Source organism: Callionymus lyra, chromosome 7 (assembly GCF_982586985.1).
Source record: "Callionymus lyra chromosome 7, fCalLyr1.hap1.1, whole genome shotgun sequence".
In the NCBI taxonomy this organism is placed as follows: Eukaryota; Metazoa; Chordata; class Actinopteri; order Syngnathiformes; family Callionymidae; genus Callionymus; species Callionymus lyra.
In genome coordinates, this window is record NC_141824.1 from 30,564,134 (window position 1) to 30,700,359 (window position 136,226).

The 136,226-nt window shown below is 38.3% G+C and overlaps 6 protein-coding genes across 15 annotated transcripts; 4 read left to right on the plus strand and 2 right to left on the minus strand.

The window, feature by feature from the left end:
- Positions 1-12,099: 12,099 nt before the first annotated feature.
- Positions 12,100-22,429, plus strand: LOC148076098 (putative G protein-coupled receptor 149). Its single transcript, XM_087794976.1, has 5 exons — positions 12,100-13,006; positions 16,442-16,622; positions 16,706-17,199; positions 19,395-19,538; positions 20,030-22,429. Exons 1-5 carry the CDS (start codon positions 12,113-12,115, stop codon positions 20,519-20,521), a joined length of 2,205 nt encoding a protein of 734 aa, XP_087651102.1. The 5' UTR covers positions 12,100-12,112; the 3' UTR covers positions 20,522-22,429.
- A 3,741-nt stretch (positions 22,430-26,170) lies between these two features.
- On the plus strand, positions 26,171-43,308 carry dhx36 (DEAH (Asp-Glu-Ala-His) box polypeptide 36). Of its 2 annotated transcripts, XM_087794977.1 has the most exons (26): positions 26,171-26,597; positions 27,136-27,299; positions 27,437-27,544; positions 27,605-27,845; positions 28,045-28,083; positions 28,163-28,333; positions 28,402-28,481; positions 29,938-30,012; positions 30,344-30,510; positions 30,851-30,932; positions 31,025-31,165; positions 32,323-32,428; positions 34,122-34,209; positions 34,697-34,752; positions 34,828-34,892; positions 35,184-35,327; positions 35,592-35,709; positions 37,265-37,363; positions 37,571-37,744; positions 37,847-37,933; positions 37,999-38,082; positions 38,152-38,251; positions 38,326-38,413; positions 40,523-40,643; positions 41,669-41,821; positions 42,878-43,308. In XM_087794977.1, the coding sequence occupies exons 1-26, from the start codon at positions 26,358-26,360 to the stop codon at positions 43,127-43,129; spliced, it is 3,243 nt and encodes a 1,080-aa protein (XP_087651103.1). In that variant the 5' UTR covers positions 26,171-26,357; the 3' UTR covers positions 43,130-43,308. The 2 variants fall into 2 exon arrangements, with proteins under 2 accessions (XP_087651103.1, XP_087651104.1); XM_087794978.1 differs by lacking the exons at positions 40,523-40,643; positions 41,669-41,821; positions 42,878-43,308 and adding an exon at positions 38,484-40,438.
- A 940-nt stretch (positions 43,309-44,248) lies between these two features.
- LOC148076100 (rho guanine nucleotide exchange factor 26-like) lies at positions 44,249-66,525 on the minus strand. 2 transcript variants are annotated; one of them, XM_087795817.1, is made up of 15 exons: positions 66,385-66,525; positions 64,488-65,871; positions 63,723-63,774; positions 63,515-63,654; positions 58,829-58,885; positions 58,587-58,747; positions 56,107-56,259; positions 55,881-56,010; positions 55,523-55,597; positions 55,371-55,460; positions 54,426-54,580; positions 50,958-51,167; positions 46,890-46,954; positions 46,651-46,755; positions 44,249-45,396 (listed from the first exon to the last, which is right to left on the minus strand). In XM_087795817.1, the coding sequence occupies exons 2-15, from the start codon at positions 65,820-65,822 to the stop codon at positions 45,254-45,256; spliced, it is 2,871 nt and encodes a 956-aa protein (XP_087651943.1). In that variant the 5' UTR covers positions 65,823-65,871; positions 66,385-66,525; the 3' UTR covers positions 44,249-45,253. The 2 variants fall into 2 exon arrangements, with proteins under 2 accessions (XP_087651943.1, XP_087651942.1); XM_087795816.1 differs by having other exon boundaries at positions 63,515-63,657.
- Positions 66,526-70,013: 3,488 nt separating this feature from the next.
- On the plus strand, positions 70,014-84,636 carry akap1b (A-kinase anchoring protein 1b). Its single transcript, XM_087795854.1, has 11 exons — positions 70,014-70,154; positions 74,317-75,848; positions 78,041-78,162; positions 78,729-78,855; positions 78,918-79,045; positions 79,252-79,429; positions 80,354-80,504; positions 81,176-81,243; positions 81,783-81,856; positions 81,927-81,992; positions 82,832-84,636. Exons 2-11 carry the CDS (start codon positions 74,342-74,344, stop codon positions 82,892-82,894), a joined length of 2,484 nt encoding a protein of 827 aa, XP_087651980.1. The 5' UTR covers positions 70,014-70,154; positions 74,317-74,341; the 3' UTR covers positions 82,895-84,636.
- A 3,113-nt stretch (positions 84,637-87,749) lies between these two features.
- Positions 87,750-94,982, plus strand: LOC148076102 (vascular endothelial zinc finger 1-like). Of its 3 annotated transcripts, none has more exons than XM_087796122.1 (6): positions 87,750-87,848; positions 88,971-89,713; positions 90,850-90,919; positions 91,284-91,449; positions 92,858-92,923; positions 93,061-94,982. In XM_087796122.1, the coding sequence occupies exons 1-6, from the start codon at positions 87,816-87,818 to the stop codon at positions 93,396-93,398; spliced, it is 1,416 nt and encodes a 471-aa protein (XP_087652248.1). In that variant the 5' UTR covers positions 87,750-87,815; the 3' UTR covers positions 93,399-94,982. The 3 variants fall into 3 exon arrangements, with proteins under 3 accessions (XP_087652248.1, XP_087652250.1, XP_087652249.1); XM_087796123.1 differs by having other exon boundaries at positions 87,799-87,848; positions 88,974-89,713; XM_087796124.1 differs by lacking the exon at positions 92,858-92,923.
- Positions 94,983-96,931: 1,949 nt separating this feature from the next.
- On the minus strand, positions 96,932-135,946 carry fat3a (FAT atypical cadherin 3a). Of its 6 annotated transcripts, none has more exons than XM_087794989.1 (29): positions 132,652-135,946; positions 127,843-128,166; positions 124,098-124,159; positions 123,507-123,821; positions 122,975-123,185; positions 119,922-120,061; positions 119,561-119,836; positions 119,210-119,420; positions 116,397-119,125; positions 114,943-116,314; positions 113,414-113,610; positions 113,014-113,167; positions 112,719-112,952; positions 111,526-111,918; positions 110,250-110,464; positions 109,859-109,996; positions 109,280-109,423; positions 108,349-108,546; positions 107,431-108,232; positions 106,431-106,562; positions 106,066-106,220; positions 105,295-105,522; positions 104,813-105,059; positions 104,152-104,305; positions 102,386-103,095; positions 102,206-102,310; positions 100,310-100,369; positions 99,925-99,957; positions 96,932-98,775 (listed from the first exon to the last, which is right to left on the minus strand). In XM_087794989.1, exons 1-29 carry the CDS (start codon positions 135,944-135,946, stop codon positions 98,198-98,200), a joined length of 13,812 nt encoding a protein of 4,603 aa, XP_087651115.1. In that variant the 3' UTR covers positions 96,932-98,197. The 6 variants fall into 6 exon arrangements, 5 of the variants coding, with proteins under 5 accessions (XP_087651115.1, XP_087651114.1, XP_087651116.1 ...); XM_087794988.1 differs by having other exon boundaries at positions 99,916-99,957; XR_015711820.1 differs by lacking the exon at positions 96,932-98,775 and adding an exon at positions 100,091-100,226 and having other exon boundaries at positions 99,930-99,957.
- Between the last annotated feature and the right edge of the window lie 280 nt (positions 135,947-136,226).

The following is a 136,226-nucleotide window of genomic DNA, read 5'->3' on the forward strand; positions in this document are numbered from 1 at the left end:
TTTTCATATTTTCTGTTATGAATGGTTTCACCTTAAAATGACTCTTGGAGTAGAATGCCTCAACTATCATTTAACTGTGCTCTAAACTTGACCACCAAAGTGATGTATGGCAGGGCAGTTGCATTTATTTTTCAATACTTCAATTATGGAAGTACTTTTTTAACTTTTAAATAAGGAAAACTAACAAGATTTTTGCTTGTTTAATGAAGCCGCAAGGTTTGCAGGCATGTTTGTTTTCACAACAACATAATGTTCTAATAGTGGAGGGAGTCAAAAATAATATGTTGAGTCTCCATATTTCTTTTTTATATGAAAACACTGGGCTCTCCTTGCTCTCCAAGACAGAGTTAGGTAGTGAAAACAACTGTCAAAATAACAGCTAGAAAGTACTACTACATGAGTCATGACTCTTCAAATTTAAACCGATCATTACAGGAAAATAATAACGTCAAAATGTCATATATTGTCGCTATAGTACCTACACAATTACTAATATTTATATGTGTTTGAGTATGGCATATGATATAAAACGTTTTAGCGTTCGCAAAAACAGAGAGTACAGTATGTAATGATTTACATGCAGATGAGATAAAATATTAACAAAATCTATACTTACTCTAAACATATTTAAGAAAAACGTTGTTATCACCTCTATTAGTTTTCTATTAAATAGCAATATATAAATATGAAATGTAAACCAGAACAGATAAAAACATAACAAAATTAATATATTTCTCTTCACTTCACGTTGTTCCCCAAGGAAGGTGGAATTATAGCCAACTCATGAGTAATGGGCAGTCTGGGCTTTTGGGTCCCTAAACGTCGATGAATCAGCGAACAGGAACTTTGTCATAATTTCGACAACTATTTTTTCATATGCTCGTCTCTTGACACTTAGCCCTTCCTTGACTCCTCATTTGGATCTTTGAAGGGAGATAATGTGCAGTCAGCTACAGGCAGGCCTGCCATCATGAATCATAATGATATAATTGTTGTTACAAGAAAAATGTTATTAAATCTATGAGTCCATGATTTGAAAGGGAACAACCATTTAAACTATAAAAGAGCTGCAAGAGACCATAGCATTTGTAAAGTGATGTTCAACCTGTAGTTGACACACTGTGCTTCAAATATCTTGTGTTACGTGGTTTTCATACAGACAAATAAACATCTCACTATGGAACTTTGGGAACCACTTTAATAGGATTTTCTTTTCCTGTCATTTTTTGGCTGAGCTGACTTAAATGCATATTACTGTCCCTTACAGGTCTTAGATTTTATAAACTGGTGTTCCTAACCTTTTCGGACCAAGGATCGGTTACATTACAACAAGCTAGAGTTTGTGTTTTACTTTTGTTTTTTTCAAATTGCCAGAAAAACGCTTTTTGAAGTGTGAAAAGTCATCGCCTAGTGCTTCTTTAGAAAATCCAGTATAAGAAGATTACTTGTACTTATATATATAATTTTCCTTCTTCATCTTTTTCACGACACTGTCGTTTTTCTCATTCTTTTTTTCCAGTCAATTTTTTCCAATGCAAAGATAAGTTGGAACTGATTTCCTAGCCATTCGCCAAAAAGATAATTAAAATGTCCCCAAACCCAGAGTTTAGGAGTAATCTTTCCATCTGCTGGTGGGACAGCCCAGAGGTCATACACCAGCTGGACGAGGCTGGGAAACCATGAAAGGTATAGATATAAGTCAACATTTATTATAAAACATAAAAATATCAATTCACTGCAATTGAAGTTTTGGATGCATCGACATGCAAGGTTGAAAAATGTCTAGTGTGCAAGCAAAAACCAAGCAGCCAGTGAGTACATTTTAACTTTTAATTTAAAAAAAAGGTATGAACTGATTTATAAGGACAAGAAGTCTGTACAGTTGGATGAACTGCATCTCTTTCTATATTGGATCATGCAGAAAGTCAAATAGTTGGATTCAATAACTGATTTACTATAACAGGGATTTCAAATGTTGCAATATAGTATGGAAGAAATAGCTGTGAAAACAATGGAGGTAAAAATATTATTTTACTGAAAACCTTAAAAGTGTAAATAAATAAATGTCAAACACTATTTTATGTCCACTTTTAAAATCCACATTTGACTCACAAATGCTGGACAGTCAAAGAGCCGCATGTGGTCGCCCCACTGCACAGTCTTCTGGTCTGCTATGAGCTGTTAGGAATGTTAATATAGTAACATGAGCACTACACAGAACGACAAGTAGAACACTATAACGCCAACGTTTTTCTAAAATATTTTACTGTTGAGTAATAGAATGTTTTCTTTAGTAAACCTTCAGCCAGATACCCCTCACGCCAAACATCTTTGCCAAATTTCACGAGATGTTTGGATCGAGGCAGATCATTCCTGTGTGTCATCAGATACATTTTAAAGTCATCATGTTTGACTGAAAAGCTTTTGGCATCAAGCACGCTCTGGAATATCAAAACCAATCATCTTTTAATGACATTCCTGGTCTTTTGGGGGAGTAACCACTTCATCATTCACCTTCATATCCACTCAACACAACATAACAGCTGCTGTTATCTTAATGTTTTGTGTCTGTCAACCGTGTTCAAAATTGAGCAGCAACTCCAAAAGCAGAAGGAAAGGTTGAAATCTGAGCAGCTCTTCTGATCACTCTGCCATATTATTTACCTTCACCTACCTTTGATTTTACTGGAATAATAAATCTCCATGAATAAAAAAAAAGACCAGGTGAGAAGGTGAGACATTTAAAGCAGAGCTACACCAGGAATAGTTTGATGACATATTCAATGACAAGAGAATTACAACTGCTGGTATAATAAAGAATCATCTGTGTTCCTACTTGTTCTAGTGCATTTCCCACACTTACCTGTAGAAATGTACATGCATCCAATCACTGACCCCTTCAAGCCACGTTTAGCCTCGGACACATTTTACCTAAGGACATTTAATCAGGAAAGGTTTAAACAAGGTTTTTAAAAATCTTAATAAAAAACGAGTACATGAAAGTCTCTCATCATCTCCTAATTCAACTATTCAGAGCCACATTGTCCTTTTAAAATAAACTGAACTGAACAGACCTGAATATTTAGTTTTTCAAATGCTCAGGAGTTTAGGAGCTCAGTTAGTTTAAAAAAAAAGAATTCTGTATCTAAGATTGTCATGAAATTGAATGTCTAAAATAAGGTACAGAGATATTATGTACATATGGCATCTGCAAACTACTTCCAATGTTCTAAAACCATCAATGAAGGAATTTTGGGTTCATCTAAACAAAAAGATCAAAGTATATTTTTCCAAACAACAGTGATAAGTCATTTAATAACTGACTGTATCGTGTGATTAAAAGAAAAGAAAAAGTTATTGGCACTACAATGTCATTTTCATTACAAAACCTAGTTATTTTCTAGAAAACAATGATAAATGTTTAGATAACATATTTTTGTTTCCGTCCGACTGTAAGGACCATTTATTTGTGAAAAGAAAATAAGTAGTGGGCAGGATTTAAGCGCATTTTCTAATGTAAATATTTTATGAAAAGAGAGTTCTGTACAAACAGACAAATACTGATGAGTACAATAGAGGTCCAATATCTATTTAAGAGGCACTTAAAACCCTGCCACCATCTTAAGGGGTTGTTCCAACAACCTATAGAAGAATATTAAATAAATCTATGCTGATAACAAATGCATGATCTGTGAAATTTTTCAATGAATTGAGAAAAAAGCCAGCTGTCTCTAAAAAAACTTACTGCAGAGGTATTGCTTTATATGCAGTTCATTTTAAATTAAATCCAAATATATACTGTCACTCAGATAATAATTCGTCATCAGTCATGTCAATAGAACATACAGAATACAAACTCAAATAAACAGACATTCACTCATTCCTTTTAAATTATTATTATTTTCTAATATTTTGTAATTGTGATTACATTAAACAGATGTAACAGTATTCTATTTATCTTGGAATGATTCGCAGCCACACTGTATTCTACACCTTTATGAAATGTATGCCCAAGAGGAAGGGTTATGAAATGAGTTATAGTCTGCATTATAAAGTTCTATCTATCTATTTATTATTACAAACAACTATAATTGGAAGTGTTATTATTGATAATATTCTATTTTTTCTTAATGCTGTCACTACCTTGCCAGGTCACTAATTCTACCCCATCGTTCCATAAACCCTAAAGACAATTGTCACCTGGGTGGAAATATTTCACAAAATATTTTAGTTAATGTTTTGAAAATGATGTGGCAAATAATGTTCTAAAGGGACAATTCACCAACTGCATGCTTAATATAATATGTACGATGGTCAGATTTATTAATGATTCATTTTATTATTTGTGAATTATGTGCCATGCTTCTTATACTTTGTTGGTCAAGAGAAACAACCTATAATACATACATATAATAATTACATTCAAATTAAATAACAAACCTTTAATTTGAAAAATCCTATAGCACCATCACACAGATTTCCTTCCCAGCTATTAAACATGAGTTATGTTTCTGCATATTTTTTATTTTGTTTTAATTTTGATTTTGTTTGACAGACTTCTGGTTTATTAATCTAAATATATATATATAGATATAGATATAGATATAGATATAGATATAGATATAGATATAGATATAGATATAGATATAGATATTTTTATATATAGATATATAGATATATATACTATACTTTGGATCATAGGTTAGATCACACCAGATATACAGTAGAATTGAGAAATCCTACATTTAAGTCAGATACTTCCTTTATCAACCTTTTTTTCTTTCTGTCTTTTTTTCGGATAAGCCTCCATGAGCAGGATTCCATTCACCCCATCATTATATAAATGGTAAAACTCGACTCCTGCACAAACAAGCAAAGACACATACAAGAAAGGGCAAAATATATTCAGATCCTTTAATCCACTGGGATTATGTGACATATGTATGGACGTCAAGTAAAACCTGTCACTGCATGAATTTCCTCTTCTCTCGATTTTCTCGTATATTTGCCCTTCTGTGTTTATTTTTATTACAATCTTTCTGTTGGCAAAATAACAGGTATTTCAATAAACATTTAAGATGATGTGACATGAAATACATAATGAAATGTAGATGATGTTTTTGCTGTTGTCTGTTGGACAAGCAAATTCCTCAAGGGTACTGCCTCCTACTGGCTTTTTTATCTCATTGCAATATATATTTCATAAGCAAAAACACATAGGCATAGTTAAAATAAATAGGAAAAGGTTTCTGGTGCTTTGTGAATGCAAATGAGATGATTAACTTAGATTAACTTAAATGAATTGTGATATACTTACAGGGTTTAGCTCTGGTAAATTAAAATGAAGTAGCATAATTTTCTGGTATAGCAGGGAAATGTTTGTGGATTTTAATCGTCAGAAATCTTGTATTCTTCTCTTGATTTCACACTTTAGAAAACATTTTTCTGCTGCTATTGAAAAGATGCCAAAAGAGGTCATTTAGGTGAACAAATTGTAACACAGTCGGATGTTTTAGGCGCGTCATCAATTCTGTGGAGCGTGCCAGGAGGCCAGGTCGACACCTCTGGGAACACACATGCTCAATGTTCTCGACTGATAAATCTTTTCAGGACAAGATGATTTTCAAACAATTCACAACAATGCAAACCTGTTAATGAAGGAGTACCTAAAAGGAAAGGCCCTTTCGTGAGATAAAGTTTGTTTAAATAATCCCTCTGGAAACAATTAGGCACCAGAAAGCAATTGAGAAGCTTTTAGCTTCACCACAATGACGGAAGAATTTCACGTTGAGCACACGCAGGGAATAATCATTGCCTCGTTGTGCCAGGAACCTGGCCAAGCACAAAACAACACAAAATGTACTTGAGTCCAATAACAAGCAGTCCAGAGACCAGAACAAATGATCACACCGACTCAGAGATCAAAGGTAAAGCAGCAGCAGTAACTTGACCCGCTTGATCTCGGCTGTCATAACGCGGTTTGTCTGTGGAGGGACTTGTTTAACCACGAGAAGGTCTCTCTCCTCGAGGGAAATTGTTGAAAATAAAATGAATATTGACCAGTGAAGAAGAATATTGTCATCGAGCATCACGTAAGTGACTCCACTCTCATCCACAGATTATTCGTTTTCACCAGGACAGGTTATGTCTTGTGCTCTGGTTGACATAAGGGACAAATAAATCAGAAGCTCAAGAAGGTGATGAACGATTCAATTTATGCAGGCGCCATGTGCGCTCCAGGACCCATGTATACAGCTCTGATCTTTAACCTTTAGCCTCATGTTAAAAAAAGAGCTGCAGTCACTGAGAGGGCTAATGTTTCAAGTCCACATGAAAGCCTATTCATAACTATATTTACTTCCACACAGTCCTCCCCAGTGCAGAAACTTGTATTCTTTCTACCATTAGATTTCTTATGTACTGCATCAATATTTTTTGCTACCTCAACATTTAGGATTAGAGTAATCCCTCGCAACCATTGTGTCTTCTATTTATTAGATTGTTTTTATTTTATTTATTTCGTTTAACATGGTATTTTCTAACTGTTTTGTTTTTGTAAAAAGAATGTGTGGCATCAATATTTGACCCGCAGAAAAGGAAGTTTTATTTGCGTGTTTATATGAATGTTTTATGTTGTTACTATTCAGAAAAAGCTGCTTTCTGCACAAATGCATATTCATTTATCATAAGATTCCATTAGTTTCATTATGGGTCTAAAGAAGAAATATCAGTGTGAATAATAATAAAATACCCGAAGTGAAAGCAGAATATGTGGTCAGTATATCAGTGTTTACAGAGAAGGTCTATTCATCTTTGAGACAAACCATCAGACAAAATATCAATTCAAATGCCAAAGATAGAAAGCTCTATGTACATGTCAACCACCTCTCATCGACACACACTAAGGTCAGCTATGGTGTCCCACAAGGTTCTGTTCTTGGTCCAATCCTATTCACAATCTATATGCTCCCACTAGGGGCCTTGATCAGAAGACGCTCTATAAACTTTCACTGTTATGCTGATGACACCCAACTCTACTTGTCAATGAAGCCAGATGAAAGAAATAAGCTAACACAACTGTAGTCTGTATTACAGATGTCAAGTCCTCGATGACCAAAAACGTCCTTTTACTGAACTCTGACAAAACTGAGGTTTTACTATTTGGTCCACAACATCTCAGGCAATCGTTAACTAATGATCTAGCTTTTTAAATTGGACTTGTCCCTGCTGCTAGCACCACTGTAAAGAATCTGGGTGTCTGCTTTGACATGGACTTGTGTTAAACTCGCACATAAAACAGCCCTGGGGGCTCATGGAGAGAAAGAGGATCTTCTCCATGTCATCGGATCCAGATTTATCTCCAGCACCTCCATGGACTCTTCTATACTCTCCTCTTTTTTATCACTGTACCCTCCCTCACACTTTTTTCATCCATCTGTCCACCCTCCCATCCTTCCTCCCAGACAGTCACAGCAGGAGGCCGCCGAGACTGGTTCTGCTTGAGGTTTCTTCCTTATAAAAAGGAAGTTGTTCCTCGCCACTGTCACTCATTGTTGAGTTTTGTTGTTCTGTTTTTCTTTTCTCCAATATCGTTTTACCTAAACTGTAAAGTGTCTTGAGATAACTTTGTTATGATAAGACACTTTAAATAAAATTAAAAAATTGAAATTGTGCATTTTATTATATTGTTCAACCAGTTTTTTATCATTTAAAAGTAATAATGGATCAAATTATATTTTTTTCCTTTTATATATTTTTATTATTATTTTATTAAATGAGCATTAAAAAAAACATTTTATCTGACTGAAATATAATGTTAATTTTAATCATATTTATTCCCTGTTGTATTCAATAAAAAATTGAAACTGAACTGGGTCATTAAAATTTTACATTGGACTATGATGCAGACTTGGTGACAAAAGGGCCCGAACCAGAGGAGAAAATATCCCTGAATGTGCTTAAAAGCTTTGAAGACAAAGCATGAGTTTAGCCAGACAGCCTGAGAAAGTCCTTAGCACTAAACGCTTACTTTAAATAGAACACTTCCATCTTGTGGTATAGTTACGTACTGCATGTGATGCATAAGTAAGTAAGTAAGTAAGTAATTTGTATTAATAGAGCGCTTTTCCAGACCAGAGTCACAAAGCTCTTAAACAATCAACACAATACTCAATAAAATATATACTTTAAAGGTCACGATAAAACTTAAACAGTTCTGCAGCATGTCCCATGTTTCTTACCTTACCTAATCTACATGTATGTGTGCTACTGTTATGTTGAAATAAAAAAGTAAAAACCTTGTTGCTTGTGTTTATAATTAAAAGTATTAGTATTATACTGTCTATATGTTTTGTACAGTATGTCTCAAGATGGAACCCATCAGGTTTTCCTGTTGGTGTTATTGAGTTTCACATGATCAATTAAAACATTGTTAAAAATCTCCAAGTTCACATCAATAGTTACTTAACACAACTGCCTTAGGGAGTCAGGACTAAACTCTGTCTCTGAGGTCCCATCAGGAGACAAGACCTACATGTACGTTTCCACAACAAGCCTCCATTTTATTGTTGGACTGACTTTTCTAACACCTGAAAGTACACCCATCCATATTCTACCCTGCTGTGAGTATGTTTATTCCTCTTAAGTCAGCCAGTGAACTGAATAGACTTCAGACCATCATCATCATCTAAGGTTCATCCACTGCCACATTATTTCCCTGACATCATTACCCACATGTCCAACTGTAGAAATGACATGTAATGTTTCACAGCAGCCTACACTGAAAACACTGCCTGTAAGCAATGATGGACTAACAACTACAAACATGGCTGCTGTGCTGAGGATAAATATACAGTCCTAGCTTAGCATTTGTAGTTTTTATTTTAAGTCTTTTTTATTATTCATTATTTAATTACAAAATAATGATGTAATTGCATCCGCACTTTTGGAAACTAAAACCATAGTATAGTAGGTGCAGAACATTCTTAAACTTTTCATCATTAACTGGTTAAGCCCAAAAACCTTTTTTTAAATAATGTGTCCAGATGTTAAGCGACAGGCCAATTTTTGCATTAGAGAGCAACGGCAAAGTCCACTGGCGAAGTGGAAATATGGCTCGATGGGATTGCGAGTTGGACCCAACTGATATCAAGTATTTCATGAGAAGAGACTTTGGTTTTATGATAATAATGAAGTGCAGGGATGATGACATTTGGAATGTTATCCGTCAGGGCCAGGATTGACTTGTTTTAAATGGCAGATGACATTCTTTGGAGCTGCCAGAACCTCATGTATTCAAAGCTAATGGCTGTGGATGCTAAAGTTGCTCATCCAGTGATTAGGCCAGATTCATACAATCAGTTTCGCTTGAGTGTCCTTTTGGTTGATGGAAATACACTTTATTATGGGGTGGATTTGATTTTTGAAAAGTTACGAAGGTGAAAGAAGGCAGTATGTGAGATTTTGAGTTCAGTAAAGGGAAGTTTTGGGTCGTTCAGAACTTGATATCTGTAATACAGGACTATAGTTGTGTTAGCTGATTTCTTTTCATCTGGCTTCATTGACAAATGCAGTTGAGTGTCATCAGCATAACAGTGAAGGTTTATAGAGTCTCATCTTCTAATCAAGTTGCCTAGTGGAAGCATATAGATTGTGAACAGGATTGGAACAAAAACAGAACCTTGTGGGAAACAATAGCCTACTTTAATGTCGATGGGAGGTGATTGACAGGTATATAATGTTCTGTGTCTGATAGGTAATATTCAAACCAGTTTAAAGCAGTTAACTTATACCTAGTTGGTGTTCTAGTCTTTGTAAACGGATTTTGTCGTCATCAGTGTGAAATGCAGACTATGTCCCAATAACAGACCTAAAACTGCAAAACTTGGATGCAGCAAGGAACTTTAGTCTGTCTATTAATATTTTCAGTTGCAATACACCAGTAATAATTACAGTAACACTTTTCCTTTAACTTTGTAAATTGAGCTTTTTTGATGAATGCTGAAACATTGCAGACAAAAGGGATTAAATAGCTCACCTTGATTTATGATGCTGAGCTCGTCTAATGCTCTTGCATGTGTGTGTCGTCTATAGAGATTGTGTTTTATCTTTTACCGTGTTTATGTCCCTGTAGCAGCAGGAGGGAAGCTATGTGTTTCTATGTTGCCATTTATGTAAACTCATATTATCTGACTCATGTAGCCTTTGACATCAGCAGAGAGTGTAATGAGCATGCCTTTGAATCTCTCACACATCAAGTTGAATTTTAGTCAATAAAATCTATAGCACACAGAGTCGCAATCATGGACTGTTATTCTTTCGGACAAACAGGATAACAGCCATGAACCAGCGGAGTAGTCCTTCATCGCATCCTTGAGCGTCACATGGAAGGACGAAACAAGGCCATTTTGAATGAGCCTGAAAGAAAAGGCTCAAAAGCCTTTCTAAATTTCAACAAAAATGTACTTAAATCGACCACAAAATGAATTACGATTTTTTACAGTGGACAGAAAGGGACGCAAGTGTTTTGTATTTCTTTGTTCTAAATTCCTTTTAAATCAACATGCACACTACTATGTAATTAAGTCTATTACATTTAACGTTTATAAAATAAGTTTCAGTCTTTCTTTTTAAATGCATTTTAATTTAGTGAATTCTAGTGCAATAATCACCATAATGTGTTTGCCTCAAACCTTGAATAATGCAGGGACGTGTTGGAGACAATTTGAAGTAGATTGAATTGTATTTGCAATATAGCGAATACTGAGTATGGAATATGGACGAATTAAACTAATTTCACAAATGCAATTTAAGGAGCTTGCACTGCAGATTAGACAAGATAAGGCATGATATCTAAAGTAAACTTACTTGTCCCTGGGGGTTGGATTGTCAGTCTTAATCACATGTCAACAGTGTAAAGTAAAAAGCAAATAAGAGCCTCTTGCAACATAAAATAACACAATAAATAGGCCAATAAGAGGCGTTCACAACCAATTGCCTTTTCATGCACACCAGAGACTTAAAGTCCAGAACTCTACACCTGTTTTGCGTCAATCAATAAGAATGAAAAAACACAGAAATATGTCTTCCATTGCAATGGTCTTCTTGCCATTAAAAGCACTGCAGCCATGTGTGTTCATTTATGCAAACAAATTAAACATTCTTGAGTGAAAGACAATAGTTATTATTATTATTATCCCTGTAAAAATGCTCTTAGTGTTAAAAAGTAGTCATCGAAAAAACAATATAACGGATCAAGCGGCTAAAATAAAAAGAACGGGCAGTTTTAGTCAAGGAGAGGATAGTACATATGGCCAGATCATAGAAGAAGAAGGTTAAAAACTCTAAAAAGTATATTGTGCACGGTTTTAATTATTTTTGTTGTGAGTTGTGGTATTAGTATTATTAATGATAGGAATGTTTTAATTTGTATTGGAATGACAATACAATCCTTGAATGTTGCAGATTTACAATGAAATTCGTCACATATAGAAATTCTTAGAGATTTGCTGTCTCAATAATTGACTTCATAATTCACATGAATCTTCCTGACACCTGAAAAGAAGACTGGAGAAACAGAAAATGAAATAATGATCAGCATGATCATATCAATCATTTTTTGAGTGAAAGTTAAAATGACTAGTGACTATTTGGTGCCTCTGTCTCGTGAGCAAGGCACCAATCTTCAGCTTCTGGTTTGAAGTACAGTACCGCCTGCTCATTTGTATTCAGTCAGGTGTTTCTCTTTCAGTGAGTGGTTTTTTTTTTCTTGTGGGGGTGTGTGTGTGCAGTGTGTAGTGTGACCCAGATGAGAAGGTCGAGGCGAGCCACAGATGAATAGCAGGATTCCTCTGAGCATCCTGACAGTTGGAGCTCGGTCCTGGCCCAACCCCGGGCGAGGACGTGATGATGACGCCAGCACGTCCACGAGCAACTGGGCTCACAGCTGTCCTGTCTGTGTGAACACGGAGCTCCAGTGCATGTCGGAGGAACGAAGAGATTCTGATCGCCTTTTACGCGTGTTCTCGGAGATCAATTCCACTTTTTTTGTAAAGACAGGTGTGCCTGTGTTGCTAGAGTAGGTGGATTTCAATAGTTTGGTCAACTGGAGAATATGTCCAAGAGCTTTCGGAACGATAGTTTTTCCGTGAAGGAGCGGAGCGACGAGCCTGTGCGCCTGCTGCTCTTCAGCCTGTGCGTAACCATCGCCGTCGCCACGGCGGTCGGAGGAGTGTATTCCCTCCTGTCTCTGCTCCGGATGAGAGGGAAGACCTCTCTCTGTCTCATCGTGGCTTCCATGTCGGTGGACGACCTGCTCAGCGTGGTCCCTCTCTGTCTCTTCATGCTGCTCCAGTGGGACGGGGGGTCTGGACGTCTGTGCACTTTGTCGGGGTTCCTCTACGTGTTCCAGGGGGTGTCCAGCAACATGAAGGCGTGTTGGATCGCCGCGCACACTTTTTACGTGACCAAGAGGTTCGGGGTCCTCCGGTCCGTGCGCCAGCCCCTCACAGTGATGGGGGCCATCGCCGGGGTCTGGGCGCTCAGCCTGGCGGTCAGCGTGCTGCCGGTGTGCGGCTGGGGCGGCTTTACGCCTGCGTCTCTGGGCTGCTTTCCGGAGAGCGACAGTCTATACGTCCTCCTGCTCCTCCTGCTGTACTCCGTGTGCTTCTGTGGCTTGCTCTGCTCCTTCATCCCACTGACGTACCAGCTGCTGTGCTCCAGGGAGCCGGAGTCAATGGTGCCCAGATACCTGGAAAGAGGTTCTGCGCCTCTCTTTGACGTCCAGACTTTCTCCAAAGACAGTCTGACGAGAGGATTCTGTGGCTACAACGAGTTGAGTCCAAGTTCCTGTGGGACGAAGCCAGAGTTGAGGGGAATGGATGACAGTGGCGGGTCTGCTGTGCCAGGTGGACAGAGAGCTGTTGGAGACACCCCATCGGGGTTCGCTCAGAAGCGCTTCTCGATGATCCTGGCAGTGGTCAGGGTGACGTTATGGATGCCCCTTATGGTAAGTTAAACCTTTTTTGTCTATTATAAGAAAGAAAAAAAAAAGGTCCTTGGTTTCACACCATCTACACATGGGTCAACTGGCCTCTTCACCATATACACTTCAGACTTCTGCTAAAACTCTTCACTGGCTTCCAGTTTCTTTCAGGATCAACTTTAAAATTCTGGTTCTTACTTTCAGAACTATTAAGGGGCCGTCATAGCTCAGATGGTAGAGTGGTTGCCTGCAGTCCAAAAGGTTGCAGGTTCAATCCCAGCTCCAGACAAGCTTGTGTCGTTGTGTCCCTGAGCAAGACACTTTACCCTGATTGCTCCTGATGGGAGACTTGGCGCAGGTGTGCAGCCTACTCCCATCAGTATGTGTGAATGGCTGTCAAAAGCACTACCAAATTTCCCCTCGCGGGACAAATAAGGAATTCTATTCATGGTCAGGCTCCTCCTTACATCACTGATCTGATCCAGCCTTACACCCCAGCTTGGGCTCTGAGGTCTGTGGATCAGAATCTACTGATGGTTCCTCACACACGGTTCAGGACCAGAGGAGAAAAATTCTTCCAGGCTGTTGCTCCTAAGCTTTGGAACAATCTTCCTCTCTCTTTGCGTTTGATGGAGTTTACTGACTCCTTTAAGAAACATCTTAAGACATTCTTATTTGTTCAGGCTTTTCCTTGATTTTCTAGAACTCCTGTTGTGTTTTCAGTTTTATCTTGATCTTTAAAGTATATACTTTATTGAATATTGTTTGTGACCCTGGTCTAGAAAAGCGCTATACAAATAAAAATGACTTACTTACTTACTTACATCAGGGTCAACAGCAAAGACGAGTACAGGAGTCTGATACGTGACTTTGTGGACTGGAGTGAGAGGAACCACTTGCAGGTGAACACCTCAAAGACCAAGAAGCTGGTCTTGGACTTTGGGAGGTCCAGGACAAAGCCACGTCCAGTGTCCATCAGAGGTGACGAGATGGAGATAGTTGACAACTATAAGTACCTCAGTGTGTGACTGGACAGTAAACTGGACTGGTCCTGCAACACAGACCATGTATATAAGAAAGTTCAGAGTAGACTGTACTTTCTGAGGAGGCTCCGATCACGACGTTTAAAGTCCTGTTCTATGCTGTGGTGTGTTGGGGTGGGAATGTGTCCAAGAGGAGTGTCAACAGGTTGGACAGGTTGATCAGGAGGGCTGGCTCTGTGGTTGGAATGAAGCTGGACTCACTGGTGACAGTTGCAGAGAGTAGATCACTGGACAAACTACTGTCCTGTACTACTACTGTACTGGATGGTGACAGTCATCCTCTATCAAACTTATTAACAACTTCCCCTCTGGAGGTCTTTTTCGGGAAATTGTTTTTCCAGTCAGCACACAGCAGAACACAGACAATAAATCATAAAAGAACAAGAACAAGAACAAAGTTTCTATAAAAAGAAAGTACAAGATGACTCAATCTAAGTCTAAAGATAAAGAACATAGATCAAAGACAAATGAAACAAAGATGAACATGGAATAGAATCATCTTTTCGCTCCACTCCTGCCCCCAAACAGAATTGTACAGTCTAATAGCACAAGAAATGAATGAGTCCCCGAGTCTACTAGTGTTGCAACTACGTATACAGTCATTATGAGTTCACTTTAAAACATTTTCTTCAACTGCTTTTGTAGAAGGGCCTATCTATAACTAAAACAATCATTATTATAATTTGTATTATCATAAAACAGAAACAACATTACATTTTCATTGAGGGTAAAGTTTTATGTTTTTGTTGTATTATTGTTCCTTATTATTTGTATTACTACAGTCCTCCATCCTAATACATTGTAGCTGAGATCATTTAGCTTTTGAGAAGATACCTTTTTAGTTATTGCTACCTTTGTACAAGGCACAGTGGTCTTCCGCAAAAGGCAGCAGTGGATGCAGTTTTTGATCAATTTAAAAGCTTTACCTTTCGTTGATTACCAAAGGTCCATGGTTGCCAATCTAAATTTCTAATCAGCTAAATGTTTTGTGAAATTGCTAAAATTAAGACATTTATCATGAAAAATTATGTTTGATTCTGTTGTTTGATTTTGGGGTGTCGGCCATGTAGGAGTCCTGATTTAATCCAGTTGCCTTTACTCAGTTCTGGACCATTTTACGGTCAGAGATAAGAAAGAAGGAAAAAAACTTGATTTTCTTTTCTTACATAAGGGAACTCTGACATATATATGTTAGCCATTATACACTCTGGTTCAACAAGACCTGTAGGATACCAAGGCTTTACTTTGATGGACTAAAACTACAATCATTTCCTACCAATGACATAATAAACTGGACAGTAATTCAAGGCAAACCAGATTTCCATTTAGTTTCTAGTAAAAAAAAGAAAAAGGTACTATTGAGCTTGACATTTTTAAATGTGCACTCCTAAAGGGGGTTGGGAATCTGATTGAGATGCCTTGTGTTCAGCGCATGTCCCACCGATAGGAGTACCCAGGATAGTCCCAGGACACACTGGAGCATGGGAATTGTCTGGGAATGCCTTGGAATACCCAAGGAAAAGCTAGGAGATGTAGCTGGGGCGAGGAAAGTCTGGGCCTCCCTGTTGAAGCTGCTGCCCACACAACCCGAACCAGGAGACAAGGCTCTCCAACAGTTTTCCTGACAGGAACTAAATGTGTCGATAAATCAGCTCCAAGTCTTTGCGACAGCATTTTTTCTAGTGATTCCAATAAAAAACTTTATTTGTTATTTTCGTTCCTGCTCAAACAGCAACACAGGTGAAATAGTATTACAACACTGGTCAAATAGTTACAGCAGTTAAATTCTAGTTTGTGTTAATGGCCTGATAGTTTAGCTTGAGAGAGGATCATTAGGGTTTTATTGGGTGTGTTGGTTAATAAGCGGGAGAATAAAGATTAATAAAGTATCTTGCATTCATTCATTCAAGTGCTGCCATACAAACATGATGTTTTTTTTGAAGACAAACGTAAAAGTTTGTTTTGAGGACCTCAATTAAACGAACATTGCTGTAATGCATGGTTTTTTATGCTTATTGTGATGCCGTCACATATTTTCTTGCTTGTTAATGACCCACAAAACAGCCAAGTGTTGCAGCTCTGGAATGTGAGGCTGCAGTCCAGTCTTAAAGTTAGACTCTTCAGCTCGTTGTTTAAGGGTTGACATTCCTCATTTGATTGAGGTTCGTCATCGAGTTGATCCCTGTCTGTACTTTGAATTTTAAAACAACTTTGACTCTGAGGTAGCAACACAACTTTGTGGTTTCCAGTTTCAATCTCTCCCAACTGTTATATAAAATGTACCACTACAAGGAAAATAAATACGACTCTCATATATAATGTATAATACTGTACAAGTATCAGACACATGCCCTGTACATGCATCTCAGAACATTTTTGTCTTGTTGGTTGACTCATTGGTCTGCTTCATCCACAGACTTTGGTCCTAGTACGACATGCAGTGAATGCACGCAGCTCCTCTCTGGAAACTCTCAGCTTCTTCCTTACTCTACTCGCTCCAGCGGTCACTCCACTGTTTGTGCTGTCCAAGAGATGGATCCACCTGCCATGTGGCTGCTTCATTAACTGCAAGCGTGATGCAATAAAGAAACCTTCAGGTAGTAAATTAATAATAGTCAAGCTTCTGATAATGAAGATGAATTCAGCAGGGACTAATTATTTTTCCCTTTTATTCCTTCAGCAATAAGGAGAACATTTCATTTCAACCCCTCCTTTCAACAGGGTTGTGGGGTGTACAAGTTATCTCACGCCAGCTTCTCTCACCACAACCCTGCATCTGAAAGCTCAGCCTATCATAGCCTCTTCAACTATGACTTCTCCAGCATGCGCCTGTGCACGCCAGAGAGAAGTGGGCTCCCAAGCTTTGGCCCCAATTTGAAGTTCAGCACCACGTGTGATATGGCCAGCTCCCCTGACTCCGACACCATGCTGGATGCAGCAAGAGAGTCACTGGCAGAGTGTCCTTTCCCACATGAGAGCGGGGGAGATGATGATGAGGATTTCAGCGGTGCTGCTCGGCTATCTTCCCATCACCAGGATCAGGATCACACTCTCGCAGACACATTGTCGGTGTTCGACGAGTCGGAGAGGAGGCTGTCGCATGAAGAGTGCCGGAAAATCGAGCTGACAGACTGGGAGTGGTGCAGAAGTAAATCAGAGAGAAACCCCCGGCAGGTAAAAAAAACATCCCAGAAAAGTCATTATTGTGTATTGAATAATGTTATTTGTGTAGTATGGTTAATGCAGCCACTTGCGGTCACAATTACTCAAAAAAGTATCTCATGGTGAACGATCAAAGCATTTTTTAAGCTCAAAAGATTGATTTTGATATTTAATCAAACATGATGCACACATAATCTTTGTTTTCTCACAAATACTGTATACTACTATCTGATTTATCAGATGAAGTCATTTGGGTCAAACTCTAGGCCTCGGGCAAATCTGACCTGTCAACTTGTATTTTTCCATAAAATAATTAACATTTATATAGTCAGTTATTAACCAAGGGATAAAAATAAGTGTATTTGAAACTAGGTCACATCTTAATATTCTAACCAACGAACATTACAGTGTTCAAGCTTCCCTTTCAGATGTAAAGAAGGCCAGTAAACAGTTAGTTAAGGCCACTTAACTTGAAAAAAATTAATCATCAGTCTTCAACTGCTTATCTAAGATTGCCGATGGGGGTGAAGTCACATACATTCCTCTCCCTGGTTCTTTTTGGGGAATTATAAGAACTTGAACTTCGAGTTATGTTCAATGTCACATTTCAATGAGAGAGAACAGTGACATATGCAGAGGGGTTCAACTCATGAAGAAGAAGAAATTGAATGAAATCACCTGATAGTACTTAGTCCTGCTGGACCAAGAGAAGGCAGCTAGGGTGAGGCTTGCTCACGTTGCTCAACCAGCTTTTTTCTACGTGAAGGACTAGTTTGAGCCTTTCCGGGGTCACTGAGCTTCTCAGTTTATCCAAAGCAGAGTCCTATTTTTGAAAGTTTGTTATCTTGTTATCTTTTGGCCAGTACCCAAATTCCTGAAAAAGAGGTTAGAGGAAGAACGACAATCTCATCTCATCTCATCTCATCTTATTTCGCTTATCGAGGTTCTGATCGCACCCTATTTTAAGAGAGAGTCCAGCCACCCTACAGAGAAAACTCATTTTGGCCGCTACTAACCTACTAACCTACTAACCACTACGAATCTTGTTCTTTCGGTTACTACCCACTATTCATAACCATAGGTAAGGGTAGTGATGTAGATTTAAAAAGGGAGCTAAGGCAAAAGGCAAAACTCTCTATACCACCACCAAATGAAATTCATTATTAAACCAAGAGCTTTGCCCTGTAAAAGCTATTTCTTCACCCCAGCAGAACCCATAAGAGAAATAGTATAAGAATTAACTTTTGGTTACAAATGCAGGTAGGTGAAAAGCCGGGAAAAAAATGGAAGGCATTTAAGTAAGAAGTTAGGTAGCTATTCTGCAAGCTATGCTCACAAATAGAAAAAAACAGCATTGTTATTGTTCAGAAAAAACATCATCCACTTGTCCACCCTGAAAACAAGCAACAGCTCAGAAGAACAAATACACACACACAAACATGTGCCATTGCTCTCTCATCTTAATGCATTAGGTTTATAAGTCTAAATTGTTTTGTTCTGTGAATCACCTGATACTAGAAAATTCAAGGAGCAACCATCTTTTCTGCTCACTGGCATGTTCCACTTCTTGATTTTCCATAGCTGAAAAAGGTTCCTAGCACACATACGTCCAGGTCTTACAAATCAGCTTAATGCAGAATGTAAAAATTTAAACTGTCTATGATTAACATATACAGTTTTGTGCCTTGTGATATTGTTATATATGCAACTTGTAGATGTTAAATAATCGCTCATTTGGCAGCAAATGTTTCATCAGTCATCCATGTTTGCATTTCTGGTCACTGGCAGAGGAAGAATTAGAGCTCACAGACATCTCCACTCACACAGGGAATTGAAGCTCACGCTTAATTTCAGACTTTTTCCCTGAGGTGAAATGCAAACGTATATTCAGATGCAGTGGACAACAGGAATTCAGTTCTAACAAATCAATTATTAATGTAATTAGGTTACATTATCATTACTGAAGGGAATTGAACCATTGTAAATACCGACAGGATCAAAACAGGGATGAGTGGGTGATTGTTTGGCTGATGATGTGAAAGTAATTTGCTGGCCGCTAAATTAAAAATAGAGTCATACAATCACAAATACTGATTTCACATTTCAACCTCAGTGGCAGGAATCATAGTAGGAATATCATCTAGTAGTACTCATTGCTCTTACAACAAAAATTCAAGAAACAAAACAATTTTTTTTTTTACATGTAGCGGTCATCAGGTGGTCTGTCCATCCCGCTGTGTGCTTTCCATGGAACCGTTTCTCTGCAAGCTCCAACAGGAAAGACACTTTCACTTTCCACATACGAGGTCAGCAGTGATGGACTCAAAATATCACCAAGCAATGCCAAGAAGGTTGGTGTGTTTTCTAGTAGTGTCTCTGCAATATCTATACACCCTTCACTGTTACCTAATCTTTTTCTGCTTTAACAATGTGTCAGTATGATGTGCCAAAGTCATTTATGTAACACAACCAGACCAAAGCAGACTTATAACGGAAGCATCATCACACATACCACCCCAACACAGAGACACAAACAACACCCTTACCATGGAAAAATAAACATTCATCACCCCAACTCAAAAACCCTCACCACCCCAACATATAAAAAAAAAAGATTTAATATTCCCCCAATGAAAACATAATCACACATACCACAACACAAGGAGACAAACACTGTGTTAAATGTTCCCCCCCCAAAAAGGTTGGTTGCCTTTCAATTATAATTGAAGTGAAATGCTGCACCTTACTTGGAATTGACAAATTTGGGGAGTGCAGTCTGACTGAGAAGATCACTGAATTACCCGCAGTCATGGCACATGAATTATTCTGGTTTGTTTCATAGGTGGAAGTTTACCGTTCAAAATCAGTTGGACATGAGCCAAGCATGGACAACACAACGTCAAGCGGCCAGACACGAGAGATTAATGTAGGAACTGAAATCGGAATGGGCATTGGAACAGGTGTTGGCGACACCAATGTCAAAATCCACCTTGAGGTCTTAGAGATCTGTGACAATGAAGAGGCCATGGACAGTGTGTCCATCATCTCCAACATCAGCCAGTCCTCTACTCACGCTCGATCGCCATCGCTACGGTACTCTCGAAAGGAAAACCGATTTGTGTCTTGCGATCTTGGTGAGACCGCTTCTTACTCTCTTCTGATTCCGACAAGCGGAAACCCTGAAGAGGGTATTATCAATATCACTATTCCTGACACTGTGGAAGCTCATCGACAAAACAGCCGCAGACAAACGGACGGAAACTCTGGATATCAGGAAGAAATTCAACTGCTTAACAAGGCATACAGAAAGCAAGTAGAGGATACAGAAGACTAAAATGCCACAGTGTCTAAACAAAATGTATTTAATTGTTTAGAGCTAAGTGTGGCCTTTTTTGTTCTAATGATGAACATTTCTTGTCTTTTTTGTAGGTTGTGATAAATACAAGTCATTCTTTCTCTTATTTAACTTTTCGCTTCCTTCCTTCTATTTAGGCATATGTCTGTCAAAAGAAGGTCAAGTGGCTTCCTAACTCCAAGCCTTAAGTGAATCATAAAGATTCTCACCTCTAGACATGGGTCGTACCTGACAAATTAGCCCTGATAAATAATGAGAAGTAAGATTACGGCTTAGTACACTAATCGTCCCATTGAATCTCCTGTTGTTGGGGAAAATATGTGTAAGTAGTGCAGACATGTGCCCATACCACAATTGTATCTTACTTGAACTCTGTCTCTTTAGAGTAAGAAACATAGATCAAGAGCTCTTTTGCATAGAATTGAAGCCTGGACCACTGTCAGTAAGGTTCAGAAGCTTTCCCAATTGTACATTATTTAAAATGGAATTCTTACAACATGCATACAAAGATTAAAATCTTAAAGAACACTGAGAGATAGGAAAGGAAAATATATAGTTTAAGAGCGATAGCAGAGAAGAGAAAGGTAAGAGGCAGTGAGACGTCAAAATGTGCTTCTATATACTTTCATGAAAAAGGTTCTATGTGAGAGACATCTCTGCTAACACTGAGATGAAGTGGAGCCATTGTTGATTACGTTTGATGTGCCTTTGGAGCAGATGACTCAACATTACAAAGAGCGAACACCTGAAAGTTGACTCATCCCTGTGTGGACTGTTTCAGCATTATTCTGTCTTTAATGACAGTCTATCTCCTTTGTTTTTCAGTCTTCAGCTACAGTATAGTATTATTATGTTAAAATACATATTTCCTGTCCCTCACCTTTAGAAAAAAGGAAAGCCTTTCTGGAAAAAATGGAAAATAGAATCCATAGTACACATGATCATAAACCCGGTAAAACAAATTGTATATACGCCTAGAGTTTACATAATATCATCATTAGTATATATATATATTTTTTTTTTTATAATATTTATTCATTAAAACAAGTTGCAGTAACAATGAGTTGTAAATAATGTGAGCTGAAAGAAGAGCACATTTCTGTCCTAGAAAGAATGACAATTATTTAAATAATCCAGTGTTGCTTGTAACGTTTAAAATGTATTCATAAGATGTACAAGTAGTTTGATCCTTCAATATACTGTATGACAAATCAATCATTCAGAAGAAAGACATCAAGAGTAAATATAAATTATGATAGTAAAATGGAACATTATTAGGAAGGGGAAAATATATTATTTAATTATTTATTTTGTGTTCTTGACTATCTTACCTCGTGCCTAATTTCTGCTCTAAGTCATACACATGAAAACCAATAATGTCATTGTAGGTTTTCATTTATCCAGGTCATGGTTATCCAAGTGGTTCCAAGTGGATCAGAGTCAACTGAACTACTTGCCCAACCTTGGGCAAATAAATAATATTTTTTACGGATAATTGGCATTCTCATTCCACTGGCATTTTAGGTTAGTGTAGTACATTAATAATGTATGATGTATATTAGAGAAGTCCAGTTATTACTTTTTATTATATGATTGTTACTTGTGACAGTGTTTTTTTGTCTGGACAAATGTTTGTGCATTTTGCACTATTTATACTCCACAAAAAGGAAATTGCCGCAATGACATGAAAAGTGTTTTCATGCATCCACCAACTGCATTCAACAACCATAAATGTATTCCACTTCTCCTGTTGCTGTGAATGAGAAGGGTTTTTAGAAAGTTAATGAATGTACGGTTGTATTTAGTGTCCTGCTGTTAAATTGAACAGATTATCTGTTAATGGAGCCAAAGGTTTTTAGCTGTCTGTAGCTTTGACTGTTCGGTTAAACAGTGTGGAAGTAATACAGCCATGTGCTTTTCCTCTTTCATACAGCAATCAGCTCTATATGTCAATAAACTAAATAATTTGCTTTGTTTGTGTTGATTTTGAACTCTAAATAAGCCACATCTGTTTCTATGGGTTTTTTTATTTACCTGAATGTTGAAAAAAAAAATGTTTATGATTTTAAATAGAATAAGAGTGGTTAAAGCTTAATGATGCACATTCATTTGTAGAAATTTACAAACTGTCTTGTGGAGCCTCTTTGTCACTAAAAGTTACATATTATATATACATATTATCTCATATTTCATACAAGAGGAAATTAGTCTCTTAGGTCCATTTTCTCTCAAGCTTGAATTTCTCCACACTCTATACAGTATCCCAGCCATGACCAGTCTTATATATGTGTATTACCTTCCAAAATGTGCCTGTTATATTGTATTCATTATATCATCAACCTCTTGTTTTTTCTCAAAATATTTCATTGAAGAATTTTTATTCATTCAGTTTTATATTATCTTGGCCAATGAATTAGAAAAATGGTTCATTGGATACATTTAAAAAAAGCTTTCCGCTACGTGATTTATTACAGCTAAATCCTTTTCTTTTTAATTTAATCATATTTATGATTGGTAGCAAGAGTTGGCAGTGTATCAGAGATGCCTGACAGCTGCCATTGCCAGTGATATGGCCTGCTGTCACCCAGAAAATGTCCAATCCCCCCAATTAATGTGAAGGTTTCATGGAGGAGGATAACTCAATCAAAGTCAAGGGAAAGAGGGCACGAGGGAGGCAGGCAACCACCATGAAAATTGAAATACCATTCCAATTTTTGGGAGAATAAAAACCCTATTTATGAGATATTTAGTAGAGATGACAGCTTGGGCCAGAAATAGATTGAATATTTGGCCAGTGGGGCTGGAGAGGTGTGGCAGGGGGCTTTGTTGGAGGCACTACAGGTCACTGCACTCCAGGACGAATAGACTAAAGAACAGCTTCTTCCAATCGCTTAACTTGAACCATTGCCATGGCAAATAATTTGTTCTGCACTGCACTTGACATATTTATAACACTGACTGACAAGGAGGCCATGTTAAATGTTGTCGTTTTTTCTATAATGACCATAAAGGCTAATCTGATTCTGAAAATGGAGACAAAATACTACCCCTGATAAAAAAAAGAATAATAAAAGTGTTCTACTCACCCTCATGTTGACCAAGGGATGGGATTCTTATAAGAGTAATCTGTTCCTTTTTAGTTATTGGCAATAATTTAAGTACAGACTAATGAAGTGACTGGTGCTCAGTGGTCTTCTTCTTTAAAAATTACACACTTAAAAACATCCAAATACCTCTGTGATGCTTGTCTGTAGTGTCAATCTTGTATTGAAGACTCGACATGAGGAATTGTTCAGAAAAAACTATATAAGTCTGTATTTTTAAAGTTTGTTTTGTTTGGCACCATAGGGTTATATGGATGAAAATGGGACTTGTCTGGCAACTCTTGAGGCACATGCAATGTTTCACGGTAAACCATGCCTATAAAGCTAAACAATAAGAAATATGAAAATATGTCTTTCATTTGATGCTATATTTTCCTTCTCAGAGACTCAATATCTATAAATGATTTAATAGAGTGTGCATTTATTTGTATGCACCACAGGTAGCACTGGGGATCTGGAAATGAAAAAAAAGAATCCAACGTTCCCACTACAGCTGAGCAAAAGAAATAGCAGAAGGAATAACTATTTTCCTGTCACATTGCACTAAATTCAAACATTTCTCAGGTCTTGAAAGACTTAAAAATGTATTTATTTTTTACTTCTGGGAAGATTTTCTTTTACATGAAAACCTTTCTGAGATTATTCAGTTTTGAATTTTCTTGAACGATTTAAAGTCAACTCTGTTACACCAGATATGTTCATCTTTGTATACTTTTCTTCGTGCTATTTTCCTTTAATCTATGTTCTTTATACTTATATTTTGTCATTTGTTGTTTTGTTCTTTTTATTACAGTTTGTTCTTATGAATCTATCGTCTGTGTTGCTGTGAGCTGGAAAAACAATTTCCCGAAAGAGATCTCCAGAGGGATTAATAAAGTTTATATATTATTATTAATATTAATGTTCATTATCGAAGAGACCGCCATTGAAAAATAATAATGATCCATCACTTTAGGTACAACGACCCTAACTCAGAAACTGCAACTTACGAGCACAAACTACCTCAACCATACACATATACACACACACATACACACAACAAACCCAACTAAAAAACAGAGTTACACACTACCCTTGGACATACAGTACATGCACACTAAAGTCAACTCAAAAACTGAAACACCCTCCCCTAACAGTTGAACACACTCACACCGAACCCAACTCAAAGGTAGTAACACACACACTCCCACATCAAAGTTACACACAAAATGACACCTTTAGAGATGGAGGCACCTGTCGCTGGGACGATGTGGCCACTCTGGCCTATTTATGCTTTCCCAGAGTTCTCAGTGGTTCCCATTTCTAGTTCAATTGGTGGTGGACGACTATTGGCCTCTTTCACATCTACACGCAAATCTTCATCAAGCTAAAGGCATGATCATTTTGCTGCACTGAAAGTGTTGCTTCTCCAGAGGTAAGCAAGAGCTTTTCTTGATCCATGTTGCCCTCGACATTGGAGAGCTCTATTGTCAGCCCTTTGGAGAGCGCACAAAGCCCGTCAACCAGCAAACTTTATCCTTCAACATGGAGATGTTTTCCATTCAATTATATTTAAAGTGTCTCATAACAAAGTTATCTCAAGACACTTTACAGTTTAGGTAAAACGATATTGGAGAAAAGAAAAACAGAACAACAAAACTTAACAATGACTGAATCACAGCGTGGCAGTGGTGTGGACAATTTCCTTTTGGAGGCAGAGAACTCGAGCAGAACCAGACTCAGTGTTGACAGCCTGGTTTCTGAAACTCTCTCCAAAAATCTAAGACTATAGCAGCTCAGCATGATCCTCCTCCATCACTGTGTGGTTTGCAGCGGCCACACAGCAGGACAGGAGGAGACTTCAGCGGACTGTGAGGCTGCAGAGCGGATCATTGGTGCCCCCCTGCCCTACATACAGGAACTGTACAAGTCCAGGACTAGGACAAGAGCAGGGAACATCATCAAAGACCCGACTCACCCCAGATCCTCCATCTTATGCCCCCTCCCCTATATCAGGCCCTACAGAGCTCAGCCCTGCGCACAAGAACCATCTCACTCATGATCAGTTAATTCCCAAAATGCCATTTATACTCATTCATTGCACTGTTGACGTTTTTGCACTGTGTTTATTAGTATTATCAGTATTATTATTATTATAATATAGTATATTTGGTACATATTGTTTATACCTATTCTATTTTTTTTTTACAAATTCCGGAGTCGTCCACAACCACGATAGGTTCCACGTATGAATACCAATATGTACTGGCGAATAAAGCTGCTCTTGAACCTTGAAAAAAAAAAAAGTCGATATAATTTTATGATATATATATATATAATTTTAAGATTACTCTTAAACATACTTTTCAATAAAGCCTATAGTTAGGACTGACTCAGGCTCTGCCTGAACCAGACCTTTATATTATATTATTATATTATCAAATTAAAATATTTCCAGGGTAAGCTATATTGTTTACAGCCAATGAGGAACCGCCACATCATCAACCTGCGCGAGCGAGATGTCTCTGACGTATCATCCTGCGACTTGCTTGATGGTTGTTTGGGTCTTTTTTTTATCAATACTCGAAGTTGTCTAGTTTCCCGGACTTAGCCATATGTATAGCTAAGTGTTTTTGTGTTGCTGAAACGAATAATGAATTAATATTTCTCGTGAACAGAGTTTGTAAACAAAGTGACATTAGCAGCGTTAGCTAACCGCTGCTCTCAGAGCCATGAACCATGGATACCGTGGCATGAGAGGAGGGAGGGGTGGTCGTGGTTACCGGGACGGTAGCAGAGAGAGATGGGAGAAAGGAGGAGAGGGGTCGAGGGGTCACAATTCCCAATTTGACGAGGACCGCGGAGCCACTGGACACCGGGACCGACCGCCTCCCCATCTGAAGGGTCGGGCTATCGGTCTGTGGTACGCAAGATACGGAGCCGCGAGAAGTAAACAAGCTGATCGGAGATCGGTATGAAATCACTTTGCATGAATAGTCATTCATAAAGACACAATTGATCGATTAGATGTCTAGCTATTCCTAGATCCAGAGTGGTGATGCAAGACACATCTGAAGGGACATTATTCATTAATAAACCCTAATAATACCCTGACCAAACCCACTTATGTGGAGACGTTTGAACATTTGGAAAGTAGAGACAATGGGAATGATGTACAGAGGTTTGGTATGGATGTGGAAGAAGAAGAGAAAGACTAACAATGTGTCTCATTGATGTGGTTAATTATGACATGAAGGAAGAATGATCAGGTTTATTGAAGATGAAGAAGGATATGTTGTTGTTGTAATCATAAATTGTTCAAGTGTGTTACATTATAACTAAAAGGGTTGAGTCCTCGTATAATAAAACACTTTAATGCAACGTTTAAGATCGAAAACCATGATTGGAGATTCATTCCCACAAATAAAACGGCTTTTTAAATCTGTTCATTCTATTTTTGTTATTTATCTCAATTAGCTGTGTAAGAGTTTTCTTTTCCTGTGTGTCTAGCGAGCTGTTGTCCAGATGGATGAAGCCAGAGAGCAGCACATTACCAAACTGCTTCATACTGTCCAAAATGACCCGACAGGTTATGGTCCAGAGAGAAGCATTAGGGATACAAAGGCTTCTTCATCCAAGACTTTGCATGAAGATGCAAACAAAAGTAGCCATTGGTGAGAATTCCTAGTTGACCATATATAACTGTTTAGTTAACTTATGCAAGTGCAATGCAATATAAATTATTTTCATTAATTACACATTCAAACTTACAATTAAAATAAAAAATGTAATGTGTTAATTGTATGCACAGTTATTTTGATGGTGAACTACCAGAAAGAATCAAAAAGTCCAAATCTGAGGATGAAGATGAAGATGACAGCGACACAGATCATAAGAAAGCAACTAAAAAATTGCTACAGTGAGTATTTTATTTTATTTTTATCTTTGTCCAAACTGAGATTCATCTCTTTTCCATTAGTAACTTCTCTGAGACTGTGAAAGATGAGCCTCCTGAAACGTGGGATGAAGACGAGGAGCAGCCGCAATCGGAGCAGCAGCAATCACAGCAGCAGAGGCAAGAGGATAAGGGGAAACAAAGAAGGATAGACAAGGATCTGGAGTTTTTATTTCAGAAAGTAGTCCGTGATCAGTTACTGGATGGTAGATTACAAGCTGATCTGCAAAAAAAGAGCGCTGACACTCAATACAAAGATATGCTGGTGAGTATTTAAGTGTTCTTCTTTTGATTACTTTGTGGGAATCAAAAATGAATCAAGAACACAAACTGTGAAATCTAGAGCCGAGGAAACATTTTTAATGGAAATGGCAGATATAGATCAGCATGGGGAGAGAAGGAAACTGCTTCCAATGTATAACATTTTGTTAATCTCATAATTTCAGTTTAATTTTATTTTGCAGCAATTTAGGGAGAAACTACCATCTTATTCAAAGAAAGAGGTATGCACCAAAGAAGTTTCAACAATAAATTGTGTAGTACCTTATTAATGTGAAATTGTTCTTTGTTTCATATCATCAGGAGATGGTGGAACTAATCAACTCCAATCGTGTGCTTGTTGTGAGTGGTGAGACAGGGTGTGGAAAGACAACTCAGGTTACTCAGTTCATCCTCGACGATCAAATCAAACATGGCATGGGTTCACTGTGTCGGGTTGTTTGCACTCAGCCCCGACGCATTAGTGCCATCTCGGTATGAACCCCTTTTCTCTAAACATTTGTGCTTTCCATTTGTACCAAGTATGTGCTTGTTCAATATAGGTGGCGGAACGTGTAGCAGCTGAAAGAGCAGAAAGTGTTGGCAATGGTAACTCTTGTGGTTACCAGATCCGCTTGGAATGGTTAGTTGCTTCTTCTTACTCCTGTGGCTAATCTATGATTGTTCTATACTGCACCTGCTGACGATTTTGGGACTTAGCTAGGTGTGAATGGGGATGATGCACAAGATGGGTTGAAGTAAACCATGATGTCACATTATGTCAGATAGGGTCTCTCTCCCCTGTTATGGGACTTGCTTGATTAAGATGGTCAAGACTGACCTCCTGGAATTTTATTCAAAATGTTATTTCTGCCTGTTCAGTTGTTTGTCATAATCACATAGATTTGCAATGCTTTCATCTTGTCATTCATGGATTGCAGAAAAAAAAAAAGATTTCTTGGTTGTTAAAATATGTTTTTAAATATAAGTGATTTGACATTCTGTATCTTGGGACTTGGCCTTATAACCTCCGATTCTGCTATGTGCCTTTCCCACTCTTTTAAAACATGCACTTATCATTGTGAAAGATATGCTTGGGAAAGACTTTTGAGTCTCTTATCGGGGAAGCTTTTAGCGTTCTTAGTTTTTCTAAGCTTGTTTAACTTATTCAACTGCAACTTTATCGAAAAAGATGCTTCAAATAGAGTGGACTTCTGAACCAATGAACTTTATTTTTTGTTAATAAGGTTTCAATGGAATTCTATGTGTTCTTTTGTACTTTTTTTCTTCTTTTCTTCTCCACCCAGCTCATCTAGATTCATGTGAAAAAAGGATATATAGGCTGTAAAAGAATACTACTAATTGAATGGAATGCAGGACAGAAAATCTTGTCGTTTGTGTTAATAACCCATCCATTGTCTTTAAAGGGCATTCATGTTGTGATTTGAGTGTCTCTTAAATTGATCATGTCTTCTGTTCTGGTCCAAATAATAGGAGTTTAAACTTATCTGTCCATTATCTGTCCATAATCTCTGGAAAACGTTTTTTCTTGCAAACCTACCATGAAAATTAAACTTGTGTAGTCTCTTTCTGATTATGGTTAGTCCTGTAGTAATGTTTTAGAGTTTTTAGTGACTATTTTTTAGCATCTTGCAGTCTGCTGTCGAGCTTAACTTGCTTTGAGGGCTAAACGGCATCCTTTCCCGACCATCTGTACCTGCTTAGTAGCAATGACAAGATCGGAGATGCTTGAATATTGATGAATATTTGACTGAAATGATTTTTGCTAAAGTGCCTTTACTGATTATCTTTAGGAAACTACTAGCTTTAAAGTAATAAAACTGTTATATAAATGGCAAACATAGCTTAAGTTATTTGTGCTGCTTATTCAATAAATAATTCCTTAATGTTACCAGATGCTGCTCAAATCTTTTTGTTGTCATGAAACATTGTTCTGTTAATAAATAAATGGGTAAAAGTCTAACACTGTCAATTTATACAATTGTGAATTAATTCTCAACTGGTGATGAAATGTTTATTTTAAATTAATTATAATAGTTTGAAATGTAGTAAGACCCTTTGTCTTCTTTTCTCTCTAGCCGGTTACCACGGAAACAGGGCTCTATCCTTTATTGTACAACAGGAATAATTCTCCAGTGGCTCCGCTCAGACCCGTGAGTGGCCTTCCTTATTCTCACCTTGTCTTGTTCATCCACCGTTTATACACAGTATTAACTTTAATTCACTCTTCTCCCAAATTACATCAATCCCTGTCAGAAGGAGATATGAAGCCCAAGCAGACACAGCCTTGGTTGACTCATCCTTGTGCCTATACTTTATATTTCAATTGCCTTCAGCAACAGAACAGTGCAAGGTTTATGCCATTGTCCCATGTCACTCACATCCTCAACAATCATTTCTTAATTTATTCCGCTTGTGTTTACATTTTTTGTCATTGAAATCATACAACACTGTAACAACTTTCTTTCTCCCCAATATCTTTAGACTGTTGTCGAGTGTCAGCCATTTGGTTTTGGATGAAATCCACGAGAGAAGCCTGCATTCAGATGTTCTGCTCATTATTGTGAAAGACCTGCTAAAACGCAGAGATGACCTCAAAGTCATCCTGATGAGTGCCACGCTCAATGCTGAGAAGTTCTCCAAGTATTTTGGTAAAATATTACATTAGCTCTATGTGATCTTTTTTATTATAAATTACATTTTTGTTTCCTTCTGTGTTTCATTCAAAAAAGCTACACAATATAATAATAACTCATAATAGATATACAACTTTAGAATCTGATGTTTAATTCTTGATAAAATATTTAGTACGTTTATTAAGAGTTTAATGAATACTCTTTCAAAGTGGAAAACCAAAAATGTGAATTTACTCTATATATATATAGTAAAGCAACTGTCCATATTGGCAAGCCAAAAGCTTTTTACTATTTACTGTATTTATAACCGTTTTTAAGGATGGCTTATGCTGAGATTTGCTTTTGATTTTCTCAGACAAGTGTCCCATGATTCACATCCCTGGCTTAACTTTCCCTGTCGAAGAATTCCTGCTTGAGGATGTGGTGGAGATGCTACGGTATTACGCCTAACACCACTCCCTCCTTCTAAACTGATTATCATTACAGATTATCCTTGCAGTTTCTGGCATTGACCTTTTCTCTTTTATAGGTATTGTCCCAAAAGTCAGAACGTACGCACACCGTGGAAAAAAAACTTTTGGCGTGGACAGAACTCACGACCTGAAAAGGAGGTAGTAGAGGCTGAATACAGAGAGAGTTGGCCATGTTATGCCCGAACACTTCAGAACCGGTGAGTTGCTGGAAACAGCAGGAAGCTGAAGTGATTTAATAGCCGCCACTTAGATAGTGTTTCAAATTGACCTTTTTGAAAGAGCACGCTAGGTTTTCAGAGATACTCCAATAACAGGTGTAGGCTGGTATGAACTGTAGTGATAATATGCATACTGCCTAAGTCAGTGCTTGAAAATGTGAGTGGGAAGCTTTAATATTTCCCATATATCTGAGCCAAGTTCTTGGTCCAGGTTAGACGGCTTTCCTTGAAAGCAGAGTGCACAGAAATGACAATAAAAAGCTTTTGTTGTCCAAGTCAAATACAATTGGAAAAAAGATTTTTATAAAAGCTTCTCATCAATTTAGTAAGAGATTTAACTTCTGTACTTCCATTTAGATCAGTAACTTTAGATTAAAGAACACATTTTACCATAATTAACTTATTTACAGTTATTAATCATAATGAATTAATTATTGGCATAATCTTGTAGTTTCCCCAAGTAATCTCTTCATATTAAAGGCTCTTATTTGTCATTGGGCTTGACAACCCTAGACAAGAGACATAGGCCCTCTAGAACACTTATGTCTAACTCTTAAAGCTTGGTGAACAAATCTGGCCGGTCATTTTATGTGTCCCGCCAGCTGCTCGGCTCAATTTCAAAGTAGACTAATGTTCATGTTGATATTTTGACCTATTAAGCTATCAGTGTTCAAGGTGAGATAAGGAACAGAATGTACTGCATTAAAACAATCACACGTAGACTTTGTTTAGTACTGGAGAACAATGCATGTTTCGATTTGCCTGCAACCTCAACTACAGTACTTTTTGCTTAACCTATGCTGGTTTATAAGATGTCAGAAGGTAAGGTTTCCGTCAGGTAGATGGAAAGCGTTACTTTAGCATCTGGGAGAAAGCCACATAGGACACTTGGAACACACTTAAACTGTTTGATTTGAAATTTCATCCTGACTAATGCTTCCACCATAAAATGTTATTTTCACAAAGTAATTTGGCAATAAACCAGACAGGGGCTCATCACATCAACAAGACGTCGGACTGAAATCAGCTTGTTAATAATCTGTCAATCACACATCTGAGATTATTTAAGGACCGATTTCTATTCTTCAAGGCATTGTGGGGACTCTATATTGTCTGTAAATATTTTCTTTTCTCAGATACTCAGACAGCACCATTGCTGCACTGGAGATGTTAGACAACGATGAAAAGATTGACTTGGACCTAATAGTGGCACTCATCCGCCACATAGTGCTAAACGAAGATGTGAGTGTTTTATAAATCTAATAATGTCTATATTTACTAAAGGTGTATTAGTCTTACATAAGGTTATTATGTGGAACTGACTGATCATGAACTCGACAAACGGATGAAAGATAAATGCTGTCTCGAAGCAGAGCAGATGGCAATTAGATCAGGCTAGCGTGCTTCACCGATGCCTCATATGTATATCCAATTCTACTTTACATTCATTTCCATTCTACATAATGTGATTTTTAACTTTTAAAAAATAACATTTTATTTACGTTTCAACATCAACATTCTTTGTTACCATTGATGGCTTGATAACATCTAACGTCAAACATGGTATTGGGTACATTTTTAGTTTTGCTGTTTGTAGACTTTGTAGCTTCATTTTGTATGTCGCTTTAAATTGATGTGTGTGTAACAGACACTAAATCATTCACTGACCCCAAGAGACCATTCATCTGTTGGACAGAGCAACCCTACTAAACTGATTCGCCCTAACGTTTTCAAATATTTTCCAGCTGATGAATCAGAGGTTTATTTTCAACCATCTGTCACTCCTTCAGCTGTGATCATCAGAAAATAATTTTACACTGGATGAGACACGAGCAAACACAGGTTGATGAACACCTGCTGTGCACAGTAGAGAGCAGGCCGGTTAGCGCCATGGTTGCCATTATTAATGAATTCATCAAGGATGCTGCCTGTGTATGTGTGAACATGTGTCTTTGTGAGACTGTGACTCACCATGCAGTGCACAGTTCCCCCCTTGCTACCAAACCCAAAAGGTGATGATTGCCCTTCATCTCACGTATGATGGGATGTAAGATTCAGCTATTTTTAGGAAAAGCAAGGAAGCAGTGCAGAAAATAAATTGTGTGATAAATATAGTAATGCACAGAGTTCTACAACAATCAGACAATAATATAAGTGCTAACACGCATGTCTAAGAAAGTAGGTAAGTAAGTAAGTATTTATATAGCGCTTTTCCAGACCAGGGTCACATAACGCTTAAGCAATCAAAACAATACTCAATAAAATATATACTTTAAAGGTCAAGATAAAACTGTGAACTACATGAGAGACCTCAGAGCCCAAGCTGGGGTGTAAGGCTGGATCAGATCACTGATGTAAGGAGAAGCCTGACCATGAATAGTTCTAAAAGTAAGAACCAGAATTTTAAAGTTGATCCTGAAAAAAACGAGAACTACTGTGATACAGACCCAGACAGTCACTTCATCCCTTAGTCTACTTAGCAGGATCTGGTGATCAACTGTGTCAAAGGCTGAGGACAGATCCAAGAGAACCAGAACAGTGTATTGACCCAAATCAGCCGACATGATGTCACTGGACACTTTCAGTAAGGCCGTCTCCATAGACTGATGTTTGTGGAAGCCAGGCTCATCCTTCTCATGAATGTCGCTCTGATCCAGGAACAACAATAACTGCTCAGACACCACCTTCTCCAAGATCTTGGACAAGAAAGGGAGCTTAGAATTAGGCCTCAAATTAGTCTGTAAATTGGGTCTAAGCCTGGCTTTTTGAGCAAAGGCTCCACAATGGCATGTTTAAATGCATTGGGAAAAACCCCTTTGGAAATGGAGAGGTTCACCATAGTGGTAACCCATGGCCCCATTACATCAAAATTTTAAGAGCAACTTTTGGCATTCTCTCTCGTGTCTACTTAAACACATGTATTTTGTGTTGATAGGAGGGAGCGATTTTGGTCTTCCTGCCAGGTTGGGACAACATCAGCAGTCTTCATGACCTGCTCATGGCTCAGCAGATGTTTCGATCAGGTAAACAAAAACAAAAGCGACAGTTTAGCATAAAAGGAGCATACAGAATAATAAGGTTTTGAAATATAAATGATGAAATAGTAATAGAAATAAAATGATCCACAAATTAATTTGAAATAAATAGTAGTTAATTCAAATTGAATAAACGAGTTTTCTACATTTTATGTTTGACAGTGAACACAACTAAGGTACTTTTTGTGGCAGTACAGAATAAAATAATGAAATGATATGAAAAAAGGAGATTGATTAAACAGTATACAACAAATTTAAATAAAATAATAGACATAACAATAAAATGGCATGAAAGCATGTGATCTAGTGTCATAAATGAAAAAATAGAACTAAAATGTTCATATCGGTGCACAAAATTCCTCACTAGAAAATCATTATCTGTTATTAATCATCACTCTAGTTTTAAAAATAGAAAAAACATGTAGTTATATTGACCTGTTTATTTTAGTAGGATAATTGTGTTATTTTGTTTTAGATCGTTTTGTCATCATCCCTTTGCACTCCCTGATGCCGACTGTTAACCAGACACAGGTCAGAATTTATTTTTCTTCTCACTATCTTTTAAAAAGTGTAAATATAATTAAAAACATCCTCTTCTATTTTCAGGTTTTTAAAAGACCTCCAGCTGGAGTGAAAAAGATTGTGATTGCTACTAATATAGCGGAAACCAGGTGTGTTGATGTTTTTTTCTGGTTTATAGTTCTCCTAAATCTTTATGAAGCTTTTTATATAATTGCATTTTTAATTTTCTATTTTTGCCTTTGCAAGGCTTGGAAAACTTATCTAATTTTTTTTATTTAATTGTATCTACATAACATTCCTCATCCAAAAATATAACTTCAATCAAAAGCTTTCCAAATATAGAATCTCTAAACACTACTTCAAATGTAGTTGTGTCTGCGTGAGATTTTGATGGACTGCTTTGAAGTTCCTCATCCCTCATGATGTTTTTCTCCTTGCAGCATCACTATAGAGGATGTCGTTTTCGTGATTGATGGGGGGAAAATTAAAGAGACCAACTTTGACACCAGCAACAACATCAGCACGATGGCAGCAGAGTGGGTGAGCCTGGCCAATGCCAAGCAAAGGAAGGGGCGTGCTGGCAGGTGTGTGTGGCATTTGACTTTACTCAGTAAAAGTGGGTTTAATTTGTATGATTTTAATTAAGCAGCATTGTCTCACAACTTCCCTTCTTCCGCTCTTTTCCAGTCTGTGACTTGAGAAGTCTTTTTCTCTACCTATCACTGATGTAAAAGTAGAGCCAAATGGCATGAGCTGCTTGCAGACATCACAGTTCAGTGATGTCTGAAAAGAAATATGTTTTTTACCAGATGACCATAACGTTCTCTCATTTTCATATAAATGCAAAGAGTGAGTCCAGGAAAGTGCTATCATCTCTACAATGGCCTGCGGGCGAGCCTGCTGAATGCCTATCAGTTACCTGAAATCATGAGGACACCACTAGAGGAGCTCTGTCTACAAATCAAGGTATGTGTTAAAGGCTGCAGTGATATAAATACTGCTTAAGAACAGATATAATGACTCATTTAGTGGTGTTAGGGGGTGGTGTTCTTTATCCTCATGAGCTGAACATGATTAATAATTGCATATTCTGTGTATATCTTAAAATAATAGTAAAACAATATATTAAAATTTCTGAATCTTTTAAGGATACTTTTTCAAAAATAAAACAAAAACAAACAAAAAACATTTAATTTTGAGCATGTGAAATGATTGTTCTGCTCTGTTAAATGTATACTTCTTCCAAGTTATGATTTTTGTTAAACATTGAACATGGAACGTTATAGGTTGAAGACACGAAATTTACATTGACAAGGTTACTTTGAACTTTTATTATTCAGCCTCATTTCTCTCACCTCTGGTCCTGAAGTGTGTGCGAGGAACCATCGGTAGAGTCTGATCCACATACCTCAGAGCGAGATACTCTGGAGAGCTAGAATTTTAAAGTTGATGCCAGAAACTGGTAGCCAGTGAAGAGATTTAAGGGATCCTTCCAGGCTGTTGCTCCTAAACTTTGGAACGATCTTTCTCTCCCTCTGCGCTTGATGGAATCTACTGACTCCTTCAAGAAACATCTCAAGACATTTTTATTTGTGCAGGCTTTTCCTTGTTTTTCTGAGACTCTCGTGTTTGTCTCAGTGTTGTCTTGAACTTTTAAGTATTTCTTTTATTGGGTATTTTTTGATTGTTTAAGTCCTTTGTGACCCTGGTCTGGAAAAGCTATTCAAACTTACTTATTGAACCAGTTGATAACTGCTAAAATATATTCCTTTACAAAAGCTGAACATAGATTTAGGCATGGTTCTGAGAATAGATGTGTGAAACAACACTGTCCAACTTGATGACTACAAAAAAAGACTGTCCAATACATTTACCTAACTCTGTAAACACTCTGATCTGATCAACACTGCTCTCTCTCATCGTCTCACTCCCTCTCAGTGAACTCATCAATTTAGCCGTGTTCATTTAGCCAGACTTTACCAGCACAGCTTTTATAATCGCTCTCAGTTGTTCAGAAGTTGTTATAGTTAGAAGCTAGTCTGTGTCTGGGCTGTCCAAATGTTTCCAAATGTGTTTACACATATTTGATAAATAGTTTCATTTGAAATGTTAGATCCCGTCTGTGGTTGGACAGTTGCATGTGAATCGAATTATTAATCGTTGATCGACTGCTAGAACAGATTGAATTAACAGGATTGGGAACGTTTGTATACTCTTGTTTAATTAAAGCTGTTGAGGAGGGAAAGCACTTGGAGAACAAATTGTACAGTGAAGAGGAAAGGGACGCCTGTTCATTTAAAAATGTTCATTAAAAATTGACCTTGATCTATGCTGTATGTCTTGCATACATATTGTATATTTGACAAATATAAGAACTTGAGATAAACATTTTGAATGACGTCCAGAGGGATCAGTAAAGTATATCTAGTTTGTGCAAATGGGAGCAAACAAGCTATTTTCTTTAACTTTTAATGTTATTTATTTAAAGGACAATACATATCTGTTGATGTTTTCTCCCCAGATACTGAAGCTTGGGTTCATAGCACAATTCCTGAGAAAAGCCCTGGACCCTCCTACTGAGCAGGCCGTCAACCTTGCTGTCAAGAACCTCACTGATTTGGTAAGATGGATGAAAGGAAAGTTTATTTCTGGCTACATAATGCATCTAGATTCTGATGAGTTGTGTTCTTTCTGATTATTAAAAACTGCAATATCATTTTTTTTATTTTCGGATGCATTTTTTAATAACCTTTTACTATTATTGTTATAAAAAAGCTAAACAGCTTGCTTCTCGATTTTCAATTAATATCTCTATGGCTTATGCTAGAATGCCCTGGATGGATCTGAGGATCTCACGGCGCTCGGTTTCCATCTGGCTCGTCTGCCTGTGGAGCCTCATATTGGAAAACTCATCCTGTTCGGAGCACTGCTAGGCTGCCTGGACCCCGTGCTCACAATCGCTGCCTCGCTCAGCTTCAAAGACCCTTTCTTTATCCCCTTGGTAGGGCAACTAGTTTACTGCTGATTACTCATCCATGTCACACATGATTGATCTCAGAGATGTTGCAATGTATTCTTCTTTCACGCATCTGTAATTGTGAAGGGAAAAGAGAAGCTGGCCGACAAGCGTAAAAAGGTTTTGTCAAAGAACTCCAAGAGCGACCATCTCACCGTTTTCAATGCCTTTCAGGTAAATCGTCTTTTTCCACTTGCATAAATTGGACATGATTTATGCATAAAGTGCTGATTTCTCAGGGCTGGGAAGAAGCAAAACATAATGGTGCCAGGTTTGAAAGAGAGTACTGCTGGGAAAACTTCCTGTCTGCTAATACTCTAAAGGTGAGAAAAAAACTTTTGTACGGTAACCATTTCCCAAATTGGATATGGAATTCACTTCTGTTGGTTCAGATGCTGCAAAATATGAAGGGCCAGTTCACTGAACACCTGATGCACACTGGCTTTGTCAGCAGTAAAGACCCCAAAGATGCCAAATCTAACGTCAATTCAGGTTAATCCAAACCCATCTTTTTATTTTCTTTTTCATTCACGAATTGTGATCATATTTTTTTTATTAAACTCCAGAAAACCAGAAGCTGATAAAAGCGGTGATTGTGGCCGGACTGTACCCCAAGGTGGCCATGATTCGTAAATCTCACGGCAAGAGGCCAGGGTGAGTCCTTTTAACATGGAGTGCACTGATATCCTTAATGATTTATTGAAAAACACACAATCTGTGGTAGGATGTTGGGAAGTGACGAACCAAAGAACAACCCCTCAAGAGCAGTGGCCCTTTATCAGACATGGATCAATGCATTCAACATAAAATGACCATTTGCCACCAAGTGACCTGTGGGCACACGTCATCTTGCTCTTCAGTGAATTTTGATTTTTTTTTGTGGAAATTGAAAGTTTTGACAACATCCAGTCAGCAATTCAACTTCGCCCAAGGAGACCAGAGATCTTCACAGATCCTGCTCTCCACCACCTGCTGCTCTTTCTGTAGCCCATAACTCTTCTGGTATAGTACCTCCCAGAAACAGACCAGATTTACCTCCTTTGTCAAGGGTTATGCAGGTTTACTCCTGAACAATCTGTACTTTTGAAAGAAGGTCAACAAAAAAGCTAACAAACACTGTGAGGGAATGATATAAAGAGTTCTTCCACCAATGATTCTTCTGAAACTTCTTCTTTTCCCTTTAGCTGCTCACTTCACTATCCCTCCTCTGTACATGACCATCTCATTCTGGCTCTCTGACCTTATCTCAAAAACATCTTACATGTGCCGTTCCTCTGATTGACTCATTCCTGATTTTATCCATCTTTGTCACTCCCAAAGAGAACTTCAACACCTTTTCCTCAGTGCCAGATTAGTTATTGCTGGTCTCACTACTGTCTTGTATATCTTTCCTTTCATTCTGGCTGTTACTCTTTTATCACAAATTAATCCTTGTTTGACCATGTTTCTTCTTTTCTATAATCTCCACGGCTCTGGACTGTTGACCCTACTCCACTCTCTGTAGTCTCATGGTTCCACTTGGGTTCCTCTCATTCACACACATATACTCTGTCTTGCTGTGACTAACCTTCATTCCTCTCCTTTCTAGAGCATATCTCCAGCTTTTCCTCCACCTGGTCTCTGCTCTCACTATAGATCACAATGTCATCTGCAAACATCATAGTTCATGGAGATTCCTGTCTAACCTCATCTGTCAGTCTGTCCATCACCACTGCAAACAAGAAGGGTCTCAGAGCTGAACCCTGATGTAGTCCCACCTCCACCTTCTCTGTCACACCTACAGCACACCTCACCTCTGTCTCACAGTTGGAATACATGTCCTGCATCAGTCTAACATACTTCTCTGCTACTCCAGACTTCCTCATACAGTATCATAGTTCCTCTCCCTCTTTTGCCACTCTCTCACATCTGGGGATATTCTGTATCACTTCATCTAACTCACTCCATAATGTTTCCTTCTCCTCTTATTCACATTCCACCTGTGGAACATAACATTTAACATCAAACCTTCAATTTCAAGCTTTAGAGTCATCAGTCTGACACTCTTTTCTTTTCTAGGACATTCTTAACAAACTCCTTTTAGGAGAACCCCTGCGCCATTTCTCTACCTATCAAAACCATAGTAGTACAACTTAAAACGTCACCTTAGCTTCTCCTACCTTTCAGCCTGCTCTCCTTGAAACACAGCATATCCACCTTCCTTCTCTGCATCATGTCACCCAACTCTCTAGCTTTCCCGTCATAGTCCTAATATTTAAAGTCCCTACTCTCAGTCCCAAAGTCTTGCCTTTCCTCTTTTCTCTCTGTTTCTGAACCTGCCTTCCTCCTCTCCTCCTTCGACCCACAGTAGCCCAATTTCCATTGTTACCCTGTAGGTTATCGGCACCAATGGCAAAAGTCTTTTGGCACAGACTTCAATCAGATGCCCTTCCTGAGACAACCCTTTGCATATATCCGGGCTTGGGAGCGGCTCAAAAATACACTGGCTTGTGACCCCTTAAGGCTTCATTAATGATTCTATTGCAACTTAAGGACGTTTATTTGTCACACACACAGGGTACAAAATGATGTGAAATGCTTGGTTTCCAAAATAAGGCTGAAAATATACAGCTTTACTAACGAAGTAAAAGTGAATTCAGTGTCAAAAAATATATAATGTATAATAAAGTTTTAAAGATTTCTCGTTTATGTTGGAAAAAAGTTTCAGAAAGTGACAGGAGTAAGTAAAGGTCATGCTTGGGCTTAACTCTGTTTTCCTCTCAGCGTTAAAGTGTACACGCAGGCGGACGGGAAGGTGGCCATTCATCCAAAGTCGGTGAATTACGAAGAGAGTGATTTCAACTACACGTGGCTCATCTATCACCTCAAGATGAGGACGAGCAGTGTGAGTAATCCAGCGTGTTCGCTCATGCTCGTGTCCCTCTGATGTGCTAGTGGGTTGTCGGTGGCTTTACTCTGCATGAATATTTGATTCAAAGCTCCCTTTCAAAAGCCTTCTTGCTTCAAAGCCCCGACACCACGTGGGAGGTCACAAGGACAAAATGGTCAACATCCAGACAAAGACCTTTCTCGTTCTCACTCTCGACATTTTTCATCATACTTTTAAAAAGCGTGGGTTTTCTCTCCTAAGTATGTGGGAAATGGTTCCGAAGGATTTCATCATCATTACCGCCAATTGTGCAAGCCTTCGTCTTTACAATTGCGTGTATTTAGGTATACCATGAAAGTGAGAGTGTGATGCAGAAGGTCATTTGTTGATAGATAAACGCTGGGGGCTCGTTGGAGGAGAGAGATGGAAGAATTGGATGACGTTCGCCGGCGTGCACACTGATGCAACATCTACACATCCATTACATGATACGATTATCAATCAGAAGTCTGCTTTCATCTTGTTTGAATTACACTCAAGTGTACGCTGCTCTTCACCTTTACTCTGGTCTTCAAAGATATTGGAGGGTAGAATGTAGCAACACCCAATCCTGTTGAGATGAAACGTGTTTCTCTTATTTACCCTTCAATTACAAACTTTTAACCACCGGCAGGATTTGACGTCTGGAATTGCTGTGACTGCTCAGGTGTTACCTAGCAATTGAACATAGTCCTAACACACCAGCTAAAAAAAACACCTGGACGTTACATTGATCCGTTAGTGAATAACTTAAAGTCCAGGAGTGAAACTACGTTAGAAATGAATAAAAATGTTATTACATAGTATTTAACATAATGTAGAATAACTCATCTGTTGTACACATTTTTACATAACCAAAGAAAAGTTTAAATAAACCCTGTTCTAGATATTCATTGCAGTTGTTAAGTAAGGTTCGAGTTAAAGCAGCAGCAGAAGCAGCTGTCGGCCTCACTGATGTTCGTGTCGGTTTATGAGCAACCTTTGTCTACTTCTGTCCTCAGATTTTCCTCTACGACTGCACCGAAGTGTCCCCGTTCTCACTGCTGTTTTTTGGCGGCGACATCAGCATCCAAAAAGACCAAGACCAGGAAACCGTGGCGGTGGACAAGTGGATAGTCTTCCGGTCGCCCGCTCGCATCGCCAACCTCGTGAAGGTTTGCATGGACACAAACACACACCACAGTCTTAAACATTCAGAAATCATGAGAGGAAAGTCAATGTAAGATAGTGACGCAGATAAGGCTTCAGGGGGAAATCCAGAGTGACTTTAGTGTTACAAGCCTTGATGCTTGACCTATCACAGCGAGTGGGTGTGGCTATAGTAAACAAGATTTTGGTTAGACGTTTTAATTCAACACCTTTTAGCAAAACACTTGTGAATCATGATGTTCAGCTTAAGCTCCTCGGTTTTGTGTTTCATATAAGGTGAAGATGAACCTGTCCACCTGTCGAGACACGTCACAAACCCAGAGAGAGAAACAAACCTTTGAAGAGATCTAAATGATTTTTGGTGTTCAGTATAACATTTTCTTTCACAAGAAGTGTAGTTTAAATATATATTTTACTTCTTCTGTTAGTAATGAAGTTAAAAATGTGTATACTGGTTATTATTTTCTTCCGTTGTGGGGTTGTAAGCAGACAGTCAAAGCTGTTGTTAATATTCCCAAAATAACTGTCATAACTGATGATGAATATGAAGACGATCCAATATAATCCCTAACAAATTAACCGCTGTAGCTAAAGAGGCTTTTAGAAGTTCGACCAGCCGAATAACTAATATCAAATTTACTTTACCTTGGTACGTTAATCTTGCCTCTGCAGAATATATTTAAGGTGAAACGTAAATGCTTTGATATAACCTGCTGACTATATCATTGAGAAAACAACTGTCAGGAAATATATCTGACCATTGTAAATAAGTAAGTAATATTTATTTTCAAGACCTGGGTCACAAAGCGCAAAGCATTTCCTGCTGCTCATGTTTTCTGGATGAGAGAAAATACAGAAGAACTTAGAACGTAACAAAGATTTGTCATCCTTACTTGACTGGTCTATTACTTGTGTCACATATTGTGCAACGTAGAACCTCAGAGACGTGACAAGAAAGACAGATCTGCACCACAATGTCATAAACACCTCTTCACTCCAAACATTCATTCTTCAGCTGCTTGAAAACACACACAAACTCCTACGTTGTTTTCTTCCCTCAGAGTCTTAAGCGAGAGCTGGATTCTCTGCTGGAAGACAAAATATGCAGCCCAGCTCCTGTGGACTGGCAGAACCGTGATTCTAAAGACTGCGCTGTAATCACGGCCATCATAGACCTCATCACCACGCAGGAGAGGCCAGCGGGGAGCAGGGCGGACGACGCTCGCTTCCCTAAAAGCTGCCACAAGTCGTTCGGTCACAGCTCTCAACACATGAGATATGGCGACGACGACGACGATGACGAGGAGGGATAAGAAGGGCACATGTTGAATATTAAAATGTTTATTAGTGACGTCTTCCTGATCCGATCCTAATGCACTTGAACTAATCATGTCACGTTTCTCCTTTTTTTTTTTGCTTAATCTATGTTTTATACGTGCTTTTGTTGATGAACCCATCAATAAACATGGAACAATGAAGTCACTTTTCTGTAGATAAGTCAAGGTCACAGCTCCAGTCATCTGTCACTTCTTGTCTTTCACTTTCTTTTTCTCGCTCTCTTTCTATGTCTCTCAATGTCTTTACTTCTCTCTCAAATTTACTTTTTTTCCCCCCTTCTTCCTCTGTGTGTATGTTTATGGTAGATAAACAGATTTATAGGTTATAGATTTCTTGGACACGGACCTCAAGGTATATGGACCGGACTGCCTGAGTTTTCCATGTAAGTTTATAGTAGTGTTTATTTTGGACTTCAATTTCAAGATATGTAAGTGAACTGTGAACCGGAGTAAACCCACACTAGTGAGGAGAACATACAAGTATTGATTCCAAATGTATTATACAATTATTATAATTGTAGAATTCTAATTTTAAAAACGTGTTTTTAGTAAAGTTGAATGTTTTCTACACATGCTTGATGCATCAAATAAACAATGACACCATGTGATTCAACACCCAAAATTACATGTGTTTACCAGCTGTTTTATTAGAAAAGTTGCTGTTTTAATAAACGTTTTAAAAAAGAAAACAAAAATGTAACCGCACATTTAAATTACTCAGCCAAGCATCTGTTCCTGGAGTGACAGATCAGTCATCCCCAATAATCCAGCTAAACAAGTTTTTATTGTGATCAAATACATATTTAGCTTTTGACTTTTCTACATAGTAAACAGCGTAGACACATACCTTTACATAGTGACATTTTACAGTAATTACATTTGAAAACGCTCACCAATTCTTCCTGAGATCAAATTAAAAAACACTTTCTCCACGGCTCACCTAGCTGCGGTGTTGTCGCTGCAGTCTGACCATCATTTCCTTCTGAAGCCAAGACAATCCGGACAATCATGTTAAAAGCAAGACGGCTCGTCTCCGCCGCTTTCATCACACCCGTTTATTTGAAACCCTAAAATATATTAATTCTGTGCGAGCAGTTCTTTCAATTTTCTCTTTTTATTCTTGTGGCTGACGGCGAGGTAGAGAATATTTGGCCTTAAAAAGAAACTTCATTACACTGAAAATAAAATATTTACAAAAAAGTGCTTTGAAATGCGTTATTATTTTTCTTTAAATTAAAATGATATAATATATTGTCCTTCGATTTATAATCCTAAATATGAATGAAAAAACTGTTGGTCATGACGTCTCTGTTTAACCAGATTTGCTGATTGTGTTTGGTTGAACATCCATGACGAAAAATATTCGCCTCTTATTAACATTAATAAAGTGCGTCATTAACTCAATCAGAAAGTAAAAACAGACGACTAATGGAGGTTATGAACTTGGTTTCATTCACATCCAAGTGTAGGCGGATCACACTCCTCAGCCTCCCAGGCAAAGTCTACTAAGGGGTCCTAGAGAGGAGGCTCTGTCAGAGAGTCGAACCTTGGATTCAGGAGGACGGCGGGTTCGACCGGGTCGTGGAACTGTGGATCAGCTCACAACATGCGTTTTGTGGATATGGAGATTCAACCGTGTCCCTCGGGGAGTCCTGTAGGGGGCGTGTGTCCGAACAGTGTTACAGCTTGATCTGCAAAGCTGGTAGTAAGTTGGATTCATTCCAGGGCTGGACTCTGCCAGGGCTGTTCTTAGTCGAAGTTGAAGTATTTTCCTGTCTTGTTTAGAAGGAGACTGCAGGACAGTCTGAAGAAACTATGATAGGCAGAAGACAGTCCTTGACTCCTTGCTAAAGCTGCTGCCCCTGCGACCCCACAGTGGATGAAGCAGTAGAAAAGAAGTTCTCTAGAAGACACATTCCATTTATACATCTTTTTGCCTGGGCGAGCCTCCAAATCCTCCACTGACTACAAGAGCCACTTCACACAAGCGTTTGCTCCTCTCGGGTCACTAACTGGATCAAGAATTAATTTGTCCGGGATCAGCGTTCAGCAGGTCACTGGAGTGTCAGGTGGAGGAAAAACCCCTCGAGTGGTTCCAGTTCACACGTTGGTCTCCAGGCCCTGCAGCCGGTCCATCCTCTGCACGTTGCGTTCAATGGTGGCTTGACATGTGATCGCTTCGGCGCACTCGGCCAGGAACCATCCTCTCTCGCCGTCGCGCAGACGCTCGCCCTCCATCCAGCCTGAGAACAAACAAGAACTCTGATGAAGTGTGTGACTCGTCTGCTCTTCTTGACTCTGCACCTCTTTTGAGATGAAAGCCGGTCGTCATGGTTACCGTACAGTATTTACACATTAAGCTAAGATGACTCTGAATTTTAAAATAATTATACTATTTTCTCTTATCAAGCATGTGTTTATTTGATAAATTATTTTAAATTATATATTTCATAATATATTGGATCAAACCGATGTATTCTTGGATCATTTTTTATATGATAAACAAACTAAACTATTGATTATGCCCTCCAGGATCATGTTCTTTATAAAAGAGAAATACATTTTAAAAAAGGCAGTTCTCATGAAAAAATGGAAATAATGTGCATTGAAAAAAAATAAGTTGGAAGACTTTTACTTTTATTCATGTTGATGTATGAAAGGTTTATATGCATTTAAAAATAAATAAATATGAATTTTTTTTTTTTTTAAAAGGTATGTGTATATGCAGCTATATGTTTGTAGATTATTGATCTTTTCTTTTTACATTTTCCACAATGGTGGTTTAATGACTCATGGACTAGAACTCTCTGATCTTCACGACACAACCTTGTCTGGACGACCAGCCAGAAAGGTCTGCGAGAATCACGTGACCACGGACTGCTCTAGAACAGTGGCTCAGAGACAGTGTTTTCATATTAAAGGATTAAAATAGATTTTTTTGTGGTAACCAGGAGCATAAAACAAAAACTGAGCAAAGGGTTTTTGAGGTACTGTGGAGCCAGAAATATATTTTAACTTGCGTATTGTTTAATTATTACAAATGAAAACTAAAGATAAGAAATTGTTTAACACAAGTCAACTGCATAGGTAAATATTCTCCGTTTTTAAAATAAAAAAGGTGAAGGACATTTATATATGTAAAAGTAAGAAGACAAAAATATTACAGAAGGGTTTCTTAAGGAAAAATTGATAAATATGAAAATACTATTTTTGATCACTTTGTTATAAGCTCTCCGTATAAAAATCACATTAAGCATTTTAAATAATGTTCATACGATGTAGAATTGAAGATTTTTTTTTAATGTTTAGGTAAAAATAAATTACACAAAACCTAGAAGAAAAATACAATTGTTTAAAGTAAAAGTGAACGTTTTTTGAACATTACAATTTGAGTTTTGATTCATCTTGGAACTAAATTAGACTTTCAACAAATGGATCGGTGAAAACTAAATATTAGCGATTAATAAAAGTAAAAAGACAAAGCTATGGTATTTTACCATCTTCCACAGTCTGTGACACTAAAACTACATCGGCTATCTGGAGAGACAACTCATCCGGCTGCTTGGACGTGTACGTTCGGATCACCTCGACCTGCATGGCTTCTGGAAAAAAAACAAAAAACATTTTCAATAATACTTTTTACTAATAGAAATCTTGCTGATTAAAAATATAAATATTGCTGAGATTTTAGCAGCGGCCACAAGATGGCGCCAAATGCACGTTTGTAAAAACTCACTGGTCCTGTCTTGACACTTTTCGTTGTTGTGACCCAAAGCACTGACCCATCGAGCCCGTTCATTCCTGGAGACAGAACATGAAACACGTAAGAAGAATGGAGAGTGAGGCCATATATACTGTATATAAAGCTAAAAGTCCTCAGCGTTACATATAGTCCTCAAATGCAAAACTAAGTTTATGGGAAATAAATGCTATATCTTGAGACAAATGTCATTCCCAGCTTGAGGCAGGAGGGGTTTCAGTTTATCACAGAGCCTAGAGAAGAAGGAGCGCCACCTACATGCACAGAAGGACACTTAATCAACAACAGCGATAACAAACAAACTATAGAGAAGATAGATTTGATTCAGGACCCTCTCGCCAAAAAACAACTGTTTTCTAAACTAAAAAAGTCTTCTTTAACATTATACTAAGAGTGTGAATTAAACATAATTAATTGACTAATTCATCAAATTTCAGGATCTATTTTCAAAGTCATGAATAAACCCAACTTCAGACTGATGGTGTAAAGATAGGAAACTAAAGTCCCTCTCCCTCATCCTCTGTTACGTAACAATGTTCAAGTGTGTTTTGCTCATAGAGCTGCTGTGTTCCACCAGCAGAGCAGCACCAGAAGACGAGCCCAGGGTCACCGGCAAGACAAGCCCGACATGTGCTCGACAAACAAAGAACTGAGGATCTCCAACAATGACTTTGTTTCAGCCACTCACACAGAGGACACTGTGTGATCCCGGAGTCCGATTTCCCGAAGTTATGTCACTGCGAAGGTCAAAGTTCAGGCCGTTTATTTGTCTGGCATCACGTAGCGTAGTGAGACAAAGGTTAACTGTCGAGTCACCAGGTCGGTCACTCACGAGGAGCTCAAAGTGCTGGTCAACACCAGATCTAGGGTTTCATTTCCACGGTAAATACAGACACACCTGTGGTGAATGTGAGGAATTTCACATTTGAGTGAATCCGCTCCAGCATGATATGTGGTTTCGAAACGTTCTTTAACACAATAACTATTATTCTAATGGTGACAGAAATGACTGGCCTTCCTTAAAGAAGCGACTTTAGACACAGTACTCAATTGACCCATTTCACAGCACACCATCAAATTAATCTAAATATATACATATATATTTATGTCCTGTTCACTGAACACTCGTCAACCTCAAGCCGTCCTGCCAAAATATTTTTGTGGCCAGCAAGCGCTTTAATACTAGTTTAAAGTTCAACAAGAACTCGTTCACCTACTACGAGAAGTTGAATGGATTTTGTGCCTTAATTGGAAAAAGTGTCTTTTAAGTTTTCTCAGTGTAGGCCTCGGACCATTCAAATTTGTTGTTAATTCAAAACTGGCATTCATTGGCAAATTCACTGCCTCTTGGAATACTGTTTGCGGTCCCTTCACTCGACCACAAGGAGGTTTTGTCGGTTTCATTCCCGAATTTGAGGTCTAACGATTGTACTGAGGAACTAAAACATGCAGTTTAATACACATTTACAACAGGTTATCAGTGTTTTTGCTGGTTATTAACTGGTGAGCAGCAGCAGTTTGAAGCCATACGAGTGACAAATCCATAAAACATTCCTTTCCAGACTCTGATGCAGATAAACCGCAAAACCTGGTCCAATCCTTTTTTTTTGAGTAATGCTGTTTAATAAAAATTGAGAAAACACAACTGCCTTGTTTAATAATCATTAAGAATGTAGCTCCAGAACTACACGTCACATTCGATCCTCAACAACCTTCTTGCAAGGCCATCAAAACTCTCAGTAAAACTTGGTTTGTCTATTTCTGCGCCAGAAATAATGAAACACACTCATCAAGGCTTTTCTCTGCTCTACTTCTCTCCCTTTGATTGAACAGACGACTAATGTGCAGCACTTCTATGTGTCGCGTCGAGTTACATCACTGTGGTCGCATGAATGAACACAGGAAGTTTGCCGGCCACCCCCCCAAAAAAACAACTGCCTGTTGTCTAAATTATGAGAAACTGGATTACAGGGAAAGAAGCAACATGTAGGGGGAGGAGCAGTCGTGGGAAACAGGCGGTTTAATAATGTAGACGATGCCTAGCAACTCTTGTGACAATGAAGCGTCGCCGGGGGACTACAGTTGCTGAACCACACACACAAGCTGTGGCCCCGAACTATCAAAAGAGTTGTGTCTACACGGGAACAACAGGCGTCCCTCACCCAGAGAGCACCCAAGGTGGATCTACAAGTCTTGCTGTTCCGAGCTTTTGTTCAAGAACTACAAAACAATAACAGATTCTGGCTCGAACCCGCGGGTCGTTCCAAGTAAAGCATGTGGTGTTCAACATGCGTTGGAAATATATTAGAATCAAATATATTTAATATAAATGATAGAATATAAACTGTCATAGTATAAAAACAACCAGGAAGAAAATATTAACAGGAGAGAAACATGGATAGAACTAGAACTAATTAAAAATAGTGATTTCATGCAAAAGGAGTAAAAAAGACATTATGAAGTGTATACTTTTGTTCCATTATACTAACTTCATCATGTATTTGATCATCTTTATCAACGTTGTCTAAGTTGTTGGTTTCACTCACAATCAAAATTATCTTGTTTAATGTCTTTATTCATTATGACTTTAATATAATAATAGCAAAACCCTTTCAAGAATACCATCATTTGTTGACACAGATTGTCCTACAAGAAAATCCTGCTACCAAGTTGACAAAAGTCCTGACTCAAGCAGAGTAACGGTGAAAGTATTTTTTGCCTGAAGAGCAAACACAAAGGGAGGTTCTCCAACTAGGAATGAAGAAGAACTGGCTTCTTCGCATTTTAAAACACTCCTCAACAGAGACTTAAAGCCCAGCAAACAATTAGAGTAAAAACTGTGTGCTCATGTGTTTGGGTTTGCCTCAGCGGCGCCCTCTACAAACTCCAATTAGAGCAAGCAAACCCTGACTGAGCTCCAATGTACGACAGAACGTCTTTGTGTGCCTCAGTTATACAACTTTAAACAAAAGCACTTTTTAGGAATCATACAGCTAGTCCAAACCTTATGATAAAAAAGTGTGCCCATATTTGATAACATGTTGCTAGATTTAACTTTGTTTGGATGCTTCATACAAGTTCTGTTTCGTTACCCATTTAAATCTGGTATGCTAGAGGAATTATATGTTTGAAATAGACGTAAAAATTAGTTTCATTATTGCTAAAAATATATATAAAAGGTAACTTTACTTAAAAAAGTAGTTTAATAATTCACTTGAGTAGTGTCTTGAACATGATTAGCCTAGAAATTAGACAATAATCGGATGGTTTCCAGTCGCCAAAAATATTTCTGTTAAAAATATAATGTGTCGAATAGAAATAATAGTCACTTCACCTATGTTTAAGAAACAAATTAAGGTTGTACTATCAACTTAAAAGTTGGGTAGATAATCAAAATTTCAGATTTCATTCATTCATCTTTTTCTTTTTTTTTTAACGTATAAACTATAAAGAAACGTTATACAATTTTATTTGCTTTCGACATTTATGCTGGGAAACACTCAACTATGGGGACAGCCATGATCTCATCAATGTAGTGAAACCAATTGGACACATCATTTGTTAATATAAAAAGGGGAGAAAATTAAATCATTCTACGTCCCAACAAGAGGTCGAGGCTATAGTGTAACCAAAGATCCCTGTGAAGCAGGGATGGAGCACAGGAATGTTGAAAGGGGAGCTGTAGGATGCAGCATAGCTTCTTCTTTGAGCTAAAAGCCTATTAGGCCACATAAGTAATAAAGATACAAGGGTAGATTTGTCTTTCAGAGCTATAAAAGGAACTAGAACCTTTTAGCTTTTAATCATTTAGTTTTTGGACCTGCTTTCTTGCAGCAGGACCAAAAAAAGACTCGAGCAATTCATGAGAGAACATAAACCAACCACATGCACATTTTAGTAACACACAAATATGACCCAGCAGGAAACAGGTATGTAATGTAAGAATGTGTTTGCGTTGAGCACGCGACCTAAAGATGTTTTTTTATTGTATAAATTACATTGTAGCGATATCTTTCAACGACAACATACAAATCGGTTACTTACAGCAACTCTGTGCCCAAGATCATCTGCACCTTTTCACCTGAATGGTTGCTACGGAAACCCAACTTGAATAGGTGGTTGGTCCCAGCCTGCCGTGAGCTCAGCATGCCGGCAGAACTCCGGACGGGGGACAGGTTGAGATTCTCAGGCTGGCTGGATCCGACCCAGATCTGATCCCTCAGAGCGTAGTCGATCACAGTGTAGCTGTCCTCGCTGGAAAACAAACAGGGATGTGTATCAACGACGACAGATTCACATTTCAGTGATTATTTATGTTTTTGACAAAATGTTACTGTAGCATAATAAGTCTGGACTGTGAACACATTTAACAAACTTGATTGGCTAGTTCATACGTTGAATTAATACATGAAGAAGACATTTGCGTGACCCTTGGTTGGCCATAGACGTTATTGTTTGCGTAGCTTTCGAAGCAGTTTGAGGTTAGCGAGATACTTCTTACCAGAGACGATGGATTCATCTAAGAAAATATAGGGTATGATCAAGTTTTGGAACAGGTTCCGAGACATGCTGTCTGGATACCTTTAACTAAACCTGTAGTTTTTATTTAAACCTTTTTAATGCAATTGCTACTGTGAGTCATTAAATCATTGGAGAAGTTAGACATTTTGTAGTTCCAGAGCAAGGAAGTAGTTAAAAGAGGCCTTACTTTGTTGGAAACTGCCTAATAATACCACCAGATTTTCGTTGTGATGCCGGGAACAGCTAGAAGTTCTCACAGTTACAAAGCATTTGGAAGAATTTGACTTGTTTTTGTGTTTGTTTTTTCATAAAAAAACAACGTGTTTCTTTTTGAGAAAGAAACTTTGAGAAACTTTTAAAAGACAAGTTTGTTTATGTCAATAGACCAACGATTGTATGAAAAATAAAGATATAATCTATTCATTTGAACTTGCTGATCAAAAAATCAGAACTACTGCTTTCAATCTCATCTGCACCTCAGTACAGACAATTAGAAACATCTGGAGCACATTCTAAAACATGCGTGTGTTACGGATGTGTGTACTTCAGGTACTCCAGTTTAGGCCATGTGTGTTTAATTTACCAAAGACTGGAAACGGAGCCGAGCTTGAGAAGCTACTGGTCAAAAACAACACCGCTTTGAAAAATGTCTTAAACACACTAAGAAAATACATTCATCCAGGAGCTGAGACGGAGTGAGATGTTGTGATAGTTTTAGGAGGTTATTAACAAGGGTCAGCTGCCAAAAGTGGTTTGCTCCGAGTTATGGAAAAGGATGAGAAGGAGATGAAGCAAATAAAAGGTTAAAAAGAAAATTCAAAGTCACCTGTTGTGAACTTCAAAACCTAGATAGAACATATATTGACAGAAAATACAGGCTGGATTGACTATATAATCACTTGTCCACTGTGAGTGGAACTTTTCTTTCATTACCCTTATCTGAAGATAAAAAGATTCACTGTTTGCCGTTTCATTTCCAAGCTACTGGATTCCCAGGGAATGTCAGCGCTCCGGTGATTGATCCACTTTAGGGGAAATGTTTGGAATTCCATTGACATGCAGTCAGAGAAAGGGATGGTATCCCATGTTGAAGCCTTCTGTAGTGCAAATGTTCTGAAAACTACTTTATTGTGTAGAAACCCCAAAGTTGTAATTGAGATGCAGCATCTACTTCATATTTAATGGAAGGTTGACACATGAGATCACTAGTTGTATCACTTCAATCATCTCTACAATATAACAATATGACCCGGTGAAAGAGCAACTTCGCCAAAGGGCTTGGTTTATTGATTTATTATGTCTTCTCATGGGTTTCAGCATTGAATCTGTGACAAAGATAAGGAGAGACATTTAGCCTGTTCACACTTCCAATATTTAATTCAGGAGTCATTTCTAGTTTGAAGAGGACAACAAAGGATTAATGATGCTCAGTGATCATTTTCATTTATTGTGTTTCTTCTTTTTTTTTTTTATTACCCACTCCTACACAAGCTTCCATCACTGGGAAATCCACTATGTTTAGACCACAAAATTGTAAAACAGAGGAAAAGACAAAAATAGAATGCATCCAGTAGATTTCCATTAATCCCAGGAAATGACAAAACTAAACTTGCACAGTTATGACTGTGAGGATGTGGAGGGTTTGCACTCAAATGAAAACCTAAACAACTGGATGTTTAGACGATGCCCAGGACTGAGCAGGAAAAGCATGAGGAGACAGCTGGTATGGACGGTTACGCAAGCGTTCCCTCTGGACAGATAAATAAACTTCACGGAACAACCCAAATCTCGACAGTAGCCTACAAGTCAAACACATACTTGTGTCAAAATGTTGCTCTTTTCTAGAGCTAGCAACACAACAGAAACATTTATTTAAATCTTTTGAATAGTGGATTCCAACATTAAGGGTGTTGTTAACATTTGGTATGCAATGCAGTTTCAATTTAGAGTAAATTGGTCATGCTTAACTGTCATCACAGTAAAATGCTTGCATTAATGTTACATCAAAGTAGTTCCCATCATCATCATCCTCATCAATGCAAATGACTGAGTTGCCACAAGATTTAACAAAAAAGAAATGGATCTTTGAACCTACAAACATGTTTCAATAATCTGCTGTAGTTCAATCATTCCTTCTTAATAAAATAATCTGCCATTAAATTTGATGAATTGGCCTAAAAGCAAGTGAGCATTAAATAAACAGCTCAACTTTAAAGGAAGGATCAGGGCTATTAAATTATCCAGTCCATTTTGATTTGTATTCTGTGGGGCCTGGCCAGCCCTCACTTATCCATGGAGTGTTTTTGTTTTTGCTCGTGCAGATTGCAGTGGAGTAGCGTGCCACAGCAGGGCGCCTAAGAACGAATCAATATTATATCAGCTTCTCTAGTTCAGACAAACCCCGGCTCCCTCATTTCTTTTTGAAACAGGCTGAAGTAGACTACAGTTTCAGATCAGATTCCCAGAAAAAGACATGGAATGTTTCCCTCTCTTGCTTATTTAATGATCCCATGGAATTCTGCAAGTTAGTATGGACAATCAGTTCCAGACAGAGAGCAGTGGATAGACTGGAATTCGATTTGCTTTGGCACAAACATGCATGCACGGACACACCCACATTACACATTAAATGAAAACCACATTATTGCAAGGAAGCTATCAATGACTGGCTTGATGCTGCTGATGAAGAACAGAGGAAGGAAAACTAAAACCAGGCCGCGCTTAAGGTTTTGGAGGATTGATGGCAGAGAAAATTGAGACCTGAAAACTGCAAAACAGGCTCAGACTGATGTGATTCACCTTAGGAAATGATTAACTATGGAGATGATTGTGAGAACACAGGTGGCTTTTGGCAAACATCACCCTGTAGTAACAAACATGTTTCGTTTAAACTGGTTACTTTAAAGCGCTCTTCCCAAACCACAAAGGGTCTTCAAAAAAACTTTCACCTTGAACATGTCAGCACAGGGAACCCAAAGAGCAGCTTCCTACCTTTTCTTTTTTGTCACAATGAGGACGTCGTTGAAGAGGAAGAAATAAACCTGTTGCCTCGACATTCGCTTGGAAAAGATCCCATTCTCTTCCACAAAGGCGTTCAGCTCGCCTCTCTTGACCATCCATCTGGAGGAGGACACCAGGGGGAACGGCTGGAAATACAAGCAAAAAAACTGTAACATTTACTTTGGTGAATATCATATGAGAATTGGTCAATAGATGCGGATCTGTTGATTCCAAAGGGATCAATGGATTTAAGACTTAAATTGTATTGGTTAACCTCCACACCAGATCTACACAAAAGAGCAACTCTTACTAAAAAGGAAACTGTGGATATATATTTTTTCCTATATTGCAATTTGTTCAGACAATTATCATCTGAAAATGTTCAACCACTTTTCCGAACTCTATTTCAAAACATCAGAACATGCCAAGATCATCACGAGGGTCTAGAAACGTCTAAAGTTTGTGGAAAGACAGAAAACAGCACCATTGTTTTCTCCGTCACCGAGAATGCATAGCAGAACGAGAGCCGAATTACCTGTCACATAGATTAATGAAGAGCATTATTCCGACTTAAATTCTTAGTAATAACACTTTTCTGAATTACAAATGCCATGCAGGAATGGTTTAACAAACACACCGTGTTTCCTGGGTCACCAATCCTTTTCTAATCCAAGGGGACTGTGTGACCCATTCGGCTACCATTAGTTTGTTACACACTTCTGAAATTACACGTCTAGTTCGGGTTTTTATGTCAAGTGACTGCTTGGTCGGAGGTGGAATTTTTCCTGCACTTTAATGTTGTTAGCTTTATAAAAACAACAACAGCAGATGTATTTTCTCCATCCAAGCTTCTCTTGAAACTTGAAGAAAAGAGTTCCTGACATGCAAAGATTTAAAGGCAAATTCAGATAAGTCAATTATGAAATCATCAATCACCTTGATCTTAAAGTCCAACTGAGAATTAATGGTATACATCATCTCTGTTCTTTCCATGGTGCGTGCTCCCTCGTTACATTTTCGCACCACCTGTAAAACATTTAGGAACATTGAAATCAAACAGTCTGTTTGATTATTCAGACACAACTGACCTTGCTAATGGCTTGCAATGCTTTCTTACACTCTTCATATTGAGGGGAATCTTTTGGCGTTTTCTGACATATGGTCTGCAAGAGATATAGAAAATAATTTATCAATATTAACTGAAATCTTTTGGCAGTTTTTGGAAAGAGGAAAGAAAAAGGTTATAGAGATTCTTAGAGCACTAATAGGAGACAATATAATGAAGGGACAGAGTAGATCAATGAGTAGAAACTGCATTACAAAAAGAAAAAAAAAGCAGCTTTATAAAATGATGTTGGGTCACTGTAAGAAAATGATAAGGTCGACATTATAGACAAACAATTAAGCAAGAGACAAAGTCTAGGAATTCCAAAAGCTGCTACTTACATCCATGAGCAACGGCAGACGGGTGATCCTTTGCATTGGCAGAATGAGGAAGGAGATCATAGGGAGATTCCTGCAGTCTGAGTGGGCCTCTATCCTGGACAGAACTTCCTTAAAGGCTGGATTCTTCAACCTGGAAAGATCAATAACTTGTTTTGTATCTCTCTAGTCAATGATACTGCAGATCTTCGATAAATATTTCAGCACAAAGTCTAAAAATGTTACTCACAGCAGACGCTGAAGGGTTCTCTGCTGGTAGACCTCATTGGAGCAGTAGGTGACATACGGATCGAAGTTGGACTGAGAATGTTTGAAGACAATATCGCTGATGTCATTGATCACAACGTTATGTTGGTGTATTTCCTCCAATTCCTTAAAAAATCTGAAACAAGAATAAATAAAAAGGAACTAAAATGGCAGCGTCAACACAAACAGGCACCCGTTTTCAAATTATTTCAGCTTGTGTGTAGAAGTGGAAATCTAAGTGCCAGGAAAAAAACAAAAGGCCGAGACAGAAGTTGTCCAGGATGTAGTCCAAATTAAGAGTTAAGGACTAAAAGAGTATGAGCATCTTTGAGGTCAAAGTAGCTGAAGGACGATCAAGCCTCAGGGATTAGTGTTATAAATGTTTTATCTAAATAGATGAGATGTCACAAAGTAAAAATATTTTTTTTTTCCATCTTCTTATGAACTCTGTGTTTTTCTTGGATATTTACGTCAGACATTTGAGGCATTTTAAACGTGGCTCAGAACAATTGAAAGAAAAATTCAGTGAAAAAAGGCAGATTTTGAAGAACAAAAGTAATCAATTACGCATTTTGATAAGAGGCAACAAAAGATTCTACATTGGCCTCTCTTTCCCACATCCAACTATCTGTTTACGGAAATATATATTTTGTCATCCGAGCAAAAAAATGTGTTCTTTATGACACATATGTCGTTTGATTAATTCAATGAAATAAGCAGTTCATGCTTTCATAACAGTGAAGAAATGGCAATAGGTTGCATGAATTACATGTGCACACAGAAGTTAATCTTTTCTGCTTCTAAAAAATAGTTTTTTGCATATGTAACGTTAACACAACAAACAGACCTTTGTCAATTCTTTGGACTCAACAGGTATCAACAACTCAGTCCACAGAAGTAAATAACAAATCATGGAGGAACTCTTAATCCCAGCATGAAATCTATTGACACAAAGACAAATGCACAGTCAGGTGGGCAGGAAATACGGCCATCAGATTTCTCTTAAGATCCCAGAAGAGGAACTCCAAGCCTCTCTAAAAAGACTTAGCCAAGCATTTGCCATAACAGAGGCTTTTCCTCTTGCTGAGAACCCCCAAAAGGCCAGTATAACCCACCAGATGGACAACATCAAGCGAATAAAAGGATTTAACACGTGATCCAAGGTGACAAACAGGAAGGGTCGCAACACTACACAAACTGGCCTTGACAGGCTCACCCTAAAACAACTGTTTGCTCACCAAAGGATCTTCACCTATAAACTCACCCTCGACTATTTACGGAGTGAAGAGTTTTTGTTTGACTTTTGTAAACGGTGAACTTTTTTAAGAAGCATAACCACACAGCATAACAGAAGACACATGTTGCCCGGTCTGCTGGTCTCTCGTCAGAATCACTCGGATGGACTTAGTTAGAGAAATAAAGTCATGTGAAAAGTAAGAAAAAGAAATTAGAATGTAGCATAATAAGAAGAGTTCGATAAAAATAAGAAATAGATCCTTCAAGCAGTGAACACTGTACACAATTATAAAGTACATGCCATGTTTGCTTGACGCAGAAAATGTTGTCTAAAATTGGGTCCTAATATCAGCAACCGTTTTCCAACCCAAATACATTATTAATATCAAATTTGTCTTTAATTTTTCTGTCTTGCATTCAATATTTTAAACCACATATGGTTGTTAGAGAAGAGACTCAAGAAGAACAATCAGTTTTAAATTCAACAATTAGAATAAAGCATGCACGATCTAGGGCTAGAATGTAGGCCAGTGGTTGTTTTTTTTTTAGTCTTCAGTACTGTAAAAAGATTTCAAATTCCTACATTGATCTTGCGAGAATGAAAACTCCCAAATTCTGTTGGTTATAAAAAAATAAAAGTAAACGTAAATGGACATGTTTTTGCCCATGTTGCCCGTGTTTGAATGTAAACTATTCATTCTGGCTCTCTGTGAAAGCATTTAGGGTTAAATATGTTGTTGAGCCAGTGCAAACACCTTTTTAGTTTTCTGCCTCCCAAACATAACATATTTATGCATAACGTTTTTTATACAGATACTTTAAATAGTTAGGAATCTACTAAACTTTATTTTACCTGTCACGTAAAATTTTACATTTAAATGGCCTACCGGGCAATAATTTACTAAATAAATACAATAAAATGTATTTTTATTATTGCATTGTTTTATCCAGACGTTTCCCCAGAACATGCATTTTATCCATCAACCCATTCAATGCCTTCCATTGTCTGAGGCTGGGTAGTGTAGGGAATATGCTCCTTATGACCCTTTTTAGCTCTATGGGGGGAATACAAAGGTTTCCATCACTGAGAGCAATCATCTCTACTGAATGTTCTGGGTCTGCCCTGGATTACTTTATTAGAGAGTTATACAGGTAACCAAAAGAACTAGGGTATATTATTTTTATAACTCATCTAACATTACTCTCCTCTTGTCTCTGCACACTTACTTTTTGCTGGACTCGTGGACGTCTGTAATGTTGGAGAAAAGATGGTGGTGTTCAGTTTTGGTCATCGTATCTATCAGCTCTGCAGAGTTCTTAAACATCCGGATCAGGATCTCCAGACTATGAAGGTAGGAATGCTCAGAAGAGAGTACCTCAAAAATGGCCTGAACAAGAAAGAAAGATACTTACAGTTCATCATGATAACTTACACAGTAAAATAAGGATCTAAATATCACAATTCATACCTCTTGTCTTTTGCGCTCCTCCTGACTCAACAGTTCAGAAAGACCACTTTTCTTCACCTGATACGACAAACACAACACATGATATGGAAAGGAATATCAATCAATCTTTCAACAGATTCTATTCTTAAACATCAGAAGAGTGTTATATTACAATAGAATTCATAATCCAAACGTAGTTGCAAACATTTTTTGTGACTTGTTGAACGGTTACATTTATAAACAGGGACATGTTTTAATCATAGATTCCCAGTGAAGAGTAAAAAGGTTTTTCAGTCACCTGATGTGCTGTAGTTGAAAAGGTTTTGGCGCAATGTTTGGTGCATAATTGTTATTATGTTGTATTCTAGCCCAACTAGAAATATTGCTAAAGAACTTTAGCTGAAAATAAAGTTCCTAATCCTGATGTCTTTAGGCAATTACTCTGACAATGGTATGTTTTAAAAAAAATATATCTTCTGAAAATATAAGTTGTTTAATTATTTCTTGTTAGTAATTAGTTTGGTCAAAAGAGAGTCGACCAGTGAACCTGAAAAGCTTCATATCTAGTTTTGACTTCATCAGAACGACAAACAATTCTCATCAGAGACAGCAATAGCATCTAAAAAAAAAAAAAAGGTAAATTCTGCAGTGGTACATTAAACACAGTCCATTCTATCAGCTGTCGCACAGATGTGAATAAAATAACTCGATCATGACAATCCTAGTCAAACAGCTCAGACGGGATAGTGGTTTACTTGAGGCTAAGTAGTTGCCGGTTCAATCCCAGCTTTAGATATGATTGTGTCATTGTTTTCCCAAGACACTCAACAGTGCTGAACAAGCAGAGAAGAGGATAAGTAAGAACCAATTTCTATGTTTTAAGAGGATCTGGTCAATACCATTATACTTTCAACACAGCTACACACTGATTGTTAGATTACAATTATATCACATCATTTTTGAAAAAGTCGTGATAGCACATGTATTTTAAATGAATCACTTAATTAAAAAAAAAATTAAACTAATTTAGCAGTACTTTAAATGGTTTTATTTAATGTTTCCAGTGGCTTTCATATTCCTGGAGTTATCCTGTTTTGCAAGTGTGAGTGGTTTGCTGAGCTGAACTGCAACAATTTGGACATACAGGATCTGTTGTTTAACCATCAGTCATACGTTATGAATGTCAAATAAAGACACACGGATCTACCATTTACTTTACAAATAATAATCAAGATATAAATAAAGATGTTGCTAAATGCAGCCTTAAGGGGTCACGAGCCAGTGTCTTTTTGAGCAGTGTCCCAAGCCCGGCTAAATGAGGGTTGTGTCAGGAAGGGATTCCGACATAAAACTTGTGCCAAAACCAAATATGAAAACTATGACTTCCATACAGGATCGGTCCTTGGTGCCGATAACCTACAGGTTTACAATAGAAATTGGGCTACTGTGGGTCTAAGGGGGAGAGGAGGAAGGCAGGTTCAGAAACAGAGAGAAAAGAGGAAAGGCAAGAGTCTGGGACTGAGAGTAAGGACTTCGAATATTGGGACGATGACAGGAAAAGCTAGAGAGTTGGTATAGTATTTTAGGCTATGCCACTCAGTGGGATGTGAATTAGAGAAAAAAACATTCTGGAGTGAGTTGATGTGATGCAGAATATCCCCAGAGGTGAGAGAGTGGTCATAGGTTCAGATTTCAATGGACATGTTGGTGCAAGAAATAGAGGTGATAAAGAAGTGAATGGCAGGTTTAGTATCCAGGACAGGAACACAGAGGGACAGATTGTGGTAGACTTTGCAAAAAGGATGGAAAAGGCTGAGGTGAATACTTTTTTCATGAAGAGGCATCAGTATAGGGTAATTTATGAGTAGAGGTAGGAGCTGTAGACGATGTAATCTGAAAGAAATGAGTGACCAAAGTAGTGGTGGGTGAGAGTATAGTAAGTCAGCATAGCAATGATGGCTGAGAGGATGAATCTGGAGACAAGAAACTGTTTCCTTCAACTGAGAAAAATCTCTAAACTTAGAAAAAATTGTCACAACACGATCTGGAGCTTGAAATCCATGCATTTGTCTCTTCTCATTTAGACTATTGTAACAGTTTATTTTTATGTCGAAACAAGAAGTAACTGTCTCGCTTGCAGTTAATGCAAAACACTGCACCAAGAATTCTGACCCGCCCTAGTAGAAGAACTCACATTTCTCAGATCCTTAAAACTCTTCACTGGCTGCCAGTTTCTTTCAGGATCAATTTTAAAATTCTGGTTCTTACTTTCAGAGCTATTCGTGGTCAGGCTCCTCCTTACATCAGTGATCTGATCCAGCCTTACATCCCAGCTCAGGCTCTTTGGTCTGTGGATCAGAATCTACTGATGGTTCCGCGCACACTTCCAGACCAGAGCTATTGCTCCTAAACTTTGGAACGATCTTCCTCTCCCTCTGTGTTTGATGAAGCCTACTGACTCCTTCAAGAAACATCTTAAGACGTTCTTATTTGTGCAGGCTTTTACCTGACTTTCTGGGACTCCTCTGTATGTCTTAAAATGAAAAATGAAAAAGAGCATGAAAGAGGTGACTACTATGAACCATGATGAAGCAGAGATTAGTAAAGGTGAAGTGATGGAGGCACGAAGAGGATGAAGAATGGAAAGGCAGTTGGTCCTGATGATATACCTGTGGAGGTATGGAAGTGTCTAGGAGAGGAGGCAGTAGAGTTTCTGGTTAGAATATTCAATAAGATCTTGTGAGAGAGTGAGGAGACGCCTAAGGAATGGAGAACAAGTGTAACCGAGCCTATCTTTAAGGATAAGGGAGATGTTCAGAATTGCAGTCACTATAGAGGGATAAAGTTCATGAGCTTATGAAGTTAATGAAGTTATGGGAAAGATTAGTGGAAACTAGACTGAGGGCAAAATTCAGAATTTGTGAGCAACAGTATGGTTTCCTGCTTAGAAAGAGTACTACAGATCCAGTATTTGGTTTAAGAAAGTTGGTAGAGAAGGTCCGAGGAAGCTGCATTGTGCCTTTGTAGATCTGGAAAAAGCTTATGACAGAGTCCAGAGAGAGGAACTATGGTACTGTATGAGTAAGTGTGGAGTAGCAGAGAAGTATGTTAGACTGATGCAGGACATGTATGCCAACTGTGAGACAGCGGTGAGGTGTGCTGTAGGTGTGACAGAGAAGGTGGAGGTGGGACTACATCAGGGTTCAGTCCCTTCTTGTTTGCAGTGGTGATGGACAGACTGACATATGAGGTTAGACAGGAATCTCCATGAACTATGATGTTTGCAGATGACATTGTGATCTATGGTGAGAGCAGAGGTGGAGATATGCTCTAGAGAGGAGAGGAATGAAGGTTAGTCGCAGCAAGACAGAATATATGTGTGTGAATGAGGGGAACCAGGTGGAACCATGAGGCTACAGGGAGTTAAGAAGGATTTTAAGTATTTAGGGTCAACAGTCCAGAGCGTGTTCAAGCTGGGTGGAATGGGTGGAGAAAAGTGTCATGGGTAATTTGTGATACAATAGTATCAGCCAGAATGAAAGCAAAGATATACAAGACAGTCTGGCACTGAGGAAAAGGCCGGAAGCAGAACTGGAGGTAGTGAATGAAGATGTTGAGGTTCTCTTTGGGAGTGACAAAGATGGATAAAATCAGGAATGAGATAATCAGAGGAACGGCACATGTTAGATATTTTGACAATAAGGTCAGAGAGGCCAGAATGAGATGGTTTGGTCATGTACAGAGGAGGGATAATGAGGATATTGGTAGAAGGGTTCCGGGGTTTGGAACTGCCATGCAGGAGGTCTAGAGGAAGACCAAAGAGAAGGTTTATGAATGTAGTTAAAGAGGACATGAAGTTGGTTGGTGTGAGAGAGGGGGATACAGAGAACAGGTTTATATGGAGGAGGTTGATTCACTGTGGCGATCCCTGAAGGGAGCAGCAGAGAGGAAAAGAAGAAATAAAAAATTGTTTCCCAGACACTTAGCATCATCTTTGTCATCAGCTTATAATTATAATAAAACCATACTATAAGGGGTGTTTATACTACATTTAAATTGGACCCTGTTTCAGCACGACAGGAGGCAGCAGTCACTTCTTCAACAAACATGTGGACAACATTGGAGAGCATTCTACTCATAATTGTCCATTTCCAGTCCATAACTGGATCATTATGCAATTCAGTCACCACCGTTTTCTTCAGTAGCAAAATGTATTTCATACTTTTAGGCTAACAAATTCATAAGAATTGTAAGACCCTTGCACAAGATGGCTCCGATACTTCCTGTAGGTCTGTTAGCCGTCTTTCATAACCCCCTCCCCTTTCGTCTCTGCTCTAGATGTTGTGCTACTTTGACAAGGCCTGACTGAGAGAGGACAGATATGGACGCCTGCCAAATGGGACATGACGGCATTCTTGAGAACCTAAGCATTCCAGAATACAAGTTGGTTTTGTTAGTTGAAGTAACCTCAGACACACTGTAGATCACAACCTTTAAGCAAATCTGTGAGCCACAGATGTATTTTCACTATGTTTTCAATCAAATTAGGACATTCCTTTCATTCTAATTTTCGGTCTGAATGCGTATCTTACTTAGTCATCCAAGGCTTTAACCCGATTGATAAATATAGATTGAAAAGGCAACCAATCAGTGATCATGTCATCATGGTACAGAGTTACATAGCTTTTTAGTATCTGGAATTCTTACCACACTGAGTTGGCTCCATGAGGTTTTGATGGGTTTGTACTGCACCACAATGCCGTTATCGGGCTCCGGTGCCTTCAAATCCGATTCCTCATCTGAATCGTTGTGCAAAGCCTTCTCTTGATAGTTTTGGTACAACTCCTCTTCTGAAGCACATACTCAATTTTACAAGACATCACAATAGACCCACAAAAGCAGAGCTTTCACATACCTTCGCTGTCAAAGGTTGGCTGACTGGTCAAAACCTTTTTCCTGTCTGGACTCTGGAACACAAATTCATCGATGTCAAAGGCAGATTGTGTTAAGTGACCTGGTGTGTACTCACTTTGGTCACCTTTTCCTGACCTGCTGCTTCTATGACCAGTGACCTCTATTAGTGACCCTGAGCTAATCAGAGCCATTGTCTCTGTGTGTGTCCCAGCGCTCGAATTACATCATACCTTCTAACAACGAAACCATCTACCCATGAAGAACATTCACTTAAATATTCAAATGGATATCCTGAGACTTACTGTAACTCAAATTAATGTTTTTTCTAGATAGTTAAAGCACAAAAATACTCAATTAACTAAGCTATTGTAGCTTATAAAAGTGAAACTTAAGGCCAAGGGGCCAATTCGTTTTTTGTGGGTGAAACAGTAATATAAATTGCATCAAATACATGTTGCTATTAAAAGTAACATAGGTGACAGTTTTTAAGCTACAATACAGGGGCTGTTTTTCCGCATGATCTCAAGAAAATTGATTTTTTTGTATCACAAACAACAAAAGCTTTTTCATTCTCAAATTAGCATTTAAGATTAAAACTTGGTATGTTGTCACACACTGTTTAAACTTCCTATTCAATGTGAGTTATTAATAAATGTTTGTCTAAAGCTGCCCTCTGATCAAGATAAGTGCCACTACATTCAACAATCATTAAAGCTGAAGTTATTTATAGGTAGACTTAATGAATTTACAATATCAACCTTCTTACCTTGATGATACCCTCCCTGGTGGACTGTGTTCCACGGCCGCCGGGTTGGGCTGTCTTTGGGGTAGCAGGTTTTGCTGTCCCAGGACTTGAATGTGTCTGAGTTTTAGGGCCGGTGGCTCTTGAATCCTTCGTTGGGTTTGCAGTGGAAGAACTTTCAAGACTGACTTCTTCGCTAGTATGCAGAGGGTTTGGACAGACCTTCAAGTCGAGGGAAGTTTCCCTTGGATCAACTCCACTTACAACTGCCCTTCTATACGACGTACTTCTGAGACCTCTTTTTAGCATGGCAGGGCTTGTACCTTCCCCATCAGCCCCCTCTGCCGCTCCTGTAGAAAAGTAGGCACCACTCTCCACCATGCTGCGAGTTTTTAGTGAACGTTTAGAGCTTTCCATTCCTAGCAGACCAACCAAACCTTGTGATCCTACTGGCTTGCTCTGACGTGTATCATGTGCCAAACCCTTGGGAATAAGCTGATGCGTGCCCATCTTCAGGGCAGCTGGACTGTTGGTACTCAGGACAATGGAAGGACCAGGGGAGATAGATGGGGATAGGAATGGGGAGGGAGGGGACATTGTTGAAGAGGAGGATGATGAGCGTCTGGTGTCTTGAGAGGAGGCTGGCGAGGTTGGCGACATTCTGTGAAGCACTTGTCTATTGTCCGCGGGCGATGGGGAGCGGGGTGTCGAAGGGTCCGAGGAATTGAGGGAAGAGAGGGACGGGATGCTTGAAGTGGAGCTGTGGGATGGGTTGAGTTTGCGTCGAACAGGAGGAGAAGGACTGGATGCAGATGAAAACAGTTCACAGTGGTTAACCCCATTATTCAAAGTATCCAGGGGATCGAGTATCGTCTTGTCTTTCGGTAAACTCAGGCTTGTCGGCTTTAAAGGATCACATTTGTCAGGCCACAGCGTTAGTCCATTGCTGGTCATTCCCTTGTTGTAGTCCCCATTACGACCTCGGTGGTCCAGAGAGGCAGACCTACCCTCCTGAGACCTGAATTTATTAAAAGCGAAACGTCCGTTGGAAAACTGTCCGATGCTGATACTCCGAATAACTCTGGACTTCTTGGAGGGCTTGTTTAACACATGTTTGAGTGTCACAATGTTGCTGCTGGCACACGGAACAGTGACAACTTGTAGTCTTTCGGTGGTCTGACTCAAGGTGAGAGAGCACTGGTCCTCTACAGGAAAATCTGACACAGTCACCCCTTTAAGGTAGTAACTCTGAGGTCTTGGCTTCCTCGATTGCTGGGGACTAGTGCAATTCGCTGTCCTTCGTTTCCACAAAGGAGTGATGTTATTGTTCGAGAGATCTACATCATTGCCGAAATCCATGTTGCTGCAGTTGCTTTATAATTCCCTTACATAACCTGCTGCATCACCCCTGCAAAAGTCAACACAAACAAATAGTAAGTAAGTAAGTAAGTATTTTTTATTTATACAGCGCTTTTCCAGACCAGGGTCACAAAGCGCTTAAACAATCAAAACAATATTCAATAAAGTATATACTTTAAAGGTCAAGATAAAACTGAGAACACAACAGGAGTTCCAGAAAATCAAGGAAAAGCCTGAACAAATAAAAACGTCTTAAGATGTTTCTTAAAGGAGTCAGTAGTCTCCATCACTGCAGTTTACTCATAAAGCAGGTTTTACAAAAAAAAAAAAAAAAAACGTCTCAGGAATTGGAAAAGAAAAGTCGTTGGTCGTCAGACTGTCGTCAAAGTCGCCAGAAAGCACTCTTGCTTTGTATTTTATGTTGCGCGCAGAATATTTCCTTATTAAATTAGCTATAACATATGTGTTTGTGACAGAATACAGTGAAATCTCTGTAATTTGAACAATATTAAAACATGTCACCTGACCCTTGATCAACCCTGGAATTAAAAAGGCGATTTACCTCTATATTGGTAAACCTGCTGCAGACGGTGTTCACTGCGTCGCTTTGGAAGACCCAGTATTCACGGAATTGAAAAAGCAAACAATCCAAAGTGAGTAGAGACCACATGAGCGAAGCGACGTTGAGCATGTCTGAAGCTCTCCAGCTGAACTGAAGAATGTGTAGAAGGGGAGGAGTAGGAGAAAGGAGGAGGAGGCGATTGGTTGGTCAGAAGTTTTTCTCCAGAAATACTAATGCTAATACTTTGACATTTTACACCAACCAAAAATGGAATACATCTATTTTTCAAAGAGGGGATGTTTTTTACGAGGTCATTGACCATTTGTATTGACGACAGAATGCTTTCTTAAGTAGATATGAGCCTTAAAGGGACAACAGTGAGGACGGGTATAGGAGTCTGATACGTGACCTTGTGGACTGGAGTGAGAGGAACCACTTGCAGCTGAACACCTCAAAGACCAAGGAGCTGGTCTTGGAGTTCGGGAGGTCCAGGACAAAGCCACGTACAGTGTCCACAAGAGACGACGAGGTGGAGATAGTTGATAACTATAAGTACCTCGGTGTGTGGCTGGACAGTAAACTGGTCCTGCAACACAGACCATGTGTATAAGAAAGTTCAGAGTAGACTGTACTTTCTGAGGAGGCTTCAATCATTTAACATCTGCAGGAAAATCCTCTGCATGTTCTACCAGTCTGTGGTGGCCAGTGTCCTGTTCTATGCTGTGGTGTGTTGGGGTGGAAATGTGTCCAAGAGGAGTGTCAACGGGTTGGACAGGTTGATTAGAAGGGATGGCTCTGTGGTTGGAATGAAGCTGGACTCACTGGTGACAGTTGCTGAGAGGAGATCACTGGACAAACTACTGTCCATCATGGATGATGACAGTCATCCTCTGAACACTGTCATCAGTGAGCAGAGAAGCATATGGAGTGCACGAATGCTCTTTCCCAGATGCAACACTAATAGACTCAGGGACTCATTCATTCCTCCGGCTATTAGATTTTACAATTCTGAGTTCGGGGGCAGGAGTGGAGTAAAAGTATCATGAAAAGTATATCTGTTCTATGTGACCCTGGTCTGGAAAAGATATACAAATAAAAATGACTTACTTACTTACTTACTATGTTAGTTTTTGTACTTTCTCTTTGTTATTTTTCTTTGATCTATGTTCTTTATCTTTAGACTTAGACTTAGATTCTTTCATCTTGTTCTTTCTCTTTACTTCTCTTTGTTCTTGTTCTAATTTTTTTTGTATTCTTTTTTATGAAAAATTGCTGCATTTGCAGTGGATAATTTGGAAAAAAAACAACAATTTCCTATAAATATAAGACATATAAAACAAAAGTCAATATCTTGTAAATAAAACAACAGAATAACTTTGTAATAGAACTAACAAAAATGTACTCAAAAAGCAGCAAACAGCTTATGAACAAGCTGTCATCCATGATGGTGAACCGGTCCTAGCCCAGGACACGATGACAAATACACCCACAAAAGAGGAGAGATTCTGCCGCTCCTACACCTTACACTGCTGTCAAACTAGAAAATAAGAAATTTATATATTCAATTATTATTATTTAATTTATTGTATTACTTATTATTTTGTGATTATTTCCAATATTTACTGAATGTCTTAATAGTATGTGTATGTATGTTCATGCTTCTGAAAACTGTAACTTTCCCCAATGCAAGTGAGTAAGTAAGTCATTTTTATTTGTATAGGGCTTTTCCAGACCAGGGTCACAAAGCGCTTAAGAAATCAAAACAATAATCAATAAAATATATACTTTAAAGGTCAAGATAAAACTGATAACAACAGGAGTTCCAGAAAATCAAGGAATGTGAAAAGAATAAAGCTGTATCAATCAATCAAACGATGCAATAAGCAACAATGTTAATAGTTTAGACAAACCGTTTGAAAGAGTATGAACAAACTATATACACTTAATTCCTTTTGAATTGCTAGAGTTGTATTGTCACCTCGGTGTTTGTGTTTTCCTTAATGAAGTTTGTGCCGCATAACGGATCATGTGACGTGGTTGCTACTTCTTCTTGTTCTGGTTTCCTGGTGGACTTTGCGCCTGGCGACACCTGGCTGCCTGTTGTGTAACTACACCAGTGTACAGTACAATGTTTTAAATGAAAAGTATCATTAAACGTAACGATTTTATATTTTCACTCTTTAGTAGTAAAGGTTAAAAGGTTCACCTGGAGGAACCAGAAATTTGAAGATTATCTTTGCTTCTGGCTTCAAAGTGTTTGTAAAATTGTATCTTATCCTGCAGATTTAAATTGAAGTCTAGATGTTGTTTTTTTACTGTATGTTTGCATTGTATTAATTATACTACATTTGAGCAGTCTAGATAAGAACTTGGCCAGCCTGGAGAACTCAAACCTGTATATTGTTTTGTTTTTTTTATGTATATAAATGTTAGAATTTTTTTTAATTTTATGGGTCCTTCCTGCTTGGTCAAGTGGAGGCAGGTACTTTAATATTCTTTGAGTCTTTGTTTTTTCTTAATTCTTACCAGGCCAGATCCCAGCATTAATATCACGGCACAAACTAAAAAAAACAACATATAGTAACTGTTTAAAAATAGATCTCAGCTCAAACTAATTATTGCATTATGATCTATTCTAAAGCCTTATATAATGTTGTAGTAACATTTTATATGTTACTATGTGAGTATATATGTCTGCTTGTTTGTTTGATTTTTGTTGTTTTCTAAAATGCATCAATGTCTTCTGCATCAGTTTTGGTGAAAAACCCTGTCATCCAGTGGACATAAAGTAGAGTAAAATGATAATATTTAAGTGGATTGACAAAGGGCACATTATGTCCAGATTAGATTTAAAATAATTTTAAAAAAAAGTCAAGACTCACATGCCAAAATGACTTTGGAGGGAATCCTGTCCTTTAAAAATAAATAATACACATTTATCATCAATACAACAGGAATTGAGTAAATGCTTTACTGTTTTGTGCGGCCCCGTATTAAAGCCTCGTGGATCAGTACCAGGACCAGGCCCTGGTGGTTGGAACCCGAAGTGAAGGTTAGAGCGAACGGCGTACGGCACTCGATTGTTTTGGTCTGGTGAACCACTCTTCAACAGAACACACATTGAAATTTTGAAAATATTCATTGTATAAAGGGAATTAGTTGTAAATATGTTTTGATAATTGGTAGTGCAATATATAACAATGTGAAAATATCTAAACTTTCCAAGTTCAAAATGTTCTATATTCTGAAGGCATTAATGCATGTCCACGGCTGCTGTTCATGGCAAAAGCCCAACGAGGATTCATTTTGTTATTGTATTCTATCTATCTTTCTATCGATCTATTGCCACACGTGAATACAAATGTGCGTACATTCGCTGTGACGAATGACTATCAAAACATAATAAATCCAACTTCACATGGGATTCATGTGGAATTTTTTACGTATACTTGTATTGTGCTCGAGTAAAATAAACTCTAATCGATCCAGTCGTACGTGTCTTTGAACTGTAAGTGCATCTTCTCATTGGATATATACTGTACTGTATGTGGTGCCCTTGGTGCAACCTCTGTCCTCGCGAGACTTCAGGCTGCACTCGCCACTCAACGTTTATGTACCGCGAGACTTCACCAGCTGTTTAGTATGTATCTTTTAGTACTGGTCGGTCAACACGTGGAGAGGAAAGAGTGACTTTTCCACCTGGACACTATCCCACAACGGACGTCCAGACAACATTCTAGAGTCGCTGACACTGAAGACACAAAAACACTGTAAGTGCAACTGAGATAAATGTGTCAAACGTGTCCTGATGGAGTAACTGCTGCTAGCATGTAGCTATGCTTAGCTTCCCTCATCGTGACATTCGGATGTTGACTTGTGTTCTCTTCAGACTGCAATGGTTCTTTTTGAACTAAAGCAGCAACTCGTGCGACTACATCTGCAGGCAGTGGACGGTGTCGTGTGTTTGACGTGTTTAATCCTGTGTCATTGAACATGTAGCCCGCATGGTTACCAGATACTCCTGCCGTGAATGACAAACCCTTAAGGGTTGTAGTCTCTGGAGGAGTCCATCTTTATATCTGGAGGATCCTTCGTGAGCATGCATGTTCTGGTGGCACCAGCAGTGCCTCTGAAGTGTAACGTGAACATGGCTGCTAGGATGCTAACGTGAAGGTCTGAGGCCCGTGACGGACAGAAGAACTTGCGCTGAAATGAACTTCACATCACACTCTGAGGAGCAACTTCGTGCTTTTTATTCCAGCTAAGTGCCGTTTAACAGCGTGTTATTCCAGGGATGTACGTCTAAGAACGGTCTGGAGACGAGGCAACATTGGTGCGAACCGAACATGACCCACCATAACTCAGGCACAGGAGTCGAACTCATGCTCGCCATGTGTTTGAAAGCACGATCCATGGAGGATGTTTTACCGTTTGTGTCTCGGTGTCAACCGAGGCCTTCAAGTCACCACGCATGCTTGAGGGCAACAGCCTCCTTACAGGACCTCCTATGAGGAGAAACTGTGCAGCAGAACACTATATTAGGTTAGGTGGACACTTCTGCGGCGAGTTCAGAAGTCATGACCTTCATTGTCATTTTCTGGTTCAAACAAGTGACCTCCCACGTGAATCATACAAGTAACGTTGGGCATGACTGGATTCTACACTTTTCATGTCAAACTCGTCACAAGAAGAATGCAATAAAATGCATATCTAAATTGACTTAAAAATAAAACTGAGGTTTTCCATATAGATGGCTGCTCCTAACGGGTGTTTAACTGAATCAGAACTGTAGTTTATTAATTTAAACATACGTTGGATTTGTGTATAGTTTTTTAGGAAGAAACTAGTTAAAGTGCTGAAGAAGTGAGCTGATATCAAGGACTCCAGTCTTGTTTATTTTTAACCATAACATTTAGGAAGTAGAGATGGGTGCACTTGTCAGGGGATTAAAGGTCTGATAAAGAACAACACTCATGAAACGATGTAAGCAACACATTCATCATGGTTTTAATAGTTTGAAGTTTAGACTTTTGTTTTCCTCTCATTGGGCACATGCTGTAATAAGACCAAGTGTCATCAAACGGTGCATTGTATCTATTGTTTGGCTGAAAACCACCTGATTTTTATTGATGGATTTACTTTTATTTGTTTTTCTTTGCAAACACACAGAGCTCTTAATAATAATAATAATAATAATACAATATTTTTTATCCTCGCAGCAAATACTGTTTAAGGCCGGAATATATTATTATAATTTCTTAAAGACGTTTGAACCCGGACTCGCACCAAAGGCGGTTATGTTTCCCGCTCCATATTTGAACAACGGTACACATGCTACACAGACAGGAAACACTCTGGGTAAATATCGCGAGAGCTCCCAGTGTCTACTGTCTGCACTGGGAGGTGTAGCAATATTTGTTTCCTGTTCATTCCCTTTACCTTGACTTTGGGGTACATTTTTCTAGGTTAGTTTGGTGCTAGATGTGGTTCTTACTACTGTCTTTGGAAAAGCAATTCAAAATTAACTCTAGTATAGAGTAACTCTTATTACGAAGTGAATATTTCTTTGAGGTGTGTGGTAAAAGCATTAATAAAGTCAAGAAGTGAAAGGGTGATGTAATTCTATGTTAACCTTTGTATTAATTTCTGCGTTATTTCCTCTGATCTATGTTCTTTACCTTTGCACTTAGTCATTCCTTGAACCTTGGTATTTTTATTTGCACTTTATTCTTGTTTTTATGAAAGTATCGTCTGCTGTGAACTGGAAACTCAATTTCCCGGAGATCGGGATATACAACGGGCAGGGATGATGATTTAAATAAATGCCTTTATCATGTAATGAAAACCAAATGTGACGCATTATAGATGATATAGATTATCTTCATGTCTAAATGAGTACAAGGATTGCAACATTTTGATGAATCAATTAATGTATACTTGCCTTTTCCCCCTCACTTATTTTCCATCAGGGGCTGCACATACCAGCTGTTTCTTCACTTGGATTGCCACCTGTCCATGAGCATTCTTCTTGCTGAAGTCTGGGCTCAGCTGTGACTTCTTTTAAGGCATGTGCAGAAGGCCTTTTTTTAACACAACAGATGAAGGATCTAAATGTGTGCAACAATTTGAATAAGCAATTACACTACGTTGTTCACTAAATGACAAAAGAAGTCAAGCAGTTGTGATCAAGAACAGATTTTCACTATTTGCTCACTCATCAGAAGGATTTTGCTTTCTTTCTATCATGCACTTAAAAAAACAAACTACTACAGCACTAGGAAATGTTAAAGATGTCATAAAATTGGAATTGTGCTAATGTGTTTTGAACTGGATTAATGGAGAAGAGCTCCGGTATAAGTTTATTATTTATTTACAGGTCTATTCACACAAATACTTTTTATTTTAATCAAACATTCATGAGCTTGTTTGAAACATCTTAAGATAAAATTTAACAAGAGTTAAACTGCAAATCTGAAACTTGAATCGCGGCGTAGTGATGATGGAGATTGTCTGAACGTGCTTGATTAAAATGTGAGGCTCATCTGTGCAACACACATGCGTTTTATTGTTATATTTATAGAACACACATTTTTTGTTTAACGAATCATCGTAAGGTGACTGTATATTAATATAACAGTTTTTCGAGGATATGGCTTCGATCACGTGATCACAAGAGGAAAACAGTCTTCTGCTGCGCCTGGCTTGCTGCAACTTCAGTTTGATAAAACAGACCTGATGTTTCCCAAGAACGTACGTCTGTGGCTGACTATTTCATTCACACAGTTGTCCTATGCTACTGCTCTTTAGCTTCTGTAGACGTCAGTGATCAACTGGTTAAAGCGGAGTGATTCTGTTTACTTTTCTCTCAACTTGTTCTGCTCGGCGCACACATTATGGCTCAAATCTAATGAACATAAAATTGCAACCTTTGGGACTTTACGATCACATTTTTTTTAAATCAAGAAATATCGCAAATGCACTCAACCGTCAGTCTGCATGTTTAATTTTTCTCCTGAAAGTATTAGGCTCAGTCTCAACAAGTGAGCATCAGAGCATTAATTCAGTTAAATTTGTACGTTTTGTTTGATTCTTCTGTGAAGGAAGCATTTTCTATGTGCCATAGAATGGAAGGTTTTCTCGTTGGGTCGAGAAAGTTTCACCAATATAACATGTAGCGGAGAATTTCTCAGAATAAAGTTAAGTAGACATGAAAACACTTGTGTGATTGATTTAAGAACATTACGCGTCTTAATGAAGTCTATAACATGAAACCAAAGCGGTGCGTCACTTGCACTGAAACAGACTTTTATATCCGTTCTGAATGTTTTTCGGAAAAAAAATATAAGAACTGTTTCGGGGTTTTCTTAATTTTTAAATGTTACAGGATAATCGTTCGAATCGAATCAGATTGTGACTTTAAGAAGCATACCTTGCCGCTTGATCGACTTCCACATTCCAGCGTATCAACTCAGCTGGTCCTAATGCACCGGACTCGCAGGTTATTGCATTACCACAGGATAAGTGAATTATAACGATTGCAATATTTATTTTGTTCAATTAAAAAAAGATAGATCTCCCTCTGGATTCAGTGGAAACAAAACGATGCACCTGCCCAGTTGTGTCGGGATGTTCATGCTGGTGATGCTGCTCATGCTGTGATAAAGGTTCAAGATAAACCTGGAATGATGAGTTGATCGTTGATCAACAACCTGACCAAAGAGCAACAACCCACACCCCAACCGGTCCAAGTCATCTATGGACCCGCAGATGTGAAAATCCAGTATCTCTCTAAAAATGTCTTAACAATCAACAATTGATCCTTAACAGTCAGTAAACTGCAAACTGATTTGTGAAGTCGGACATTTATTTTTTTAATGTTTTGTAATATGTACGTTTTGAATATAGCACTGATCTTTTTTCTTTTTCTTCTAGGTATTGATACCCGTATCCCGCTGAAATGCCCCTTAAATTCCGCTCATTTGTTCCCTATACACTGCCTGGAGTCCTAGCCTTAATCGGCTGGTGGTGGTTTATCTCCCGCAAAAAAGAACGTCACATTAGCCATAATGGTCCAGAAGGAGATTCAAATAACTTGATATCAAGGGACTCTCCATCGGAGGGCAGCAATGGTTTGGGGGAAAAAGTTCCCATTTGTCCTGGCCCCGACACATCACTGACAGACGAAGGACTTCCAAATTTGTCACAGGCCCTTGTAGATGATTTTGAAAAGGAATCTTCACTGAACCAAAGTGCAGATGGACCAGGAGAACTACTGAATGGGACAAGACTGGAAATATGCAAGACTGTTGGTCCGGCTCTAGCTTCACCAGAAGGAAGATTAAACGTGTCACAGAAATTTGATTCAGAAAAACTCAAATCTTCTACCCCAGTAACATCAAATGTAATGGATGAAGAAGAGGAACTTGTCGGTACTTTAATTGAACCTAAAGAAGTTGCCATCCAAGAGGTCCAATCCTCTACCTCAACCTCAGTTTTGTCTGAAGCTGAGAGACCTGAGCCAGAAGGAGAAGTTGCAAAGCAACAACCTGCTGGCATTCTGCAAAACGACTGCTGCACGATCTCCCCTGTTAAAGAACAGATGGTCACCTCCTCAAAGTCCCATGAAATGCCTAGTTCATTGCATGATTCGCACCAATTCATACTAACCAGCACACCATCCTCTCTAGAAGTGACCTCATCAGCCCTGTGCACTTTTCAAGATCTCACCACCATATCTCCTGCTTCTGATGGTTTCCAAGCACAAATGAGCACTGGTGAGGAGCAGAATCTTGAACTTATGGCAGCTGGACTCATAACAAAGGTCATCTCGGCAGCCACACAAGAGGTCCTTGGTGTTACCAGTTGTTTAGATGCAAACACAAACCTAAGTTGTACTAGCACCCATCAATGTTCCAATGAGTCGGTCTGTTCCTGGCAACCGCAGAGTCTGGACTCAAATTGCTTTCCGAAATGTTCCCAGTCTACACCCATGGAAGTGACACGAATAGAGGCCGAAGAAGTCTACAATGGAGGCTCCTCTTTATCTTGGAATACAGTGGATGGATGTCGGAGCCATATCGTAGAAGGAGCCAATCTACCTGAGCTGTCGCATCAAAATCTACAAAGTGCTTTGCCAAATGTAAAATTAAAAGGTAAAGAAGCATCTTCACTTGGAGAGGATTCTGCTTGCAGCACATGCCACTCTGAGGGGGACAGCAGCGAGCTCCACCAAGGCTTGTTTGACAATAAAGAAGAGGCATTTCAGGTTACTGACATATCGGGAAGAGACAACTCTCGGTCAATGGAGGAAAGGGCAATGGTAGCTTCAGTTTTAGCCTTGACTGAAGATTGCCAGGAAGGCACCCTGTGCAGTGCTATGCAGCTGGATGAGGAAAACCTGAGGAACCAGGCTCATGGGACTTTTGAGGCCGAGGCAGATCAGTCTGGAGGAGAGTCCACAGTTGGTAAGTGAAAGCATTTCGAGTAAGTAGTTATCTAATGCCGCTTGACTTAACATGAACTTTGACTAAAAGAGATGCAGCAATCTAACTTTTATGGTCCTAATACTGATACCTAGGCTTTGAGTATGGCCTGATGCAGTCAGATCGTGGCGATAAAATTAACTTTCTTGCCCAACTGTGAGAAACCGTTGGTTATGCTTTGAATAAAATGCAAAAATGGCTACATATGGAAATGCAAAGTAGGTTTTTATTTAAATGAAGTGTTTAAATGTTTACCAGCATTTTCAGAACCTGAAGAAAATGTAATTAAATTGTAAACTTAGTTTACCTTATGACCTGCAAAAAAAAAGTGGGTGCAACAATGTGCTAACAACAATTTTGTGAAGAACAAGGTACAAACAACCCTGCAGATATTAAGCTCATTAAGTGAACACAAACATTCAAGTACTAAATACAATTAAATAAATAAAATGTGTGGATATTATTGTATGATGGTCTCATTGATCATTTTGGTCACTATATCAAACATGTTATTATGGCAGTGTAGTTGCCACATGATAATTGTGCTTAAAAAGTGGTTAACATATACAACACATAGTCGTTGTATCTAGAAATCAAGTCATATGCAGGAGTTAAGGAAGTCCTCAATTTTTGGAGGTCAAATGTAAAAGTACAAAACACAAATAAAATATTGGATAATAAGAACATCAAATATGTTAACGAATCAAATAAACTAGTTTTTATCTGCTTAAAAAAAGCTGCGTTTTAGGGCGACGGTGGCGGCTCTGTGTGCGGTGGAAGTCATTCCTTTTTGATTGCGCTGCAGAACACATTTTTAATGCATGATGAGCACAGTATCAGTTAAATGTACTGTGTTGTGCTAGATGTATGATTAGTTTAGATCTGTTGCGATACTCGTACTTGGATCATCTGCTCTAGGGTTGTCACGGTAATCAAATTTCAGTAGTCGACTCTATGATGGCTTTCTATACCATTAATGCATATGAAAGTATACATTGTAAATGAGCAGCCTGCAAGTATATAAAGAAAATGCATTTACCTTTCTAACGTTTCCGACTATTGGCTGCAGTCCTTGGGCTCGTGCTTCTGATGCTGTAAATAAAAAATGGATATATAAATTGCTGACCTTGCACAGTCAGATCCCTGGGTCCTACTTTGGGAAGCTGGATCGGTGCATGTTTGTTTTTAGTTTTAAAAAAATAAATAAATAAACGTGAAGTTTGAATGTTGGATGAACTAACCCTTTAAGACTGGTCTGCATTTATTTGCTACTCACCCTCATTTTCAAGGGTTAACATTGTTTTCAGAATAATTTGTTCCTTTTTAGAGTTAAAAGCAAAAATGCAGTATATATTCAGATATATGAAGCAACTGGCGCCTAAGGATAAACTTCCTCAAAAATGTAAGTTTTATTTTTAAATGGCCTTTCACAGATCGCTTAAAACATCCATATACCTCCATAATACTCTGAGGCTTCAATACAACAAATACATTGACATAACGGCAAAGAGAAGATCATTACAGACGAGCAGCATGGAGGCATTTAAGTGTCTTTTTGGAGGAGGTTCGTCTCTGCTTCAATAAAATGGACAAACATTTTTGCCAATAACTCTAAATAGGAATGGATTACTCTGACAATAATCCCAACTCTTAGTAAAGTTTGAATTTTTCTCATTTTCGACTCACCCTCAAGTCGACTATCACTTTAACATTTGCAGTAGCTTTTTCCTGGTATTCATTGTGGACAGGGCAGATTTTTTTGTTTTTTTTTGTAATCATCCTTTAGTCTTTAACATGGGAGAAATCTTTTTTTAAGGTATCAGTAGTTTTATTAGGATATTTCTTTAGAAATCGAGAAATATGAATTGGCAATGATGAATTTGTGCTCGCTGTTAATGTTTTCTGGAGAAGAGTCACTCAGTCCATCTCCCTTTCCATCTGTTATTTTAATTCATGTCATCTGCCCTTTTTCTTTTAGTCTCAATCATGTGCTCGTTCATCCAACAAAACTCACTTCCCCAACAGGGTTAGAGTTGGAATCTTCAGATGTATCATTTTTGAGTCTAGAAGTTGGATTGAACTGCCCAGCTGGCCAGGTTTAGCAGGACTGCTGTTAGTGTCAGCTACTTTATGCATATTATTGAACTATTAAGTGTGTCACTCCCTGTCCCTAGGTTCTGACGTGAACAGCATGGATTCTGTAGACAGTGGCTGCACAATGGGAGGCGACAGCCAAAGCAACCACACTTCCTCTCAGGACTCTGAATCTGTTGTCTGGGAAATAGAGGTGCCAAAGGTAAGTAAGGACTGGAACTCTATTACTATCATGTCAAAAGAAATAGTTTTTTTATCAGGTAGCTAACTCTTGTTTCTTTTCGTTTAACTTTAAATTGACGAGTCCTGATCCGCATCTATGTAGGCTTTTCTCCAGCCACCTTCGTCATTTACAGTTTATTGGTTCTCAAAAGTAAGATTTTATAGACGTAATATATTGCTTTATTTTAAGTCACAGGACAGTTGGGTCTAGTGTTGGCTTCCCCCCCCCCCCTAACTTTAACCATTTTCATTTTTAGTTTAAGTTTTTTTTGGTTCCCACGTTTGGTTTAACATGGATCTATCAATGTAGAAAAATGTGACAATGACTGTTCCTAAATGACTTGGTTTTCTTTTGAAGCTTTCAAAGCAATGCTGATGTCAATATTACAAATATTTAAACATTTCTATACGTCATAAAGCAATGGAAATAAACCTGTTGTAGCTCTGCACTGTATGGAGTCAAACAAAAATAATTGTACCCACATGTTGTATTTATTTACACACTAATGGTCATATAACAAGGTTGTTTTTTTTTTTTACTTGCAGCATCTGGTGGGCCGGTTAATTGGGAAACAAGGGAGATACGTGTGTTTCCTGAAGCAGACCTCTGGAGCAATGATTTATATCTCCATTCTTCCCTACACAAAAGACTACCAGATCTGTCACATCAAGGGTCTGTAAAGGAATAAACTTTTTTTGGTTATGGTGATGAATACTAAGTGTTTGATCTTCCAGGGACACAGCAACAGGTGGATAAAGCACTTTCCCTAATTGGGAAGAAGTTTAAAGATCTGGACTTGACAAACCTGTATGCACCTGCTCCACCTCCTTTGACCCTACCCTCACTACCCATGACCTCCTGGGTAAGGCCCTACATGTCTATCTCTAAATAATAAGCAGACACCGCATGCATGCTGAAAATGTATTTCAGATAACATGGCTGTTAAAAATCTAAAAATGAAAATTTGATGCCTTTTCATTTTGTAAAACCTAATTTTTGAACACATTTGGCAAACTCATTTAAGGTTATGCTTGTCCATAATTCACAAGCTGATGTTTTTCCTTCAAGCTGCTTCTTCCCAGTGGAGTGACTGTGGAAGTGATGGTGGTCAACATTGTGTCAGCTGGCCACATCTTCGTCCAACAACACACACACCCCACCTACCATGCACTACGAAGCCTGGACCAGCAGATGTTCATCTGCTACTCTCAGCCAGGGGCTCCAACCCTCCCTTCTCCAGCTGAAGGTAACTTGGTCGGCAACCTCTACCACTCCAGCCATTAAGACCCGTTTCATACAGGAAAGAAAACACTGGGAGCCGGAAAAAACCTTTGACTTTACACAAAATTATATTTAAATTTCAATGTCCACTTTCTCCGTTTGCTTTTATGCTATATATAAGTAAAACGTTACTTTGTGATCGTTTACTCAAAATTCATACTCATACTATTCTTATACTAATTCGTACTTAATCTTAGTCTTTTTGAAGATGCAGACGAAGACAACTGAGCTCCAGTCGCTACATTAAAATGAACAAACATTTTGTCTATAATTCTAAAACGAAACGGATTACTCTGGATATAATCCCAACCCTTCGTTGATATGAGGGTTAGTAGAAAATATGTGAATTTGGAATATTGGGTGAACTATAACTTTAAGCATTGATAATTATAACAATCATGGTTGTTTTTCTCTTATGTAAAGCTGTTTTACTCTGGAGGTTTCTTTACATTAATATACATCGTAATTGTATCATCATCATCATTATTACTATCATTTGAACAATGCAGAATAAAAATTGAAAGGACATTAAAACAAAATGATTTGATATCAAACTTAACCTAATTTATAATTATGTACAAGTTTGTAACTGACTGAAAAATAAAAAATTTCCTATATAGGCTGAAACCAATTATATTTTACCAGGTCTTGAGCTGCAGGTTGCGACCCAGTGGCGTCGGTGTATAATGACTGACACTATCACAGAAAAATCTAAACATGCAAAACTAATTAAACAAAGTAATTTGTCGTATTAATGTCCACAGTGAGTCAATATTTTTCAAAAGGGCGAACTCCTGAGGTTTAAGTTACCATCAAATTAATTTAAACTATCTTCCTAGTTGTAGTTTGTATAAAAAAATAATTGTGTAAATTTTGTCTTTTGATTTAGTTGGGGTCATTTGCGCTGCTCCAGCAGTTGAGGGGGCATGGTGGAGAGCTCAGGTCATCACATTCTATAAAGAAACCAATGAAGTGGAGATACGATATGTGGACTATGGTGGTTATGACCGTGTCAAGATTGATTCTCTACGACAAATCAGGTATATTTTAAGCTTTTCTTTTTGTCTGATGCTTTGTTAGTCATTTTATTTTCTTAAGTCAACCAGATTAATTTATTTAATTATATATATTTAATTTTAGAAATGTATGATTTTGTTCATGAAAAGCTGAATATCCTTATTATATTATTATGGGGGTTTTTTTAGGAAGGAAATGGTTAATACGAGAATACACTGTAACTTCAGATTTAAGGGACTTTCATGGTTCTTCATTATCTGTGATCATGTTAAAATGTGATTAAAAGTGTGACCACAGATGGGTGAAGTGGTTAATGATTTCTTCTTTACTGGAAGTTTTTTACATTTTACCTACAACTGAAATGCATGAAGTTTATGGACATTTATTTTCCCCATTTTATTAAGATATTTGATGTAGGTATACTCTAGATAAAAAATGTTAACCTACCTTAATGTGATGTAAAAGTACCACATCATAAGAAGATGGCTGTGCTTTGGAGTCATTTAGCCTTGGTCTTATTAAACTTTCATTTTTCATAAGTGACCTTTTTATGTTATCAGATTAATATGAAAGATTGTTTTGTTAATCACTGCCTTTTTAATAGGACATTTATTATAATATTAACCTTTTTTTCCACTCCCTTTCTTATTTTATTTCTTTCTTAGTCATTTTAATGCTTTACTTTGTTTTTCAGATCAGATTTTGTGACGTTACCATTTCAGGGAGCAGAGGTACTTCTTGACAACATTGCCCCGCTGCACGGTAATTTGTATAGACTTTTTGTTGTTTCTTAAGTTGGCTTTGTTTATTTTTGTAAACTGTTTTATTTTAAAAATAAGAAATCCATTTTTTGGTAAATTTTATTTTAAAAGGGAACAACTTTGTGATCATCAAAGTTACATTTAAAAATATATATATATTTTTTAATGCAACTGCCAGATGAAAGCATTTGTAGGTTCTCAGAACCTCTAGTCCTGTTGATAACATTGAAACTGGGTTTGTGTCATTTTGGGAATATGTTTTGGATTTTTCACACAACCTGACTCTTGCACACTGAGATGCTGTCTCGGTTGAAATAATTCCTGCATTGTCAGAATTGGGAATAATTAAAAACCAAATAACTTTCAATGTGTGATCATACTACAGTTTAAGTTAAGGTTTTTGTTTGAGTGTAAACGAGATCAAATGTCAACATGTCAATGGCTCTAATTTAACATTTCAAACTTCAACTTTTGAAACAAATTGTTTTGGTATCTCTTTTTTTCCCATTTTTTTTAAAATCATAAACGCTTGTTAATCAGGAGAAGACAGTTTTTCGGCTGCAGCAACATCTGCACTAGAGGAGTTGACCAGAGGAGCTGCTCTCCTTGCACAGGTAAATCATTCTTGATTACCAAAGGTCTCCAGCAGCAACAGACTATGCTTTACCTTTCTTTTCCCTCTAGGTGTCCAACTATGATAACAACACAGGCCTGCCACTTGTACACCTTTGGAATATGGTGGGAGATGAGGTGAGCCTGTCAAAATGATTCAATTCAAGAGCCATAGAATAGTATTAAGAGTGGTAGACCTTATTACGCATTGTAAGTAAATTTGGTCTGGGTCTGAGACAACCTTTCATATTCATGTATATTTTTTATAATTTTTAACTCTTGCTCTGCATGATGTATATATATATATTTTTTTTTACGATGGTGCCGTTTCATTCTCAATTTGGTGGAGGAAATGTTTGTCCAGGCTTTGTTTTCTGGACTACAGCTCAATTGGTGATTAGTTAAGTTCTTCAACATTTGTGTAATTAGAGGGAAATGGGGGTAAGACAAGTCCTTTTGATATATATATTTTTAAGCGTATTAAATGCAGTGTCCTTCAATAGATGCCCGAATGAAACTAACTTTCAAAGTGACCGCCTGGTGCAACATTGTATAATCACACTGCAACTGGAAACTGCCGCACATTTGAAATATCCAGAAATCCTACTGTGACTGTGTCAGATTATTTGCAACAACAGCGGTTTGTTTAACATTATTTTCTGTACTTGAAGCGTACTCTAAATAGTTTTGAGCATACATTGAGACAATGACACATTAACCATATGCACCTTTTTGGATTTGAGTTGGTAAAATATCACAAATGGCTGTGCAGAGGAATGTCCTTTTGTACACCTTAAACATGGCATTATCAAGAGAAGCCACTGACTGTGTGCCATTAGACTCACAATTGTTTTGAAAGGGCAAGAGAAGGTCCGTACAACAGTGACGTGAATATGGACCGAGAGCCTTTTTTTCTTTACTAGAATCATCACATCTGCAGTTAAAACGGATAAAGTAATTGTTTCCTTCTTTCCCAGGTAACCTTAGTCAACCGTTCTCTGGCAGAGAGGGGACTCGGCGTATGGGTGGACACGTTTTGACCACACTTCACAACTTCACGCCATGATGGTGATTATTTTACCTGGGATGCCTGGTGTCTCAGGACTACCAGAACACCACTGCTACCTGATTGTTTGGTTTGATTTGATTTCTTTGTCCCCCTCATCTCTCACACTAAATAAATGGTTAGAAGGCAATATCAGGGAAGAAACCACATCTTTTAATAGCAGATGACCTCCCTCTAGTTCTTTTTGACAAAGACTTGAAGGTGTAAAGAAACAGGTTAAAAAAAAGAATAGAAAAGTTTTCTGTTATAATTTTCTGAATATATATTCAATCATGTTTCCCCCCCCCCCCCCATCCTTTTGCTGGGAGCCTTTGCACACTGTGGATGATGATCATACCTTATGCCTTGCCATTTAGGCGTAACATTTCATAAGCTGGATGTCTTCCCTGTCTTTTCCTCATGAATGTGGTTAGAGATGATCGACATCCTGTAACATGCCATTTTTGAAAAATGGCTGTCAGGTTGGTTTGCTTCGTAGAAAAGAGCAGTGTGTTGATCGCTGTGCACTGATTGATTTGAAAAAGGAATATTTAATCATTTGAAATGTGTCTAATGACGGGAACACGGCTGCTAATGGTCTGAATCCATGATGTAATGATGACTGTATCCGTTTTAGGTGTCATGACTGGTGTTTAACTTGCCCAAAGAATTGTGAATTTATAAGGGGTTTTGCAACACCAGAGTCCTCATTTATCTGAGCTCTAGGAACCACCAGGGTCTCTTTGTGCAAATAAATGCAACTTCCTTTAAAACAACAAAAACTAAGAATATACTGAAATGTTGTGATGTGGCTTTTGACATGATTCCATTAAGTAAATGGTCAGAATAAGTTCAACTTCTTAAAACAAAAATCTTAATTCTATTGGAGTATTTGATTTGGCTTTTCAAGAGCAGGTTGGTGCACAACTATAATGTGAGCACTAACTGATCTTCCACTTGACAGAAATTGGTCACAACACTTGGTAATGTGGAAATAAAATGTTAATTATCTTGACTGAACAAAAGCATTGATTTCTGATATAGGGCATTGGGAAATATCATTTTTGCATCTGCCCTATGACCCGTTGTATTCCCCACACACTCCTGCTTTACATGTCTGTCACCTGCTATTTTGTTTCTGGGAGACGTTTGGTTTTTAAGGTCCCAGTAATTTTAACTCGAGACAACCCCTGCAGAATGAATACGTCTTCCTCCAGTTACGGTAGTTTTCCTGAACATGTTGCATATTACAAGAGGCAATAAGGCAGCTTTTGAGATTTGAAGAATTAACATGTCCAAAAAAAATGTAACGGTATGAGTCATTAGTTTATATCCGGATGTGATTCATGGGAAGAGTAGAAAGTTGGGTCTAGAAGGAACTCTTGCTGGGTGAGTAGAATCCACATTGTCAATAATATTATTTCTTTACGGACATAAATCCTGTCTTGTCCAACTAAAAAAAACTCAATTTCAATGTAAATAAGATATCAACTGTACTTTTCTAAATAAAAACCAAAAGGGAACACTGTTTGGTTTGCTTTGGACATTTACCATTTGCTCATGTCCCTTTTCTGAAGCGGCAGAACTAGACAAGTCATCATTGGATCCATCAACTGTGTGTTGAGCTGTTGTCTGGAAACATTTAACATGTACAGGTTGCTTTTTGCTAGGCTATGAAGTGCTGATTTCTCGATTGTAAAGGTCTATTAGAAAGAAAAATAAAAGTTGTTGAACATGTTTGGACAGTTCATTATTTTTTTCCATCACTGATTTGGAAGCTTTCCTCTTCTTGACTAACCGTTTGAGAGCTTCTAACCCAAAGTGGAGTTAGGATCTTTCCACTGGATTCTCACCCCATTCCCGACTGGTATAAAAAAAACACAGAATGCTATTGAGTTGCTCATTTTTTTAATACAATTAATTTTTGAATTGCTATTTAATACAAATTTTCTGTGTAAATAAATAAAAATCTGTTTTTAAGTGACTTAGGTTGCAATCAGACATAGTCTCCTCGGGAGATGTACCTTATATTTAAATGTGCACCCATTGTTATTCCAGGTTGTGACTTTTTAACAGTTTTTGTGTAATGCTTCAGACAAATTGTAGCACTGAATGGGCCCTACCACACATGCCTAGATCCAGTAAATCTGAGACATGGAATTTAGGTCCCACGAATCAAGACTTCTTTCTTACAATGGCCCTAAAAGATCATTGTTTGGGACGAAACCAAAATCACAATTTAAAACAAAAAAAAACAGCAACAGCTCATTGGTGATTGCAAGAATTTCACTTTGATCTCACTCAACTCACCACCCAGTCTGGTGTTGCCCCCTTCCCATATAGTATGGGTAATGACAGCCTCACTTCCTCATTTTCATCTCAGCAGAAAAGCTTCTGATGGCATGTAAACCGATAAGTGAAGGACATATGGCACGTGAAAGCATTGACATTTATATCTGTACATACGTTCTCTTGTGTGTTGGGCCCCAATCATGTGTTTTCAGGTCGTGTGGCGGTAAGTATTCAAAGCCTGGCGAGTTAAGCCATGTCATCCCTCAGTCGTTGGTGTTTCCCCACAACGGCTGGCTGCATGTAGATTGGCGTATATGGGAGTGATCCAAGTGAGTATCTTTAGTATCAAAAAATGATTTTTCTGGGGTTTTGGGATTTTGTTGGGAGGTCCAGTGTTGAAGATCTCCTATGATGTCTTGGATACTGAGGAGGTGACTGTCATTCCAGCTGATGTGGGGTTCGGAGTGTACCAATGGGTGCTTCTGAACATGATGGAGGGATGTGCATGACATTTACCCTTTATCAGATCACAGTTGCTGGAAGCCCAACGACTGGGGACGCCAGCAGGCAATGTGGTGTTCACCTGGGACTCATGTCAGCAGCCCAAGAGTGGCTGGGCTGGCTGCACAGGAGGGAGCCACTGGGGATGGTTTGGGTTGTTTTTCAAAATAGGCGAAATGGGAACCAGGATTGCAAATGAGTTCCTTCCCACTCAGGTTTTGCAGGATGATTTTTTGGAACTCTCTGGCCAACTTCATGTGTCATTATGTCTCCTCCAATACACGTATGCGTATTGGATCGCTCACAGTGTCAATACGAGACACATTCATTTGCTGGAGTAAGGCTGTTTACTATATCCTGCTTTACCTCTCTCACAGGCTGCCACAGTCCTAGTCCTGTAGTTCCACCGCTGTGGCTTATGAAAACTGCCGGGGCAAAGCTGATCCCCCGCCATTTTAAGTGTGGAGGATAGGAAGAGATGCCTGGTACCCTGAATGTTGTAGCAGACAGTTTCACCAGCCGCCTTACTCGGACCACGTCTTCGTCGATTGTGTCCAGTGGCTTTAGCTTCCTGTTGTGGCTGGTGGCTGTCTTTCAGATACTTTTATGGATTACTGATGTCTTTCGGCGGATGCCGGCTGGGTCGGGCTGTCTTTCCCGCAGAGTTTCACACAGGGTGAGATCTACCATTTTCTGGGACTTCCTGGGGAAGATGTTTTTTGGATGTCTGAGGGCTCACTGAATGTGTTTTGGCTGCTTCAGTGACCATCATGCGCCCATGCTCCCCACCAGCAGTCCTCAACGTGGCGATGGGGTCGATAGCCCACACTCTCAGGTGCTGCCCATGCCCTGAGGCTCGCAGTCTCAGTTGACTTGTCCAGGGCTTGCGTTGTGATGCTGTCAGGAGTGGCATTCAGCTCAGGATACATGCATCCCGTTGGTCTTCACCTTGGTTTTATCCAATAGCAAAGCTTGGTTAAAGGGCGTAGCACCAAGAAGTTGAACACCTGGATTATGTAATGTAATAAAGGTTCTACAGATGGTGCAACGCCCTCTAACCATGTCACCTTGCTACCCGCCCTTTCTTAGCTGATTTGAATAGGAGGAAGTGTGGCTGCCCCCCCCCCCCCCACTACTGCTAGGTGGTATATTCATTGAACTTTCTCAGGGCCTCCAATAGCGAAGCTCGGTTCGAGGGCTTTGGACCGTTCTTAGAACCTGGATTCTATCATATGATCCGGGGGACTTCATCCCCTTAATTTCTACCTCTTAAACTCTTGTTAATTTTCATGATGTCATGGTGTCAATTTTAAGGTATTACAAAAGACATTCTTGTTTGAGGTGACTAGTCTATCATGATTCTGTCATGGTGCTCACTTACCTTAATCGTAACATAAAACTGGATAATAAAGTTCGATTAAATAAATGAATGCGATAAAGGACCTCAAGGCTACAGTGGAGGGCTTCTCAGATTACCTAGTCAGTTCTTGTTTGCAACTAACCTGAAAATGCAACAATAGTTATTACTTATTACCAAATAAGTAAACACAGCATTTTTGGTTTTCATGTGCTTTGGATTTTTGTTTAAAAAATAAATAAATAAAAAATATATATAGATATATATATAGATATATATATCTATATATATATAGATATATCGAATGGGATACATTGAGCTAAAATAGTTTTACTTTATAACATTTGAACTCCTGAAATGCTCTTCAATACCTTAACCGATCACAGTATGACGCATCTATTGTGTTGTATTGACAATATTATAACTTATAACGTTGACAATACATAACTAAAAACATAACAACTAGTCATATGTCTTCTATATGCAACTCAATTTACTAAAGGGATCATAAAATAACATAAGATATAAAAAATATTTAACGCCGTAACTGAGTAAATGTGATTAAATTATTATTTTGCCTGTAATGTATGTATTGACCATATACATTTGAACAAACTAAAAGCCAAACAGAATAAATTGCAATCCTCAAGCTAAATGTTTGGTTCCAGTTTGAGGGCTGCAGACACAGGAAGTTGCAGGTCCTGCCTCTCACTTCTTTGAAGGATATTCCTGTTGGGGTTCCTTCAAATTCAGGCTTTGTGTTGCAATGGAGCCATGCTGGAGCTCGTTTCTCTTTCATGTAAGTCCAAGATAGTATTTCTTCATGCACGTTTGTGACCTAGTTCTGCCCGTGAAATGTTACCAACCTTGTTGCTTTATTTGTTCACTTCAGGGAATGTATTGAGAAGCAAAACAAAGGCTAGTTAGCTTAGCTAACAGGAGTTGCTTAATGCCGTATTTTCAAAATGCATACCAGGAGGTCCCTGGACGTTTTTAACCATTTCCTATTGAATCACATTTATTGTGTATTGTAAAACGGTAGATGTGACTTAAAGAATCGCTACAATAACACTCGCATCTGGATTTATGCGCGCGTTACGGTGTCTCGCTGTTAGGTTGAGATATGCTAAGCTATCGCTGAGTGAGTCGCTATCAAGGCCCACAGTTTGCTCTGAAATGAGCTGCTTTCCGTTCAAGTATCTCACGTTAGTGGTTGCAATGGATTGTTTTCGATCCCTGCAGGATTTCTTGTAAAAATGACTCATTTGGATAAAACGAATGTTGTACATAACAATAAAAGGAAGCACTCCAAAGTACTGTTAACAGGAGTATAAACAACAGAAGTAACTTTTATTTGTTATACAGTAGCCCTCAGTCTTGCATCAAAACAGCCAGTGGCCTCCGAAACATTTATCTTTCAAAGAAATCTCCCAATACTATATAAATTATAAAATAATAGACCTGGCTGAGACTGAGTTAGCAGCTGCAGTTTTGATATAGAATAAGATCGACTATATAATGAAATCATCATAATTGTGCTTAAATTCAAGATAGATATTAAATAATGAAATTACAAGTTGAATATACATAACACATCTTACTCTTAATACTTTAGATTATACAGACTCCAGTTTGAGTTTGATGATTCTAAATTATCATCAAACAGTTGTCTGTAGATGGAGTCTGTGCAGGAGTTTCTACAGGTTAATTTCAATAAAGATTAAATTATTTTTTCCCCCCCTATTAATCTACGCACAGTACCCAAAAATGAGGAGCATTTTATGATGAAGAACATAAAACTGAATCGTGTCTCTTGATTGAACGTGTCTGTTGTCTCTTATGTAATAGTATTTTGCAAATGAATATAAACTTGTTTTGAGGCTTTTGAAATGGTAATAATGTTACCGCCTTGTCATTTCAGCAGACGAGCGATACCTTACAGCAGCACAACCAAGTGATAGCAACCAGCCTTCTTCCTATTCTCAGTAATGGCACAGAAGCACCAGATCAAAAACCAGTATTGCCTATATGTTTGGACCAGAAAGCTCATTGTGCTACAGAACTGCTCAAAGCTGTAGGGCGTGAGAATGAACAGGAAAGTGGGGAATGCCTCTCCATTGCTGTGGTGAAAAAGGAGCCCAAGTCAAAGACACCTTTCAGTTGTGGGTACTGTCACAAGACTTTCAGAGACAGCTATCATTTACGCCGCCATGAGTCCTGCCACACTGGAATAAAAATGGTTTCACGGCCAAAGAAAACACCAATGTCTCCAACAATGGTGCCACTTTTGGGGACTTCTTCACAAGAAACTAGTGGAATCCCTCACTACATTACTACTGTGGCTGGCATCATGACTACAGCGTCCACATTAACAGGCAGTACTAACATGATACCCATGCATCACCAAGAGCAGCAGAAGAACCCTAAAAAGCCCCCAAAGCAAGTGAAAAAAAACCATGCCTGTGAAATGTGTGGTAAAGCTTTTAGGGATGTTTACCATCTTAACCGTCACAAGTTGTCGCACTCGGATGAAAAGCCTTTTGAATGTCCAATCTGCCATCAGCGGTTTAAGAGAAAAGATCGCATGGCGTACCATGTTCGCTCTCATGATGGTGGAGTTCACAAGCCTTACATCTGCTCTGTTTGTGGGAAGGGCTTTTCCAGGTAAGGGTATGCTATATATATGGGTGTGTATGTGTTTATTTGCCCAATTATTCCAGTCAATGTCACATGTAGTTGGCTTCATGCCCTTTGATTCATTTAAATCCAAAATGGAGAGAATACTTATTTGTGATATTATTTTTGGTATAGCTAATTTTAATAGTTTATTTTTACACAAAATTTCAGTTCAATCACTAACCATCACAAACCCCAAGAAAGTTTGGTTACCCGAAACAAAACTGTTGTTTTAATCTGCATTTAAAATTTCCTTCCATCAGTGCAGCAGCTTGCTTCTCACACATCTCTGAAATACAGACATTTACAGCATGAAAGCAAACGATACACTCAACAAAATTTGGCAAAACTTTGGGCCCACTTGAACACAATTTCAATTTCTCACCTGTGAATCTTGTTTTTAAAAATATACCCATTATACTTTGTTTGAATGTATATAATATAATACTTTTATGAAAATCCTTGGCACCTTTAAGAAATTTAAAAGTAACATTTTCTTTTTCAAAAATGGTAAAACAAATGGTATCCACTTGCTCGCTTAACTAGTTTATAAAAGTGCCATCTGTTATGTTGTTATGTTGAGGTGAAATTATGACAACAAGATGATCACGCAACATAAATACACTTCAATGTATTCATTAAAGTGAAACTAATGTGTTGATTTAAGTGTCTCTTAAACTTATCTTGGACCTCTTGTACTCATCAGTGTCTGTTTGTACAAAACTCTCTTAATTGATATATTTACATTAGAAAATGTGCTTAAGCCCCATCCAGTGAAATTCTGGTGAACTTTACAGTGGTCTGCTCCATTGTGCACAATCTTAGACCACTGTTTTTAGTTCCAATGTTAGATTTGATGCAATAATTATTCTTCATTGCTGCAGTGAAGTGACTTCACGCATCAAGACTTGAAAACGTTCCTTTTCATCACTTTTCTTGGCTCATATTGCCATCTGATTCAATTGTGGCTTCCCATTTTAACCCCACAATTAAATCTGTTTTGTTTGTTTTATTGTATTGACTTTATACATTTAAGATGATATGTGATAGCTAATGATTCAGGTTGCCTTGTTATTTGTGAATATGTTTACCTTACCTTTAAGGAATTCAACCTGTCTCCACAGACCCGACCACTTGAGTTGCCATGTCAAGCATGTCCATTCCTCTGAACGACCTTTCAAATGCCAAGTCACTGTGAGTTTTCCTAAATTTATAATCCGAGATGTCGAGAGTGACAATTCTGATGTTTTAAATTTTAATAAACACTTTGAATGTTTAAAGATCATCAAGTAATCTGATGCCTTCACTCATTTATATAGGCAAAGATAGATTGACAAATCAACTTTTGTTTTCTTCTACAGTACAGGCAAAAAGATTGGACACAACTTCACATACTATTATTTTTCTTTTTTTTCATGATTATTTACCTAATAGATTCTCACTGAAGGCATTAAAACTATGAGTGTACACATGTGGAATTATGTTCTTATGTGTAGTTCATTCAGTTGACCATAGCTGTAACCCTGCATTGTATTAATTCTGATGATTTATCTTTAAGGCTTGCACCTCTGCCTTCGCGACCAAAGACCGCCTACGCTCACACATGATCAGGCATGAAGGCAAGGTCACCTGTAACATATGTGGAAAAATGTTGAGTGCAGCTTACATCACAAGTCATCTGAAGACTCACGGCCAAGCTAGCTTCAGTAACCCCTGCAACAAAGGTAGGTTGAACATTGTTGATACAGCTCTCATCAGAAACCCCTCAAGTTTTTCCGATTATTAAACAGTAATGATGAGTAAAAATGATGTTTGTCACAAAAGTTCATGGTCTCATCCCCTTCCACAGTTGATCAAACTGCTCTGTTTATCCAAACAATTTGTTCAACTACGCACCAAATGTTTTCACTGAAGTTCTTTCTGTCATGGGCTTTTTACTCTATTCACATTACTATTCCTATCCTAGATGAACATGTGAGCCCCTGTCATTTCTTTCATCACTCTGCTTATTTCTTACTTGATTTATTTAATTATACTTGAACCTCCTCATGTCACCACCAGGTCTATCTGCTTTTCCCCAAAAAGACATGCCATTTCCTTATCATTTTGGCTCATCCTTATCCTAGTCTCTGTCTTCACTGTCCTCTTCTTAGCCACTATTCTTATTCTACTGATCAATCTTTCCGTCTTCCAGTCCCACCTCCGAAGAATCAATCACTGTCTATCCTTAACTTTCAACCATGTGACCTTGACATTTGGGCCTATAACTATTCTCCCCTTCTGTGATGTCAGCTTGTTTGTTATTTTTGCGTAAAGAACAAACGAGGAGAAAGACTGAGAGGATAAATCAAAGTTCTGTCTTCAATGAGACACTTAAACCCCCCAACATGGAAAGGTTAATTACATTAATAGGAGACGGCAAAAAAGCACATGAACTAAATTGTTGGTTCCCCTCATTTAATGAAGGAAAAACAGACAATGGTCACAAAAATGACTTGAAGTACAATAAGTAATAAAAAACAAAAAGATATACAGTAATGCAAAGAAACTATTAAAAAACAGACATTTTTTATGGCCATCGTCTCTATGGTCAATTTTATTCATACCTATGGATTGTTTCGCCTCTTCTCTCCTGACCGGTTACTACAGATGAATACTGGCTCATAGCTAACTCTGGGACAGAAGAATGACCATATTTTTATTAATTGTACAACTGAGGAGAATTTCATAAAAGTTTAAATACAAAAATATTGACGTAATGCTGATACCATGGCTGATCTATGCACTGCCTATGCATTGGTCGGTGCACCTCCAAAAAATGTGTTCTAATGAAGGTTAAACTTCACTAAGCAGGATCAGTAGATCGTAAGATTTGACTGTCCATGTCCACATTCCAGACTTGTCAGTTTTGTCTCACGATTTCCTTGTGTGCCAGACGTAACTGACCATCTTTGAAGGGATTAAAAATGGAATGACTGAAGGATCTAGCAAACGGTCAACAATGGAGAGTGCACCATCGCTTTACACAGTGATTGGCAAATATCCTTGATGATGTTCTTGATGTAAAGTCTGACTCTGCTAGAAGGTTAGACGATGATTCTATTGATCCTGCTTTTTGAATGTACCCCTCAGGTGAGTTGACTGTAGGCGAGGTTTTAAATAACTCCTTCCAAGTCCTTATTGACAACTCCCACAAAGGTAGGATTTTTTTCTATTAAATTAATCAAAATGATCCCTGGTTATTTTTGCAGATAAAGATTGACCAAGAAGCTGAAAGCTTTTGAAGACACCCCCGCCGCAAAATGACCAACGGTGTGTTTCTCTGTTCAACACAGATACCAACAGTGAAGGAAACTCTTCTTCTGCTCCAGTCATGACCACAGCTGTAAACCTCAGCAGCATCAGCAACCCTGTCACCATCGCTGCTCAGTTAAACTTTTCGACAAACACTGTCAACATTACACCAGTCAGCCTGCAGCACCCAGTGACCTTCACCAGCCACATGGACCTGCCTTCAGTCACCATCCCAACAACGGCCCACATGAGCATCCCCCATCATGTGGCCATCGCATCGATGCCAGTAAATATTACAAGCCCACTTAACATTTCAATGCGACCCATTGAGGGCATGTCATTTCTATCACAAGTCTTGCCTTCCTCGCAACGATGGTAGAACCTTTTTTTGTCCTGTCCAACATGCAGTGCTATAGAGATAAAAAAAAATCAGTTCAAGCCATTCGCTTAAATAACACTGGACTAATTACACAACTTTTATTAATATACCAACGATAATTTTACTCTTTAAGATATCACTCGTTGAGTTGCTGGGATCAGTTTTTCTTTTTCCAATATAGTCTTACTTAAACTTTAGTGTCTTGAGATAACTTCGCTATGATAAGACACTTTAAATACAATTTAATTGAAATATCGAGCGTTGTTTTTTAGTTTTCAGGCCTTTCTTGTTTTTCTTTACCATAAATCTAGATGTAGGAAGCTTTTGTTTGTTACCCTAATGCAGCACGTCTTCATTGTTTGTCAAAGTTTTGCCATCCACGTTGCTTCCTGTCGAGTCTTTTCCTAAGCATTATCAAATGATTATACAAATTTGGTAGTAGAATAAATAACTGGCCGACACATGTGAACAGTTCTCTAGTACAGGGTCCCCCAGCCTTCATTGCACTGCTGACCACTTTAATGTCTGAATTACTTTCACAGCTTGATAGTCATATAAAAAGCACAACAAATAATGGCAGGAAAATTGTTTTGACTTGTCAAGAGTCACTGGAGAAAATGTGTTTTCCGCTCAGAATAAATCATATTTCAGACAGTGATAATCAATAAAACATCAATTAGATACATATTTGTTTCCTTATGTGGCCCTATAACAAATGCACCACTTCTCTAAAAGGTCCTTTTTAATTTTTAAATAAATCTCCAGGAAAAAAAACTGTAAACATATACAATAACTTCGAACTCTTGTGCACAGTTTGTAAGTTTCCTTTGAGCACACATGTATTGTTTTTACCGTATAAAAGGTAGATAATTAAATTGATGTCCTCATCTTGACCTCTGTAAAAGACTGATGACCTGTTCAAGCACCTTTTGAATGAAGTAACTGGTGTAGATCCTTCCAGGGAAGTGGCGTGAATGACTAAATGAATGGAATTCAGGATTTGTTGCGTCAATCGCTGTATGCATGTGACTGTGAACACGTGTGCCTGACTTTCATTTACACTTCCCCTAAATATAGATCTCTCAAAGGAAGTATTTTATCATGTAGTCAATTGTATTTTATGTTCTCTGCCTACAAAATCACTTCTCTTCCAGATTTGTGTTTTGAAACGGCAGGTGATGATGGGTAAATGAGTTAACTTGTCTCAATGCAGTTGTTTTGTATACAACCTAGCTTGAATGGCATTTATTTAACTGTTGTTTTTATCGGTTTCATGATCATAATGAAACAATTTTTTTAGGCAAATGAATGTACACCTTCATTAGTCATTCAGAATTGCACCTGTACGTTATAGCAGACAGTTTATATTAGATCCATTTGTATCTATTATAGTTAGCGTTTTAAGTTGGTATGAAGGTGGAACTATCCATGATGTTTTAGATATACTTTTTCAAGTTTTTAGCGTGTTTTGTTTTTTTTTGCATTGTCAAAGTGAATGCAAACAGAACTTTTACCAATGTGTGCCAACTCATGAACAACAAAAGTTATTTTCTATTTTTCTAACTATTAAACTTTAAAATCAAAGATCTGTCGTGGTGTGTTCATGTTCTTTGGATCTCAATAGCACAGAGGAACAGACATGTTGAGGACGCGGTGAAAAGTGCCATTTTGGATGAAGACGACGACATCTGAGCTCCAGGCGCTACATTAAAATGGATGTTTGCCTATAACTCTACTTACTCTGAAAATAATCACAACCCTTAGTAGACACAAGGGCAAGTAGAAAATTAGTGAAGTTTAAAGGGAAAGTTTAATTGCATTTTTATTTGTTTAAGGTTTTTTCAATTTTGTACCAGTTGTACTGAAGCACAGTTGGTGGAACTCTACACTGATGAAAGCAAAAATATTTCTGATTCTGAATAATGAGTTGTGCTTAACTGTTTCAAAGTGTTTTTAGATCCTAATTTAGTAATAATAAAGTGCAATTCTACAATTATTTGTTTTTTATTTTTTGTATTCACAGTGGTGCACTAACCTAAAAGACACGTTACTTAATGTTGATGATATTAAGTAAGTTATATTTGTAGAGCGCTTTTCCAGACCAGGGTCACGAAGCACTTAAACAATCAAAACAATACTGTCATCAGGTACAACAGCCCTTCCATAGCACCTCAGCTTATAAGCTCTCATCTGTCGGATTTCAGCGTTAGCGTGGGACACTTGTAGGGTTGCTAGGGTCTAGGGTAAATCTCTCAACAAGGCCATAACTTTGGGGGTGAAAGGTAGCTATTCTCGTCTTTCTTATCCCCAGCCTGGGCCCCCTACTTGTGACTCCTTTTTACTGCTGTATGGTCAGCAGTTATTCATCCTGATGAGCAGCTCCAACCGTTGCCATGGTCTCTGCCTCTGGAGCAGGAACATCTCGATGTAGACAGGAGAAGCACTCGACTGCTGCAAAGGGACTTTGGGAGCGTCCATCTACATTTCCATGGTGTTTTCCTGCCTGATGCTGAATGTCAAAGTCATATTCTTAAAGGCTCTTAAGCCATCGGGTGACACAGTAGTTTTCTTTCTGTTTGGCTCAGAGCGTAACTTTAGGCCACAATTCACTCTTCCTCCTCCCTAGTCTGGGACAGAATGGCACCAATTCCCACATCACTGGCATCAGTGTCCACAATAAATTATGCTTGGTATGCCAATACCACGGCCGTGATGGCAGCTTTGAGATGGGCAAGGGCAGTGGTGCAAACATCACTCCGGTCAACTTGTCTGGTTCTGTTCTGTGGTTCTCAAGAACTTTATCTCTCTGTTGAGCAGGCAACACTTGGCTGGGTTCAGTGGAAGTCTAGCCTGATGGATGGTGGCGAACAATGGGGGCCCTATCCGAGTCTTCAGCATGGACCAGCCATTCAACGAGATACACAACACACTGGGTGTGGGGTACATCCTTTAACACCTTTTCCATTAACCCGCTCCAATGTTGCAGGAGCATTCCAAACAGTCCAAAGGCCATAACTTAAATTGATCAGAACGTTTTTTGGCCTGGCTTCTGGGGTAAATCCGTGCAGAGCTACTGTCCCTTACACAGGTCCAGGGAGTTAAACCATGCAAATCCACTAATGTAGTCGCGGCACCGCCAAAGCGTGGAAGCAAGGATAAGTCCTTCTTTGTGACTGCATTCAACGCCTGTCCAGTCCAGGGGCTGCTTTGGAATAACCTTTAAAGTCTGTTTAGGTCCTGCTCCTGAAAAACAAAATACAAACCAGACAAGGATCCACACAGAACAGATGTGTAAAGCAGTGGCCCCATTTTCAAAAAACACACTAGATGGCGCTCTCTGCTCTTTTACAAACAGCTCTTCTAATGACAGCATTAGGTTGGTGACCTCTGGTCTACATGATGCACACGGATGAGTCTGATGTTCCAAATAACATCTGAATGAAAGAAGAGGGCCCTTGCTACACTCTGTTAAAAGGTGGATTGACAGGTTGAGTTCTAGATAAAGATGTTCATTGCAAAAAAAAGAGAAGAAACAAGCTGAAACTCTTTTATTACATCACACTGGTTTAGAAAAAAGAACATGAAACGATTTACATCGGAAAGGGCTGCAGAAATATTTATAACTAGTATTGTCTGGAAGTAAGAAGATCTTCAGCCCATAAAGAAAAGATCTGCTCCGATGCAGTCCTCAAGTATAACATCCATATCTTACACCGACATTGACATTCTCTTGAAATCTATTGCATTTGAACAATGAGTTGTGCAATGGTGGCAGTGGAGAAATCTCACCTTCTCATTAGGTTCAAAAAAAGTTTCAATGGCAGTTTTAAATCCAAATTCAAAATCCAAAATATACATATATTTACACTGTACAAATTGTATTTACTTTATTTTTACATTATTTACAAAGGTCGAAAAGCTGCATGCTTGAGTTCATCTTTGCCAGCACGGACGGTTTGCAAACATTATTTATCCATCATAGTCGGAATGATTATTAGAATCTTAAATTCATCAAATTCATAGAAAAGGAAAAAAAGCTTTGCTCTCATGAGGATCCATTTAAAATGTGGTTTCGAAATCCAGCGTTAAATTATTACACAGCTGTTGAAGCACATATATTTTTTGATTTCATTTTGGTTCAAACTGACTTACATCAATGAACAAGTGCAGTCTCTGACTGTCCTGCTGCGTTTTTTCTATATTCTTCTATTGGTAGTTGGTTGCAAATGTTTTATTTTCTTTCCACTATTAAAAAACATCATTAAGAAAACTAAATCAAAAGCTTCCCCTTTGACTTTGTTGCTTTAACAGTTTTGTTTACAATGAACCACAGGCTGCTGAGTCTAAAGCTCTGGACACTAGACCTTAAAACATTTAAGCTAATTTGTATCCATTTTGAGGTCTTCTTCTCTTTGTTCTCACCAAGCTTTCCAAATACAGATCAATTGAAGCATGCATGTACCACAGACAACCCCACCATTAAAGAAAGTGTTGTAGAAATGTTTAGTATATGAAAATGAAGAAAACATGAGGTTGTTTTGTTGACCTATAAAGGTGTTTTACCACAAAAATAAATAATTACTATAATCATTTAAATCCAGCTTAATGGCATTAATTAATTTGTTTTTTTGCGGCCAAACCGAGCAATTTAAAAAGCGGCTCAAAAATTGTGCAAATACAGTTGCTCACTTCTCTGATGTGATCCATGGAACAAAGAGTCAGTGACCTTGATGCAGGAAAGTAGTGAAGCAAATATATTCTCTCATACCCAGCTATTTCACAGGCCATGGAGATAACATTCAAACTTCAGTTTGTTGCTGCGACTCAGTCGTGATTGTAACTCCTCTGTGATGCTCGTTCATGGCCAAAGAGCTACTTGGTTCAGAGTCTGCCGCCGCACATGGAGTGGAAGCAGAAGAGGCAGCCAGCGGAATAGAGTCAAGACTTCTCGGGACAGTCAAGGAGCTAAAGTTCACGTTGGTTTCTCCAGAGGGCAGTTGGTGAGGAGGCAAATACTGGCTCGGGTGAAACTGAGGACGACTTTGCTGACTTGTGCTGCTACTGCTTGAACTTATGGTGCCCTCTTTTGAGAGTGGCACCGGAGACGGAGCTACTGTTTTGGCTTCCGGTTCTTCGGATAAACTAGGTAAAGGAAGTGGCATGTGGTCATGGTGTAAGAAGTCTTCATCATGAGGAGGGGGATAATCACTGTCAATGTCATAGCCGCCCAGGTAGTAATCACAATCTGTTTCTGTGGGGTTTCCACCCATGTGGCTTTCAGCAGGATTTCCTTCCTGGCCAGGCTTAGATCCGGTCCTCCCTTGTGTGTTGGACGTCTTGGGGTCAAGCATCCAGTCGGAGGTGTCCCAGTGGTAGGCTGCACAAAGGACAAAACATTTCGTCTTAATCTGCTGCTTGAAGATGAATCCGCACAACATTGAGCAGTTCAGCTGATGAGAACCTCTCATACAAGGCCTCTTTTATTACGGCTGCAAAAAACATTTCCTGAAATTGGATTCAAATCTGAGTCACATGCCCATACATTTACACACAGCCCTACAGAAGTACTAATGGTAGTAAATAGTTCTCTATATTCCCTTAACCATTTATTTCCAGATTGTGAATCTGCTTCGACATTTGTGTTGGAGTCTGTCAAAGACGTGTTCAATGTTTTACGTGTAGACATGTGCGCACAGAACCAGAGGAGAGACTCACACAAGACATGCGGATGAACATTGAGTTCACATTTTTGAAAATGATTGATTCGTTGAAGCACATTTGCACACGTCGATTAAGCTTGTCAAAGTTCCCCCGATTTGATCGAAGCAAATAGGTAAAAATAATTCAAATCATGTCATAAATCCTCAAATTAGCCTGATTGTATACATATATTTTAATTTGGCAAATACAACGACACAGACAATGGAGAGATATGATGTTGACTGCACAGGCTAAACAAATTGCTGTTGCTATATTTACATCAAAGGCCTGTGTGTAAATGCAAGTAGTCACACACATTTTAAATGAAACACTACTATAAAAATAGAGTAAAACCTAAATGCAGCTGAAAAAGAACATTTCAATGAGGTAACAAACCGTTATGCTATTAAACGACAAAGGAGCAACTGTCTTCAGTTGACTCAGTTGCTTGAAGCACATTTGAGCGTCAAAGTGGTAAAAACAATCATGCACCACGTTAGAAAACAAACCACAGAGACAGTAAAGTCAGACCATCACACAGAAAATCAAACAATAGAGGCCTGAGGGTGTGTGCTGGGCTTTTGACACAAATAAGCAGTAGAATCCTAAAATACAAACTAGATAATTGATCTTTACACATTATTCTATCTTATAAATAATTATACTCAGTTTTTGCTGTTCCTTTTTTAGACTATTATTTCTCTGAGAGATGCTTTGGTATTCACAGACGGAGACGTATATACAAGACAGCTAATGCATCAGTGTACAGATCATAGACCAGTAGAGAAACAGACAAATGACGGATGTGAAAGTATACCGTGATCACCTCTGTAGGCCTGACTTTGGTCCAAGACTGACACTGTCAGATAGAAGAACATAATGGACAATTTGATTTGCAGGAAACAAACATAAAATATATATAAACTAAAATACTTTAATATTCTTTTGGCGTCTGACGGTAAAGAATATTTTTTTTGGAAATGCAAACTCACAGAAGCACATGCGGAGGGGTAACGTTAGGAGGAGTGGCAGCGCTCCAAACATTCAGGTAAATAACAAGCGTGTCACCATCTCATGCCCACAGACATCGAAGGGGTAAAGCTACCAGAGCCGTTGCAAAACGAGTGACTTGAGTTGAAATGCAAAAAAAAGTGTGAGACAAAGGGAGTGTTGAATTTAGGGAGAGACACAAAGGTGAGAATACATGGTACCTTCACTTTCGATAGAGTCGACTGCATCATTGACTAGTCGAATGACCGTCACTATGGAGGCTTGTGGAAGGAAAAGGAGGTCAATTCAAAAAAGTATGGTGATAACAGAAATGATGTAATATGAAAAAGAACCACCCTAAAAAAACAACAAATAAGGGTGAAATTGCATATTAACTATTAATAAGCTATTTATTTTAACTGTATTCACAGAAAATTAGCCACTTATTCATCATTATGAAGAACCAACTCAGACCTTGGTTATTGTGTATATATTCTACCCTTAAGTTTACAATGAAAAACACCTTTATTACTGATTATTAGCAGAAAATAAAGAAGTATTTTAAGATTAACTTGTGAAAATTAACTTCTCTCTCTTTGACCTATTACTAGGTGTAAGTACGATGAGAAAAGTTATTCACTATTAATAATACTGCCTCCTTTAAAGCAAAAAAGAAGAGAAGATAATAGTATTAACAGCATCCATGACATCATTACTCAAAAATGAATTTGAAGTTAATTATAATGCTGTAGATTATTATTATTTCCCCCAGTAGAAAAAGCGTAAACCATTTTTGACGTTTTAATCGTTCAAATGCTTGAGAATAAATCATTAATTTGCAGCCACTTTTAGAATTGGGAACATATTCAAATTACAAATACATATGTCTTGAGTGATAAGGAAGTTATTAGATTAGATTAGATTTTATTGACTTCTCTGGAGATCTCCTTTGGGAAGTTAGTACTTTTATAGTTGTGAACTACTTTTCTCATTGTACTAACACCTAATAATAGAGAGAAGTTCATTTTCACCAAAATAAATATTTGAATACTACCTTGTATCTCCTCCTGAAACAGTAAGGTGTTGTTCAGTGTTGACTCCTAGTTATCATTATACTAAGGGTATAATATAGTCCCAACAAACTAAGTGCGAGTTAGTGCTTAATAGTGGTTAATAAGTGGCTATTTTGCTAATAATACACATGTAAATAAGTAGCTTATTAATATTTAATATGTGTTCCCCTCACTGCATATGTATTTCCGAAGACCAGGGAGGTTGTTTACCTTGACCAAGAAACAACACAAGGGATAACACACATACATTTGTTGTTGGGCCTCCGGGTCAGCTTGACCAGACACCGAACATTTGACCAAAGTTCATTCTCATAAACTCAATCCTCTGCCAGGACTACTATAAATCCACAGCTAGAACCCAAAGTGGTATTTAAATGAACATATGATGAGTTTAAGTATAAGATGGAATGACGGCCTTGCTCTTGATTTACCCTGAAACTGTGAGTAGAAGATCTTTGACGCCCCCTCCTTAGTCAAATGTGATCAGAAAAACAGAGGTGTCTTTCCTTTAACAAAAGTAACTGTGTTCCCAGAGGTCAAACTCTGCTGATTTGTGATGACTAGCACACAAAATAAATGACAGATGCTCAAATTCAGGCTTTGAATGGATTCAAATGGGAGTTTCATCTCAGTAAAGTGGTTGGCTTGTGGCTAACAAATTGTTGGCTACCAGCTCTGGGGACATTTGTGTTGTGTCCGTGAGTAAGGAGTACTTCTTTATGGAATCCATGCCGCAGAGTTGTGGCTTTAATATCCCTAATGATGACCTCAGAGGTTATCCAATCAAACGTTGTGATAATTGTTGGTCTACATTTCATTTATTACGTTTCAAATTTTTGCCAATATTTGTTGTTGCCAGTAGCATCTAATATTCTCCTCTGCACAGACACAATCATGGGTGCTGAAATAATGGCAGCCCGTCAGGCAACAAAGAGAAGGACACTGCTAGATGACCTTATGTTGTTATATGACTATTAAATGCCATCATATAGTCTGTTTGGATGGATAGATTATTTTCCGCCCAAAACGAGTTGTGTTTCTCACCGTTGTCATCACAGGAATCGGACTGAAAGGAGCTTAGAGACTGGAGCTCTGAGTTGGTCCCCTTTTGACTCCCTGAGAAACAGGTCACTTCTTCCATCATCTTATCTAAACATGTAGAAAACAGAAGAGCAGATCTCGTATTTATTTTTTACATGGTCCCAATCAATGTTCGGCACTCACCATCATCGCTGTCCCATGGGCTCTTACATATGGAATCACAGTGTGAGTTGCAAGGGGACACAGGGGTCAGGTTCGGAGCCACACTGCAAACTACCAAGCCTCTTCTGGATGATCCAGATAGAATCCTTGGGGAATCTGGATGAAAGGTTCTCATCTCTGTGTGCTCAACTAGATGCTCATCACTCATCTTTTCAATGGTGGAACACTGATCTTTGAAACAGGGGGTGTAGGCCATAGGCTTCACAGGGACCTGAGGAGGACCCAACTGCTCGCCGGCTCCCAGTATAGCAGCTCCTTGTAAGGACTCTGAGTACAAGTGCAAAGGATCTCCAACAGTACAGTGCAATGTTTTAAACTGAATTCCATTGGCCTTGTTGAGGAGGGCAGCTGTGGCCGGGTCTTGTACTAGTGATAGGTTGTTCCTTGAATAATTCTTCTCAAAGACCCTCTTGCGAAGAGCAATGAAGAGGACAATTAGAGTGAATATGACAAACAGAACCACTGAGATGCCAATCAGTTCCTCCTTTCCAACCACAGCATGGCCGGCCTGCATGTCAGGGACGACTACAGGACGCAGGCTGCAGCGCTGCCCGACAAATCCTGCAGTGCATTTACAGTAGAAGGATCCGTGTGTGTTGATACAGATGCCACCGTTTTCACACTCTCCCACTGGATTGCTATTGTCACATTCATTGACGTCCTCAACACAGCTGGGGACACATAAATAAATGAAACATGAAGGAAAACATCTTTGAGAAGTGTGACAATAGACAAGTCATATTAATGATATATATTATTACAGTCAAGGCAAAAACACTGGCACCCTACCTTACTTTCCCCAGAGAATTGTAATCATGACCCGTTGCTATGATCCTTAAACTCAGATCTATTAGTTATACCACAAATCTCTAAACGTAGATTTGGAGCCAGGGCCTTCAGTTTTTAAGCCCCTTGCCTGTGGAACCAACTACCGACTTCAGTCTGGAGGGCAGACAACCTCCCCATGTTTAAAAGAAATCTTAAAACTTTACTTCTCAATAAAGCCTACAGTTGGGACTGACTCAGGTTCTGCATGAACAAGCTCTCTCTCTATGTATCCTTATTTTCTGCATCATATCCATCACCTGTGCAGTTTAAACTCACACTTTTATTCTCCATCTCATTTCAGCAACTTGTTTTTTCACTAACTATCCAAAATTCATGATTACAGATGAGTTAAAATGTATCAGGGGTAAATGAAAAGCTGCCTTTTGGCTCAGCTCTTTCTTTATGTAAGATTCAGAGGACCCAAGAACATGCTGGGAAGATCCATCCAATCTCACACTATATGGTTTCCTCACTCATGAGCAAGACTCTAAAATAATACAAGTCACCAATTGGGGTGAGAATCCCTCTTCCAACCGGGAAAGAACATTTCATACTTTTTCTGATTAAGATTGAGAGCAGCAGCTCAATCTTATTCCATCTGCTTTACAATCTGCTGCAAATCTACCTAGCAAACCACATCATCTGCAAAGAGCAGTGATGAGATGATGTCGTCATCAAACCAAAGACCCCCTCTACCCTGGCCCCGCCAGAATAGGTGATAAAAGGGAGGCCTGGCAGAGTCCTACAACCACTTCAGACTTCCTAGTTAGTTGAAATACCCAACAGAATATCCAGAAACAACTTACTAGGAGAAGTGTCGCAACTTATGACATCAAGGTCACAACTTTGTTTATGTGCAACAATATTAGACAAATAGTTTAATCAACATTCTGGCTTACGTTAGACCCTTGAAGCCTCGTCTGCAGCTGCAAATAAAGGCGTTTCCAATGGCTTTACACATTCCTCCGTTTTGGCATGGGTTTGGCACACAAGCTGTGATTTCCATCTCACAGCGGCCCCCAGTGAACTGTGGATTGCAGCTGCATAAAAATCCTTGAAAAAAGATACAAGTCTGGGGATTAATTATTTGTAAACAAACAGTTTTGGATACATAATTTAATCTTTTGTTGAAATTGTGAAAATGTTTATTTTATGTGGACTACTGTGAACTGAATCTTTCAATGGGATGTCCTGGACTGTATAGGAAGAGAGATAGATCAATCCTCTCCTGGATGTGATTTCAGTGGCCCATTGAAACACCAATTTACAAGTATTAAGGGTTTGAACCAACCTCACTCACTATGAGGATGGAGCACCACTGGATATTATCATCTAATGCCTGACAACTCAATAATGTGGCTTACTCATAAACAAAACTCACAAACTCTGAACGTCTGTTCGAGTAAAGTACTGTAAAAGGTGATTTTTCTTCTTCATATAGACATTGAATAAGGCTGTGTGATTTAATGTTTACATGGAGGGATCTAAGATTACAATGTCTTGACACACACAATTATGTATGTAATGTTCAATAAAATAACAGAGGTATGGTGTCCTTACCACCAGAGGACAGACTGATGCATGTAGCCCCATTGAGGCACGGATGCTGCAGGCAGGCATCGGGGTACAGAACACAGCCCAACTTCAACTCGGACAATCCCACCACTTCAGCATAATGAGAACGCTTGTTCTGAAGTGGCAGCTCATTGTTGTTGAGGGTGACTGAGTCCAGGCAGCCTTGAAAACCCTCCAAGACCTGTAAGTCCTTCTGAGAATCCAAATAACCCTGGGAGTTTAGATGATGCACCTAGAATCAAGTTTTCGAAATTGAAAGAATTAGTCAAAATGAAGAATGTTTCTCTGAAATCTAACCGATACATAAATAGCAATTAAGATCATTTTCCTTCTTTAAGGTGTGACCAAAATTAAGCCTAAACATTTGGCCTGAAGAAATAAATATTGGTAAGGTAAACATGAGTCTGACAGAAGGTTTCTTGTTAAAAGGAGGAAAGGTATATTGACAATATACTGATGTGACTTACCAGTGCTCCAAAGTAGATGGTTTTGGCTCCAACTACAGACTCCATGTACGGTGGTCTGTGCCGTCGCTCGACATAACTGTCGTCCAGAGCTAGACTACTGAAGTTGTGATTCAGCTCTAGGACAACCGTGTGCCAGCTACCATCGTTGATCCTCCGGCCAGAGATCCCCAAAATGTCTGGACTGTCTCTGCTGCAGGTGAGCTGGAAAGATAGCTTTCCATCCTCCAACTACACACCAAGACACAAAAGCAAGTACAATCTCTTAGACACATTCAAATCAAATACACAAGTATGTGGGTCAAAAAGACCAAAAATAACATCTTCTGATTTACACAACAATATTCCTAAGTTTTAAAAAGATGCGTTTTCCCCAATTTTTTCTGTGTGTTTTAGCACTTAAAGACCCCTAATATTTGCTGTCATCAGCAGAAATGTGGTAAGAAACATCAGGAAATCTCTGAATGATTTTACCCAGGGGAATGAAGTACAGCAAAAAATAACCATATTACTTATTTTGTGTGCTTTATTTTATTCTTTAATCTTGTACTGACAGTATAAACAACTTATATGTTGTGTATACAACACTGGCAATACAAGTTTCTGATTCTGATTAATGTGTACTTATTTAATGGGCATCAGGAAAATCTAATTACCGGGTATTTTTTTTAGACCCATTTTTGTCAAGACCTGTCAGACAAGATTTATGCAGGTGGAGAATTAGAGGACGGAAACATAACATTAAATAGAAATGATAAATGATAAATACACAACCTTAAGCATGACGCAGGACTCGGTGTGTGTGTAAATGATGACTCCTCGACTTTGAAGTGTTCGGATCCTCAAGCTCAGTTTCAACTCGGTCTTCAACTGCTCAGACAGGTGGTACTTTATGTAGCTGTTTCCTGTGAAACTCAACGATGAAGGTCCTACACACACGCACACACACAGAGAGAAAGGGAAAGAGAGAAAAAGAGAGAGAGAGAGAGAGAAAGAGAGAAATGTTTTTATTATCATTTCAATTTGCAACAAGGTGCCTACTAAAATCATAAATTACCTTTGAAACCCTGACAGATTTGATTAACTCAATTCAGTGACAGATAACAAGCACTACCTTGAACACAAGAAGAACAACCTACCTGCACATTCCCCAAGTTTCCCTGGAGGACACTGGCACTCATAATATTCTGTGGCCTTCACTGACACACACTGCATGTCAGCTGGACATGGTTGTTCCTCACAATGCTCTGCTGGGATTGCACAACTCACATCTGAGGGAATCGAATGAATGAAGCAGGAATGAGAGGAATTATATCAACATGAAATTTTTTTTCTATCAAAACCTCATTTACATTTTTAACAATCTGAGTTTTCTTTATGTAATCAGCCAAGAAATGGATAAAAGTATAATGTCGTGTCAGTGACAGCAGTGAAGAATATGATCCTTATGGAACCACTTGATGACAACATCAGTAACTTAAGGAAGCTCAGTCCAGCACCAAACAGATGGTCTCCACCTCTATTGTGACCTATAGCTACTAAATTAATGTTCTATATACAATTCTATACTATTTGAAAAAAATAAAAATAAAACCATCTCTATGTTGTGTGATGCGAGAATCTATTAGATACCTTTTTTTTCGTATTGAACATTATAGATAAAAACTGCAACATGCCCAAAATTATCTTTACTTCATGTGAAAGATCATTTAGAACAAGGGTCCCCAAAGTTTTTTGCACCACAGACCAGTATTATGTCAGCATTATATTGGTGGACATTTAGATAAAAACTGTAAAAAAAAAACAACAACATTGTATAGAGTTTGGGTTTTACAGATGTTTACCAGATGTTTCATTTTAAAAATAAAATTGACTTAAACTTGCGTCTTGACCTTTAAAGAGCTACAAGCTATTTATTTTTTAGGAGAAAACAGCATCTTTTTAATGACAAACTGTAAGAGACATAAACAATCAATTATATGAATTGTTTTTTCCTTCTGTGCAGCTCAGTAACAAATGCATCACAGACTGGTACCTGTCCCCGGACCAGGGGTTGGCAACCACTGATTTAGAGCATGTAAAAGCAACGCATTTACTAAATAATACTAAACAACAAGACAAACTACACGTAAAGCTCACCTGAGCATGTGCAGCGTGACGTCTGTTGGAAACGTGGCGAGACGAAGCTGATCCTTGGTGTGCTGTATGTCGCCATGTTGTGTGAATCCAGGGTAATGCTTTGCTCACACTGTGCACCCTGACACTCCAGGCCGGAGCAGTTTTTTTCCAGAATGGCCGAGACTTTGAGAACCTCTTCAAGTCGCTGTCGAGAAGCGCTGAGTTTCTGTGTGATATAAGCCGCCTTGTAGAAGCCTCCGCCCACTGTTTCGACAGCCACCAGCATGTCCAGCTGCTCCGTCCCCCCTACTGGCTGCAGACTGAGAAGGTGCAGAGAATCCTGGTGTTGTGACGCGGCTGCATGCTGCAGCACTTTCAACACACTCTTCAAGTGTAATGCAACAAATTCTTGCGGGGAAACACTTTCAAAACGCACAGTCACTGCCTCGCGCAGCATTTCAGTCGTCGTCTGCTTCACGTAAACACTCACTGGCACCGGCACAGCAAAGCGACCATCGCTGACACTGGCGTTGATGGAGTACATCCCTGTATCCAGCCCACCTAACGCAATAATTTTACCATCGTGAGGACTGATCTTGAAGAGACTGCGATGGACTGGAGGAAAGTGGCCGTAGGTCAAAGCATCATAAGGATCAGCATCTGTGGCATGAATTTTGCCGATGACCCCACCCGGGAATTCGTCCTCCATTGTTATGATGTGAATTTCCAAGGAAAGAGCAACAGGCTGGTGTAGGCTCTCTTCTATCACCCGAATTTTCATGGTTGAGGACGAGGACAGACGAGGCTTTCCTGAGTCTGACACCTGAAAGCAAAGAAACACAATGAGTGAGAATGTTTTTATCCTGCCTGAAAACTTGAGTTCGCTCAATTTTAGTGACATAATTCAATATAATTAAACTGTGGTTGGAGCGACTTTACCTGGATCTGAAGGGCATACTCCTTTCCATGGTTCTTCCTAAACACCTGGTCTGTCATGAGAGTTCCATCTTTCTTTAACACAAACTCCCCTCCTTCATTTCCTGACAGGATACTGAAGTCAAACGGGGGTCCATTATGTAAAGAATCCTGGTCAACGATGGACAGTTGTAGGATGCTCGTTCCAATAGGTTTGTTTTCCTGGCAAGAGAGAGAAAGTTCCCACAGAATTTTGTATCTGCCTATTTCACATGCACATGTGTTTATTTTTGATGAATATTTACTGTCATGATCGATTCAGTCAAGACTAGTGCAGTTTTACCTTAACTAGTATTTTAACAACATTCTTAACAACGTAACTTTGTCTGGAAGATCCATTCTGTGAGTTTCATTGGACCACCAAACTGCTTTACAGCAGAGGGTTAGAAACAGTTTTTCCATATAGAGTCCTGAGACTTTTTGAAGTTACCATTAGATAAAACCTGAAACAATAAGAGCCTTTGTCTTGTTTTGTAAACAAATGGCATTTGGCATTAGTTACAGCAAAACGGAGACGCCATGACATTGTGAAGCCAGAAACAGTATTTACAAAATTAGTTTTAAGAAATGCTTTCATTAAAGTGATAAATGAAAATGAAAATATAAAACCCTTAAACATTTTCTTGACCCAACAATGCTCATTATAAACATTTGGCTGTTTGATTAAATGTTTGGCTGCTGACTGCCTTGACTGTTTGTCAACACTGGACTGCCTAATCAGGAAATGTAGAAAAGTCTCAAGGTTAAACTTGTTTTTAGAATTTGCAGACACCATGCTGACATCGTTTTCAACTCATTGTATCTCAAGACTAGCATGTTTCGTGTTACGACAGGTTTGTCAAGATTATGTGTTTATGTCAGTCAAGAACACATAGATAGTTATACTCAGATTTACCTGGATGACAGAGGTCAAGTTGGCTGAGGAGAACATGGGTGGGTTGTCATTGATATCAGCTATGTCTACATTAACCATGACGGTGGACGACATTGGTGGGTGTCCACTATCTAGAGCTCTGACTGTCAAAGAGTAGTTTGGAATCTGCAATGAAAATACATATCACATTTACCACCAGTAATGAATGTGAAAAATCATTATGATGAAAAAAAAAGTGTGTAATAATACATCTGCAAGTTGGTAAATTAAAGGTGCTTGAAGTGAAAACAAAGTAAAAAATAACTATTTAGTATTTTAACATATTACCTATATACTTGAAATAGTTATGGACTTTATATCTGAACTATCTGACATTGTACAAAGATGGAGTCTTGACATGGGCAGCACTCAAACTGAACTTGGCGATTAAATGAAGGGCCAAAGAATATCCTTCTACATGCCTACTAGTCTCAGAGCCCTGCTGTAATCGGACTGTTCCTTAACCGGTGCAGCCCTGTTGTCCGTTAACCCCGGGGGTCACAAAATCACACAGCTTTAATTATACATTTGCAGACTGAGTGAGACATTGGCGGTCCTTACTGTTTCGCGGTCCAGTTGCTTGTTGACCTTAAGCATCCCACTGAGAGGATCTATGAAAAATTGGTTGTTCCCGTCTCCACTTACAATGGAGTAAAGGACGGCTCCATTCACCTGACTATCCAAATCCTCTGCCACCATCTGAACAGGTCAAGAAACAAAGTTAAGAAAAGTAAAGTTTAGGTCAAAACAGTGGGATTGCGTCGCTAGCTCCATAGATGGGTGAGTTATAATACTTATAATCCAATCAATCTCTTTGTGTTGTGTAGTCATTGTAATACTGTTCGTAAATGTTTTTCATTACAGATAATATTCATGTTATCCATATAGACCTTCATTTTGTGATTTAGATGGCGATGTATTGTTCAAAGTCGCTCTCTTCGGTTGTACTTGCCTGGACAACAGTTTCTCCAATGATGGCATCCTCTGTCACAACTGCACTGTAGTAGTCACGACTGAATCTGGGTGCATTATCATTGACATCTGTCAGGTTTATGTTTACTGTTGAGATGGCACTGAGAGGGGGGGTGCCTCCATCCCTTGCCTCCACAGTCAGAAAGAAATCCTTACAGATTTCATAGTCCAGAGCCTGAACCACCAAAATGTCTCCTGTGTAACGACATGTTACAAAATGATGTTACTTTGGAAGACATTTAAACATACCTCTGCCATTTATCACTCCAGAAAAGTTTCATTTAGTTAATGTTTTTTTAATGTAATGTCAATTATTGTAACTGAAAATACTTAATTCACAGTCTACATAGAAGTTATAAAGTATATATATCTAGCTCCTTGTCTAAAGGTGATATAAAGTACCTTGCTTATATAGTGTTGGCCCTATTAAAAATATAAGATAAATGTAAAAAAAAAATTTTTTTTAATAACACATATTTTACATCTATTTTTCTTCCTTATTTTTAAAAACAAAAAAAAATCATCTTGCCCAACCTGAGAATACAAACACTATGTCTGAGTTATAGAAACAAGCAGTATTGTACCAAAACAAAACATTACAAGGTCAGGTGTCGCAGAAGTGTGAATGAAGAAACCAGTCCAACCAGTAAATAGTAATAATTATTGAAATCAATAGAGTTTATATTTCCTTTTTTGTGTCAAACTGCATTGACATTATTCATTATTATACATCTATTTAATTTAAATACATTTTATACAGTTGCCCTCATGGAATGAAAAATAAAATGTGAAGGAATGACAAGCGAATTACAAAAGTGTAGGTAATGAATTACTTGCCTGCACTGGTAGACCTCTCCACATGATGTCAAGCTATCCTATGTTTACCATAAAAATATTGTTTTGAGAATTTCAGCTATTCCCCAAAAATATAAATAACATGAACATTAGCATGTTGTTTTCCAGAATGAAAGCAGCTCTTAACTTCCCCGACCAACTAATCAGGGTCTCGAGAACATAACTACAACTAGCAGACACTGAGAGGCACATCTGAACTCTGATTGGTCAAAGGAAATGCTTCTTGGCTTTGCAGGTTAAGGGCTTATTTGCCGGTACAGCTAAATCTTGAAGCTGTTCTAAGGATTGGACTGGCTGAGACCTGAGTGAACAAATACATCTCGGACACATGTTGTGGAAGCAGTAAAACAGAGAGAGAAAGTAAAAATGACACATTTACTCTCAACCACCTCCCCACTCACCAGATTGTGTGTTTATGTGAAATCGTCCTTTTTCGTTGCCTGATCGGATGCTGTAAGTAATTTCAGCGTTAGTCCCAATGTCCTTGCTAGCAGCATGAACTTTGAGAACTCTCGTTCCCACATCCACATCTTCCGGGATGGTCACCAGCTGATCACGGCGGTCAAACACTGGCGGATTGTCATTTATGTCCAAGACAGAAATTGTAACGTTGACCAGTGAAAAGAGAGGTTGTGGTAATCCCTTATCAGATGCTTTAACAGTTATCTGATACATCGGCTGCACCTCCCGGTCGAGGGTTCCTTCAAGTGTTATGATTCCTGTGGCTTGGTCAATAGAAAAAACTCCACTGGCTGAATCAGGCAATGAATACTCCACCATGCGACCTGGACCTGCTAATATACAATGAAAAGACTCAAGTCAGTATTTGTTAGCAATTAGCTCCATGATTTAAAACAGTGATCCTCAACCCGGTATCGGTTCCATGGACATTTTTCAGGTTTTTTATTAATTAAACCCGTAAACTCATGTAAAAAATGGTTGTATGAAGGTTCATCCGTTAATATAATAGTAAGTAAGTAAGTAATTTTTATTTGTATAGCGCTTTTCTAGACCAGGGTCACAAAGCGCTTAAACAATATTCAATAAATGATATACTTTAAAGGTCAAGATAAAACTGATAACACAACAGGAGTTCCAGAAAATCAAGGAAAAGCCTGAACAAATAGAAACGTCTTAAGATGTTTCTTAAAGGAGTCAGTAGACTCCATCAAGCGCAAAGAGAGAGGAAGATTGTTCCAAAGCTTAGGATTATATTATATAAGATAATGCCCACATTAAAACAGTCAGAGGTGCAAAAAAGGTCCCCAACCTGATGTTAAGCGTGTGTGTTGAATAAGAGCCAATTACCCCGAACCCTTTTTAAGTTTAGCTGGGTTAGTATTTAACGGGTCTTACTAGCTCCTTGAGACTAAATAAACACAATTGCATGTGTGGTCATATTGCTACTTTTCCGTTCATCGACCAGAGAGAGAGAATTTCAAAAGAGAAATGAAAAGATTTAAAAAATGCTGCAACAGCATTCAGATAGTCTGGAAAATGTTGGTAGGTGGACAAATAATAAAAAAATGCAATAATTATGTACATATGGTTGATTTCCTCATTGAGATCAGTATTAAAGAGAGTTGAGCATCACCTTCATCTGGATCGATTGCTTGCATTCGTGTGAGCAATGCATTTGGGGCAGTATCTTCATATACACTGATGGTGTAGTGTTGCAGAGAGAAGTGTGGTGGATTATCATTCACATCCGTCACGGTCAGATGCACCTCACTGCGGCACCACAGACCACCAGCATCAGTTGCCTTAGCAACCAGCCTGTAGTTGGGCGTCGTCTCTCTGTCCAGAGTCCTTGATGACTTTATCTCGCCTACAAAACAATGACACTGCTTTCTGCTGCGAATATTGTCAAACAAATGTAGTCGTCCTACCAGTGTCAACATCAATGCTGAAGTCCAGAGATCCACGTCCATGCAATGAGAACAAAAGGTTTCCATTGGCCCCAACATCTTCATCACTGGCTCCAACTTGTAATACAACACTATTCGGGGGGATTCCCTCTGAAATATAAGTGCTATACACAGCCTACACACATCCATGTGCACACACACACACACACACACACACACACACACACACACACACACACACACACACACACACACACACACACACACACACACACACACACACACACACACACACACACACACACACACACACACACACACACACACACACACATCGTTGTGTCACTGTACCACAATAAAAACAAGTGGCTATAAACCACTCATCATCGTACGCAGAAACAATGAAAGGATTAAAGCACACCTGGTCACAAACTGGGTTGTTGTCGTTGCTGTCCAACACTGTCACTATGACAACTGCCTTGGAAACGAAGAGCCCATCACTGGCAGTGACATTGATGGTGTAGTGGCTACACTCTTCCCTGTCCAGCACACCCTTTACATACATTTTCCATTCACCCTGAACCAATCCAAGTGCAAAAACCCTGCGAAGGTTTCCTCCTGCAACACATACATGAAAATAGGCATGGTCAGGTGAGCTATGACAGTATTTTTGTTTAAAATTATTGAATTTAAGATCTTTTCCTATTTATCATTTATTGTTTTTTATGTGTTTTAGGCAGACAAGGTAGGATGGATCTGTGATGGTTACATTGCATCTGAATGTTGCTGCACAAGCCCATCAAAGCAGATATTTTCACATATATTATATTGTATTTATACCTCAGTTAGTTTAAACTGTGGGTTGCAGACCAATCTGCTCAACAATTTTAAAAACTTGGTAATCTTTGAGGTAAATCCAACCTTGGGTAAAAGTCTCAGTCACAATTATACCAACAATTTACATTATGATCAAAGAATGAAATCATTTTGACTGTGTTAGGTCCAGCAACTGTGGTGTCAAAATATTACTTTACAGCCGCGTAGTACCAGAGTGAGCACAAGTAAGACCCCTGATGGTGACTATATGAATAACACCAGAATCGCCTATGCTTCTTTTTCAGTAAAATGTGTTCTGCTGGTGAGTTTGTGTGGCTTTTTATTCACTGCAGATGCTTTTGAATTCCTCTTGATTATCCAAGTTTTTGGACAATAGTATTGAACTCAGGTGTAGATTTCCTTAATTACTTCACAGTCTTAGTTGGGGGTCGTATTTTGTTGGATAATGTAGGGGGCTCAGTTTATGTGGACACAACTCTTTTTCGTTAAAACTATCTGAATGATTAATTATTTAATTGTTTTTCATTTTCCACTGTCTCTTTTTTCGGTGACTGATAAAAAGTGATCTAGAAGCATATTCTGTCTGACTGTTAACTCACTGAAATAAATATATTTGACTATAGAATATATTTATTGAATATATTTATTGTACTAGTTCTAGCACCCTTTATACTATACTAAAATTTGCAACACAGGCGGCATATTCCCTAAACTCTCTGTAGTGAAATGTTTCCTATGAAAGAACAGTGTAGTGGAATTTAAATACTGCTGCTCTTCTAATAAGAGGTTTTTAGGAAGGCACACATTTCACCCTTTTTCTCACAACCACAAACATGGTCAATTTTGCCAGGTGCGGGTAGACCCATGACTTTTTACCTCTTTTAGATGAGAGTACTTGGTACTAGTGTTGTCAAAAAGGAGTCTAAAGAGTTTTCTTCATGGTTTTTGATGATAACTTGAGTATTTGATATCGATCAATACAAAAAACATTTTTCAACAAACTTGACAAAATAAAGGACTTACTGAATACATATTTAAGTTTTACGCTCGATTGCCAACAGGAAAACAGTCAAAGACATGAGTAAAGTGAGGCATACATGATTCATGTCTTACCAGTGATGTAATAGCTGACTTGGCGGTTTGCAGGTGAGCTGTCCTCATCTTTGGTATTTAGTACAGCCACAACCTCGCCTGGTGGGTCACTCTCTTTCACCAGACCGTAGTACTGGTGTTCCAGAAATATTGGAGGATTGTCATTAATGTCTAACACCACAACTGTCACAGTTGTGTAGCTGGAGAGGGTGACTGTTTCTCCCAAGTCGCTGGCCACCACTGTGAAAGTGTAAGATGGTCTAGACTCATGGTCCAAAATTGTGCTTGTGAAGATCCATCCTGTGTTTGTGTCAATATTAAAGGTGTTGACCAGTAGATTTGGGTTTTCATCTGTTGGAATCAGTGACCCAAGACTGTATAATACTTGGCCATTTGCTGCTGAGTCAAGGTCAAATGATCGCACTTGAAGTATAGCAGTTCCAACAGGAATATCCTCCAATACTGTGACTTCATAAGCATTACTCTCAAAACAAGGTTTGTTATCATTTGAGTCCAAAACATTGACTTCCACATCAACTGAATTTATAGAATCTAACTTCCACATTTTTATCGTACAAGTGACTCTAAAGTTAAAGGTTCTAATAACTTCGTAGTCAATGGACTTGTCAAGTTTGATCTGACCAGTCTCTGGTTCCACTATAAATGTTCCATCATGGTTGTGTTGTCTTGTTTCCCCGTTTATCAAAGCAAAGGTTGGAGATAATGAGGCATATCTTGGAGGAGTGTTAATATGCAGTTTCCCTAAAACAGATCCTACTTGGGTGTCCTCTGATATGGTGTAGGAATATTGATGTTGGGCGAAGGTTGGAATGAAGGCTTCTGGGGAAAGCACATGAATGTAAACGGGTATAAGGGAGTGACGTACAGGACTTCCTCCATCCACTGCTTTCACAAAAAATGACAAGACAGAACTTGTCATGTGGCTGAAACTACCTTTGGTTACAATCCAGCCATTATCAGAATCTATTTCTAAAATGTCCACTACAGGAATGTGTATCTCGCTGTACAGTGAATACTTCACTTGGGCATTGATCCCACTGTCAGGATCTGTGGCCTGAATCTGAGTCACCAAATAGCCTCTACTGACATTAGAGCTTACAGACACTCTGTATTCAGTTGAATGGAAATGTGGCACATTGTCATTTTCATCCAATAGAGAGACTTTGACGGTACAGTAAGACACGTGGCCACCTGAGTCTTTTGCTGCTACTCTAAGTTCAATGTCTTGATTGGTAGAGTCCTCTCGATCAAGCTTTTCAAGTGTTGTGATTTGTCCTCTTGCATCAATGCTGAAGCGATCTTTTGCCATGTCATTTACAAATGAATAGGTGATGTTGCCACACACCCCAGGATCTGCATCCATGGCTTTCACCTGAAATATCAAAACACCCAGTTTAAAAAAACAGGATAAAATAGTCATCTTTTGTGAAGGGGTCTTTGAGTATACTACTCACTTGTATTACTTTGGTTCCAGCGGCAGCATTTTCCATCAACGCTGCCTCATACACACTTTGCCCAAACTCAGGACTGTAAAGGTTTGCAATGACCACCTTAATATGAACCTGTGCAGTACTTGTGAAGACACCATCAGATACAGAAACATTCAAGCTATAAATAGAATCCATTCTCTGCTTGCTGTGACCGGACAGTGTTATAATTCCAGTCATTTTTCCCATTACAAAGTTGTTTTTTTCATTCCCTGACAATATGCTATATTCTAGCTTATCAAAGTTGGAACTATCTTCATCAGAAGCCTGTACACAAGTTACAAAGTGGCCTTTTGGTGCCAATTCATTCACATATGCCTCATACAGAAGCTGTTTGAAAACAGGAGGATTGTCATTCGTATCATTTACCATTACTGTGACCGACACCTCACTACTCAACGGTGGAAAGCCATTATCAGTAGCCCTGACAATGAACTCATACTTCTGGACCTGTTCATGATCCAACATGCGTGCAGTGAGAATAAGTCCACTGCTACTATCAATGTGAAAATGGTCAGTGCTATTTTGTGAATCTGAAAAAATCTGGTAGTGAACAGCATTGTTTCTCTCTGAATCCTTGTCAATGGCAATGACCTGTAGTGCTGGAGTTCCAATCATAGATGTTTCAAGCAGAAAAATCCTGTAGGTCCTCTTTTGAAAGACTGGCGGGTTATTGTTTACATCTAGAACAAGAACTTCTATATTGACCTCTGAATGAGCACCTGTTAAGCTATCAGTTGCTTGAATGGTTAGATGGTAAGACGCCAAAGTCTCAAAGTCCAATGGGTGGATGACACTGATGACTCCAGTGTCAAAGCCGACGTCAAACTGAAGAAATGGGTCTCCATCCACAATGGTGTAGATTATGTTCTGGCCTTCTGGACTTGTTGCATTTATACCAAGTATAGGGGTGTACACAAAAACATCTTCATTAACAGACACAGAATAAAATGATTTTTCAAACACAGGCATGGCTCTGTTGACCACTGTTATTGGAACCTCAACAGAGGAGGAGAGAGGTGGCTGGCCACCATCTCTGGCATATATCATCACCTGGTACTCCATGTTGGACAAATCAGATTCAAAAGCTTTGCTTAGGCTGAGGCTTCCAGTCTGCTGATCTATTTGAAAATGATCTAGATTTCTTGAAAGGTAGTATGATACTTGGCCATTTATTCCTTTGTCAATATCGACTGCCATGACTTGGAAAATCGAAGAACCAGGCTTTGCATCCACTTGCACAGCTGCATAATAGGGAAGTCCAACAAATACAGGAGGGTTGTCATTGATGTCCTGGATATGAACTCTGACCATAACTCTGGCCACATGAAGTTGATCATGCTCCCTCCGTACCTCAACAACAAGTTCATACAACTCCACGTCCTCACGATCGAATGGTATCTTAGTCGTCTGGATAACACCTGAGGTTGGCTGGATTTTAAAATGAGTACGATAATTAAGCAACGTATACTTTAATGGTTCGTTGAGTTGGCTACCAACAGCATTGATAACAGCCACTTGAGTTATATTTGTCACATTCTCTGGAATGGATGCTGTATACAGGCTGTCAGTAAAGTTGAGGCCAGAATCTAGAGCCTCTCGAACTAGGATGGTTACAACAGCTGTGCTTGAGTATTTTCCATCAGTCACCTTGACATTGAAAACAAAACGCTCTTTCGAAAAGTTCTTGTTCTTTACAACGATTATCCCATTCAAGGGGTTAATGAAAAAATGCTCCAGTTGTCCATCAACAAACGAGTAGGTTAAGATCGAAGGAACATCCTTGTCAGGATCCATTGCTGACAACTGCAGTGCTTCCACACCAACATAGGTAGGAAGAAGCAGGACAGTTTCATACACTGTCTGGGTGAACTGTGGTGGTGAATCATTGGTGTCAATTACTGTAATTTTGACCTCAGCAGGCGCAACGGCAGTCAACTTTGGCCAACCATTATCACTGACTTGAACATGAAAGTGATAGTTCGCAAACTTCTCGTGATCTAAATTTGCAATTGTTCGAATTGAGCCAGTTCCTGAGTCAACTGCAAAGAAGCTCTTCGCAGTGTCCTCAACGATCTGATAAACCAACAGAGCATTCTGATTTTGGTCGGCATCATGGGCCTTGATAACAAGTGGTGACCCCTCTGCGTTCAAGACAACACTGTTGACTGATGACGCTTCACTTATGTTGCCAGAAAAGTGAAGCTGCTGGAACACAGGAGGGTTGTCATTTTCATCTAGAATCAGGATCAACAGTGTTGCATTAGATGCCATTCCAGCCATGTTGGTGGCCTGAACTGTTAATGTATAGGTTGTTTTCAATTCGTAGTCCAGAGGTTTCCTGGTTGTTATCACGCCACTGTACTGATTTAACTTGAAAACATGATCAGAGTTTCCTTTTTTGATGTCATAGGTGAGTGTGGATTGGCTGACGGCGTTGATAGTGGTCACTGAGGTCCCGACTGCTGCGTTCTCTGTGATGTCTGCTTGGTATTCTGGCTGAGGAAACTTGGGACCGGCGTTGTCGGAGAACGTAATAGCAATGTGCACCATGGTGGTGGATGAGAGGGCAGGCAAGCCATTATCCATAACTTTGACCGTTAGAACATAGTGACCGATACTGGACAAGTCAAGGTCACGAGCAACTTTGATGATTCCCAAGACTGGCTCAATATGAAAAGGGCCTCCAATGTTGCCTGTAAAGAAAACACCCATTAGATGATATTGAATAAACGAGTAAAGATTGATAATGATGCTAACACGCATATAAATAAATCCACCTGCTTCAATGGTATAACGCAACTTAGCGTTCTCTCCTTTGTCTTTGTCCAGGGCAGTGACCTGGATTACAGCTGATCCTACAGCTGCTGATTCATATACAGAGCCTTCATACAGGGCACTGGTGAAAACTGGTAAATGGTCATTTATATCCTCAACTTCTATCAGCACCCGTGCCAAGTTTTTTCTGTACGGGAACTCTTGGTCTTTCACCTATGAACCAGAAGCAAGAGAACAAAATAAGTTTATTTTTAGTGAGATATGAACTATATAAAATTGCTCAGGTGATCACAGTAGGCCAAGACTTTTAGTTTAAAGCTGTTCTTAGTTTAGGTACAATGAGAATGTCTTACCATTACAGTGAGAATGTGTTGAGCGGCAGCTTCATGGTCCAGGTGTTCAGTGGTGTATATTGTGCCTAGTGAGGGGTTGATGCGAAAAAGGCGCATACTGCTTTGGTCGATGGAACTGTGTAGAGAGTAGACCAGGTGGTGATTCTCATCCCGGTCCATGGCCTTTACCTGGAGCACTTTAGTGTCGGGTGGTATGTCTTCAGAGATAGTGACTTCATATACGGCTTGTGAGAAGATGGGGGTATTGTCATTGTAATCTGTTACTGTGATGTAAACCTGCAACAGACCAAGAAGAAAAAACTTGGCTTTAACTGTGAAAACAAAGTCATTTGTAGGAATCAGGAACCATTTATTTTGATACCTGTGTAAATGCCATGTTAGTGCCATCCGTAGCTTGAACTGTTAGATTGTAGGAAGAACGCATCTCTGCATCAAGAGGCCTGGCTATAATGATGGTGCCCTGGGCTTTCTCTGCATCGAAGACACTGTCAGTGTTGCCACCTGGACCATGTGGGAAGGATCAGAAGGAGGATGTCAGTCATTGGTATACACAGTCTATATATATATAGATCTATAGATGTATATAGATATATATATATATATACCTATATATATAGGTATACATATAATGCTCCTACCCAGGTGCAAAACAAATAGACTCAGGGACTCATTCATCCCTCGGGCTATTAAATTGTACAATTCTGAGTTCGGGGGCAGGAGTGCAGTGAGAGTATCTGGATGTTCTGTTCCATGTTAGTCTTTGTATCCTTTGTCTTTGTTGTTTTTCTTTCCTTGACCTATGTTCTTTGTCTTTGTCTTTAGACTTAGATTGTGTCATCTTGTTCTTCCTCTTTATGTTCTTCTTATTATTTTATTCTTTATGTATTATTATTATTATTATTATTATTATTATTATTATTATTATTTTTTTATTGTTTATGAAAAATTGCTGGCTATTGGTAAAAAACAATTTCCCGAAGGAGACCTCCTGAGGGATCAATAAAGTTGTACCTTACCTTACCTTATATATATATATTTATGTAGAAAAGCATGATAAACATAATGTATAACACACATAACACATACAAATATACTGTTTATGAAGGACAAATGCTCCTTCGCAAAGTGTTTAAAATGCTTATTTCAGCCCATATAAAGTCACAATTAAAAGGCTCTAAAACACCTTTTTGTTCATCGTTTCCCTGTGCAGATTCAATCACTTATTACTTGTTCCCTTTTTTCTGGTAATTCAGTCTTTTTTTTGATGTCATTTTAATACATGGAAACCAACATTAGTGGAGAACCCCCCTCAGTTTAAGAGCTCTTGAAAAAATAAAACCCAAACAGCATAGATTACTGTGATGTCACATCCACTTGATGCCACTAAACTAATAAATAGGCATTATTCAAGATATCCAGAGATTACAATTTTTTGTCAAATATTTGATTTAGAATAATTTAAATGTTAGGAAGAATAATAGCGTAAAGTTACTTTATGTATTTATTTATATATTTATATTTGCAATGGAAAACAGAAATAAAACACTTGATAAAGGGAAGTTTTGATTAAAATTGTAATTCAAAACAATAATCCTGATTATATGGCACACAGGTTTCTGTGCCGAGTTTATTATTTGCATTAAATGTTGCAGTTGGCAAGACATTTGAAATGAATAAATAATTAAAAAAATTGTAATTTGGGGTATGCACACATTCATGCACAGACACACACACACACACACGTTTGCTTTTGTACCTAAGCATCAGTGCATCAGCAATGAAAAGTAGTGATGTGTTGCTGAAGCTTAATGAAGCTGTGTCCTTGGTTCTCACAGCCGTCTAGAAGGCAGTCTTTGCTCTTAAACCTTACTTCATTCATAAACTACTGGTGCAACTACTAAAATCTTTTAAAAAAATAGCTTAATGCATCTTCACCAGCCCATCACTAATGAAATCTAACAAGAAATATTGCAGGGACACAAACAAAAATGGTAAATAAAATGACGGGAAAAGAAAGGTGAAGGTGGTGAATCATACACTCAAAGAAGTGAAAACAGAGGTTAAAGTACCTTCAGAAGAACAGTTTCTGCCACAAGTATTCTGCAGAATATAAAAGGTCTCAAGGAAAGACCTGGAACCTTCCAGGTGCAAAGCATTAAGGAGAAAAGAGAGAAAATGAGAATTCCAATAGTACAGTATTAAGAGATGAGGACTCAAGGATGAGAATGTGGAACATTAACAGGTTTCCAAAGAGTTGAAATTAATTAGTCATTTCATGAAATCAGTTTAGACAAGACACAAATAATAATTTAGTACAAATCTATAATTTCCTTTACTTCACGAAAAGCAATGTTGTACTCGACAAGACATGAACCAAATCAAGAAGTAAATCAAAGAAAATATTTCAGTTATACAGCACTAGATACAAGTAGTTTAATAATGAAAATTGCACTAGTTTTAACTTCTCAATTATTATCTTTTAACTACTGAGTTCGGTCCTTAACAGTTTTGTCCTGTTACATTGGGGAGCGAAGGGCATTGATCCTGACATATATGAATGAAATTGTCAATGCATTAACTTCTCATGGTAAGGCTTATATTTGCTTGAATGCAAATCTGTTGGCGCAGCACTGCCTATTCGCCTAGTTTTGGCCTTTTTTTTATTATATAGATTATTTCTGTCTGAAAGGTGTTTGTTTTGAAGAAAGATGGTATTTCATCTAAAGTAACACACGCCTGTGACTCTTGATGTCAATGTGCTTGTTTCAGTCAAGTTTACTCATAAGAAATAAGCAAAAATAATTAGAACACAAATTTGATAATTTATGCATACTGTTTTTGTCAGTCCATGAATATATTGCTGACAATTTCTCATCTCTGTCTCAAAAAGATTTTTACTGTCTAGTCTTGCAGGGAATCATGACTTTTGTTGTACCAGTGTAACTCATTCAGACTTATACTATTCATCATTGTTTGCTATGAAAGCATTTCAATTGAGAGTCAGACACACGGTAATAATAGTCGTTGGGAAATTGACCATGGTTACTAATTTAACTATTACCATTTCTAACATCCCTACACCCAAGTTGTCTTTTTTCTTTTTGTTTGTGAATTTTTTATGCAGGGGCAGATCGAGAAAAAAAAGGATAACAATATCAGTCTTGCTCATTCTGTAGCTCTGAAATGTCTAGGTCTAGTCTCGGCCTCGATACGCTCTGGTCCCAGTGTGGTCTTGACTAAAACAATAGCTGACAACGGTCCACTCAAGTACTACTTTTAATGTATCACTCAATGGTGCTAGTCAAGTTGAGGTTGATAGTTGATATCAGCAACGGCCATTAATGTGGTTCATTACACTACAAACAAAAAAACATGAAACAAAAATAAAAAGTTCTACCAAAACTTGGTTCTTACTGATAATGTCGAACCACAGGAGTGCTCTGTTCCATTGAACTGAGACGACACCCACAATCTCTGCAACCTTGTCATTCTCCATGACTGTGAAGTTGTAGAACGGCTCATCGAAGAGAAGAGGAGTAGCGGAGGAAGGCGGTCGGTTTATCCACTCTATATGGAGACGAGCTGTGGAGGATTTCTGAGGCCGGCCATTGTCTGTTGCTTTGATCTACAGAGAGATGGAGAAGTGACTTGAGTCAGCCAGAAATTACAGATGCAAACATAATATCCTAAGCAACTGTTGAAACTACAGTTATCTTTTGAGACTTGAAATGTTGAAAATAAAGTGTTTATATTTATTATGGAATTGCAGTGTATCCCTCATGTAGCCAAACAGTACAATGATCAATAACATCATATCTTTAATATTGTATTTATTCTATAAAAACGACATTTACACACCCATGCATGTGCACAAACAAACATATAAGGCAAATCTCATTAAATGATGCTAACAACTATAAACAAAATGAACAAATACAATTCTTACTGTTAGGATGTCATAGCTGCCAGCAGAGAAGGCTTTCCGGGATGAGATGACTGCAGTTTTTGAGTCAATAAAAAATTTCCCGTCTTCGTTCCCATCTATTATGCTGTAGGAGAGAATGCTGTTTTGCCCATCATCGCGGTCGTAGGCAAAAACACGATATATTGCCTCAGCCTTTTTTCGTCTCTCTTTTTCAGGCAGTTTTACTTGGTAGACCTTCTCAGTAAACGTTGGCCTATTGTCATTTTCATCTATGACCGTGACCATCACCCACACTGTAGTTGTTCTTGGACTGGGACCGCCATCTGACACCAACACCTACACAGAAAAGTCGGTTAGACGACAAAGAGAGACAGTTTTAAACACATAAACTACTTTAAAGAAAGATAGATAGATGGATAGGTCGATAGATAGATAGATAGATAGAACTGTATTGAATTGTTGTCTGTAGTACATTAATAAACTCCTGTACTGCATGTTAAGTAAGTAAGTAAGAAAGTAATAGTCCAGGGTCACAAAAGGGCTTGAACAGTCTATAAATATACAGTAACTACAGTATGTTCTACTAGATGTATTTGTTTATTTGTTCCTTACCTCTAAAACATGTTCATTTTGTAGCTCACGATCAAGTTTTCTGGATGTGGTGGAGATCAGACCTGAGAGAAAAGGACACTGAGTTGTAGCATGATGTATGTTTCCCAGATTTGTTAAGAAGAATGTATATCCTCCAACATAATAAAGCAATGCTCAATGAAAAAGACAAAATGTTTAATTGAAATATATGTTTAACTTCTCACACAGATCTGCATATATACATGTATGTACATGTATGTACATAATACATGTGTCTATGATAAATGTCACACATGACACAGATTTATTTGTAGAAACTGATCATGTAACATCAACAAGAGTGATTTCAAACCATGTGAAAATATATGAAAATAAGGTTTGGTGTATATGGAACTTTCAGTCTGGAGAACATGCAGTAGAGACATGACAAACTATATTTCTCACTACAATAGCATTTTAAATTACCCTCCTGAAGGAAAAACTTTGAAACAACTGGCAGTGTTCGAAATACCTGTCTGCATTTTGTAGATCAATTTTCAAGATTGCAGAAGAAAAATTAAACTAAAGTCTACAAGTCGGAGAGGGTACGGTGAAAAGCTATATAACTATATTTGCGCTGACGTCACGCCCCGGCACTGTTGATGCAGCGCCTGCTAAGCTATCATCAGAGCTAACAGCAGAGCAGCATCTCTGCTGCAGAGAAGATGTGGACGGATGTTTGGAGAGGAAAAATTGCTTTACAAGATTTAACACCACTAACTTTATTACGCATCTAGCGAAGCATCACAACAAAAATCCAACAGATCGGAGAAACAAAGGAAGACGAAACAAAACGAATCAGTTAACTTTGCTGTTCTGTAGAGACGAGAGAAACTTTCAGTCGATGCATGAAAGTCAATAATCACAAATGTTCTTGTTATTTTTATGTTTACTTCATCATTGGAATCAGCCTCAATCCAACAAATAGTGAGTTTGTGTTTAATACCGGTTGAATAAAGGCTGTCAGCGAGTTCTGAGTGTGACGTCAATGGACCGTACGCTAAATTAAATTTCACAAAGGACAATCAATGATTACATTAAAATACATTTAAGAAGTTTAGTTTAGTCATAGCATCGTTAAACAGTTTACTAACTTACTTTTAAATCCTGTTGATCACAGAACAATTGATCCAAGTTTGAGGATCGAGACAGAAAACTCTCATTATTATTCAATAAATCCTGCACGACGCAGTATCTGTCAATACTAATGTGATTAAGGCGTGTTTCTAGTATAAAAATTGTGTTTAAAACCCTGATCATGAACAAAAGTCATCCAGACTTTGTGAATCAGATTCAGACTAGTTTAATGGATTTGTTCACTTGTTCTAATATATTATTCTGAGTGTGCTATTTTTATTTACATCTATTCTCAAAACCTTATTCATTTTAAGGCAGGGAAGACTCTAAAAATACCTTTAATTGACTTGTTTATTCTAAGTGTTATAGGTGTACAAAAGTGTTATTATTTACTTCTGGACTTTTCGTGATCACTTAATAATCTTTGCACTTTGTTCAAAATTGTTCCACATAGTATTTTGTTTCACCAGCTTGTCAACTTCACGGACCGTCCATGTATTGGACGAGTTTACAATTTAACTTTTTTCATAAACATTCTTATTATCTTCTTTATCTTATTTTTGTTCTCAAAATGCTGATAAACACCAAACTATTTATTTAAATAAATACCAACTTTGTGATTCTATGTTATTATTGTGGTGATACCTTTATTAGTATGTTGAGTGTAAGGAGGATGTGTTGGTGTAGTACATTTATAAATTACTTGATATACTAGTTGTAGTAACACAAGGGAGAGGGGGATGAAAGATGAGTGGAGGCATCAGGGAATGATAACTTTGGTGCAGAGGAGGATCTGTGAACATTGGAATTAAAAGAAAGTGAGAGAATAAAGAGTTACAGTAATGTACATAATTATTATGGGTTACAAAGCTAAATATGATGTAAATGTAAGCACAATTAGGTTGAAAAGGTTGAAGTATGGAGGTTTGTATATTTGAGGAAATTTTCAAATTGCAGAACAAACTTTTGACAGTGAAAAAAAAAATTTCTACCACTGACTGGGAATACTTATTTAGCTGTATGGCTCCCAAACTCAACTAAACCGAGTGTAGCAAGAGCAGACTTTGAAACAACACTACCACCTGCTAAAACCTTTGTTCAAAAAACTGTGCGACTTCAAAAAACTATAACCGTACACCATGAAAGACGAGGTTGGTTGTAAAAAAAACACAAACACTTTACAAAGATATAAAGTGTCTGTGCTCTCGACTTTGGAAACAATTAGAGCCCAAACTTATTGGTCTTCAGCTCCAAACCCACGCTTCGCAAAAGGTCAACCATTTGTACCAGAGGTTTAACCACAGGACAGCAGGTGGGGCTGACTTCCCACCAACAAATCGGCCACGCACAAGAAAGTCAGACTTTTTACCACTAAATTCATTATCATACATGGTGTGGAATGGACTTCACAATGGGCCATGTCTTAAGCCTGATCATTTCTTGCGTGATTCCGCCACACACTGCGAACAACATTTGAAAAGTGAACAAAACTTTAACTGTATGATAGGAGGACACTTTGTATCAAATATAAAACATTTTTATAAACAAAAAAAGAAGCATGAGACTGTCATCCAAAATGAATTTGTCCAGGGCTTCATGTGCTTAATGTGACAACGCCTTTGATTGGAACCGTGTATGTCTCCATGGAACTGTTTTTCAAGCGACTTTTTAGAACTTACTTTTTTACTTATAAAATAAAATAAAAATACATGTATTTGGGTAATTGTTCCCTTGAAGGTTTGTATTTTATTGTCCAGTTACAAGGTAATTTTAGTCAAACAAGTTTTAGCCATTCAGCATCCTTGTTACATGAAGCCCGGGGATTCCACTGGGATGAAAGTCATGTGCGTTGTCAGACCAGGAAGTGACAGATAGTACAGATGCTTGGAAAATGAGCTAAGACCTAATATGATGTTTTATGTGTAACAAAAAGTGTCCATAAATCACTTAGTTAAAGTTGCATTCACTTATAAAATGGTTTTAAAAAGTGATTTGCATTTACAGGGTATTACGTCATCGCTTAGAAGGTGCTCGGTTTGACCTAAAATCTAGATAGTACAGCCTCCTGTCGAGGAGGATTGTAAAGTGTTCGTCAAGAAGAAATGCATATATTGAAAAGTTAATCTTTACGAAGTTTTGTGTTTTAGTTGTTCAGTGTTCTCTTTAAGTCTTAAAATAAAATCAACTCAGGGTTCAATGAACATATATGCCAGCCCTTTTTTTAACCCTTGTTGAACAACCGCACTGGCTTCCATAAATACATATGCAGTGGTTGGGACCACACATAGATTTGTTATAGGGCCTTCAGGTCACCTTGACCTTGAAATATAAGAAGGGTTTAAACAGAATCTCTTACAAATACAAAAGCTCAGTTGGTCAACCAAAAACAGGTTGGTTAAACCTACACAAAATGTTCTTAATCAAACTGTCACTGTGCTTAGAATCCAGCTTCAGATACTGAGATCATTATTGCAAATATTTGCCTCATTCTAGCAACTTTACAGCTAGCCATTTATGTTAATATTTGACTCAGCTAGTTCAGCTAGTTCAGTAAAAATAAACAACAACAATAGAAATCCTCTGTTACCCTTTTTACCTAGGACTTTCATTCACACATTTGAATCATTCCAAGAACACAAAATGAACTCACCAGTGTTTGTGTTGATTGTGAAGAAGTTTTGAGGGTTTCCACTGATGATGCGGTAACTCAGTCTGTTAGGAGCTTCTGGACTTGCGGCATCAGGGTCCTGGGCTTGGATTAGAATTACAGAAACATCTCGAGGAGAATTCTCATGGATGGACGTCTGGTACATTGGTTCTGAGGTTAGAGGTGCGTTGTCGTTTATGTCATCGACTTGAATGAACACTTCAATCCCGGCAAAGTAGGGCACCACAGCATGGTCGTTCGCATAAACTGTAAGCCAGTAAGAATCCTTGGTCTCCCGATCCAGTATATCAGTTGTGTAGATCACACCTGTAAATAGGAAAAACAACATGTAAATATGGGATTTATGATCAATTATTTTCTGCTGGACCACGTCAGGAACAAGCTGACTGTGTTCCAGTTGTATCAAAACAGACTTTTCTAGAACTTGGTTAAATAAATTCACTCATAAATCCCTTCTCTCAAATTGTTTCTTTATGCCATATCATGCTCTTTTTGTGAAGATGTCAATGTAAATGATTTTGCTCTTTTTAAATGAGCCTCTCTTGTCATGCAAAGACATTAACTTTTTTGTTTATATATCAAAAGGTTTTTTTAAGCATCCGAGTATATCATCTGAGTTTGAATGTATTGATAAGAACCTTTTCTTATTCATGAGATATATCTTAGTTGTTAAGGTGTTTTAAATTTCAGTTGTTAATTCTGTTTGTGAGTTGTTTTCTAAGCTTAATCGAGGTGGTGCATCTTTTCCAAGGGAAAATCCTTAGATATGACTACAATTTAACTATTATTATTATTAGAACACAGGCATTCTATGATAATTATTTTATACCTTTATCTTATTTTCACTACATTTATAACACATCCCTGTTTAAAATTAATTTATTGACCATTGCAGCTGCGTGGATCTCTGACCAGATGCAAGTTTTAAACATGCTCAATTAAATCTAATATTCATTTCTAATATGAGATTTGTTATACTTTTTTTCTGCTAGAACACACCAGGAACAAGCTTCCTGTTTTCCAGTTGGACCATAACAGACCTCTACCAGAACTTGGATAAATAAAAGTTTCACTCTAAATAACGTTGCATTTACTGTCTTCAAATTGTTTTAATATGACATTTCATGCTCTTTATTAACTTGAGTCTCTTCTATAACGTTCTTCTCCAGGAGATGTACTGTATATCACCAAGTTTAAAAAGCATGTATGGACTCCCTAAAGTAACCTTGTTTCATTATCTTTAATTTGAGTTTTGAGTCATGAGTCGTTTTTCCAGATTATTGAGACTAATTATTCATATAATATATTCAATGCTTTTTAAAAAATACATAGTGTTTAATCAAGTATTCTTGCAAAAAATGCAATATTTGCTTCCTCGCCTACCTATATTTATATTCATAGGTAATGCTGCAAAACTGCCTTTTTGTATCCAACTTATTGTTAAACTGTCCATTGTGCCATTAGATGGTATTCATGAGGTTAATGTTAAGAGTGACATGGGAGCTGATGGGGGGATGTAAATTTGGGACGAATACATCAGTAGTGTATCAAAATATATTTAACCCGGTTTTCTCAGGGTCAATGTGACCCAAAGGCCTGACAACAAATGTGTTTGTGGTATCCTGTGTGTTGTCTCTTGGTCAAGGTAACAACCTCCACCTCTGCATATGTATTTCTGGAAGACACCTTTGCTTTGGGGCCTTCGGGTCACCTTGACCCTGAGGTCACATAAGGGTTAAAAACATGAATTGAAATGTGGAGGATTACGCAGGGATTTTATCAATATCACTCTAAATCTTTCACTGACGGATTATACTTTTTCATTTTTACCAAAGTTAATTGCTAAAGTCATCATGTCCAAAAAGCCATGCACAGAATGAACACCTTACTTTCAACACCTTCTCCTTCAACCTTATATAATGCTGGCTGATGAAGTCGAGAGTCTAATGATATGTAAAAGTAGGCAGTTGCCGCCATCTGGTGATCTTGTTAATCATGGTTCTGCTGACGTAGACATGGAGGGACTGACAGAAGACCATCTCTTGTTCTTCATGTCTAAGGACTTTGCGAACCTTATTTATTAACAAGGTGTATTTTCTACATGTGTCTGGCTACTTTGTCTCTTCTGGGCTAGAATGTCATCTATTATGATCAATTTTTCTTTGACTTTGATCCTAGACTTTTTGATCCTAGACTTGCTGCATGATAAATAAACAAATTGAATGGGAGGATAAGAAGATACATGGAATTTAATAAAAAAAAGCATATATATAAAAATAAGATAAATGGAAAGAATTGAGTAATCGCTTTGATTGCGGGATCATACGCTAAAAAAAAAACTTTATGGTAAACAACAGCAAAAAATAGCTTTTTCCTCAGTTTCATTTATCCATTTTCATCTTACGTATGAGCCATGTTTCTGAGGATTTCAGCAGATGTATGTTTACTTAAAAATATATTGTATAGTTATTAATTATTTATTAAAACAAAAAAAAAACTCTACTTTTATTCGAGTACCAGGAAATATCTGAGATAGTTTAAATAATGAGATGTTTATATGAACTGAATCATGAAGATGAAATGCTTTTTAAATGCAACAATTACTAGAAGTGAAATTATTAATCACTTATTAATCACACAACCTACAGAAGTCCTTTTGTCTACAGCTAAAAAACAACTATTGAGAAAATGCTTATTTAGACATTTTAAATATTAATATTAAAAATAAAAACGGAGAAAACTTTTAGAGTTTAAGACCCCCACTTCCCCTATAAGGGATTAAGCGACATAGAAAATGTATTATAATGTAATGTATTGAATGAACTGAGCGTAAGTATCATCTGACGCTCAGTTCATTCAACTAACCAATTAGTAACCTGGCTTGCTCTACTAATTCATTGGATCAAAGTACAAAGGTCTGGACTGATTAAAAAATGAAGAATTTTAACTTAACCTGAGTCTTGATCTCAATCCTGTTACACTACTAACTCAGTTAAGCCTAAACTTTTAAAACCAAATCATTTTGTATATTATAATAATGAAATAAAATGTTGTGATCATTTCAAAGGCATGATCTTGGACATACATAAAAAAGAAACTGACTGGGCAAACAATTAACCTTACTGTGGTGTTCACTGCCCTTACTGTAGTGTGTGTGACTCTTAAGCCATGATTGTGCCGGAACATCTTTCTAAAAATTCCTTGCTCTTGAATGCATATTTGGTGTATGACGTGGAAACGTTTCTTCCACTGTCATATGCATACATCTTGATTTAATGCAATTAATACATGCAAAAGGATGAGTTTAATATTTGTTTTATGGATTAATTAGACTCACAAAGAAAATTCAATGTTAAACAGATTACATGTGGAAAGTTAATTTTTTCTTTATTAGGAATTCTTTATTATTTGAAAAAGTGGAGGATATAAATTTCCCTGATGTGTCTTGATCACTGAGCATTTGGCTGTTACGACCAGCAGGAAAAAGAGAAACTCAAATAGATACAAGGCAGTTTAACTTACTTATATATTAACTTGTAAAGCCAGTTTATTTGACGTCTGAACGAGTCTCAATCCCACAGAAAGGGATTCTAGTCACTTCACCTCACACATAACGTACAGTCCAGATTAGACTGTACGATATGGAAAGATATCAGGTGAAAGAATGCTTAACAGATAGAGACGATCTATTAGATCATAACACAATTTATCTGATAATTGATATAAAACGCACAACAAAGAACACTGTTTGGAGAATGAATACCAGCATTCTAAATAATATATAAACTGTCAAAGAAATAAAAAAGAAGTGTTTGTGTTAAGGATAATCAGTCAAACGATGTGACACCAACAAGTATGGGACACATTAGAAGTTGTTATGGGAATATGGCAAAAAATAATATCTAACATAAAAAGATTTTTGCAGGAAAAAAAATACAAAAAAATGTAATGTAGTGCAGATTGAAACCGAGGTAAATGGATTTAAAAAGGACAAATAGATTATCTTTATCGGATGAATTAGAAAAAAAAAAAATTCAAAACAAACATTTTACAAATCTGGAACAAAGGCTACAATAATTCTGGCAAGACGTCTTTGAACAGAAAAAATTGAAACTAATCAAAATAAGAGACTTGCAAACAGATTAAATCATTATAATTATGAAAGAATTCACTCGTTAAAGAGAGAAAAGGAGAAATATATCATATTGGGTTGTCTGTGGATGATTGGCACTCCATTTGTACCAAACAACTAATATCAACATGCATGCATGATGGAGAGAATTTGGATGGAAAAATCATTCAAATTCAAATAATTAAACAATGTTGCTGGAGACAGTGTGAATGCGGGAGTTTCAATCAAACAAACATTTCTTGTTATGTTCTAATTTTAAAAAATTCTGAAAGGATTTCATTCATATTTGCGATGAGATTTTGGGCTGCAGTGTTCCAAAGGATTCAGCATATCTGTACCTTCGTCTATGTTGCACTGGTATAGATAAGACATATTTTGTATGTCAAACATTCTGATTTTAGCATGAGCAAGGGCCATTACAGTTGCTGGATACAGTGGAAAATATATTCTACAAGGTAAAATGTATTTATTTTATTTTATTATTATTTTCTTGTATTCATGTACATATATGTATGTATGTGTGTTTCTTATTTCTTGGCAAAATCGAAAATAAATAATAATAAATCTAATCTAAACTAAAATTAATTAAAATTACAAAATGAAATCTAATCCAATGAAAATACTGTCACAGAAATAATACATCAAAAATAGTGTCTAACCCGTTTCCTCGTCAATGGCAAAGCGTCCAAGTCCACTTCCATCTCTGATGGAGTATTGGATCTCTCCATCTTTGCCTTCATCCTCATCATTAGCAGTGACCTGAAGAATCGTAGTTCCAATGCGGGCATTTTCTTTTGCAAATCCAGTCAGAGCAAACTGTGAAAAGTAGGGAGCGTAGAGGTTTTCATTCACATCCAGCACCTCCACCTCCACATAAGTCATGGACAGAAGAGACACTGGCCTTCCCCTGTCTTTGGCCTTAACAGTCAGATTGTAGAACTGTTGCATCTCGTAGTCCAGCTCTTTCAATAGCCTAATCGCTCCACTGGATTTGTCGACTTCAAACCATCCATTATAGTCATTGGCCAAAGAGTAGCGTACTTGGCCTCCCAATCCCAGGTCTGGGTCCTGAGTTTCTAACCAGGCGATGACTGTTCCAACGGGAAGATCCTCCAGGGCTCTGGCTTTGTACATACTTGGGATAAAGAGTGGCGGGCAATCATTCACATCCTCCAGTGTGATTTTCAATGTTTTTACAGAGCACTTTGGATTTTTCACAGCCTTGTCACAAGCCTCAATCTTTAAGTGAAAAGTCGGAATCGTCTCTCTATCGAGCTGCGCAGTGATGAACACAATGCCACTTGAAGAATTGATTGCAAACTGAGTGGTGCTGGACAGTATAGCGTAAGAAATAACTCGGTTTAGTCCTAAATCTTTGTCAGTTGCCTCCACCTGGATGACATCTGTCCCTATGGCTGTATTTTCAGGTATACTTATTTCATAACTTCCCTCCTTCAAAAACTGTGGTGAATTATCATTTGCATCTTCTATGATCACATTTAGCAACTGCCAGTTAGCTTTGTGTGGCAGACCAAGATCATAAATTGTTATATTGAGAAGATAGCTGTCTCTTTTTTCTCTGTCCATGGGCAGGTAGACGGTCATGAGTCCGCTCTCAATGTCGATAGTAAAGCAACTGTCAATGTTTCCACCTGAAATAGCATACAGGATCTGACCATTAAAGCCTGTGTCTCCATCATAGGCACTGATCTGAAACACACTTGATCCAACTGAAAGGTCTTCCATGACATTAATGTGTTTTGGAGATGATGTGGCGAACCTAGGTGTGTGTCGATTGACTGAAAAAAGATCAATAAATCTATCCTCTACTTTTGCCTTGGTGTTAGCTTTGGACTTTTTTAGTAACTTCTCTGCTAGAATTTGGGCTACCATTGTTTCCTTACAGTTAACAATTTTGTTCAGGGGTTCCCCTTGGGCAACTGAGAGGTTAACAAACATTGGCTCAGATAAATGCTCCCCATCGGTTGCTATTATTGACAGATTGAAGACACTGTTCTCTGATGTCAAGGGGCGTTGCAATCTTAGAACACCTGAATCTGGATTCAGGTCAAACAAGCCTTTTTCATTACCTGAGATAATCTTGTATTTCACAAGCTCCAGCTCATCTATATCAATTGCAGACACTGTGGTTATGACATCTTTAATTTGGTGATCACTCGAGATTACTCCATGACAAGCAACTCTCTCAAATAATGGCTTGTTGTCGTTTACATTCACCAAATGAACAGTAACATTGACCTCCCTCTCTCGTCTATAAGGTGAACCCCAGTCAGATGCTCTCACTACAAACGCAAAGCTCTCTATTGATGATTCATAGTCCAGTTCTTTGGTAGTACTAATAACACCTGAGAACTGATTTATTTTGAAAGGCAATGGTTGAATTCTTGGAATGCTATAGGTGATGTATCCATTCTCTTCTCGATCCCGATCAGTGGCAGAAACCATTAATAAGCTTGTCTCAATGGGGCAGCTCTCGTTGATAAATATCTCATATGATGGCTGAGAAAATGTTGGTGTGTTGTCATTAGCATCGTCGATGGTGATGAGCACCATGACCTTTAAGCCACTTTCTATTTCACAGACCTGTAGATTAAAGATGTTCTGTGCTGACTCAGTAAACCACTGAGTGGTAGATATTACTCCTGTATATTTGTTTATTTGGAAGAACCCTAAATCTGCTGAAGGCGTTATTATATACTCTGCATCATCTGGTTCAGGGTTTATTTTGACAGCCAGAACAATTGTGCCAGGCGGTGAAACTTCATTTAGGTGGAAATCATAATGCTCTCGCTCAAACTTGACTTCTGTTGTCTGCAATTTTGGAAATAAAATATGAACAACTTCAGCTGAAGAAAATTTAGGGGGATTGCCTTTGTCTTTAGCCTGCAAAGTGAGGTTGCATCCAAAAGGAAATGTCTCCCAGGAAATAAAACCGGAAGACTTTAAAGCAAATTCTCCATCACCTGATCTTTTTATAAAATACTGCTTAGTGGGGTCTCCACTTATTATCTCCACATAGTCTATTTCACCATTTAAACCATCATCCTGATCCGACACTATGACTACAGCGTATACTGAATTCTTGTCAAGTAGTGAGGGAATGTGGGTAATTACTTTTATGGTAGGAGCATGTTCATTGACACGCTCAACATGGACATAGAGCTTGGCTGTGCTACTGACACCATTATTTCCATACAACTTCATGCCTCTGTCCACTGCTAAAATTTCTAAATCATAGCGTTTCTGCTCATCAATGTTGAGATTTCCACTGATGGAAACCACTCCACTTGTTGGATGAACTGCAAAGAGCTCAGTATTCTCTTTGAAAAAGTAGTAAAATTCCCCGTTAGAGCCAATATCAGCATCTGTGGCTGTTACTTGTGCTATGCTAGTCCTTAGAGGAGTGCTCTCTGCTATAGTCACTGAATAAGTGGTTGGTGAAAACAAGGGTCGCAGGTCATTCATGTCCAGGACCTGGATACTGACTTTAGTCCATGTCTCTAAAAGAGAATCTCCTTTGACTGTGGCCTTTACAGTCAAAACATAATTATTCTGAATCTCTCGGTTTAAAATTGCAGCATTTCCACCTTTAGTCCTAATGCGAAGGAAGCAGAAGTCACCGAGCACATACTCCTCAGCTTTAAAGAAGCCTTCATCGTCTCCCGACGTGATTCTGTAGCGGATCTCCCAAGAGCGTTGGGAAAGGTGGATGCCCATTTTATCTTGACTGTTGGCATAGGTCCGGGCTGCTGAATTCTCATATACTGTTGCATGGTAGACAGCCTGGCTAAAGGCAAAGGGAAATCCATCCTGAAGACTTCCTCCAACAGAGAGTACACAGCAGAGAGGTGTCTTGATGAGAAGCAACAGTAGCAAAACAAGACCGCGGAGAGCAGCTTGCTTGACTGTCCACGGGCCCATCTTCATGGCCATCACATCATCACTCCAACCTAAGGGAGAAGAAGAGAAACAGTTTAGATTTTAGGTAAGTATTCACGAAGCAATTTAATCGAAGCACAAATAATACATTGTACATCACAGAAACCACTTCACAGCGTTTGTCAGTGTCCGAGACTACTTTGAGATTAGAAACATCCACAACATAGCATGAATTCTACGAAAAACAAACTGCACTATTCGGGGGAAAAAAGTGTATGTATAGTGTGGTAAACACACTACTAACCTGTAGGTCACGCCTGCATAATCTTATGAA

Coding starts and splice junctions, on each gene's coding strand:
- LOC148076098 (XM_087794976.1), top strand. CDS start 12,113: ATGTCCAAGAGCTTTCGGAACGATAGTTTTTCCGTGAAGGAGCGGAGC. Junction 13,007..16,441: donor CGTTATGGATGCCCCTTATG/GTAAGTTAAACC, acceptor CTTCATCCACAG/ACTTTGGTCCTAGTACGACA. Junction 17,200..19,394: donor CAGAGAGAAACCCCCGGCAG/GTAAAAAAAACA, acceptor TTTTACATGTAG/CGGTCATCAGGTGGTCTGTC.
- dhx36 (XM_087794977.1), top strand. CDS start 26,358: ATGAACCATGGATACCGTGGCATGAGAGGAGGGAGGGGTGGTCGTGGT. Junction 28,084..28,162: donor CATCTTATTCAAAGAAAGAG/GTATGCACCAAA, acceptor TCATATCATCAG/GAGATGGTGGAACTAATCAA. Junction 35,710..37,264: donor AGCTCTGTCTACAAATCAAG/GTATGTGTTAAA, acceptor TTTTCTCCCCAG/ATACTGAAGCTTGGGTTCAT.
- LOC148076100 (XM_087795816.1), bottom strand. CDS start 65,822: ATGGATTTCGGCAATGATGTAGATCTCTCGAACAATAACATCACTCCT. Junction 58,748..58,828: donor AGGAGCGCAAAAGACAAGAG/GTATGAATTGTG, acceptor TTTCTTGTTCAG/GCCATTTTTGAGGTACTCTC. Junction 56,260..58,586: donor GTCCACGAGTCCAGCAAAAA/GTAAGTGTGCAG, acceptor TTCTTGTTTCAG/ATTTTTTAAGGAATTGGAGG.
- akap1b (XM_087795854.1), top strand. CDS start 74,342: ATGCCCCTTAAATTCCGCTCATTTGTTCCCTATACACTGCCTGGAGTC. Junction 78,856..78,917: donor CCAGATCTGTCACATCAAGG/GTCTGTAAAGGA, acceptor TTGATCTTCCAG/GGACACAGCAACAGGTGGAT. Junction 79,046..79,251: donor CACTACCCATGACCTCCTGG/GTAAGGCCCTAC, acceptor TTTTCCTTCAAG/CTGCTTCTTCCCAGTGGAGT.
- LOC148076102 (XM_087796122.1), top strand. CDS start 87,816: ATGGAGCCATGCTGGAGCTCGTTTCTCTTTCAT. Junction 89,714..90,849: donor TGTGGGAAGGGCTTTTCCAG/GTAAGGGTATGC, acceptor CTGTCTCCACAG/ACCCGACCACTTGAGTTGCC. Junction 92,924..93,060: donor TATTGACAACTCCCACAAAG/GTAGGATTTTTT, acceptor TGTTCAACACAG/ATACCAACAGTGAAGGAAAC.
- fat3a (XM_087794988.1), bottom strand. CDS start 135,946: ATGGCCATGAAGATGGGCCCGTGGACAGTCAAGCAAGCTGCTCTCCGC. Junction 105,523..106,065: donor AGTCCTGCGTCATGCTTAAG/GTTGTGTATTTA, acceptor CTTGGTGTGTAG/TTGGAGGATGGAAAGCTATC. Junction 103,096..104,151: donor CGAGGCTTCAAGGGTCTAAC/GTAAGCCAGAAT, acceptor ATGTGTCCCCAG/CTGTGTTGAGGACGTCAATG.